Source organism: Sceloporus occidentalis, unplaced genomic scaffold, assembly GCF_023333645.1.
Source record: "Sceloporus occidentalis isolate IW3139 unplaced genomic scaffold, rSceOcc1.0.p SCAF_3, whole genome shotgun sequence".
NCBI lineage: Eukaryota > Metazoa > Chordata > Lepidosauria > Squamata > Phrynosomatidae > Sceloporus > Sceloporus occidentalis.
In genome coordinates, this window is record NW_028316983.1 from 21,547,447 (window position 1) to 21,691,625 (window position 144,179).

Genomic DNA, 144,179 nt, shown 5'->3' on the forward strand with positions numbered 1-144,179 from the left:
GGGCTTGCTCAGACTTTGCCCAAATTAATGAGAATGGGGCTTTGGCACCACTGGGAAAGAGAGACACATGTGCATGTGCGTGTGTGCGTGCATGTGTGTACAAGAGAGAGAAAGAAAAAAAAAAACACCATAATACCACTGCAGCAACAAGGCAACAGACTCTGTTGAGGGGCTGAATCTCCCCTGATCAGTACCATTTCCTCACCCAAAAGAACACTGACAAGTCAAACTCAGCAGAAAAGTGCTATTGAACTTTCACACTGGAAATCGTAGCAACAGGAGCATTTAAAGTCATTATCATATCATTTCTGTAAATAAAAAGAACCCCTTTAAAATGGGCTCTTATGCTATACTGATGGAACAGCACCAACGTCATGCAGTAGGGGTGAATTGAACATGCTAGTATCCTGTTATCATGTCACTTTACTGGTCTCATGTCATAAGGTCCTATGTATCTAGTTTGTGTCCATCCTGTATGATTCTATGGTTGTGTCTAGCCTTGGATCTTGTTTCCTCCTTTACTTTTAACTTGCAGTGATGCTGCAAACTATCCCCTTCCCCCCCCCCCCCGCCCTTTTCATCAACAGCCTCATCCATCATAGTTACACACACAACAGCCTGCATAACCTAGATTCAACAGATAGGAAAATGTATGCTCTCCAAATGTGACTGTTTTTCTGCTGTGAGTTAATCTATTATTTTCATTTAGCAAACACAGCTGAAGAAATAAAATAAAGGAAAGGAAAAGGGATCCCCAAACAAACAGAGATCTTAACAATGAATATGAAAATGAAACTAATTAAATGCACCATTCCCACTCAGAGGAGAGACGATGCACAGCATTTGAAGCTGTGTGTGTGTGTGCAAAGACTGTGCCATTACATGCTACAAAAGAAGAGACTCTGGATTGATTTGGTTTCATGCTGTAAACAAGTAAATTGACTAATCCATCAGCAGAGTAAATGTTATTAAAACACAAAGCTAGACCCCCTGAACAGACTTCACTGGGGTTTATTTTCTATATTGCTGCTCGAGGTAACCTCCTATTTCTATTGATCCTTATCATCTTTCTGCAAAAGGTCATCAAAGGTCCACCATAAGAGACTTTTCTCCCCTTCTTTTTCTTCCTATAAATATTTACTGCTTCTGTTATCTGGCATAGAGCTCTATGGCTGTACCAAGCAGTAGATGATTTCCTCCGCATACCCTTCCTTTGCATTCATTTTTTTTTTTCCTGAGATAAGATAAAAATCACTTCTAGTCAGATTAAACTTTCCATTTTCATGTGTAGATTTTTGAAAGCCCTTTTTGAGACTCAGGAATTAGCATACTGTAAAACAGGACTAGGGAGCATATAAAGCTTCAGATGTTTCTGTACCATTTCAAGTGATTGTGGGAATTGCTGATCAACAGTGCATCTACACTGCAGAAATAATGCAGTTTGACACAACTTAAAGAGCTGTAGCTCCATCCTATGAAGTGTCGTTCTACAAGATCTTTAACCTTTTCTGTTAAAGAGTGCTGCTGCCCCACAAAACTACAAATCCCAGGAATCTGTAGGATGGTGCCATAGCAATTAAAGTAGTGTCAGACTCTACAGTATAGATGCACCCCAAAAAGAACTTTTCCAAGCTCTATCTAATCACATGAGCAGGAATGGGTGGATAAGACTAACCCTAAGGATTTGAAATAGATACCAGTCAGACAGAAACACAGAATTGTTCTTTTTCTATGGGTTGTTATCTGAAGCCCATCTATATTATCTATTATTACCAGCTTTTAAAAAACCCTGAACCAACACTCCAAATCCAAAGCTTCTTTTCTCCTGTAATTTGGCCCAGGTAAGTCTCATTAGTATCTGCTGTTGTAAATCATTTTTCTCATTGCTGTTGTGTGAATTCAAGCTGCTTCCCACTTATGGCAACTGCAAGGCAATCCTATCATGGGGCTTTCTTGGCAAATTTCTTTAGAGGGGATTTGCCATTGCCATCCTCTAAGGCTGAGAGAGTGTGACTTGCCCAAGGACTCCCAGTGGGTTTCAGTGGCCAACTGGGGAATGGAACCCTGTTCTCCAGAGTCATGAGCCAATACTCGAATGATTACACCATGCTGGCTCTTACTTATTAAATCACTTAGCATCATTCTAATTATGTTCTTCCCTTTAACATTTGTGTCACCATCCTACTTAATGTGTATGCTAGTCTGCTAACATAGAAAGTAACAAGGAAAGAACATAATCACAATTCAGATATTGGGAATAGTTTTAATGATGGCATCAAATTACAGAAAAGAAGGATTATGATGTCATTTTGTATCTTTGAATTGAAATCTGCTGGCCTTTACTAAATACAGAATACTGGGACAGATGGATCCTGCTCAAATTCAGCAGGAGCAGAATTGCTAAACTAGCATTGGCTAAAAGAAAAGATAAGGTAAAGTCAATAGAGCCCTTGTTGGTTTACTTCCCCCTTTGAAATTGTGAAACATAACTTCTGCACTTCCTCCAGGTATTGAAAGTGCTAGTCCTAGAGGCAGTACTATAAGCTGAACCTTGTGGATGTTAAATGTAGGGTAAAATCAGACATTGAATGGAATTCCCTGAGATTAACATATGTTTCCTCAAAGATATGTACCTCAGCAGGGTTATAAATTAAGCCTGTGTTTCAGTGACCAAGCACAATGCAATGCATACTAAATGTAAGTGGAGAAAATCACATGCAATGAAAATCAGACACCTTCCACCACTTGAAGGAGCACATCTTCTAAATACTTTCTAAATAGACCCTCTATCACATGGAACTCCAGGGGTTCACTACAGGTACTGCAAGGTAAGTTAGCCTCTACATCAGAAGTGAGGACATTGTGGTACTCAGATCTTGCTAGACTATAACTTCCATGACTTCTCACTATTAGGAGTCTTGGCTAGGACTGATGGAGAATTGTAATTCAACAACAACAACAACAACAACAACAAACTCTGAGAGGCGGTAAATTGCCCACATCATACTGGGCAGAAGTGGGAATAACAGAATAGAAGCACAATTTCCTTGGTCCCTGATTACCTGCAGATGGGTGTATGTGAGGCTGCCATCTTCCTCTTGGTGGCTTGGTGCCTCCACTTTTGTGCAAGGCACCATATGATCTTACCAAGCCTAGAACTGGGAAATGGGACTAGACATCTAAAGGAACATAAAAAAGCATCCCCTCTCCCTTGAAGTTGCTACTCACACAGCTTTACCTTCCCAAGCCTCTCTCGCTTGCTTTACATCTAAGGTTTTTTGTTGTTATTCTTGTTTGTTTATTGTATATTCTGGCTGGTACTTGCTACATTCCATTTTCTATTTTATTCCTGAATTCTTTTGTTCAAAACTATGTGGAAGGCATTTGGGCTGGATATGTGGGAGAGCAAAAGTGGGGCATATGCACCTATCTCTATCACTTTGAGATCCCCTTAAGAGACCTTGGGGTGAGGGCTGTCATGGACATTGCCACTTCAGGGGCTGTTGACCCCTACTTTACTCCCAGGTGATAGGGGAATTACACAATAGCAATAGCAATCTAGCAAGTACATTTCTATACCGTTTATCAGTGCACTTAAGGACTCCCTAAGCAGTTTAGAACTGTAAGCTAATTGCCTCCAACAATCTGGGTACTCATTTTAGTGACCTCAGAAGGATGCAAGCCTGAGTTGAGCTTAAGCCTTTTTGCTGGTATTGAACTCGCAACCATATGGTTTGTGAGTGAGTGGCTGCAGTACAGGCATTTAACCACTGTAGTGTAATTACAAATACACCCATGTGAAATCCCATATCCTTCGTGTCCTTGGTTTTTCTTAACAGATGGGCTGCCAAGGGGCTTCAGAAGTGACCAGACAGGTTGTCCAGCATCTGGGTCAATGCTTTCTGCTGTGCTTAGGCTCTAACATCTGTTAGCAATAAATGTATGGCCATGTTTTATTCCAGTGATGTATTTGTGTGTGGTTTCTTTTTCCCTCTCCCTCCACTCCCCTGCTGACCACTGGATCAGCAAAGACTTTGTCTAAAAAAAACCTGCCTCTGCTCTGTTTGTCATCACAGCACATCTCTCCCGCACATACCCTCTTTCTTGCTTCTTTTGAAAGCCCAGACATCTTGCAGAATCAAGAGACAGAAAAAAGGAACTCAGCTGGAGGCCAGAGCTTTTTCTCTAGCTTGTGCTATTTTATATAAATACTTTCTACAAAATAGCATTCCTGGTCCTCAAAACAAGGGGAAACATTTGGAAGTATTTCTGATCTAAAAACAGCAACATAATGCCATAAATATAATATCTGCTTTTGGGGGCTTAAATTAAAGGACTGCAGGAAAGAGTGCATTTTGGTGTTGCTGATGATGTTTTAAAAATACTTGCTAAATGTAGGTGTCTTTCTTCCTTGACTAAATCATACTAAAAATAGAAAGCATCCATCGTTTAACACTGTGCAGGTTTCATCTGGGTTGTTAATGTGTTTGTTAAGAAAGGAGCGTTTATGCAAATATTACCTCTGGCTTCAGAGAATATATATTTAGCCAAGGATGTCTTGGCTTTATCACACACACAAAAGAAGTTGTGAATCCTCTCAAGTTTCAATCTTGTTATATAAAATGAAACCACAGCCCTGTGAAGATACGCAGTTTACATATGAAGGAGAGTAGATATTTTATTCAGGTATGATGTACATTTATAGCCTGCCTTTCCTCCAATGAGGGAAAGGTGAAGTACAGAACTTTTCTTCTTCACTTTATCCTCAGAGCTACAATCTTGAGAGGTAGAATAGTGTTAGAGAGACTGACTGGCCCAATGTCAAGCAGTGATTTTCATTGTTCGCTGAGGCTAGAATCTAGATCTTCCAAGTCCAACACACTACACAATAATACCACATTGGCTCACCACCATGGATTGGGATTTGTGCCTGATGAGCTTGCATAAAACCTGCAGAGATACAGTTGTGAAGGAGAATACATGGCTAAAACAACCCATGTTGGCTAGAGCAAAAAAAATGTAATTAATTTCTAAAAAGTAAAAAGGCTACAGATTCAGCAGTAGCAGGAAGAAGGCAGAGAAAGCTATATTTTCCCTCTCTAGAGGAAGCTGCTAAGTTCCAACAGCCTGTTTCTGAAATTTCTGGAAGGTAGGTCTTTGAAGATAAAGGTACTTTGGAAAGTCTATCCTAGAAAATTGTCTGGGTGGGACAGATCAAGATGAAAAGGAGAAAGTGGGAGCTTCACCAGAAGAACACTTGTGCTCCAGTTCTGGTAACAATTTTATGCCAGAATTTAGGAGAATGGAATACAAAGCAGTTGGGGAAGTGGGAGAATATTCAATAATATTAGTAAAAATGGTTTAAAATGTGTTTCTCAAGTGTTGGAAACTCCTGATGAGGAGAATCCTGGACAGATGAGAAATTTTGCAGCTCAGGAATTATTCTGCACAAAATTCACACATGGGGTGAGTATGCAGAAAATAGCATTTTTTTGTGCAGGAAACAGATGTTTCTTCAGGGAAACATTATTATTATTATTATTATTATTATTATTATTATTATTATTATTAACCTTTATTTATAAAGCGCTGTAAATTTACACAGCTCTGTACATACAATCTTTTTAATTGGACAGTTCCCTGCCCTCAGGCTTACAATCTAAAAAGAAACGACACAAAAGAGAATGGAGTGGTGGAGGGGAAGGGGCCTTTCTAGTAGGATAATACATATAAAATACATAGCAATACAGGAAATGATTCAATAAAACAGACAACAAAGAAACATCAAATAGCAAGTGACAGTTATGCAATGCCTGGGAACGCTTCTCTGAACAGGATGGTCTTCAACTCCTTTTTGAAGCTGGTTAAAGAAGTGATGGCTCTTGCTCGCGGGGGAAGAAGGTTCCAAGAGTGAGGGGCAGCGAGTGAGAAGGGGCGAATACTAGATGGGGCAGAGGAAATCCTGGGCTGGGACAGCAGACCCTGACTACCAGAACGGAGGGCCCTAGTGGGAAGGTGAGGAGAAATAAGGTCTGATAAGTAAGGAGGCACCAGCCCATGGAGGGCTTTAAACGTTGACAGCAGGAGCTTATGCTGAATGCAGAAAGGAAGGGGGAGCCAGTGAAGGGATGCCAACACAGGAGATATATGGACAGAGCGGTGGGCTGATGTGATAATGCGTGCAGCTGAATGCTGGACAGAAATTAGAAGACGGAGGTGAGAAAGAGGAAGCCCAGCCAGGAGGATGTTACAGTAATCAAGTCATGAGACCACTAGGGCATGGACCAGGATCTTGGCAGTAGAGGTGGAGAGATATGGTTGGATTTTGGCAATGTTGTACAAAAAGAATCTACAAGCCTTGGCTGTGGTCTGGATCTGAGGGATACACGACAGAGAAGAATCAAAGATGAAACCAAGACTGCGGGCTTGCTGGACTGGTTGAATAGAAATGTTGTCCACAGAGACAGAAAAGGAGTGTTGAAGGGTGGACTTAGGAGGAAAGACAAGAAGCTCCATCTTGGAAATGTTGAGCTTCAAACGCCGATGGCGCATCCACTGCGAGACAGCTGTGAGGCAAGACGAAACTTGCTGTTCAAGCCTTGGAGAAAGATCAGGGGTGGAAAGATACAACTGAGTGTCATCGGCATACAGATGGTAGGCAAAACCAAAAGAGCTAATGAGTTTTCCTAAGGAAAGTGTGTAGAGAGAAAACAGAAGGGGACCCAGAACAGAGCCCTGGGGAACTCCAACAGATAAGGGAACAGGAGATGAGGTCTGACCACCAGTGACCACTGCAAAAGATATGCCAGACAAATAAGATCTAAACCAGTCAAGAACAGAGTCTGAGAACCCAAGGTCAGAAAGTATGTCAACTAGGAGACAGTGATCAACGGTGTCAAAGGCTGCAGACAGATCAAGAAGGATGAGAACAGAGTAAAGGCCATTAGCCTTGGCCCGTAAAAGGTCATTCGAGATCTTAGTGAGAGCTGTCTCTGTAAAATGCCGTGGGTGGAAACCAGACTGAAAGGGATCGAGAATGGAGTTGGCTTCAAGAAACTCAAGTCAGCAAGAATAAACAACCCGTTCCAAGACCTTAGAAAGAAAGGGAAGAAGAGAAATCGGACGATAACTAGACAAAGAGGAGGGGTCAAGAAAAGGTTTTTTCAGAATTGGGGAAATGAGAGCATGTTTAAAGTTCGAAGGGAAGGAGCCTGTAGAGAGAGAGAGATTGAAGATATGGAGAAGTGAGGGCAGAAGAGAGGGAGCTATGGAGATTAGAAGACGAGTAGGAATTGGGTCAAGAGAACAAGTTGCAGGTTTGGAAGAGTTCAGAAGTGTAGAGAGTTCATCCAGAGAAGCAGGAGGAAACCCAGAAAATTTTTTAGGCGAGGGCGATAGAAGATTATGAGCAGAAGAAGAATCAGGAGGGACTATCTCAGAGTGAATAGTGGTAATCTTTGAGATGAAATAATTAGCAAAGTCATTAGGAGTGAATGATGAAGAGACAGGAGGAGAGGGAGGTTTAAGCAAAGAGTTGAAGGTGGAGAACAAACGCTGCGGGCGCCTCTCATTGGGGAGATCAATGATTTGTAATAATTTTGTTTTGCCATAGACAGGGCGCGTGAGAAGGAAGAAAGAACAAATTTGTAATGAATAAAGTCAGCCCACTGTTTGGACTTTCTCCAAAGACGTTCGGCTGCTCTAGAGCAGGACCGGAGAAACTTAATGATGGGGGTAAGCCAGGGCTGAGGCCTAGTCTTAGAGGAAGAAGTGCGTACAGAGACAGGGGCAAAATGGTCAAGAGTCGAGGAAAGATTGGAGTTAAATAGAGACATTGCTGAGTCAGCAGAATCCCCGAGATTTAGGGAAGAGAGAGATGAATCCAGGGTCAGACCAAGATGGTTAGAGTCAACAGATTGAAGATCACGAAAATGGCGTTGAATAGTATGGCGAGGAGGAGGAGTATAAGTGAGAGCAAAGGAGATTAAATGATGATCAGATAGTGGAAAGTCAAGTGCCAGGTAGTCAGAAATGGCGCAGTTTGCAGCAAGAACCAGGTCAAGACAGTGACCAAGAGAATGAGTTGAAGAGTTGGAATGTGGTTGGAGGCCAAAAGAAGCTAGGAGAGAGTTGAAGCGAGACGTTGTAGGGTTATTGGAATCATCAACGTGGATATTAAAGTCACCTAGGATCAAAGTGGGGACTGAATCTGAAAGAAAGAATGTCAGCCATGATTCGAAGTCAGATAGGAACTGGGTGGTAGAACCAGGAGGGTGATAGATGACTGCAACACGGAGCTGTAGAGGAGAAAAGAGTCTAATAGGATGAAACTCAAAGGAAGAGAAGTGATAGCTGGGGGGAAAAGATAGAACTTGGAACTGGCAGGAGTTCGATAGCAAGATACCAACCCCTCCTCCTTGACCCTCAGGGCAGCTTGTGTGCGTGAAGGAGAGACTGCTATGGTCACTTTAGTTGATGATCTCCGTCTGAGTATTGACAGGGGAAGTGTGACCCTGTTGGTACTCTTGGACCTCTCTGTGGCACTCGATACCATCGACCATGGTATCTTTCTGGAACACTTGAAAGAGTTGGGAATTGGGGGCACTGCATTGCAGTGGTTCTGATCCTATCTCTTGGGCAGATTCCAGATGGTGATGCTTGGAGACAGCTGCTCCTCCAAGAGGGAACTTAAATCAGGTGTCCCTCAGGGTGCTATTCTGTCTCCAGTGATATTTAATATTTACATGAAGCCACTGGGTGAGATCATCCAGAGACATGGGGCAAGATGTTATCCTTACGTTGATGACACCCAGATATATCTCTCCATATCCCGAACTGCTGCAGTAACTAATGATAGCATCTCTCCTTGGAATGAATGTCTTAAGGTGGTAATGGACTGGATGAAGGAAAACAGACTAAAACTGAATCCAGGTAAGACTGAGGTACCTGCTATAGGGATCCCAAATCTGGGTATGGAGATATGTCAACCAGTCCTGGATGGGGTCACACTTCCCCTAAAGAACTGTGTTCACAACTTGGGAGTACTCCTCGACTTGTCCCTCCAGTTTTCAGCTCAGATAGATGTGAGGACCAGGAGTGCTTGTTATCAGCTTTGACTGAGACACCAGCTGCAGCCCTTCCTGGAGCCGGGGGACCTAGAAATGGTGGTACACACACTGGTAACCTCATGACTAGGCTTCTGTAATGTGCTCTACATGGGGCTACCCTTGTGCCTAGTTCGGAAACTTCAGTTGGTTCAAAACATGGCAGCCAGATTGGTAACCGAAAAATCCAGAGGTGACCACATAACACCTGTTTTAAAATTGCTCCACTGGCTGCTTATTAGTTTCTGGACACAGTACAAGGTGTTGGTAATAACCTTTAAAGCCCTGCATGGCTTGGGTCCAGCTTACTTGAGGAAGTGCCTTCTTCCATACAATCTTCCCTGTACACTCAGATCCTCTGGGATGAATGTACTGCAGCCAAGAAAGACAAGGTTGGCTGCGGTCACCCAGAGGACCTTCTTGTCTGCCTCCCCTAGGCAAAGGAGATCTGTCATATTACCACTCTTGACACCTTTAAAAAGGCCATCAAGATGTATCTCTTCCGTCAGGCCTTCCCGGACTGACCCTCCCATTCACCCCAATTGTGTCTCCCCAATCTTGCCTATTTTAAATTTTGTCTATATTAAATAAATTTTAATTTGTAATTATAGTGTTGGTGTCTTAGTTATATGTGATTTTTAGTTGTGTATATGCCTGTATTTGTTTATATAATTTCTTGTAACCTGCTTTGATCCTTTTGGAAAGGCAGGATATAAAAAAAATCTACTATTATTATTATTATTATTATTATTATTATTATTATTAACAGTCTTCATAAACTGTGCAACTTTCAATACTTTACCATAGAGGAAAGAAAATTGCTTAAATTATTTGGTTCTTTTAATATTGAGATGAATGGAGAATTTGTTGTTTGTTGTTAACTGCCTTTGAGCCCGGGCAGCCATAGCAGCTCTTTAAACCGGTTAGAAAAGAAGAGTCCTCTGCTGTCATCCCAATTCACCTTTTTGGCAGCTTGTCACCCTTTTGCCTCCTGTGTGTGTGTGTGCATGTAATGTGTGCCTTCATAGAATCATAGAATCGTAGAATCATAGAGTTGGAAGAGACCACAAGGGCCATCCAGTCCAAACCCCTGCCATGCAGGAAATCACAATCAAAGCATCCCCAACAGATGGCCATCCAGCCTCCGTTTGAAGACCTCCAAGGAAGGAGACTCCACTACACTCCGAGGGAGTGTGTTCCACTGTCGAACAGCCTTTACTGTCAAGAAGTTCCTCCTAATGTTGAGCTGGAATCTCTTTTCCTGTAGCTTGCATCCATTGCTCTGGGTCCTAGTCTCTGGAGCAGCAGAAAACAAGTTTGCTCCCTCCTCAATATGACATCCCTTCAAATATTTAAACAGGGCTAGCATATCACCTCTTAATCTTCTCCTCTCCAGGCTAAACATCCCCAGCTCCCTAAGTCGTTCCTCGTAGGGCATGGTTTCCAGACCTTTCACCATTTTAGTCGCCCTCCTTTGGACACACTCCAGTTTCTCAGTGTCCTTTTTTGAATTGTGGTGCCCAGAACTGGACACAATATTCCAAGTGGGGCCTGTGAGCTTCCCTTCCTGCTTTAATTCTTGTCTGGCTCTTTGCTATGGAATTCTGGGAGTTGTTTGCTTGCTTTTGTGTGGTGCTCCAAACAGAGGAGCTTTTGTGGGTTCCTTCCTGGAGGGAAGGAGGAGAAGATCCTGGGCATCCCTGCCATCCCTGCCTCCTGCAGGCTGCCAGCACAGGAGCCCCGCTGGACATGACACCAGAGCGCCCCCCCCCCCCCCCGCAGAAGCAGCCAGACCCTCCCCCTCTTGCTCTCTGCCCTGGCCCCCTGTTTCCCTCTCTCTTTCTCTCTCTTTCGCTCCTTTCCTCTTCTCTCCCTTGTCCCAACTTTCCTCCCTTCCCTCCCTCCTTCTCTCCCCCCTCACACACACACACACACACACACCCCTTCCCTTACTGCTGTCGCTCGCCTGCCTGCCTCCCTGCCTGTCATTCTTTCAGCCAATCAGGAGACGGAGGAATGAGAGAACGGATTTGAGAATGGATAAGAATACCGCACAGACCTCTGTTGGAACGTTCTCATCATGTTACAGCTCGCTGGGAACACATTCAATCCGTACCCTCCTGGAACACATGTAGAACACATTTAGAACGTTCTGAGAACCCAATTGGAACACAGACGTGAGGTATTCTTAAATGTGTTCCGTTCTCATCACGTTCTGAGAACGTTCTCAGAACGCAGTGCGGTAATCTCCTATCTATCTGGTATGTCATTTACCTCTTTTTTCCCCATCCCCTACATTTTGAAAGCATTATTGTCTTTTCTAATGAATCATGCTTTTTCATGATGTGATATAATGAAGTATGCTCAATAAATAAGAATATTAGACTTTGATGCAGAAGACAGGAAAGCTATCTGTTGCCAAGGTCTACACAAATTGTTAAAAATTCCTAATGGACAGGCTAGGGCTGCCACAGCCTGGACACTTTGTCTATCTTGGGGAAAAACAAGACAAACTTCAAACTGCAGAATTCCCTCACACACACACACACACACACACACACACACACACACACACACCTTGCTGACAAGGGAATGGTTACATTGACTGAGAGGAATTAGTGCAGATTGGTGATGTATTGTGCTGCTTTCAGAGAGGCTGGCAAACATATATAGCTTTCAAAGAAAGTAAATATCTATACTTATTGGCTTTGTCCTGTGTATGCCCAACTCCATTGTCTTGGTCCTGCTCAGATCACTTTAGAGCCATTATCAGAACCTGAAGGGCAGGTTCACTTCTGCCTTTTTGCAAGGACATGTTGAGGTCATGTTTGCTCAACCCAGAAGCATTTCATTCATTCTTAGGCCATGGTCCCTCAAGTTAGGAAAACTTTTAAAATACAGACATACAGAGATAATCTCCCTCTTTGACCTGTCTCTCTTTTTGACCTGCTTTTTTCTGACCTCCTCCAGTCTCCACTCTTCACCATGTCAGAAAGTGAGAAAATCCATGTGTGTGTTTTACCTTGTGGTACCTTAAGCTTAGCTACACCCCTCTAGTCCCCCTTAGATTGATTAGGAAAAGCATCTCAGCTTGCTTACTGTTCCCCCACTTTTACTTTGAGAAACAGCTTGTATTGAGTATAGACTGTTCTGCTGATTTCTGATGCTATCTTTTTCTGTCTTTGTAATAAATAAATAATTGGTTTTGTTGCAAAATTAGCTTGCCCTTCTGCATCATTTTTACTTGGTGCCACTTTGGTTAATTGTCCATTTTTAGGTTTTCACCCTGTAAGATCAGGCAGAGAGCTCGTGCCTAAAAACTCCCCGACTCATGCAAACACACACACACACAACCAGTGCACTTCTATTAACAGTGGCCAAAGTATGACAGCCTCGATTTGGACTTCCTGGATTCTACAGTGAGCTCAGGCTTGATCTGTTCCAGTACCCATTTTATTGTCTTCCTGGCTATCCATGATATCCTTAGCACTCTTCTCCAGCACCACATCCCAAAAGAGTTGATTTTCTTTTTTTTCAGCTTTGTTCACTGTCCAGGGTGCACATCTGTACTATGTGGGAAATACAATGGTTTGGATGATCTTTCAGTGTTATATATTTGCTTTTTATAACCTTGCCCAGTCCTAGTCTTCTATTGATTTCCTGACTACAATCCCCATTCTAGTTGATAATTGATCCAAATGATGGGAAATCTTTGACTTATTTCAATGTCATTGTCATCTAGATTTAATTTATGTATGTTTTCTGGTGCCATTATTTTTGTTTTCTTGATTCCTAAAAGTAGGGTGAATCCATGGAACTAAAAAAATTAAATTAAATTAAAAACCTGCTCAGTTTTATGCATTTCTGCCTCTCTAGTCCTCTCTTTCATACAGGCTTGATATCTCCTCTTGAATAGCTAAAGCAGGGGTAGGCAACCTTTTTGAGCCGGGGGCCGGGTTGCTGTCCCTCAGATAACTGGGGGGCCGAACTCAAAATGGCGCCCGGAGCGGCACGGAAGCTGCAGTGGGGGCGGCAATCGGTGGCAGGACCGGGCTGGGGCCGGTCCCAAGGCCTTGCCGGTCCGGATCTGGCCCGCGGGCCGTAGGTTGCCGACCCCTGAGCTAAAGGGTTCATCAAGCAGCATTTTCAGATTTTATCATAGTCCCATAATATTCTCAACAGCTGAATAAGTGGCAGAAGCTCAGGAAACTAGTCTCTGTTTCAATCTATCCTCATCCCAGTTCCAGTCCGACTACAGCTCTGAGACACATACACCCAGCCATCATGACCACACATCATATCTCTTTCTTTCTCCTCTTACATTGTTATTGTTTCATCTATAGGGTTTACATCAACAAGAACCTATTTAGAATAACCAAGGTGTCTCAGACTGGTACTGGTGCTGGAGAGTCTGGCAGTTGTAGTGCAGTAAAGGAATTTTCCGTGCTCAGGCTAGAGCCTGATATATTTGCAAAGGAAACATTTACAGCTTTCTTCCCTTTCCATTTGCACTTTTATTGTTTTGTCTATAAGGTCTATAAGGGTTTCACCAGTGAGATTTCATTTAGAATAACCAAAGAGTCCCGCACTGGCGCTACTGTTGGATGAACAACAGGGGAGATAAAGAATGAAGGCTTGATATAGCAGAAAATGGGGCAGAGAAAGGTTCCATAAGTCAGATAAAAAGAAGGAAAAGTGGAAGATATTTTGACTTTATTAGCTATAAACCCCAGTTTAGCTAGGGATCAAAGCATAGAGCAGGCACTGATAAAGTAAATAAAGTTGCTGGCTTCCTCCTTTGCCTTTCCTCTGTGATGGAAAGAGAGAGACACCTAGAGGCTACAGGAAACAAAATAAAAAAGAATGTGTAAAAAGCTAAGATATAAGCCCTCTTCTTTTAAAAAAAAATTCCCATGTTTTCCCAATCCTTGTTCCGTTTAGAGTGGGCTTGCATTAATCAGTGCTCTAGGAAGGCATGCTTTTTGTCTTCAGTTGAATTCAGCATGCAACAAAGCCTATATGATGACATCACATTGTTCTCTTTGCTGCATTGTCTATTCCTAATTTGCCAATATGTTAAATCATACTAATTACATCATTGTATTTGCTATTTTTTCCCAAAAATAGGAAAAGAAAGGAAAGGAAAATGTAGCAGCTGGGAGGGACCCTTTGGCAAAATGCTACAGGGAAGCTGTTTAATGCTTGTATGCCTCCATAAGCTGCTATATGTTCAAGAAGAGGGACTGTTGTTGATACAGGCAGAAAAGAAAAGAAAACAATCACTCAAAACTGAGGCAGAAGGAAAAGAAAGAAAATTTGGTGGCTACAGTTATCTTTCACGGTAATCTCAGTCTTGTATTTTGTAGGTTCTTTTTGACATGTCATATTCTTTTAAAATAGATGTGTGTCCTTGCCAATATGTTTATTATTTCTGTGTTGATATTTATAATATTTTTTTAATTAATGCCTACGTAGTAAGGCAACATTTATAAAGTTCTATTGATTCAATAGGTCAACTCTAGTTGGAGCTAACAATAGGAATTAAGCTTGAATCTATTGCCTGGATCTGCCTCATTCAACCTAATGTAAGGATTGGCAGATCCTAATTAGTTTTCAACTCCCTGCTAGCTTAATAACAAATGCATATCTTAACACACCCATTGCCTAGTCCCTGTCTTGAAATTGCTCAAAAACACTTGATCTAAAGGGATTTTGGCTGCTTTTCTTTTAAGTCAATAACTCTTGGTATTAAAAAATGGAAAACAAAAACAGCTAGGTCATCTTTGCTAGGGATGCTTAGGGGCGGGAATGCACTAATAAAATAAGATGCCCTTGCATTCGAATCCAAAATTGAGCAATGCAAATATTATGAATTGTTCATTTGCTGGAACACTGGGACAGTTTGTATTCTAATGCAGGTAGTGGCTTACCTGGAAATTTTGGGGTAAGACATATACACACCCTGACAAACTATGAGTTTCTAGTCTCTGTACATTTCTTGAATAATGAGAGAAAATACAATAGCTGAGAACTTTAATCATATGATGTAGTTACAACAAGAGAGCTCCATCATCATAGCTACTACTGCTGATGCCACCCAACCCTAACCCCCAACCATTTAAGGCAGGCATTTCCCAACCAAAGGCTTTCCAGATGCTGCAGATCAAGACACTGGAAAATGATAACTTCAGATCTCTACCAGTCATAGGGTGGATTGAGATAGGCAGCTGGGGAAACTCTTAGGGTCCTGCTGCAGTTGCCTATCTCAACACAATCCATGAGTGTCCACCTCAACTCATGCTGACTGTGAATGAGATGTTTCTGTGCCCCTCTATCCTCTACTTATCTGCTCAGTCCCTTTAGGGTCAGGCCCGTGGTCTCCCTGACTGAGTCTATCCATCTGGCATACAGTTTTCCTCTCTTTCTAGAGGTTAAGAACAATAAAAAGGGCTTTTTTGGGTACGTCCGTAGCAAAACGAAGAAGGAAATGGTAGGGCCACTGCACAGAGAAAATGCAAAATGCTAACAGGGGACAAAGAAAAGGCAGAAGTACTGTATTCAACACCTTCTTTGCCTCAGTCTTCTCACACAAGGCAAAGGGTGCTCAACCTGAGGAAAATGGAGCAGGGGACAGAACGCGGGAAATTCAGTCAGCACAGAATAGATAAAGAGATAGTACAGGAATACCTGCTTAATTTAAATCAGTGGTCCCCAAACTGTGCTCTTTAAGAAGGGTTGGACTTCAGCTCCCAGAATCCCAGACTATTGGCCAACATGGCTGAATAGGAGCTGAAGTCCAAAATCTCTTAAAGGGCACAGGTTGGGGGCCACTGATCCAAATGAATATAAGTCTCCAGGACCAGGTGAAGTACATCCAAGGGTATTAAAAGAACTGCAAATGTAATCTCAGAGCCATTGGCAATAATCTTTGAGAATTCCTGGAGAACAGGAGAAGTCCCAGTAGACTGGAGGAGGGCAAATGCTGTCCCCATCTTCAAAAAGGGTGGGGAGGGAGAGGATCCCAACAATTATCATCTAGTTAGTCTGACATCAATGCCAGGAAAGATTCTAGAGCAGATCATTAAACAGAGATTTTGTGAACATTTAGAAGGCAACTTCTAATGTCTAATTAACAATTTGTAAGCTGCTCGGAAAGCCTTTTGGCTGAATAAAATAAAGAAATCTTGATAGATGAAGGGAATGCTGTAGATATAACATATCTTGATTTCAGTAAGGCCTTTGACAAGGTTCCTCATGCCCCACGACATTGCAAACAAGCTTGTAAAGTGTAGATTAGACAAGCCAATTGTTACATGGATTTGTAATTGGCTGACTGGATGAACCCAATGAGTGCTCCGAGATAGTTCCTCTTCATCTTGGAGAGAAGTGATTAGTGGGGTGTCACAGATGTGCTATTCAACATCTTTATCAATGACTTGGGTGAAAGAATAAGGGGCATGCTTATCCAATTTGCAGATGGCACCAAATTAGGAGGAGTAGCTAGTACCCTAGAGAACAGAATCAAAATTCAAAATAATAATAATAATAATAATAATAAATTTTTTTATACCGCTTTCCCAAAAGATCAAAGTGGTGTACATAAAATTTAAAACCAGTTACAAACACATCATAAAATAGATAAAACCAATAACACAATACAATATACAAATCTAAAACAATCATTCAAAAAGATGAGCCAGGAAGTTGATGGGATCAAAGTACACTAGTTCATTTTCCAGAGGGGAAGGCTTGACAGAAGAGGAAAGTTTTTAGCCTCTTTTTGAATGTTTCTAGAGGGGTGATCAGGCGGAGTTCCTCGGGAAGACTGTTCCAGATTTTTTGGGCTGCTACTGAGAAGGCCCTCTGGGATGTAGTAGTGTATTTAGATGATGGAATTTCTAGCAAGTTCTTCCCGGTTGTTCTGAGTGTGCGGGGCGGATTATATGGGGAGATGTGGTCCCTCAAGTAACTCGGGACCAAGCCATGTAGGGCTTTATAGATAATAACCAACACCTTGTATTGTGCTCGGAAGCAAATAGGCAGCCAGTGCAGATCTTTCAGAATAGGTGTTATGTGGTCAAACCTGGAAACACCAGTGACCAATCTGGCTGCCATGTTTTGTACTAGCTGAAGCTTCTGGGCTTGGTACAAGGGTTGCCCCATGTAGAGCGCATTACAGAAATCTAAGCGAGAGGTTACCAGAGCATGTACCACAGTTTCAAGGTCCCTTTGGCCCAAGTAGGGTCGCAGCTGGCGTATCAACCGAAATTGATAGCAAGCACCTCTGACCGTCGCATCTACTTGAGATGTCAACTGCAGAGACGAGTCCAGAAGTACTCCTAGACTGCGAACTTTGTCCTTCAGGGGAAGTGTGACCCCATTCAGGACAGGTGGGTAAACTTCCTTCCCCAGGCCTGGGGAACCTATCACCAGTACTTCCGTTTTCTCTGGATTCAAACTGAGTTTGTTTTCCCTCATCCAGTAGAGAGACTGTCAAAATGATCTCAATAGGTTAGAAAGGTGGCCTAAATCTAACAAAATGAATTTCAACAAGAAGAAATGTAAGGTATTGCACTTAGGGCAGAAAAATGAAATGCATAGATACGGGATGGGGGACACCTGGCTTAAGGAGACTATGGATCTAACCGCACAGGGCTCCAGGCACGGGACAAGAATGGTCCAAAAGGGGCCAGAATGGGTGGGGGACACATTTCACTGCACACAGGAAGTCCCTTACTCGTTCCTTTCCCTTCCCTTCCATTCCCAATCTGCCCCAGAGGAGGCGATTTTTGAGAACTGTTGAGAAACTGGACTGTGTCCAAAGGAGGGTGACTAAAATAGTGAAGGGTCTGAAAACCATGCCCTATGAGGAACATGCCTTCTCATGATGTGGCTCAAGTTGAAAGGACATTCAGCTGTGCTCAGTGGTGAAAGGAAAAGCTGAAGCTGAAGAACACATATTGTAGGAATGTGGAATGTGAGAAGCATGGATTAGGGTAAGCTAGACACTGTAAAACAAGAAATTGAATGTATAAACATTTCAGTACTTGGGGTGAGTGAGCTAAAGTGGACAGGAATTGAACATTTTCAGTCAGAAAACTAGTGTTTTAATCGGGAGATGAAAATGTAAGAAGAAATAGGGTTGCGACAGGTGCCCTGCTTGTGGTTGTCGCAGCTTCAGTTGTTGGCAGAAGGAAACATCTTCCTTGCACACCAGCAGAACATACATCCATCTCTCAGACCAGAATTTATCTGTTACAGTGGGCTGTGATTCTATGTGGCTATGTAGCATCAGAGAATACAGATTAGTTACAGTTCTGTAATTCTACTTTATTAACCCATAACTGCAGTACTGAATACTGGCCCTTCTCATTTATTTCACTCGATCTTTCCAGTTTATGCCTCTTACATTTGATTATTGTATTGTTTGGAAAATATTTTAGAACCTTCTTGGGTTCCAGTGGGTGAGGAGTTCTCTCACGTCAGTCCACATGATAGAGGTTCTCAAAATTCAGCTCCAGCCAACTTTTTGGAAACCTTTCACCCAAATCCAGGGTCTGTCTAGTATACCAATCTCTCTCATTCTATTTAATTAATGACCTCTCCAGTTAATTCATCTCACCACAGTAGAGAGACTGTCAAATGCGGTGTTCACAGGTATGCATTCATTAACAGGTTGTGACAACTCTTTGACATGAAATGTCTTGCATGATATTCAAGTCACACAAGGAATACGAAATATTTGAAGAGAACGCTGCTTCTCCAGACTTCATTCCACATTCCACAATGCCAGCGGAAGATAGCTAAATATCAGATGCAGTAGATTTAAGGAGCCATCAATTAAAGGGGAAGGTTATGGACTTTCCTGTTGTGTTTATAATTGGACTGTTCAACTGTAGATAAAGTCTTGCTGTATCAGTCAGTGAACACATAATGTCTGAACTAAGGCACTTGCTAACCTGCCATCTCCATGGCAAAACAGCAGATGCTATCAGTAGGCAGAGAGAATAGGCCAGTGAGATAAAGCATTTCCCCTAGTCCCAAAACTGCACCTTAAGCACTTGTTTATATGTAAAGTCCAGTTGGGAAATGAATGATTTTTTTAAAAAAGATCTTTATTTTATATAAGCTTATAGTGGAGCTGAGCAGGAAATCTTAAACAAAACTAGTGTATTAATTTCCCTTAGTAAGGAACGCAATGCTGTTTAAATTATGCTTATTTTGCATAGATCTTTTCACTGAAAACAAAATCAAATTGCACTTTCCAACTATTGATACTTTGTCTTAATAGTTACTGTAATGCCTTCCCTTTATATAGGCCATTCCATCTGGAGGGAGCCTCACGCTTTTTAAGACATTAGAGAGCCATCAAGATGGGGGAGTCAGTGTGGTGAAAATCCTTGACACCAGTTAAAAGGAAATCTAAGGGGTTATTGAGATGGTGAAAATAATCCAGGTAGAATCTAGGCTGAATACAGTATTTGTTGATCACATGTATTGCGAATGCACCTGGTTAAGTTTTTTTTTGGGGGGGGGGGGGGCTGGCAAAAAAAACCCCAACTACTTAACCTGGGACAATCGATGTTAGGGGTTTTTCCAAATATTTCTGAAAGAGTCACATTCTCAGCTGTGTGAATAATCAATGAGAATACACCTGGGATAAACTGGGATAAGTTCTGCATGCCTTGAATGTGTTTCAAATACATTCACATCATTGACTCCATCTTTATTTGAGTGCTGACATATGTGAGTAACCAAAATTATAGAGATGTGCATAGATGCAGTTCATAGTGTGAACAGCAAACTTGGAATGTGTGAGCGAGATTATTCACATAGTGGTGCTAAAAAAAGTGTGTGAATTACCCCTAGGTATGTGTAGTGTAATAATAATAATAATAATAATAATAATAATAATAATAATAATTTTTATTTCCCACCTCTCCCTGTGGATAGAGGCGGGATTATAACAATAAAAACAAAAGTTACAAAATTAAAACTACAATGTCATATAAAATACACTCAATAAAACAATATACAATTACCAATACAATGTATTGACTAAATCGTCATTTAAAATATATATCATTACAAATAAAGGTGGAGTATTTCTAACTCTCTTATAACAGATTGGGTGGATAGGCCTGCCTGCCTTCTTAAAGGCATCTAAGGTGGTAATAAGATGGATGTCCTCCAGCAAATCGTTCCACAGCTTGGGGGCTACGGCAATAAACACTCTATGGGGAGTGTAGACTGCACATTCGGCCTCTCCCTGTCTCCCTGCTTCCCTTCCTCTGTTCCCTCTGGAACTGTCGCTCTGCTGCCCCTAAAGCAGCAGCAATTCATGACCTTTTTCTCTCCAAAGCCTTAATCTCCTCGCTCTCACAGAAACCTGGCTCCCAGCCCATGATACTGCAACCTCCGCTGCCCTTTCTTTTGGCGGTCTCTCCTTCACGCACACAAGCCGTCCTGAGGGTCGAGGAGGAGGGGTTGGTATCTTGCTATCTAACTCCTGCCAGTTTCAAGTTCTATCTCCCCCCCCCCCCCCCAGCTATCATTTCTCTTCCTTTGAGTTTCATCCTATTAGACTCTTTTCTCCTCTACAGCTCCGGGTTGCAGTCATCTATTGCCCTCCTGGTTCTGCCACCCAGTTCCTATCTGACTTTGAATCATGGCTGACATTCTTTCTTTCAGACTCAGTCCCCACTTTGATCCTAGGTGACTTTAATATCCACGTTGACGATTCCAATAACCCTACAACATCGCGCTTTAACTCTCTGCTAGCTTCTTTTGGCCTCCAACCACACTCCAACTCTTCAACTCATTCTCTTGGTCACTGTCTTGACCTAGTTCTTGCTGCAAACTGTGCCATTTCTGACTACCTGGCACTTGACTTTCCACTATCTGATCATCATTTAATCTCCTTTGCTCTCACTTATACTCCTCCTCCTCGCCATACTATTCAACGCCATTTTCGTGATCTTCAATCTGTTGACTCTAACCATCTTGGTCTGACCCTGGATTCATCTCTCTCTTCCCTAAATCTCGGGGATTCTGCTGATTCAGCAATGTCTTTATTTAACTCCACTCTTTCCTCGACTCTTGACCATTTTGCCCCTGTCTCTGTACGCACTTCTTCCTCTAAGACTAGACCTCAGCCCTGGCTTACCCCCAACATTAAGTTTCTCATTTCCTGCTCTAGAGCGGCCAAAAGTCTTTGGAGAAAGTCCAAAGAGTGGGCTGATTTTATCCATTTCAAATTTGTTCTTTCGCGCCCTGACTATAGCAAAACAGAATTATTACAAATCATTGATCTCCGCCAATGAGAGGTGCCCGCAGCGTTTGTTCTCCATCTTCAACTCGTTGCTTAAACCCTCTCCTCCTGTCTCTTCATCATTCTCTCCTAATGACTTGCTCACTATTTCATCTCTAAGATTACCACTATTCGCTCTGAGATAGTCCCTCCTGATTCTTCTTCTGCTCATAATCTTCTATCGCCCTCGCCTAACAAATTTTCTGTCTTTCCTCCTGCCTCTTTGGATGAACTCTCTACACTTCTGAACTCTTCCAAACCTGCAACCTGTCCTCTTGATCCAATTCCTACTCCTCTTCTGATATCTATAGCTTCCTCCTTTCTCCCCTCGCTTCTCCATATCTTCAATCTCTCTCTCTCTACAGGCTCCTTCCCGTTGGACTTCAAACATGCTCTCATTTCCCCAATTCTGAAAAACCTTTTCTTGACCCTTCCTCTTTGTCTAGCTATCATCCGATTTCTCTTCTCCTCTTTCTTTCTAAGGTTTTGGAACGGGTTGTTTATTCGCGCTGTCTTAAGTTTCTTGAAACCAACTCCATCCTTGATCCCTTTCAGTCTGGTTTCCGCCCAAGGCATTCCACAGAGACAGCTCTCACTAAGATCTCGAATGACCTTTTACAGGCCAAGGCTAATAGCCTTTACTCTGTTCTCATTCTTCTCGATTTGTCTGCAGCCTTCGACACTGTTGATCACTGTCTCCTAATTGACATACTCTCTGACCTTGGGTTCTCAGACTCTGTTCTCGATTGGTTTTGATCTTACTTGTCTGGCAGATCTTTTGCAGTAGTTGCAGGGGGCCAGACTTCTTCTCCTGTTCCCTTATCTGTTGGAGTTCCCCAGGGCTCTGTTCTGGGTCCCCTTCTGTTTTCTCTCTACACACTGTCCTTAGGAAAACTCATTAGCTCTTTTGGCTTTTCCTACCATCTGTATGCCGATGACACCCAGCTGTATCTTTCTGCCCCTGACCTTTCTCCAAGGCTTGAACAGCAAGTCTCGTCTTGCCTTACAGCTGTCTTGCAGTGGATGCGCCATCGGCGTTTGAAGCTCAACATGTCCAAGACGGAGCTTCTTGTCTTTCCTCCTAAGCCCACCCTTCAACACTCCTTTTCTGTCTCTGTGGACAACATTTCTATTCAACCAGTCCAGCAAGCCCGCAGTCTTGGTTTTATCTTTGACTCTTCTCTGTCGTGTATCCCTCAGATCCAGACCACAGCCAAGGCTTGTAGATTCTTTTTGTACAGTATTGCCAAAATCTGACCATATCTTTCCACCTCTACTGCCAAGATCCCGGTCCATGCCCTAGTGATCTCACGACTGGATTACTGTAACGTCCTCCTGGCTGGGCTTCCTCTTTCTCACTTCCGTCCTTTAATCTCTGTCCAGCATTCAGCTGCACGCATTATCACTTCCACCCACCGCTCTGACCACATCTCTCCTGTGTTGGCATCCCTTCACTGGCTCCCTCTCCCTTTCCACATTCAGTATAAGCTCCTGCTGTTGACATTCAAAGCCCTCCATGGACTGGCCCCTCCTTACTTATCAGACCTTCTTTCTCCTCACCTTCCCACCAGGGCCCTCCGTTCTGGTAGTCAAGGGTTCCTGTCTCAGCCCAGGATTTCCTCTGCCCCATCCCGGATTCGCCCCTTTTCACTTGCTGCCCCTCACTCCTGGAACCTTCTTCCCCCACAAGCAAGAGCCATCACTTCTTTAACCAGCTTCAAAACGGAGTTGAAAACCATCCTGTTCAGAGAAGCCTTCCCAGGCATTGCATAATTGTCGCTTACTATCTGATGTTCTTTTGTTGCCTGTTTATCGATCCATTTCCTGTATTGCTATGTATTGTATATGTATTATCCTATCTGAGAGTATGTATTTTCCCTGGAAAATGATTAACCTTCCATTATGAAGCCAAGCCCTTCCTCCAGTCCATCTGCCTTGGTCCAGGCCTCGGAGGTAGAGAGGAACTGCTGGACCTCTTACCCTTTCCCGCCACCACTCCCTTCTCCTTCTGTGTCATGTCTTTTTAGATTGTAAGCCTGAGGGCAGGGAACCGTCTAACTAAAAAGATTGCATGTACAGCGCTGTGTAAATTTACATCGCTTCACAAATAAAGGTTAATAATAATAATAATAATAATAATAATAATAATAATAATACACTGCATTTCTCACAGTTTGGTATGCCACTGACATAAAAGGGATAAATTTATTAATATGGGAAGGTGTTGTTCAAGCTGTTTCTTTCTCTTTTTTTCAGGAAAAAAGCATGACCAGTTGCTGAAACATGGGCTAAGTGTGTACAACCATGCTTCAGAACCAAGATCAAATTCTGCATGGTTTTTTGCAGTAAACATGACTCTTTGTGAGTAAACTGTCCTAGCCTGTGCCTGAATGTTAAATATAAGAAAAGTCATTCATTGACATGGAAAACTTGATTAAACTCACCCTAGCACTTTAATCTTGTAAGGCTAGTGCATATAAATCAGGATGAGTCTCCATTTTGCTGGAGAGGCTGCAGCATTAAAGAGTCTAGCTTTCATCACTGGGAGATGTGCTCACTTTCCCATTTTTTCAAGGCTGAGATTCAAAATGAAATTAATAAAATTGCTAATAAGTCCATTGGGTTTAACATACCTTTCTCAATCTATATGATAAATTTTATATTAATTATATGCAAAAAATCCTTATTTCATTTTTTATTATTAGAAGTCAGACAGGGTTTTGCTGAAAGCAAGAAATATGATCTGCCTGTTAGCCTTAATGAATGGTATGAGAGAAAGTGAAATCAGGCATTATGAGAGAAATTATCTCATGAAAGTAGGCATTGAAAAGAACAATCAGACAACACATTTGCAAACACCTATTAATGACTAGATTAATGAAAAGAGCAGAAGCTCTCAGGTGTCTCTCCTGACTCATGTTTTTGTCTACTGAATTCAGCAGGATCTAGAATATACAATAAGTATACCTATAATTTTGTACTTGGACTAAGGCTATTGTCATACTGTAGAATTAAAGTAGTTTGATACCATTTTGCCTATCATGGCTCAATGATAATGCATTTCTAGCATTTGCAGTTTTGTAACATATTTAGGCTTCTATCAGAGAGAGCTCTGGTCCCATAGCAAACTAATAATCCCAGGATTCCACAAAAACGAGCCATGACAGTTAAAGGAGTGTCAAACTGCATTAATTCTACAGTGTGGCAGCAATCCAAGACTTTCCTTGAAACAGGACTTTACATGTCTCAGAATTTGTTGTAGAAATCACCATTGTTTCTGTATTGCATATTTTAAAGTTTTATTGTTTTTTGTTTTAAACTGGGATCTCGCTAGTGAATTATGGTGGCATAAGTCATGACAATTCACTTTTTGGGACATTCAGCAGGTCAGAAGCCTGACCTGAGCATAGAATAGAATCATAGAATCCTAGAGCTGGAAGAGACCACAAAGGCCATCCAGTCCAACCACGAACACAGCTAGCTATTTTCCTGTAGCTGGACATGCTGCAAGGATGTAATCTACAGGGACATTCCAAGGCCCCTCCAACTCCAAGCTCCACCTGGATGCCTATCACAATGTGTCCAGGTTCTGGAAAATATATGGACATGTCTCCGCTAATCCCCCCTCATACTTACACATATACTAACATTGAAATGGTTGTGTTGAAGGGGGACTATGATGTTTACAAGGTGGATTTGGGGGTAAACACCAGGAACCGTAGCTACAGAGATATAGCTACATAGTACACATATATCTTTAAATTCAGGACCTCGGCTTTAATATATGGGAGTGGAAGTGACTCCAAAACAACTCACTTTAGGCTGTGGCTCCACTCCTTCTCACCTCAATATAGAATTTTTTAAAAATAAACTAGTTAGCACATGCCTGCATGTTCAGGATACTTTACTCTGGACAGTGGATCCCTGGCATGCTAATGATGCATGCACAGGTTTAAACAAAGGCCAGAACCCTGTTTCTGCACTATGAAGAATTATGTGTAAATATGCTTTATCGGGGTTTCCCAAGCATTGGGAAATCTATTATTCTTCCAAGAAATGAACAGTGACAAATATTGTTTCCAATCTTCCTGGACACACCAATTTAAAAACACATTATGTCCAGAATCACATCCCTAAGGGAAACATACTGAATTCCTAATAGTTGTTAAGAGAGGGAGGTAGTGTGGGTTCCCTCACCTGCACCCTTTTCCCCTGACTTGTTTCAGCCCAAATATGATCCCAGGGATTATGAGGAAGGAATTGGAAAAACTGAACATCTACATCTACATCTTACCTGAGAAATAATTGTCATTTTTTTTCTGTCCCACCCGGGATGGTTTTATGAACCAGCTTCTGCTGGACTTCACAGTTGTCTGACATATATAGGTTGCCTGTTACATCCATATTCCCCTCTGATGTTGTTCTTCCTTAATATCTTTCCTTTTACTTTCATCACCTTCATATTAAATCTTGGGTATCTGTTTCACTGCACATTTTGATTTTTGCTTTATTGCTTAGCCGTATGTGTACAGCTACAGTTATACAAGTTCTGCTTTATTAAAAATATCTACAACAGACATGAAGCAATATTGCTTATTTAACTCAGCTTCAGAACATGAAGGTTTACAAGAAATGTCACCCTCAGGTTTGAGCTCAAACCACAAATGTGTGCACACACACTTCTCAGGAAGCCATTGGGTTGTCCTCTGTTGATTGTTCATTCTCCTTTCCCCGTTGTGAAATATGGTTTTCTCTAAGACTTTTCATAATACCATTAGAAGGAATATGTTTCTCACCCTTTTCTCACTGAAATTTTAAATACAGCGACTATCTGTTAAGATAGTTTTTTGTGGGTTTTTTGGGCTATGTGGCCATGTTCTAGCAGTTTATTCCTGATGTTTCACCAGCATCTGTGGCTGGCATCTTCAGAAAAGATCTGTTAAGATGTTGTCCAGTAACTGGAACATTTTGCTTATGTACCTGAATAAAATCAAGAAGGTTCAACTGGAAGACTGGTAACTTCTCTGGGAATATGTCCAAAAAGTAGCATTAAAATACCTATATTAAACAAGTGCAATAGTAAGTAGCTTGAAATATGGCATTTGCTATCAATTGCTTTAATGCAACAAGGGAGACCCGTGTCTAGGACAGGCTTCAGAATGGGCAGGAATCAATATATATCATACTGTGCATACTCATTTAATTCCCATTATGAAGTTGGAAGATGACACCAAGATCCCACTGTGGGAGAAAGGCAGGATATAAATCATGAAAATAAATAAATAAATAAATAAATAAATAAATAAATAAATAAATAAATCTAGTCCAACTGCAAAAGTAGTCTTGTCCAACTGCTAAAGCAATCTACTGCTAGAGCAGTCTAAGATGTGGCCATCTAGCCTCTGTTTAAAAAACAAATACATCAATGAAAGATATTCTACCTCCTTCCAAGGTAACCTATTTCACTATCAAACAGTTCTTACAATCAATAAGGTCTTCAATGTTTAGTTGGTATATCTTTTCTTATAATTTTAATTGATTGTTTCTAGGTCCTACTCTCTGGAATAGTAGAAAATATGATTTCCCTTCAGATATTTAAAGCAACTATTATATTACTCATTCACTTTTCTTGCCTCCAAGCTAAACATACCTAACTACTCTGACCAATCATCACAATACAAGTTGAGTCTTTCTTATCTGAATGCTTGGTGGTGCAGTGGTTAAATGCCAGTATTGCAGCCTTTCACAGCCACAAGATTGTGGGTTTGATGCTGCAGGGCTCCAAGGTCGACTCAGTATTGCATCCTTCCGTAGGTTGCTAAATGAGTACCAAGCTTGTTGGGCACAATTAGCTTACACATTATAAACCACTTAGGGGATGCTTAAGTGCACTGATAAGTGGTATAGATATGTACTTGCTATTGCTATTGCTATTAGGACCAGAAGTGTTTTGGATTTTGGAGTTGTTTTGAATTTTGGAATATTTGCATATATGTACTGAGTTATCTCTTAGATGGCACCCAATCTAAACGTGAAATCAATCTGTATTTTGTATATACCCTAAATACATAGCCTGAAAGTAATTTTATGCACAATATTTTAAATAATTCTGTGCATGAAACAAAGTTTGTGTACATTGAACCATCAGAAAAGTGTCAGTGTTTCAGCCACCCATGTGGGCAATTTTGGATTTTGGGGAAGGAGGACACAATGTGTACTTGTTGTACACACTTTTTGACACCTTAGGAGCTTATCGCACATACTTTTGCCCCTGATCTGGGCATGGGCAGCAGATGCACGTGGCTGAGTGAAAATGCATTTTATTGCATGCCATACTATCCTCAAGGCATCCCCATGCCATCACCTGGCTCTAAGCCATCCTCAATCAGGGCTCAGCCTTGTGATTTTGCTCAGCCAGAAAGCTTCCATCTTTCAAAATTCATGTGCCTGAGCTCTGATCAGGGACAGCTTGGCACCAGGCAATGGCATAGGAATGCCTTGGGTACAATATGTCATGCAATAAAATGTGTTTTCACTCCGCCATGTGCGTCCCCTGCCTGTGCCTAGATCGGGGGCAAAAGTGTGAGTAACACACTCTTTGGTTGGATTCCTCTGGTCATGTTTCAGCTTATCAACAACATTCCCATTGGAGCTCCAGGATTTAAGCAGCTTAACTGGATGCATGCCTGCAGCCATTATACTGTAATTTTTGTATGTTGGACTTGCATGCTTAGAATCTAAAGATCAGTGTACATAAGTAAGAAGTCTGGTTAGAGCCTGGGAAAGTGGATTTGGTCTTATTCAGAACTTGGAAAACCATTTCAAAAAAGTCTGGGTGTTATGAGAAATATTTTTTTAAAAATATGTTTTTCAAGGTCTGTTTTCTAAGCTCTATTAACTGATATTTGGCAACAACATTTGTAGCTCCTGATTTCCAGTATGCTTCTCCAATTCACAGTACACTTTTGTTTAGACTGGAAAATTGGGCATTTCTTACTTGTGTTGGTTTTGGTATTGTAAAAAGAAATGTGGGCTGTTTCATATTGTTTCAGCACATGCAGAAAAAGTAAACAGTGCTAGGGCAACACCTATTGGCAGAATGAAGCACTACAATTAAATCTATAAAGAAATAATGATGCATGGCAAAATCATTCTTCATGCAATCAATCATGGTTCATGATAGGATGGGAAAAGTCTCTGCAGTTCCATGTTCATACGTCATTTAATATACAAGCTGGAAGCCATCATGAAGAAATGCCAAGGCCAGGATGCACATATGAGGCCCTTTGTGGAAAAGAAGCCTAATGTAATCAGATGCATTCTGGTTGTTGTTTTGTTTTTAAGAATAAAATGAAAGAAGATAAAATGAACAATGCCACACATATCTTTGATTGCAAAAAAACAACAACAAAACACTCTTGTGCACAGCATGAAACCAAAAATAACTATAGCCCATTAGCCATACAGGTAATGTCTCACTGGGCACTTCATGAATTCCCTTTTTGCAGTCTTTCCCCCAAAAAACATGAAAATCTGAAATCACAGCTGGTCATGCATACCACAGGTCATGACTCTTCCTACATTTCCCCCCTGCAATATGGCATGTATTGTTTTGCTTTTTAGATGCCCTTCTATGGTTCATCTTATTTCTGCGATATAGAATTGGATATATCTCACAACATGAGCCAGCAAACATTTGGGAAATTTGGCCTGTGATCCTGGTATTGAACCATTCACGCAGTAGTTCAAGGCCACAACCCTTTGTTATGTTTGAAGAGGCTTCCGCAATGGCATAATAAAATGGCTGCAGGCAGCACACTAACAAGGAGACACATAAGTCATTTCTGCCAATAGAGAAGGGTTGCCCTGCCAGCTCCCAATCTTCTTCAGAGCTAGCAGAGCTAGCAGAGCAGCATTCTTGGGTCTTTTCTCTCCTCATCTCAGGAACTGCATCATGCCTGCCATGTTTGAAGTGTTAACCCAGAAGGAGATCTCTCCATTTTCTTGATGTGAAATTGTGTTAATGTGTTCTACAGTACAGTGGATGCTTGGTATCCACTGGGGTTTGGTTCGATCCCCACCCACCCCACCCCACCCCGGTGAATACCAAAATTTGTGTATGCTGAAGTCCCATTCTATGCAATGGTCTAGTAAAAGGGTGTCCATTATATCAAACAGAAAAATCAAGGTTTGCTTTTTGGAAAGGAGTTGGGTGGGGGGCAGAATTTGAATATTTTCAGGCTGTGGATGTTTGAGTCTGTGGATAAAGAATCCATGGATATGGAGAAATGACAGTACTGAAGTAAAAAGATGGGACATACAGTGTACTGTTTATTAATAGAGATTGTTAATAAAGGAGCCCTGGTGGTGCAGTGGTTAAATGCCTGTACTGCAGCCACTCACTCAAAACCATAAGGCTGCGAGTTCAATACCAGCAAAAGGGCTCAAGCTTGACTCAGGCTTGCATCCTTCCAAGATCACTAAAATGAGTACCCAGATTGTTGGGGGCAATTAGTTTACAGTTGTAAACCACTTAGACACTGTTAGTTCAGTATGAAGCGGTATATAAATGAAGCTGTTTGTTTGTTTATTGTTGAACACATTCCTTTCTGGTGGACAGGTAGAAGGAAGGGAGTTGAGTTTGGCTTGAGAATATCAAAGGTCACTTTCCTGGGGACACGGGCAGAAGATATAAAGGAGATGGGCTCCATAGCAACAGAAAAGGAAACAATTCTTTTGCTTTAGTAATGAATAAGAAGGTAGCCCACCAAAGATTTGGAATTGCGTGTGCTTTAATTATGCCTTGCTGATGCTTGCTGTTTAGTTCTGACCACAACCGTCTCTGCTGTACATCTCTAGTTGCTGAATAAAGGTTTTCTGAGTTTTACTACTGAAGCCTAGATTTCTGAACTAAGGAACTACCAGACTTGACACACTGCTGCATTACGGTGCTCTAAAATGCCTTGCAGGGGCACAACCAAGTGTCTTTAAGAGAAGTTTGGCCCAAATTACATCTTGTTAACATGTGAGTCAAGCACTATTGTTGTTTATGCCAGGTGGAATGCTAACAGAACCCTGAATGTGTCACTTCTGTTTATGTTCTCAAACTGTGCCTTTCAAAAAATGTGCATACAACATTTCCCAGGATGCAGGAAATAACTTTTAAAATTATTTTTAAATTTCTAAAAGACATATGTTCAATTCTATGAAATAAGTATAAACCAAAAGAAAAGATAACTGTATTTTTAATAACTTAGACGAGTCTTAACCAGACCTTTAATAGACAGGGCAACAGATTCCAGTTCCTAAAAACTGGTCACCATTCTGAAAAGTGCTATGCTCAGTGATGAGTCAGGACACTGAAGTGAAGGAAAAATATACAAAGACTGTAAACTACATTACCTAAAAGACCATTGAAATGAATCAAGGAAATCTTCAACAATTCATACCAGAGGACAAAGCATCAACCGATATCAGTTATATTCAAGGGGAGGGGGAGGATCACACTGCAGGAGAGCTCTGTATTTCTAGATGTATGTAACTATCAAATGTAGCAACATTCCAAAGTTATCTTCAGGTTGCATTTCATTCAATCAAATACTTTGTAAAAATCATATTGCGATTCTAATCCAGTCTTCCTCTTTTCTAACTGCTTCATTTTTGTTGTCCAGTGTCAACAAAAGCTTCTTCACAGTTAGTTCATTGCAACACAAGGGCACACACACATTTTGAAAGTCCTTGGCTCTCTTTTATCAATGTTCTGATCGGTAGGTAGGGAAAGTTTCTGTTCGATGGATCTTCAGTGGACTTTCTTCTCCAAACCAAGCCAAAAGGAGGAAGAAATGGCAACAGGTTAGTTAACTATTATTAATTTAATGCCCAATAAATGCTTAGCTCTGGCCATGTGCTTAGGAACTAAAGATGTAGTTACTGGGGAGGGGAGTGAGGACATTGTTGTTGTGTGTCTTAAATTTTTTTCAAATTCATACAATCCCAAGGCAAGCCTACCAAAGGTTTTCTTGGCAAGAGTTGGTCAGAGGGGGCTTACCATTACCTTCCTCTGAGGCTGAATGTGTGACTTGCCCAAGGTCACCCAGTAGGTTTTCATGCCCAAGTGGAGTTTGAACCCTGTCCAACATCTAAACAACTATAACATCCTGGTTTTTAATGAGGACATTATTCCCCTCCAATAATTCTGCTCCTCCATGTTCAGAATTGTGTTGTAATGCTAAAAGTACCCACCTTCTCATTCCCTGACAAATGAAAGGTTATACTGTATAGCACTGAACATACCAGTCCTGGCCACTAGATGTCCTTCAGAGATTGTAAAACAAGTCATTAACACTGCTGTGTGAGGAGAAACTGCATTAATATCTATAGTATTCCCACATTAGCAGAAATGACTAGGGCGGGGGAAGTTTGAATTTTACTGATTAACCTCAGCTAGAGTAAACACATGGAATCTATTGCTCATTGATGTCAAACAGATAGAGAATGATTTGGTGGGTCTACTCTAGTTGGTACTAACAATAGGATTAAGACCTAAATATTCCAAAATGTCCTATGCTCATGTGTGAGAAAATATAAGCTAATACACCTGCAATGTTTTTTCAAATGTTTAGGCTAAGTGCAGAAATGAAAGGAAGGAAGTGGCCCTTCATGTATAATGGATGTATGAGGATATTCATAACAAAGTTGCTGTATTCTCTGCTCATTAATAGAATAGATTGACTTTGAGTTGTAAACCTGCATAACTTCAAAGAACTAACAATAAGATTTAGGTCATTATTTTTTTCAGTTTTTAACAATCCTTGGAGAAACAAAGAATTAAATAAAAGGAGTATGGGCTTTGTTTCAGAGTTGGTGAGGTCTGAAAAGTTACGAGAGTGAGCAAAAAGCTTCACAGACTGAAAGCAACTTGAAGAATGGCTGGTTGTATAGAACATCATCAGCCAAGAAAATCTGCCAAACAGGCATTCTTTATGAGTACATTTTTTTAAAAAAAGGAAAACATAGGTGTGCATTCAGCTAGCCTAAAGAAGAAAAGCCCTCCCTGCAGTTTATCTGCCTTGGTCCAGGCCTCAGAGGGACAGAATAACCACTGGACCTCATCCCCTTCCCCACCACTTTCCCTTCTCCTTTTGTGTTGTGTGTTTTAGTTTGTAAGCCTGAGGGCAGGGAACCGTCTATTTAAAAATAATGAAATCTCTCTGATAGCCTTTAGGGCTGAAGGGTGGGGTATAAATATAATAAATAAATAAATAAATAAATAAATAAATAAATATTTTACTAGTAGCATGCAGTAAGATGTCTGCTAGGAGTAGACAGTATTCATATGAATTATCAGAGAAGAACTATCTTCCATTGAACTGATGGGGTAGTTCAAAAGTAAATTTAGCATTATATGAGTAAACTTGCAGGTCATTCCCACTTGCAATTTAAAGTGAGTCTGATTCGCCCTTGTTCCGCTTTTGAAATAGATTCCTAAAAGGTCTCTTGTTCCTACTATAAAGGGGATTTTTTCTTACCCCCATGTAATCAGTTTTTATTTGCCATGATTGTCATCCCCATTGGAAGCGCCCATCAATCATATGTGACGTCAGCTTGGAAATTTTGGGGGCTGAGAGAGTGTAGCCTAAGGCTGAGTGTGACGAGGAGGGACATAGCCAGGGAAAACAAAGGCAATGGAGGTGAGGCCGGGGAACAAGAGGCAGGCAAGGCCAGGGAATGAGAGGGAAACAAGGCTGGGTAACGAGAGGGAGGCGAGGCTGGGGAAGAGGATGCAGGGGAGAACAATGTTCTGAGCTCGACTCAGGCTTGCATCCTTCCGAGGTTGCTAAAATGAGTACCCAGACTGTTGGGGGCAAATTAGCTTACTTGCTAATTAGCTTACTTGCTGTTCACCGCTATGATCTTTGGAATAGCGGTATATAAATAAAAAAAACAAAAACAAAAAAGCAAAAACAATGTTGTTGTTTTTAAAAAAATAAAATTGATCGAATTTGCAATAGATTTATTTTGCAACCTTTCATGTAGTTTCAAAATCATTCTATCGAAAATTCAATCAATTTTAAAAAAAAAATACAAAAGGCAGCACGGGGGAAATGGTGGATCTGGCAGGGGTAAACACCCCTCTGCCATAGTCCCTCCCCTCAAGAATGAATCGATTCTGATCTGTCTTTCCCACGTAAGGAACTTGCTTGAGAATTGATTATTTTCAAAAGAACATCTTTCGAACTGCTCTCTCGAAAAACCGTTTCTTTTGCCTTTGCCTTGCTTCACTGCGATTGCAATCAATCACACCAGGAGCAGAACTATTTCAAATGGGAACAAGGTTCATATAATTTGATTGGCGATTCGTTGTTTTTTTTCATAGTGAGAATGACCCTATTGCATGCTTGCTCATCTCCTTTGTTCCTCCCTTTGAATTCTCCAGTTCTTTCCCTGACCTGCTTGTTTATAGTAAAATATCATTTGTCACTGCACCTAAATCAACAAATTGTTGCATGTGCTCATCCACCAAATCAAAATGGAAAGTCATGGTTTGAAGCTGGCTTCCAGTTCTACTTTTTAGAGTAAGGGCAAACAATGGTTTAGTGACTCAGCTGTAATGGCAAATCATAGTTTACCTGATTTATGGAGGAATCAGGCCATGTCAGTGGATGAGGTAATGAGAGAAAGGGGCATGCAAGTCTAAGGATCATTTACAAAATGTCAAACCATGATTTAGTAAAACATATGACTACACTGACATATTAATGATAGAAGGACTTGGAATATTTTTGCATTCTCTTTACCCCCTCTTTAGATTGATAGGGATTTCCTGCATGCAAACTCTCCTCTCTCTCTCTCTCTCCCATTAAAACTAACCATGTGACTTAGGTCACTCCCCCTTTGGGACTAACATTCTCTCAAATATTTCCAACTGAGCTGCTGTGTTTCTATCTTCCTGCTCTCTCAAATTTCTTTGGATAGATGGTGAGGTAAATATTTACCTGACCTATTCACTAGCTAGATTAGGATATAGCTTCTATGTAAATATAGATTAAAGCCATTAGTAAATTTTTGTTTTAAACTACAAACTTTGTAGTTTGTTTGTTGTTGTTGTTTTTAAGTCAGTCTCAGTTCCAAAAAAGAATAGTTGGACAAGAGCACATTTCTGCTACTTTGCTGTTTTTAAGCCAGATTCTAACAGGCTTGGCTTTGATATTTTGATATTTAAATTTTGTTTGTTTGTTTCCTTAGCAAAGGCTGAAGCCTTGGGAAATTACCCCACAGGACTCAGACAGTATTTAGGGCTATTTGTTTGAATTATTATATCAGATTCCTACCTTGTAAGCCAAAGAGCTGTCCAGTGCTGTGTTGGCGTGTGATGTGCTGCCAGTAGGCACTCCGTGGCAAAGGGACCATGGTGCCAAGAGATACAGCTCGTTCACTCATTTTCATCTGTAGCAGAAATCAAGTGAAAATAAACTGGGTGAACACACAGGAACTGCATTCAGTCTGCATTCAATCAACAATTCTGTGAATGCTGCATCTTAGACTTCCAAAATTTTTATTTCTGTAATGTATTAAAAGGAAGATAGAAAATACTCTTGAATATTGTGGTTTTGGCACCTACAGAATAAGGAATTTCTTGAAGTACAGTCAGCTCTCCATATCCATAGATTCTGCATCCACTGATTCAACCAACCATGGCTTGAAAATATTCACCCCCAAAATTATTTTTTAAAAAGCAAACCTTAATTTGGCTATTCTATCTGAGGGATGCCATTTTACTGCACCATTGTATATAATGGGACGGGCATCCATGGATTTTGATATCCACAGTGGGTCTTGGAACCAAACCCCAGCAGATATCAAGGGCCCATTGTACAGTCTTACAGTTTGGGATCTTATAGGTTGGTGGGGGGGGGGGGGACAACACCCAAAATAAAAACACTGGAGGCTTACTGAGTCACTTCATATGTGTTCTACCTGAAAACACCACATCAGAAAATTCAAGACGTCTCCAAGTCAGTGGAGTAGAAAATCTTTGTGTTGGGCTCATGTAAATTTTCAACCTCAATGTGAGAGCGAAGAAGGAATTTGACACCTAACAAAACACAGACACCCCACTCCCCAAGAATGAAAAGGGCATTACGTGCACTCAGAAGGTGCTCCTGGGAGTGAGGACAATTCTTGCTGCCCACATTTAACATTTCAAGATCTAATAGCCCTCCCTCCACGGCCAACTGTCATCATCCAGCCTGGGGGGAGTGAGGGGGCGGGTCCAACACCATCAGGACCGCCCTGAAGAGGCAGAGCCCTTCCTCCACGGCCAACTGTCATCATTCAGCCTGGAAGGAGTGAGGGGGTGGGTAGGGGCTAATTGTGTATTGCATTTTTTACTGTACACCGCTATGATCATTGCAGAATAGCGGTCTATAAATAAAATTTATTATTATTATTATTCCAATAAATGTATTAAATTTCATGTTCCTGCACAAGTTGATTTCCTAGAATTTTTACTTTTTCTCTGCATAATGGAGTTTAAGGCATAGCTATGTTTAATTTTTGAACAGTTTATGACTCTGACCCAGGATACAGTGGAACCATAATTTTACAAATCAAAATGCCTCTCTAACAAAGAAGATACAAAGCTAACATTCCTAGAGATTTGGAGTAGAATTCACGTAAAACAGGATATAAATATCTTGTCTCTGTTTAAGATGGCATAGGCGCGTTCCAGACACACAAAAAGTACGTACTAGGTACGTACTAGAGTTAGGAAAGGCAGCAGGTTAACAGAGGAGACCTGAGGAAAGCTGTGAGATACTCTGTCCTTCAACTATTCACCATCACATGTATCAGCATGTAAGGGATCTTGGCAACTAGCAGGGACATAGTCAGGATTTTGGGAAGGGGGGGTCCAGACTATGTGCCACCATTATAATGGGGCTTGGGTGTGGCGGCGCAGCGGCATGCATTATTTATTGTATCTAATGGAAAGGGGGTCCGGACCCCACGGACCCCCCTCCCCCGGCTACGTCCCTGCAACTAGCTGAGAAAAAGAAGTTTGTAACATAAGCTTTTGTAAACTGGGTCTAATTGTTCAAATTAGAATAGTTTTATTTAAGTAAATTCAATATGAAACTCAATGCATGTATACATTTTACCCATAAAAAATTGGGAAGAGGAGAAGGAGGTATTAGGGCCTCCAAGTCTTGCACATACCACCTGAGAAACTCTCATGCCCATCCCCTGGGGTCCATCCTTACCGTTTGAAAACCACTGGTTTAAATTCTACATTGCTCAGAGATCTTATGGTATAGGCTTGGATACAATAACAGCACTAGCACCAGCAGCAAACAAACCAGACAGCAAACCGCCCATTCAGCATCAGAACTGGGGTATGCCACAAATTTTAAAAAGACCCTAGTTGCTTCACATCTTCTCACCAGATTTGCCTCAGAAGTAATTCCTATTGATTCAATGGCTTTTCTCAAATCAGGACAAACAACAGGAGTTAGGCTAGGACTTCTCCTTTTACTCTACTTATATACTTTGATTAAATGTTTTCCTCCAACCAGCAAAACATCTTCTACTAGAAATTCCTAATCAATTCCTAACCTTATGTCATCTTCAAATTAAAAATATATTTTCAGCATCTCTTCTCACTAAATATGATGGGTACTGTTAAATTGAAAATATAAGGGGTGTTGAGTGGTATGCTCTGAGGGTTCCCCCACCTCTGGCATGTAATGTTTTCCAGAGAGCTACAGTTCCTAAAATAGATTCTTTCTTGTTTCCATAGCACTGGAATATAGGATAACATTGCAAGCTGTGTTAAAGCATGACTTGAGGAACCATATTTACTTAAGATAGTGTGGGTGGAAGCATCTATTGTGTGGAGTGATTCACTATTCGTAACAAAGATGTGGGTGTTTGAAGATAACTGGTTGATTTCAAGTTTTGGGTGATTTGCAGAAGATGTTTTGGATGGAACGGCTGAACTTTATAGAAACAGGACATTGAATATGTTGTAAATGAAAACCTCAAAATAAGGCCCTTGGACCAAGAAAGTTGTTGCCTGGACATGCCATCATGTTTCTTTCCTCTAATCAAGTTCCTAGTCAAAGGAGGTTTAGCAGGGGTTGTGGACTCTGCCTAACATAGAAACAGGGATTTTATAACCAAAGACAGAGAAGATACCATCCTTATACCATTCTTGGGGTGATATTTTAACTAGCATTTTAAGGTTTAATTTAAGAGCACAGAAGCAAAGTGATAACAATATACATAGAGTAAAAATTAATCTTCAATAGCCATTGGTTTCCTCCTCCCCCTCCCTGGCTACTTTCTATTGTTACCCTTTTTCATGCACCATATAATTCCATGTTTCTCTGAAAGAAAAGTATTCCATGGGATTCTTTTGGCACTTTAGTGCCAGTGAAGAGATATTAATAAATAATAATAAATAAATGTCTGCCCAAGACATTTTGCTACCTGAGGAGAACAAAATAGTAATCCCAATACCATTTTGCACACAGAAACCAATTGGACTGACAGATCAATTTTAATTCACATCACTGGCCACAGGCACCAGTGGCCAGTAGCTTTCATGGCAGTGGGTCATGATCTGCTCCAAAGTTTGGTCTACACTTCAGAATGCTATCCAAGGTACTGACCACTCCCCAAAATAGGTTCAACTCTCTGAATAGCTCTTTTAAAGTCCAAACTAAGCTCAAGAGTGGTATTCATCACTCCACTGACATGACAACCACCAGCCACCGTTGGTTACAGGATGTCTTCCACTGCATCTCAAGGCAGCAGGTTAACAGAGGAGACCTGAGGAAAGCTGTGAGATACTCTGTCCTTCAACTACTCACCATCACAAAGGAAACAGAGGCATAATTAGAGGAATGGACCTGATTGCCTACCCTCTTTTCCAAGAGTTAGATCTGTTGCAGCAAATTACTCATATTGTGTTGGATTTTTTTTTAAAAAAAACCCATAAATCAATCAGTAAATCTGGTGCAAGACATTTCTTAGCACACTTCCCCATTAATTAAAAAGCAACTGCTGTTCCAGGCACCTCCAATGACCTGTTTTGTTAAAAACAAAAATCTAGAATGAGTTAACAAGGACAAAGGGAAGAGAGCCACATGCTCAGAAGTGTCTGCAAAATCAAAATCTGAACTCATGCTTAGGAAGGTGGCCTATGGATTTGATGTCAGCAGTGCTGACTGCCAGAGGATGACAGACAGAACTAGCAAGCATACCATGGAGTTTTTCACACTCTGTAATAAGTGGTCATGTTGTTCTGCTATGGTCAAAGCCGCTGAATGAACCTTCTGATAGATTGCCTCCCCTTCTCTTGTCTGAAAGATGAATAGACCTTCCCCAGTATCACACATCCTGACAGAAAAAGAAAATAGAACAGAGTTCCATGTGATCAGATGGATTTGGAAGTACACACTTGTAACAATGTTTCAAGGGAAACAAAAATAAGAAAGAAAGAAAGAAAGAACAACAGCAGATTTACCTGGGGTAAATCAAAATAAATGCACCCTAAGTGATCATAAATGTTTTACAAGGAAGTATTCTAATCTAGAAGTTTGCATGCCTAGTAACTACTGTGCTTGGACAGTCTGCTCAAATCCTTTTAAAATACATCCAAGAAAAAGAATGGCACAAAGGGGGGTTCTTTTGTTATCTTAGTTTGGCAGATTATTTTCTGGCATTCTGGATTTTAAACTATGTTACCCCTTGGAACAAAACTTCTTAAATGCAGTTGTTTGAGATAGGGCCCAAATAGCAATCTTTTTGCTGGAGATAAGAGGAAAATAGCAGAAGATAGTTCCTCTTTCATTTTCCAGTTTTTGTCAAATCTTGCCTTCTCTTGCTAAATATTTCTACTTAGCTATTCATCAAGGTAAAGTGTTATACAACAGATTCAAGGCTAGGTGCATACAACCTAATGTTAAATGGAGGTTAGAGTGCTGGATTGGAACTAGGGAAATATGAATTCAAGCCCACCCATCCAAGCTGCTCACTGGACTATTTGCTATTCCTCAGCTTAACCTACCTCACAGGGTTGCTTTGAAGGTAAGAAGAGGAAGAAAGACCTTGCATACCATGTTGAAGGACAGGTGGAAATAAATAAATAAATAAATAGAATTAAAAGTATAATGATGCATTTGTTCCTTTTCCCTTCAAACAGGTCTCCATTATTGTCCTTATACTCAAATTAAAACTTCAGTAAAAACAGTCATGCAATGCAGCCCTGCTCAAAATCCTTGTTCTGTGTATGTGTGATATGTGTGTGAATAAGGAGTGAGGAAAGTGCATTCCACAAGCTGCATATGGTCCCCTAAGACCATTTTGAGGACCTCTGCCCCTCTAACATATCCCAATCCCCCCCCCTATTATTTTTACAATGAAGGATGAGCCCCCACATCCTCTAGATCTCAGAGACCATTTCACTATATTTTCTCTCCTCCACCATTTCTAATCAGGAAGTAAACAAAAACTTTGGATTGATTTCCTGTTTAGAAAAAGTCCTGTTTCTGAGCTTGTTTGTATACTAGTTTTAAATTTTACACACTGTTTGAATAGCAGCAGAATTTAATTTCTATACCACTTCATAGTGAACTCAGCACACTCTACCTTGTAGCTGTAGTACTGGCATTTAACCACTGCCCCACCAGGGCTCCTTGAATGTATTCCTTCATTATCTACATTATGATTAAACCATATTGCATCAGTTCTTGAAATGTGCACATCTCTCTATGTGAACTTTTCAAACCTGCATGCTCTTTTCAGACATGTCAAGGTGAGAACCCCAGAGCTCAAAGTGCATTCACCTCACAAACTGATCAATCAATTAGGGCTCCAAACTGAGACAATTTTCTGACCTCACAATCTAAAAAAGCCAGTAAAACATTCACTCACCTTCCAGCTTCAAATGTAAACCAAGTGGAGTCCCGTCCATATCGCCGTAGGGCACTTAAAGGCCAAGAGACGAGCTTAACTCTGGGATTCTGGATGTCCCAAAGACAGATGTTTTCAAATGTTATCTGCAAGGTACATTCCCCATGGACATCTAAATTAGGGGATGGCATCAAATACACATTGAATCTCTCTGGGAGGAAAACAAAAGATTTAGACAAAAATCTTTGCAGAATTAAAAGATTGCAGATAGTATACAGTCATAAGAAAATAGCCATACATTTCCAGTCACCAAAGTACTTAGCAATTCAGGAAAAGCAAATATATGAGGTAAAATTCTGAATTGTACCACTTGAATCTGCAGGGGAAGTTCATAATTTTTAATGTTTACTACATGAAAACAAAACAAAACACTGCATATAGAAAAGCTGGGGACATTTCTCTGTATCAGATGCTCATTTAAGTGATGCAGGAAGCTTTTTATGTGGGAACCCATTCTGTAAATTGAGAGTCCCAACAATGGTGATTAAAAGCTAGAAAGTTAACAGTCCAAACTACCACCATTTCATTTGATGTGATCTGTAGAACACATTTCACATTTCTGCCTCTGTAGGAAGAAGGGGAAACAGATTCAGTAACATTTATCAGGAACTCAGAAGGCTAGGCTTCGTTTTCTAATGCAAGAACTATGGGAAGGTGAATTTTCTTTGGGGCTCAAGGGTTTATATTGTATACATTAACAGAAAACTTGATTCTCCAAATGCTGGTCCTTATGTAGTCAAACATCACAATCCACTCACTAGAAAACCCAAGGATCTGTAGATGGTGTAGATTATGGGCTTTTTAGAAAACTTAACTGAGGTTGGGGTGACCAAGCAGCTCAGTTAGGACTGTGTTTGCTTCACGGGTACAACAAAATGTGAGAATGGGGTGTAAGATCCTGGTGAAAGGCACTGTGAAATTAAACCCTTACAAGAGCACACCACAATGAAAAAATTGTTCACTTCTCCTCCTTCCTTTGTTGGCCTTTGTTCTGACAATCTGACCATGCAGGTTTACTATTCCTGTAGAGCTGTCCTAAACATAGTGGGTTTATGTGATGTGATAGTTTGAGTATTGGATTAGGACTCTGAGAAACTAGGGTTTAAATCCCTACACAGGCATGGAAACGCTCTGGGTGATGTTGGAGATGTCACACTCTCTCTGTCTCAGAGGAAGACAATGGCAAACCCCCTCTGAACAATCCTGTCAAGAAAACCCATAATGCATTTGCCTTAGGGTCATCATAAGTCGGGAATAACTCAAGGCACACAGCAATATCCATATGTAAAAGGAGAGCCAGGTTTGAGTGTTGGGCTAGAACTCCAGGAGACCAGTGTTTGAGTCCCTGATTGCCCATGGAAAGGAAGCCCACTGGATGGCTTTTGACAAGTAACATTCTCTTAGCCTCAGAGGAAGGCAATGGCAAACACATTCTAAAAAAAATCCTGCTGAGAAAAACTTGTGATAGGTTTGCCTTAAGGTCACCATAGGTTTGGAAACAACTTGAAGGCACACAACAACAACATTGGTCTACAAATAATATAGACATTCTTAAATAAAGGAAATTATGTTATTTTTGTGTTATTCTATCTCTGTCTATGTCTGTTTAACTTGCTTGCTTGCCTGTATTTCTAATCATCCTTCTGTTGATAGGCTGATACAACTGACATGGGGGGGGGGACAGGTAGACGAGGCTGACAGGATAAACAGACACCCCCACTTGAAGGGGCAAGATGGAAGTAGATGCTCTATTCCTTTCAAGAGATTATGGATACAATGTCCATACAATTGAACATCCTGTTCCTATGAATCTATGTACAAACTGCAGGGCTGTGGTACAAAATGTACCCAAGTATTGAGGCCATACTTTCTATAGCTAAAGTAATTAAAACAGTGGCCAAAAGATATAAAGGAATCCTGTAGCATTATTGAGACAGAGAAAAAGAAAGCAGAGTTCTTGCCATGCAGAGCTTTCTATTAATGGTTAATGCATATTCATTGCAAACTGGCACAATTCCTATCCCCACTTTAACTCCTCCTAAATTCTTCTAGATGCTTGAACATAGCTTTTATCTGTCTATATAACTATCAGGATCCCTAGTTGCATGGAACATTATACTCAAATTCAACTAACTAAAGACCTCAATGCTTTGCATGGCAAAGAGAGGAAATGAAGAGGTGGCCTAGGCAAACACAAACACACTGCAGATGGGACCAATGTATGCAGTCCATGCCCTGTCTCTATTTTCAGTTTTCACATATTCTTACCAACACCTGAATGGGGCTAAATACACAGTGACACAGAGACATACATATTATTATTATTATTATTATTATTATTATTATTTATATAGCACTGTAGATTTGCACAGACACACAATTGTAGGCAGACCCTGTCAAATCCTAACATATGAAAATAAAGGGACAACTAAGCGGAGATACATTTAATACTATTTAGCTAAATGTTTCAGCTCCCACCTTCCAGATTAACATAGCTGGGATTTTATTTTAATTTGTTGCTACTTTCAAGTCACATCCAGTTTATGGCAACCCTAAGGTGAACTTATCATGGAGTTTTCTTGGGATACAGGTGACAGTACTAAACCTATCACTAGTATACAAAGACAGGAGAGAGAGAGAACAGAAATAACCATGGATCACAAATTGCATGGAGGAATTTAACCCTCTGCTGTGTAGGCCCACAGACCTTGGATATTTCTGGCTTTTATGAGCACATGTTAGAAGCACCCTGAACATTTCTATTTGTAGCTGTGTATAAAACTGTATTTACATACCACTTTGTTCCCTCTCTACACCGGAAGCCAGTAGGTCAGGTTCTCCAAGGCTAATGTCATTAATCTGAGTCCCCAGGCACTCTATCTGCAAGACTTTGCACCATTCATCTGCTTCAAGTTCTGCATATAAACGGCCAGAAATCTGCATGTTAGTGCTGTATGGGTGTGATATTTACAGCTACCTCAAATGATTAAAAAAAGGAGAAACAACAGTTTGTGCCATTACACCCACCTGATTCACATGCAAACGTCCTGGATGTGTCATCGTTAAAATATATCCCTACAGCATGCTTTCTGGTGCCTTTTGGCAATCGCAGTATATTCTTCACATGATTAAGTTCTGTAACCTGTAGTTTAATAAATAAATAAATAAATAAATAAATAAATAAAGCAGCAACCTGCTGTTCTCATTAAGTTCTTTGCAAGAAAAAGATTTTATAGAATGGGATTTCACAATTTATGACTCACTCAGCTAAACATAATCCACCAACTGTGTATAACAGCCCATAAGGGGACAATCAACTTTCCATTTTGGCTCCCAGTCTGGGACTGCATTCCCTCTTGATTTGGCTGTGATAGTCCCAACTAATCTCTCATCACATTTCTTCAGATACTTTTAAAATGTCTGGGTTTCTCTCTGCTCTTGCCACTTTCCCCCTTCATCCTGGCTTACTTCAGTTCTGCAAACTGAATTCACTCAACTTAGCCAGGTGAGAGGAGACAAAGGGGCAGAATTTTGCCCTTTCCAGTTGGCTCAGGCACATGTAAACTGCTGCCGCCTCTCCTAGATTGTGTGTTTTTCATTAATAACCTTTGCCATTTTAATGACAATCTGAAGTTGGTTGGGCACATTTGGCCTAGTTTTCACCTGTAAAATGTTGGCAGGTAGGGGACTGCAAAACAAGAGAGTGTTTAATGCAACCAAATGGGCATTATTCCTGGATGAATGGACTGTGTGTGGTTTTGTAGATCGGTTTTGCAGTTCCGCTACATAAAAAGAGAAATGGAAACATTTGTTCAATGTGGAAAACAGTATTCAGTTCAAGCTTGCAGAAATGGAATTATGCATGTGGTGGGTGCCACTGTACATGGTCACACATTTCACAGTGTGTATTTGGTTGCACAGTGTCACAATTCTCTAATGAGGTAGGGTTGTGCAACTGCTACATAACTCCATGAGGGTAAAATTAAAGTCCTTCTCATGAATTATGAATCTCAGCCTAATTTGTGTATGCAATCCATAAAAAGAGATGGTTCACACATGGGTTATAGACAAGCACAACAAACAATGAGATGCTTTATCAGTGCATTTGATTTGTAATGCTAAATTTTCCATTTAGCATTTTTATCAGAGTAAGTGTAAGTGCACATGAAAGAACATCACAGCTACTATGCCTTAATAATAATAATAATAATAATAATAATAATAATAATAATCATTATTTATATACCGCCCTGTGGCAAACCAATCTGGGCGGTTGACAACAGTAAAATATAAAATATAACAATTAAAAACACTTTATCCCTCCCCCCCTTAAGACAATATTAAACAGTATAACATATTAAAAATACAATATCAAGCATAAAAAGAGCAATTAAAACTAAAAAACCTGATATCCCTCTGTTGATCCTCGACCATCACTAAGATGGGGCCATGGGAGGAATGAAGGAATCAGGGAACCTGGGCCGGGATGGTTAGTCTGGAAAGGCCTGCCGGAAGAGATCCGTCTTGACCGCTTTTTTAAAGCTGTCTAATGATGTTATCTGACGGATCTCATTCGGCAGGTCGTTCCAGAGTCTGGGGGCGACAGCAGAGAACGCCCTCTGGGAAGTTGCTGCAAACCTAGATTTTAGAGGCTGCAGTAAGTTCTTCCCAGAGGACCGGAGAGCGCGGGGAGGATTGTACGGGAGGAGGCGGTCCCTGAGATAGCTTGGACCCAAGCCATTTAGGGCTTTAAAGGTGATAACCAACACCTTGTACTGGGCCCGGAAGCTGATATTTCACAGATGAAAATTGGGACATGTGTGGCCAAGAAACATCAGACTTTGGTCAAGACAGAAAAACATATTAATGAGGAGAAATACATAAGCTAGGAGAAGCTGCAGCAGCTTGAATTGTTTGACCCTACTGAGAAAGCACAGCTTTCCCACAGCTCAATTTGAATCAATTAAAGTAAGCTGAGGAGAAAAGGGGAGGGGGGGAGAAAATGGGACATTTTAAAATCAACTGAGGATTTATTAGGGCTATCCCTATCTATTTGGGACAGTTGAAAAGTATGCATCCACCAGGCAATTCCCAATTTTTCTCCAGTTGACAAGAGAACAGATGAAATAACTGGAGAGTTCCAGGTTTTCACAGTTCTCATTCTGACTTCACCAGTCTGACCAGACTGTCTGAGATTTACAATATTCCTAAAAATGAATCTTTCCATACTCTACCCCCAAAATGAGGAAATGCAATAGCAAAAGCAGCTACATTTTTATACTGCTTCATACTGAATTAAACAATCTTTAAGTGGTTTACAGGCCAGCGTGTAAGCTGATTGCCCCCAACAGCTGGGTACTCATTTTAGCAACCTCAAAAAGATGCCAGGCTGAATTGACCCTGGAGTCCCTGGCTGATATCAAACTCACAACTTTGTGACTGTGGCCGCAGTACCAGCATTTAAGCACTGTGCCACCAGGGCTCAAGATAATGTCAAGGCATGTTAGGGCTAGATTCAAAAAGCTGGTGGAGATGGAGAGAAAAGGCAGCAGGGTTTGTAAGATAGGCAGTGTCTCAAATGTGGCTAAAACATAGGCCAAATATAGGCCCCTCTGCTGAACTATTACTTTTGCTCTTTGGATTCAATTTGCAGTGACTGAAGTAAACTTGAAGACAAAGGGTGAAAGTGGGAGGAGGAGGAAGAAATTGGGAGCTTTTAAAATCAGCTGAAAAAGTGAAACAAGTGAAGATTAATTGGGACTGTCCCTGTCGAACAGAAACAGTTGGAGGGGATACAATAAAAGATGTAATTTGTCACCAGGACTAATTTGACTCATGATCGAGTCAAATTCACTTCATATATTGACCTTGTACATAAGGGAATGGGCAAATTCTAGGAGTCTAAACGACAATTTTTGCACCATGAGGAACTAGTCCCCCCAAAATGTCAAGCAAAGGGAAGTGGTCAGACATTTATGTCTGGTTTTGTAAAACCTCTTTCTTGAGGGGATGATCCGTGTAAACTGCAAGAAAGGCCTAGCTCACATCTCTTGGACAGGAAAACTGGCATTTTATAGCATATATATATCCACTTACCTACCCACCTACCTATCTACCTAAGCAAGGGAGGACAGGGATTGGGGACCATATGAGGCCCATTATCCCCCTAGCTACATATTGTTCTGCCCTTGACTGGACCATTTCTCCAACAGCTCAAGTGCTGGACATACCTGTGGTTTTCAGTTTCTAACTTACAGAATTTAAAGATGATTTAAAAGATTCTGCTTAAAACTTTCTGCCACACTTTTTTGTCTTGACTGAAGTGAAACATACTGCCTTTCCTGCCCTTTAGTAGCACTTAATATTCTCCAGACAGCTTAAATCTGAATTCTGTTTTAGAACACATTTCCAAGTGATTTTATAAAAAATGAAGGTAACTGTATATGAGGTATGGGCTATTTGCTGCCCATGATGGCTTTATGGTGTTTGGGACAGAATGAAGTAATAAAAGAGAGATGTTACTCAATTTATTCATGTTATCAATTCATTCTTAAAGGTCAGATGCTGAAAGAGCAACTGCTCAGTAGAAATCTGAAAGGCAGAGCAATATATTTCAACCTACATTTTGCAAGCCTCAGTTCACATCTAAAGCTTAAAAGTTCATTCACCTGAATAGTAAAATTTGTTTTCACTGGTGTACCTTTTCTTCCCATATTTTTGCTTCCATATGGCATCGGTTTATAAAACTGACAATGGAAATTGCTCATTTTTTCACGGTCATTATCTATATATTCTGATCTGATATTGTAAATATCAAGAAACATTAATCTGTATTAACACAATAAAATCCATTTCACCTCAGAAACAGTTTCAAGTTTTGTGGTGCATATAAAAGAGTGTGTACTTATGCTCTGCGAAGAAGAAGAAGAAGAAGAAGAAGAAGAAGAAGAAGAAGAAGAAGAAGAAGACACATTTGCACAAACAAAACTTATAAGTAAAAGTATAAATAATAGCTATAAGGGATACAATACATCTCAGAGTGGACTGTGGTCAAGGCCCTGTCTGCACAAAATCATAGAATCACAGAGATGGAAGAGACCGCTAGGGCCTTCAAGTCGAATCTCCTGCCATGCAGGAATACACAAGCAATGCACCACATAAAGATGTCCATCCAGCCTCTGTTTAAAAACCTCCAACATAGAGACTCCTCCACACTCCAAGGCAGCATGTTCCACTGGCAAACAGCTCTTACTGCATTTCATTTTTTCACCCTAAATGTAGTACCTTACATTTCTTCCCGTTGAAATTTATTTTGTTAGTTTTGGCCCACCTTTCTAATATACTATGATCATTTTGAATTTTGATCCTCCTCTGGAGTATTAGCTACTCTTCCTAATGTGGTGTCATCTGCAAATTTGATAAGCATGCCTTCTATGCCTTTATCTAAGCCATTGATAAAGATGCTGAACAGCACTGGGGCCAGGACAGATCCCTGTGATTCCCCACTGGTCACCTCTCTCCAAGATGAAGAGGAGCCATACCAGAATACTATGAAAGCAGCTCAGAGTATCCTGGTCCCAAAACTGGCCACACATCCCTCTGTTATCTGAGCACTCTGGGATGATGCCAGGCAGCTACTCACACATACATCCTGCTATGCCACCCACCATCAGCAATGGCTCGGATCACTCCCTCTGAGGCCAAAAACAAGATGCCCACCATTGGTTGCATGGACAGACATCTTGTTCTGAGCTCAGAAGGAAATACAGTGCACCCATGCCATACGCAGGTGCACTAAAAGTGGCTTTCTGCTTATGTGGAAGCCACACGACAATATAAACAATGGTGCACATGCCCCATTGCTTCCTTTGGGGTGCGACCAAACGTGGATTTTCCCTTATGTGAGGGGAGGGGTCCGGAACAGATCCTCCGCATAAGGGAAGGGCCCACTGTACTTGTGCCAGCAGTGGTGAGTGGCACAGAGGTATGTGTTCTCAACATCCACCTAGCATCTATCTCTCCAGATCTTCTGGGAAGAACCAGAGCAAAGATGACTTTTTAAATCCATGTTAAAGGTGCTAGATGACTGATTCGGTGCTGAACTAGCCATATGTTGCCCAGACAATTCACAGCAGACTGTGGATTGGGACCTGTGTTGTCCAGACTGAATGCCATGAGGACAGGGGGACGATGTGTTATTTGGCCCATGCCAACATGGCCTAATTGTATCTGCTCAGTTGGCAGTGGAGGTGGTAACTGCTGAAGAGGGATTTCAAGTCCCCTGCTTTCCCCTTCCATCATCCTCTATCTTTAATCTGGACCCAGGCAACCATTCAAATGAAGGATGCAAATAGACTTTTAACAGAATTTTGAACAGATAACAGTTCTCTTAGCATGCCTTGGCATGCATTGTGATAACACAGGACAAGAGGTACCCGATTATGTTGTGAAAGAATTTTACAGAATCGGTTCATTCTACACTAGCAAAATCCCTGAGCAGATTGGGATATCTGGAATGAATTTTACAACCCTCTCTGAACTTACCAGCAGTCCTGTAAGCTGTGCTAGGCCTCTTTCTATACTTCGTGAGGCTTCCAGGCCAATTGTGACCAGGGACCATAACCAAACTGTCAGGCTTCAACCTGTGGACACTGTGGTCTCTCAGCAGTCAGTTATGGGATCAATGGAATTATTAATATTACCCTATACCCAGGAGTGACAGGAGGACAGTACAAATTAATAGGTCCCGCTGATCTGGAGAGGGCTTGGCTCTGATTATGTTCCATATGGTTTTGTCTTGCTTAGTAATATTTGTTGACTGTTTAACATCCATCGTAAAACTGGGGGATTTTGGAAAAAAATAATAGCTTACAAAATACTGCCGAGACAGGATTGCCAGAATGAAAACTGGAGATTCCTCCTGTAGAAGAAGGAATTTTAGCAGGTGTTGCTTGTTAACAGTTTGTGTGACAAGCAACACTTGCTGAAATCTCCTCTCTTATACCTTTTCTTTGATTAGCTATATCTCTGTCTATACCTATATCTCCTCTTCTATCAAAGATACAGGAGCCCTTCCTGGTTTTAACTCTGGAATCTCCACATGCCAGTATAGACTCTAACCAATCAAAAAACTACTAATTACATATTAAGGCAAAATATAATTATAATTTTAAAACAGAACATAATTATATTTTAATGTAATTCTTGACTAAAACATATATTTCACATTCAATGCACAGACAATTCTGAATCATGGCTTGCAAAACTGTCCTATGAACCAAGCATTTCCAAGTAAGGATTTTTAGTTAGTCTGCCCTTGCTGGGAGTCCAAGTACTTTTTTTTCCTAGTGGGATCCAAACCAGCTCTCAATGGCTCTGCCTAATCCACAGGCTTGGAACATGCACTACGACTGCTAGTAACCCTTGGCAAGTTCCTTCTCCCATATGTCACTAATGAGCCAGCATGCCAGATGGAAGAGAGGGTTGGAAGCATTTATGCCCTCCATCCATTTGACTGGACCTTGTTGCCACTAGCAGGCCAAGGAACCCTTACAACGGGAGTGGGGAGGAGTGTTTTGGAGGAGGGATTGGTAAAAAAAAGTATTTTATTAAGCTCTTGTTATCCAGTTTCTACATGGTTTCTATTTTAACTTGTTTTAATGAGTTAGTTTAATATGTTTGGAAACCCACTGGCTGACCTTAAGCAAGTCCCACTCTTTCAGCCTCAGAGGAAAGCAAAGCAAAACCCCTCTGAACAAAGCTTGCCAAACAAACCCTGTGATATGTTTCTAGACATATCTTTCACACCCTCCAACATTTAACAGATCAAAACAGAGACATGTGCAGTAAAGCAACATCAGAGTCAAGATGGCAAAATTTCTGAATGAGGAGAAGCACACAAGCCAGAAGATGTTGCAGTGGTTTTCTTTTACATGAGTATACTGGGAAGGGCAAGTCTGCACACGGCAGGTTATCTCTCAGCATTTTAAACTGAATCACTAAATCATTGCCAAATCACTGGCTGCCATCAACCCAGGTCCCAGCCGCACTCCACCAGCAGTTTTTAGGAAAGCATGGAATAAGGGCAGGACAGAGGATTAATTGGGACTGTCCCTGCCAAACGGAGATGGTTGGAGAGTTTGCCATTTCACATTTTACATTGTTGTAAATTCATTAAATTGATTCTAGTGTATGATGCCCCAAGATCTTGAATATGTGGTGGGCTATTTAATAAAATAAATACTTTAATAAACAAATCATATTTTGTGGATCACAGGGGATGGAGGAAAGCTAGGATTTTAATCCAAGAAAAGAAGAAAAGAATTTGGGACTTTAAAAGATCACTGCTCTGTTTATTTTCAACCCTGCCTTGACAGAATATAATGTGAATGCCTACAGATTCAGAGGGAAACTGTGAAGGGGACACGCTCGCACAGGAAGTAACCATTCTTGCTATCAACCTGGAAGTGATGCCCCACCACTTCCTATTTCATTTTTTGGCAAACATCATTAAGTTTATGAGTTTGGGAGTAATTAAGGAGGTTGGTAGAAACTGCTTTGATATGTTAAGCTGTTTTACACTGTTTAGAGGGTGAACATCAACCAAGCATATCCTCCAGCATTTCACATATGAAAACGGTGACTTCTGTGGGTAAACAACATCAGTGTGGTTAAATGGATTTGCTCAGGTAATCAGAGGATATTAATGGAGAAGTACAGACAAAACTACCATTTTAAGTAGAGAAACATTGGAATTTATATACAAAGTTTAGGAAAGATGTGAACAAATTAAAAACCCAGGTAAAAACAATTCTCTCTATGTGTGTGGCTTTGCTCAGGTAATCAGTATGATTAACAGTAAATATATTTTTAATGTTTATGTATATTTACATTATGTTAATGTATATTTATAGCCCGAAAATATCTATAGCCCAAATATGTTAATGTATATTTATACTCCAAAAAAACCAGACAAATATACAGAAGTCAAAAGGAAGGAGAAGGAAACAACTGATAGTAAGCCTTTTAAAATATAGCAGTTCATTGGAGTGGTGTGCATTCAATTTTGGACACAGTCTATGTTGAGAGGTTGCAGTTTTGGAAACAGGCTTTGCTAGCACAAAGAAACTGTGTCTGCTCAGACTGCAACTGAGAGTTTAAGGACAATTAAAAGATTAAAAAGTCTTATGCATATACAGTTGTGGTTTGGACTCACCAGCTTCCCATCCCTCCAGAAAGATTTTTAGTCTTCTGGAGCAATTTTTGGGAAGCTCAAATGGAAAAAAGAAGAAGTAGTCAATCCTTTCAATAGCAGAAGCATGCCATGAGCAAAACTCTGTTTATAGTATAAACTCCCAATGGTAAAATGAACTCTGTATCCAAGATTTTGTATCCATGAAACCAATGCATTACACAGTAAAATGTGAGCATAATACATCACCAACACAAGTGAGCATAAGTCTGATGAATTAGTGCAATAAATCACTGAAGTAACAAGGGAAAAAGCTAGAGAATATCAGCTCAAGCCTCTGTTGAATTCAACTGATCCTAATGCTTATTAGGACACAGTATCAGTTTTAAAATGTCAATAATGGTTTGGTAAGCTTTTTAATTCTAGAATCTAGACATAAGAAAAATAATGCTGTTGTTCATCATGGTATTACCTATATTTGTAGAAATGAGCTTTATTCATAATAATGGTAGAATAATCAGCAGAACTGGGAGGGGAGTGATTTTTCTTTCCTCTCTGTGTGCTGCTCCAAGTGGCTGGAAAAATCTCTTGACCAGGTTTTCAGACAGCTTGGAAGGAAGCAGTGGGGGAAGAAATAGAGTCCCGTTGTGGTAAATGTTAGCTAATAAGATGTTGGATTTAGGCCAGTGATTGTAAATATGTAAAAATGTTGGAAAACCCATACCAACTGCCACTATGTGAGTTTTCACTGTTTCTGCTGCTGTCATGCTGTCAAGACAATGCTGATTTATAGCAACCCTATGCATGAAAGATCGCCAAGAGCCCATCAACTCTCCTGCTGTGGTCTTGAAAACTGAGGGGTATGAGTTCCATGATTGAACCAACCCACCTGTAGTGTCATCTCCCTTTTTTACTGCCTTCCACTTTATGAAGCATTATCATCTTTTCCAATGAGTCATGTATTCTGTTCAAAGTGTGATAACCTCATTTTAGTAACCTAGAATCATAGAATCATAGAGATTCTAGTGGGAGAGGCCACAAGAGCCACCCAGTCAAACTACCTGCTATGCAGGAATATACAATCAAAGTTCCCCCGACAGATGGCCATCCAGCCTCTGAGGTTATTGCATTAGTTATTAAATCAATTCACTTCTATCTGGTTTAAAGCTGAATTTGAGTGGCATCCTAATCTTATCAGACTTTTTTGCCACTGAATCTGCCGCCCGAATACAGCCCGGGTCCATTCCCACTTCCATCCCCACTCCTCCTGGCTCTTTTCAGATCTGGCTGTTTTCTGACTTAGGAAACTGGCTGATGGAGCAGCACTGCAAGTGGGGATGGACCTGGGCTGTATTCAGGAAGCAAACTCAGTGGGGGAAAAACATCTCATAAGATCAGGATGCCGCCCAAATTCAGCTTTAAACTGGATAGAGGTAAACTGATTTAATAATCAATGTGATAAGCCTCTCTGTTTAAAATCCTCCAAGAATGGAAACTCCACCACACTTTGAAGCAGTGTGTACCACTGTCAAACAGCTTTTACCATCAGGAGGTTTCTCCTAATGTTTAGGTGGAATTTCTTTTCCTGTTGCTTGAATCCACTGCTCCATGTCCTAGTCTCTGCAGCAGTGAGAGTTCAGGTCAGGTTGGCTCTAGCATCCATATGTTTGTGCATTTTCATTTGTGAATTTTATGAGTTTTATAAACCACCCCTCCCCCAAAAAAATGTCCAGAGACACTGGAAATATTTTTGGTGTCATGGGAGAGTCCAAGTGAACAACCAGATTTCCAGGACAGCTTTTCCGAGTATCCAGCAATAGAAGATGGCTGAGATTTCAAACATGGTGGGCATACCACAGAGACAAGAGGCATATACCACTCAATTTTCAGAAATTAGAAACCTGCCATTTTGGGTAAGTGGAAGGGCTCTCATGTCACTCTTCGCTACCTTTTGGTTTTTTTGAAAGGATTTCTTGCTGTTTCAGAATGAGAGACACCCTCCTCCTTAACCACATTTTGAAGTATCTTGAAGTTGTTTTCTGTGTTTTCTTTATCCAAAACAGAGACAGCTGAAGGCCCGGGAGATGTGGGGGCGAGGCAAATGAAGGCCCACCTGTTCGTCTTCTTCCCCCATTGCCCCCTTGCAGACCTTCAGCTGTCTCCGGAGAGGCAGCTGAAGGCCTGGAAGGCCAGGGGAAGGAGTCTCGCTCCAGAAGACCTGGCCCAGAGGGTGTCAGTCCCACCCCAGAAATCCTGTTTTCCCTTCCTCCCAGAAGTCCTACCTCCAGCACCATATAACACCCAGTGCTGGAAGGCTTTTTAGTTTGGGCACTTGGTCCCTAAAAGGTTCGCAATCACTGGTTTAGATTACTTAATTTATCTTTTAGTGGTTTTAAACCTGGGTTAAATTTAATTTTAATTTAAACAGTTTTGAACTGTTTAAATTGATTTTACAGTATTACCACCTGGAGTTCTTTCAAAACATGATGGGATGAAAGCATTTTATCTATTACCACCACCACCACCACCACCACCATCATCACACCATCATCATAATCTGCCACCGCCGCCTCCTCCTTATCCCCTCTAAAATTCCCTGTATAAGGCAGGTTGATGGCATGTGAAAAGCTCCATCTAAAAGTATCCTTGTAGATCTGGGAAGAACCTAAATTGCTTCTTTTCAAACAAAATTTATGCACACAAGATGATCACAGAAATGGGATTAATGGACAGCTACAGACCTAAAGTTCCAGATATTGCCTTTTTCTGAACATGGCAAAGTCAAGCCTCTGGATTATGCATGGGAGAAAAAATAGATCCCCTTTGAGTGAAGAGAATATTTAAGAGGCTCGGATCTTATATTTAGGCCCTAATTCCCACATCATTCAGAGAGAAATGGATGTAACATAGCTTTGCATGGCTATGAAGAGTACAAAAGTAAGAAAGAGACATAAGATTTGCATCAATAATTTCTCAGCTTGATATCATTACAGGTGACACACCTTCTGTGCTGAGCTGAAATTAACACTGCTCTAAATATACCTCCTGCACAATCCCTATAGGAGATCAAATGAGGAAGAGGATGGGACTTTTGAATATGGTCTCGTATAAATTTCCACAAACTTCTATTTCGAGATGTGACAAGTACGGCAAATAGTCCCTGGGGTTTTATGACCAATTCTGTATAAATTATGCATCAGAGAGGTATAGAAGGGAGCAAATAGACTAAGGAGACTCAAATTCAGGATTCCCATGAGATTTGTTTCTTAAACACCACTCAATCAAAATAAGAACAGATCAGCTACTGAAAGCTTATCTTTTTTTTCTCACAGGCTCTTAGACTATTTGCACAACTACATCCCAGTTTTTAAACATATTAAGCTGTTACAGTCAAAGATTAAGAATTAAAGAATCCATTACTGTTATCATGATGCCAGGGGGGAATTACACAGGTACCTTCTCAGACAGAGTGAAATCAAGATGGCATCCCCAGATGATGAGGAAAAAACAACAACATTTAAACAGTTTTCAGGCTCCAACCCTCACTAGCAATTATATTTATGTAAATATGAAACTTGGAGAGCAGGACACAAAAATCAAATGCTTGGGACCTCAACACCTCTCGCTATATATACCTGCCTGAGAACTGGGTACTGCCTGAAGGCTCCTCCTCAGTTTCCCACTAATGGGAGTGATCGCATACCCTCCAACACTGCACAGATGAAAACTGCAACTCATGTGGCCAAGTAAAATCAGACTGTAGTCAAGATGGAAAAACCATTTGTGGGGAGGAATATGCAAAGTAGAAGAGGCTGCATCAATTTGCTATTGCAGGAGTCTGCTCAGAGTCTGCCCCCTCCTTTCCTCTCCCCGCATTGAGTTAATTGGGTGCAAACAACTTTTGTCCTTTGAGATCCGTGTGCAGCAACTAAAGTCAGATGAGAGGCAGAAAGTGAGAGGAGCAGAGTAAAACTAAGATATTTTAAAAACAGTTTAAAAAGTGGGGCAATAGAAGATTAATTGGGATTGTTGAGGTGGTCTCCCAAATTCTGGGCCCCTTTCACACTGCACAATTAGTTTAAAGCACTTTAATAGCCACGGTTTCATCCTATGGACTCCTGGGATTTGTAATCTGGGTATTTAGTATTCTCTGCCAATAAACTTCAGTCCCTCATCAAATGACAAATCCCAGGATTCCATAGGATACATCCGCAGCAATTAAGGTGATATCAACATGCCACAGTTTTGCAGTATAAAGCCATCTTTAGGTAAATATCTGAATTCCAACACCATTCTGGCTCTTATCTCTTGTGTTGGAGCATCATGAATCTCATGCCTACTGTATATTCTTCAATACATGATCATTTGCTGCTCTTTTAAAGACTTCTATAAAACTGATTTCATTTCCTAGTTACATAGCTATGAGCTTCTTATTCATACAAGGGTCTTCTCCTTCTCCTTCTCCAGTAAGTCAGTCTACTGCAAAACTGTGGCACTTTGATATCACCCCAGTCTGGCAAGGGGATTTTCTTCAGAGAAACAGATGTCTCTGCTCTAATCCCACAAACTGGCATTCACCTGCATGTGTGACAAAATGTCATATGCATGAATTGTGTGCCCCATCTATCTCTTGGGTTTGGGTTACATGCATATTTCCAAAACACAGCATGTGAAACTACAATGTCCAGCACAGATTAAACATGTATGAATCTCTGCCATGTTGTTCCCATTAACATTTTAAGGATCACACTAGCCTAAAACCAGTTGTTAGTCCAAACCAGAGAAGACATGCTGAAGAAGCTAAAAATTGGTAAATCAACATGGTAAATTGATTCAAAGGTTCTCCATTTGGGACCAATCATTAGATGGAGATCACTGTCCCTTCTATTTTGTGATGACACTGGGATGCTGATCTCCACTCCTACCTGCATATAGACCCTATCCAAAGCTGGAGAGTAATGAGTTACAAATAAATAAATTGATTCGAATGACCTTTTGTAGTAATGACAATATAAATACATTACAATTATAACTTAATGAGATGACGTGGACAAGCTTCTTGGTTGTGTAAAGAAGACGACGTGTCCCCTAGACCCTTGCCCATCTTGGTTGACTGCCCAGGGAGGAGATGCAATAAAAACTTCACTACACCTTATAATTAATGCATCCCTTCAGAAGGGTATATTTCCATCTGCCTTAAAACAGGCAATAGTGAAACCACTCTTGAAGAAACCCTCCCTAGATCCCCTGCTGAGGAGTAACTATAGACCAGTCTCCTTACTACCATTCTTGGGCAAGGTGATCAAGAGGGCAGTCACCTTCCAACTCCAAGCTGTCTTGGATGAAACTGATTATCAAACTGGCTTCAGAGCGGGATACAGAGTCGAGACTGCCATGGTCGCCTTAGTCGATGATCTCTGTCTGGGCATCGACAGGGGAAGTGTGACCCTGTTGGTGCTCTTGGACATCTCAGCGGCCTTCAATACCATTGACCATGGTATCCTTCTGGAATGCCTGAAAGAGTTGGGTACTGGGGGCACTGCACTCCAGTGGCTCCGGTCCTACCTCTCGGGAAGGTTCCAGATGGTGAGGCTGGGGGACTATTGCTCTCGGAAAAGAGAGGTGACATCTGGCGTCCCCCAGGGCGCCATTCTGTCCCCCATGCTGTTTAACATTTACATGAAGCAGCTGGGAGAGATCATCTGGAAACATGGAGCACGGTGTTATCAGTACGCTGATGACACCCAGATCTATCTCTCCATGTCTCCGACTGACACAGTGACTAAGGAAGGCATCTCTCCTCTGGATGCCTGCCTGGGATCCGTAATGGGCTGGATGAGGGAAAACAAACTCAAGCTGAATCCAGAGAAAACAGAGGTACTTGTGATAGGCACCCCAAGCCCAGACAAGGAAATTTGCCATCCAGTCCTGGACGGGGTCACACTTCCCTTAAAGGACAAAGTTTGCAATTTGGGAGTACTCCTGGACTCATCTCTACAGTTATCATCTCAAGTGGATGCGATGGCCAGGAGTGCTTGGTACCAGCTTCGGCTGATACGCCAACTGCGTCCCTGCCTGGACCGAAAGGACCTTGAAACTGTAGTACATGCACTGGTAACCTCTCGCTTAGATTTCTGTAATGCACTCTACATGGGGCTACTTATGTACCAAGTTCGGAAGCTTCAGCTAGTCCAAAATGCTGCAGCCAGATTGGTAGCTGGAACCTCAAGGTCAGACCACATAACACCTGTATTAAAATATCTTCACTGGCTGCCAATTTGCTTCCGGGCCCAATACAAAGTGTTGGTTATTACCTTTAAAGCCCTACATGGCTTGGGCCCGAGTTACTTGAAGGAACGCCCCTCCCTACACAATCCGCCCTGCACTCTCAGAACAACTGGGAAGTATCTACTCGAGCATCCCAAGGTGAGACTAACAACTACTCACCAAAGAGCATTTATGGCCATGGTCCCTATGCACTGGAACAATCTTCTGGAAGAGATCCAACTTATATCTACCCTAGATGCCTTCAAGAAGGCACTGAAAACTCACCTCTTCCAATTAGCATACCCCCCTGACTCTCTATAATAGAATATCATTCCCAAACAGGACCTACCTCAAGATCCTAATTAGGATTGCATATTGCATGTTTTTAGACAGATGATTGTTTTTATACTTTGTTTTTAATAATCGTTACTGGAATTGTTTGTAATTGCATTTGTATCTGTATTGTTGTATTATATACCCTGATGTAATCCCACTTCGATCCATTGGGAGAAGCGGGAAAATACAAATAAAACGTATTATTATTATTATTATTATTATTATTATTATGTAACTTGGCTCCTTTTGTAGTCTAGCTGTAATATTTTCATTATGGGTGTATGGCCTCACTAAATATTATGTGGAATATCACATGGTTCAAGTGCTAGCATCTGTTGTTCCTTGTGCTTTGTTGTGGATGCTGAATTGTGTGTTTGTACCAGAAGTCAGTGGCTTATAGTATACTGATGCTTTAAAAATAAGTAAAAATAACTGTATTAATTACTTTAAAAAAAAACAAGAAAGAGGTTTTCTTACATTTAACTTACATAACTGTGACTAATTCAAAATAAAGTAATTTTCCAAGCTGTCATTGTTAGTGCTGTATTAGGAATTCTCCACAACACCTTGCACATATTTCTGGATTCCATTCTAGATTTGCATCCAAGCATTTTACTTTTGGATGGTATTTTTGTTTTGTTTTTTGTAAAACAGAACTGGAATTTAATGTCTTCAACTTAAATTTTATGGGATATTCTTGACCAATTTAATTTTACTGCTTATTTAATGGCTCTACTGATCACTGACAAGTTGCAATGAAAAGATGCAAATCCTGAACTGGTTTGCCCTTAAACATACACAAACACAAATTATATTCTCAGTGAGACAGGTAGATTTTTTTGTTAATGGCATCTGAGTGACTTTGCTCATTTTCAGGACTGAGGGTTTGGAGTTTTCCCCCAAATGCAAAAGTGAAAAAAATTGCTACCTTATTGCATGGACCAATAAAAGTAGTAGAACTGGGTTGTCTGTGTTCTTGTGATCAATCAGCCTTTGCTTTTGTGCTTGTTATCTGTGTGCTTCACTTCACATAGGGACAAGGTATTCATTTTGTGGGAGATATTTTGAGCAAAATGCAGAAAATATATTAAAAATCACAACAACACTTGATGTCTCAGCCTTATACTGGACGTGAGAGCTCTCCCAGGGAGTGCCAATTCCTCAACAGGCTGTCTTCCTGTGTCAAGACAGCCCATCCGATCAAAATCTCAGCAATGCTGAGGATTTTTCCCTCATATTCTGGCACCAGTGACTTTTAAGACAGATGGATGCTTGGTTGTATTTTTGTTGTTTAGAAGTCTTTAGATACGATATTTAACAAACTTCTTTAAATCTCAAAATATTACCTAAGATTTTTTTGTAACTAGCTCTCTCAAAAAGCTGTCTATGCTGTTTTATTAGAAAGGCTGCAAGTCTGTAGATGCTAATTAATTTGAAAGAGCTGGAGATAATGGATCCCAATATAGGTAACATTAGTGATGACAAAGTCTCATTGAAACCAGAGGAAAAAGGAAGCTCCCATTCCAGTGCTTTTTAATACCACTTATCAACAAATATCATTATCTGTATTGGCACCAAAATCTAGACTAGCTGGGGAAGGGTTTTTTTACAGACAATTACAATTTCACTCAGTAGCAACACTAGGGTTGCCATCACACAGTGCGGTAAATCATAGTGTCACCCCACATTGACGTTCTTCCATACCACACCATACAGAATCCCTAGTAATCTTTTTGTAATGTTAATCATAAATTGTGATTTCCATATATCACTGAATGCAATGGTAATAGTTGTGACATAAACAACTAGCAAAATTAAAGTTATACATTTAAATTACATTCTCATATACACAGCCTATATGTATTTACATGTACATAGCTTCGTGTGGTTAAAGTGAAAACTTGGTAAGATAGGATGCTTTTAAAGAAAAATTTTAAAATAATTTTTTTAAAAAATTAATAGTTGAATTTAAAATTTTAAAATTTTATTTTTTTAAATAAATGAGGACTTTCTCCTTCTGCTGAGCCTTGCCCCACTCACACCATCTCTTCCACTAAACTCCATCATTTTAAAGGGAGACAGGCAAACGCGACAACCTGTTTCTGCCAAAAGGCAGATGTTTAGGGAGCAGTGGTGTCACACACACCCCTTTAGGGTGTCACCTTGTGTGCCCCGCACCCTGCACCCACCCAATGATGCACCTGATTTCACTGAGAAAACGCAGGAGAAGCCTGCATATCATCAAGCTCTTTGTACCTTGTGATAGCATCGGAAGTAGGCAGCACGCTCATCTGAAAATTTTTCTATTCTTTTGGGCCCTTTGCTTGATGCTTTCTTGAAGACCAGCCAACATCTCTGATATATCTACAAAAAAATAATAATACTTGTTTTTGAAAAAGAAAAAGTTCTGTAATTCTTCTATCCACTGACATTTTATTTTAAAATACATATTTCAATATTCAGTGTGTTGGGTCCAGACTAGGGTCTGCCCCTCACTCCTGGAACCTTCTTCCCCCGCGAGCAAGAACCATCACTTCTTTAACCAGCTTCAAAACGGAGTTGAAGACCATCCTGTTCAGGGCAGCGTTCCCAGACATTGCATAATTGTCACTTGCTATTTGATGTTCTTCTGTTGCCTGTTTTATTTAATCATTTCCTGTATTGCTATGTATTTTATATATATTATCCTACTAGAGAGGCCCCTTCCCCACCACCACTCCCTTTGTGTCGTGTCTTTTTGGATTGTAAGCCTGAGGGCAGGGAACCGTCCAATTAAAAAGATTGTATGTACAGCGCTGTGTAAATTTACAGCGCTTTATAAATAAAGGTTAATAATAATAAATAATAATAACCCTCTAACATTTGAAAGGTGAAGATCAGGAGACATGTGGCCAAGCAACATTAAAGTGTGGTCAAAATGGCAAAAGCAATTGATGAGAAAAAACACACAAGCTAGGAAAGACCACAGCAGTTTCCTTTTGCCTGAGGCTATAGGAAAGGCAAAGATTCCAATGTGAAGTCGAAGGCTTTCATGGCTGGCATCCATAGTTTTTTTTTGCTCACACAGTATATATATACCCAACTTTTCCCAGGCAAGCATTCTCTGAAGATGCCAGCCACAGATGCTGGCGAAATGTCAGGAAGAAACTCTTCTAGAACACGGCCACATAGCCCGAAAAACCCACAAAAAAACTATAGCAAAGATTCCATCCTCTCCTCTACTTCCTCCTGAATTAATTAATTGCAAACTGTATTTGCACTTTGAACTGTTTGCACCAACTGAAGCAAGCTGAGGACAAGAGGGTGAAGCAGGAAGAGAGAAGCTGGGGCATTTTAAAAGCAGTTTAAAAAGTGGGATGACAGAAGAATAGTTGGACTCACCCTGACAAATCAGGATAACTGGTAGGTACATAGGATGCAGCTGGATTATTGCAGTGATGGAAAACACCCAAATTATGACATTCACTTTTTTCCCAACTACAATTTTTTCTATCCCATTTTGTCATCACTTCAGAATTTTTCTTTCAAATATTTGTATGCAATTTTTCTGCAAAAAAACCCACAATTTTCATAACAAAAAAATGTTTGAAAATATTTTCCTTTAATAAAATGCTACTTTTCCTAATTTCAATAATTTTATCTATAGCTTCCTGAACTTTTTCATACATGTTTTCATCAAATAAACACATTGGGAAATTTGGATAAATTGAGAAACTGAAGGATAAATGCATTCTGGTTGGCAAATTAGTTTTGGAAGTGCAAATTAGGTCAGTTTGCATTTAAATGCAAACTAAATAAATCCCCATACCTGGAGAGGAGACACAGAATTTTCTGTATTTTCCCAGGGGAGCAAAGATAGGTAAATAATATGACAGCATAAGATTAAAATGATTACAAAATTGCTATATGAGCATTAGCCTTTCTGGAGTCAATTGGGAAAATGCAAATGGTAAATATGCTAGTGTAAAGTAATGTTGAGTCCCAGGAGACCCATATTGCCTAAGGAGTTAGCTTTGTTGGGGGTTTTGCCATTCTGTACAAAACTAATGACTGTGTAATTAAAGCTGGCAATGCCTCTTTCTCTCTCATTATGTATCCTTGAGAAAGAGAACTGGAAGCTTTGTTTGATGGAAAGTTAATAGGATATTTAATACTTGGGAGAAGACTTGGGGGGAAATTAAGAGCCAAGTAAACTCACAATGGTTTTGTACTCCTGGAATTCAGGTTTTTGGCATCAGCTTCAGAGAGCTTTGTCTTGGTGGTATTTTTGCATTAGCTTCATCATTTTTAATCAAATATCATTTTTAGATATTTCTATTTTCACAGGACTAGACCCACAGCAAAACAACCACAGTGGAATGAAGTATGGTAAGAAGGCAGTAAAGCAGTACAGCAATGAGTAATTCCAGCCATTCTTCCACTGCAAGAAAGTCTGGAAAAACCATGCAGTTTTCAAAGCCAATTGGCAATTTGGGGCTAATTCTTCTGAAAATTCATATGTGGCCAATTTACACTGAAAACAGAATTTGCAGATAGGAAACAATATTTTCTGTGCAGAAGTTTCTTGTTTTCTGCATTAAAAAATCCATATGAACACAGAGTAATCCCCAATCACAGTATTCATCAATGCAGGAAACAGCTTTTTATTGACTGACTGATTGATTGGATTGATTGGATTCATATTCTGTTTTTCTCCTGAGGTGAGATCCACAGTCCAGTAGATCCTTCCAATCCACAAGGGTTAAATTTCATACACATGCACACCACAAATGGGGGAAAACACAGATAATTGCACCCAATATTATTCAGTGGGCAGTGACATGCATGCATCTATGTCAGAGCATCTAAATGCATGCACCACCATGAATAATATGGGTCATGGCAAGCATAGATGCTCCAGTCTGTAGATCACTAGACTGCTGATGCAGCAGGCCAACTGTATTTCTGTTCAGTAATATTATCTTCTGTACAGAAAATGCTGTTTCTGTGCAGAAAATGACAACATATGATTTTGCAGATTAGACCTCAAACTGCAAAAATAATCTAGATCAGTCTAGGATCCCACTTGTCAGGGTTTCCTGATGTCTGGAAAAAAAGCATATGCTTTTCCATCGTTTGTTTTTTTTAATATTTTCAAATATTCTTCCCACTTAAAAGTTATAGAATGGGCTCTTGGTATTCAATGGTGTTTGGTTCCAGGGATGCTCAAGTCCCATTATATACAATGGTGTAGTAAAAGGGTGTCCCTTTTTTAAAAATGGCAAAAAAAAATTAAAAAATGTATTTTGGAATTTATTTTTTGCAATATTTTCAAGCCATGGATGGTTGAATCTAGGGCAGTATAAGAGCCCTGGTGGTGCAGTGGTTACATGACTGTACTGCAGCCACTCACGCAAAACCATAAGGTTGCGAGTTCAATACCAGCGAATCGCCCGAGCTTGACTCAGGCTTGCATCCTTCTAAGGTCACTAAAATGAGTACCCAGATTGTTGGGAACAATTAACTTACAGTTATAAATTGCTTAGACACTGTTAGTTCAGTATGAAGCAGTATATAAATGAAGCTGTTTTGTTTGTTTGTTTGAATCTGTGGATGCAGAATCAGTGGATATGGAGGGCCAACTGTACCACTTTGATCCCACTTTAACTCTTATGGCTGCATTCTACTAGAATCCTGGTATTTGTACCTTTGTGAGGTACTAATAATTCTCTGTAGAGCAAAGAATTCTAATCAGCTTATCATATTACAACTCTATGGCTTATGTAGGATGTAAATGTGACAGTTACTGTAGAATCTGATAGAACATGACAATAAATGTTGTTGTTATTGTTGTTGTCATTGTTGTTGTTGTTGTTGTTGTTGTTGTTGTTGTTAACTTCCCTCAGGTCAACCTCAACTCATAGTGACCCTGCAGATGAGACACATCCAAGACCCCCTGTCCTCAACTGTTCTGCTCAGGACCTGCAGGCTCCAGCCTGTGATCTCTTTGACTAAGTCTATCCATCTGGCATGTTGTCTTCCTTTCTTTCTATTGTCTTCTACCTTCCCCAGCATTGTTGTCTTTTCTACTGATTGATGCCTTCTCATGATGTTGCTAAAGTATGACAGCCTCAATTTAATCATCCTGGCTTCCAGGAAGACTTCTGATTTGATCCGTTCTAGAAACCCCCCTCCTTTTTTGTGGTAATCTTGACCATCCATGGTATCCTCAGTACTCTTCTACAGCACCACATATCAAATGAGGTTTTTTCCCCCTGTTACCTTTCTCCACTGTTCAGCTCTCACATCCATATATGGTGATAGTGAATATGATGGCTTGGACAATCCTCACTTTAGTGTTCAGAGATATTTTTACACTTTATTTATTTATTCATTCGTTCGTTCATTCATTCATTACGGTAGAATCTTGTCCAGCCCTTTCCAAACCTAGCAATCTTCTAATTTCTTGGCTAAAGTCACCATTCCAGTCCACATTTGATCCAAGATATGGGGACTCAATGTTTCAGTTTTCTTGTTATCTAGCATGAATTTTGTAGATCTTCTCTGGTCATTAATAAATATAGATGATATGAACTAGATTCACAATTGATTTGTCTTGATCAATTGTCAATCTAGTTCATATCATCCAAATTTACTAGATTCACAATTGATCTGTCTTGATCAATTGTCAATCTAGTTCATATCATCCAAATTTATTAATGACCACATAGGATCTACAAAACTCATGCTAGATAACAAGAAAATTGAAATATTGTCTGTGTTCTGGTTGGTTGTCCCCAGAAATGCAATCAACAGGAGTCCATAACCCTGTCACTCAGGAAACAACTGATTGACATTCCCACCAACCCAGAGACACATGCACACAAGCAATCTCCAGTGCTAGGAGGAATTGCAACAGGGACCTCATTTCGACTTATCTCAGCAGAGCTCACTCATGGGAAGGGAGGGGAACATCATGAGGCTGCTTTCTAAAATACAGATAAACTGACCCCTGTTGTTAATAATATTCATTTATTCATTCATTCATTCATTCATATCCTGCTCTTCAGCCAAAAGGCTATCAGTGGCTGCTGCCCAATAAATGGGGATTGGGAAGGTTAGGTCAGGAGTCACTGCATAGCCCCATAGTTACCCATTCAAAACTCCCCAACAAGATTTCTAACATCAGTTATACCTATTGTGTGCAATGCCAGTGAATCTGCTGTTGTGGCACATCAAATTGGCTTCTTACATGTTTAAAATTACAAGCTGAGGTGCCAAAGATATATATCATCCCAAGAGAAGAATAGTGACGCTTGATTGCAAAATATTGCCATGGGATTAATAAACCTAATTCCATTTCCAGAACGTGCCATAGTGTGCCAAAAAAACTGCAGCAATCTCCAGGTGGTATTGTGTTCAGCAGCTAGGCAAATGAAAAGCACTGCAAAGGCTTAGGGAATGCAGCTGGTGTGTGAACAGTTTGTGTCTTATTAAAATAACTTTAGGATTATTTGTAAAGGTTAAGCATGATTGTTTCAATCTGTAATGCTAGCAGCCAGAATGCCTATTTGTCATGTGTAATAAGAGTACCGCTGTGAAAAAATTTGGCTTCTATCAAAGTGAAATTAATTTCCCCCCTTTGTGTAAATCTGCCAATCATAAGTCCAGAGGGTATGCTCTTCTCTGAAACCTTTGGTGATATGCTACTTTTTATACAGATAAGGATATTAATGCATGTTACATTCACTGAAAAATTTGAAGACCTGGCATATACTATTTTATAAGGTGTTTTTTAAAAAAGTTTCATTCCTCCATAAACCTCCTTCACACTACTCTCACCAAAATAAATGGGAGGTGATCAAGAGCAAAACAGGTGAATAGCTTTCATTCATTTCATTGGGTATGCCTAAAGAAGAGCTTGACATCTTCAGTTTTGGATTGCCATGTATGTTATGGTCCATTTTTCATTCCATATCTCAGCAGTTCAAAATAATGTCTTGAAATGACAGCAAAAGATATTGAACAATCAAGATCTTCCAGGTGAATCGGACTTTATCTTTCATAATTCCAGAATGTTGGCCAAGCTAGCTGGGGATTCTGGGAATTGAACTCCAAAAAACCCAAGGACCAAAGGCTGGGAGCCACTGAACTAGAGCAACCCCAACAGGTAGCTGTCCAGTCTATTTTTGAAGATGTCGAGAGAAAGAGATCCCACCACCTTTCTAGGTAATTGGTTCCATTGCCAAACCACTTTTACCGCTGAAAGGTTCGTTCCAGGGTTCAGCTGAAATGTAACTTCCTGTATCTTAAAACCATTAGACCTCATCCTGGATTATTGGACTTTTGATAATACTCTATTTTAACAGGTTAATTTTAATTGCATTCTGTTTAATTATTTTTAAGGGGGGATCAGATATTGCATTGTATACATATTATGTGCTGTATATTGCTGTTGTTTTAACATGTAAGCTATTTTGATTGCCCTGCAGCAGAAAAGCGGGATACAAATAAAAGTTTTATTCATTTATTTATCCTATCCTATCTTACCTTATCCTATCTTCTAGGGCAGCAGAGAGAAAAAAACAGCTTTTCTGTGGCAGCACTTTAGATATTTAAAGAATAAAATTATGTCACCTCTCATTCTTCTCTTCACCAAGCTGAACATGACCAGCTTCTTCAGCTTTTCCTCATATGCTTTCTTTTCCATACTTCTTATCATCCATATTGCCCTTCTCTGAACCCACCCCAAACTGCCTATGTCCTTAAAACTGAGGCCCACAAAACTGAACACAATATTCCAGGGGATGCCAGAATATATTACGGAATCATTATTTCCCTTGACTAGGAAACTATGGTTCAGTTAATGCAAGCTAAAATATTGGAGGTGGAAAGGGGCAGGTACTGAAGCCAAGATATAACTTTCTATATTACCTGGCATGCCCAACTAGACTGCTGCCCCCTTATGAAGTTGAGAAAACTGGCCAAGTACCAATGATAAGATCTTACCTTAGAAAACTTATCTTGAAATTATAACTCTCAGAATCCTCCAGCCAAAACTCCAAGTTTTGTTTCTCATTAGAATAATATCCATCATCCAAACTGGTCAGTTTTTGTACATGTAATGCAACAGGACACTTTCTTATTTTTTTGCCTCAGCTATCAAAAAATCTTGGGCCATCCATGGCAATAACGGTATTGCTGAATGGCCCAGCTTTGTTGCAGTGCTAAAACTCAGTTTAGTGGCACATGGGCAAGCTTATGTACATTCTGGACTTGTCTTCTCCACCAGGACAGCTCTACTTTCAGATTTAAACTAAATCTATATCAAACAAGCATAAACTGGTTTAAATTATGTTTATTGAAACAATGTGGAATCAACTTTCTGTTTCTGGCTTGTTTCAATAAATCATAGATTAAAATCTACTGTTGGGCAATATTTTTTAAGGAAAAAGTGTGCAGGCTTTTAAGTACTCCAGAACTCTTCACCAGTATAGGTGGCACAAAAACAGATGATATGGGGAGGGAAATGGCTACCCTGGTTTTTGTACCACCTTACCTACTGAGGACTCCTTAGGAACTTAAAAGCTTGCACAGTTCCATGGCATTTTGGTTTATCTGAATAAAGATATTGTCCATCTCAAGGCTTCTTTTTAATAATCATCATCATTATCATCATCATATGTATTTATATCCCACTTTTCCAAAAAAATTGGTACTCAAAGAAGCTCAAAGCATATATTTGTGGAGAAAGTGTTAAATATAGATACTAGATGCAGTTCTTAGTACAAATTGAAAAAACAAAGAAACATGAATTTCATTTAAACCACAATGGCCACAATTACAGATTGCAGAATGGGAAGAACCCAAAATTTTATAAGGTCATCCACATGGCATTAAACTGTGGTCTGGTTTACAACCAAACCAAGTCAACACATTTAACAAAACTGTGTCAATTTTTCATACACAAAAAGAAATGTTATGTTTTAAATGGTTGATTCTTGGTAAACAATTTTGTGATTTTTTTTCTCTTTCTTGTAACTAGGCTCTGTGATGCAGGAAATAACTCTGGCAGCCTCCTCTATCAAAAAACTCCAGTGGAAATGGCTACAGTAGAAGCTTTAGTGTTCATGGTAGGGCAAAGCCCTCAAGGGGTTGTAGGGCTTCCAAAGGAGCCCACAAGCTGAAGATGTTGCTAAGGCCTGCTTCATCTAATATCCTCATCACATTTTCAACACTCCAGACTTGAATAGAGGGGGGAAAGTGGGAGGCAGAGAGTGAAACTGGGACATCTTAAAAGTATCTGAAAAAGTGGGATGGCAGAGGATTAAATGGGATTGTCCCTGTCAAATTGGAACAGTTGGAGGGTATGGTTCTTCCTATCTACACAGGGCTGTGTAAACAGGATCAACATAGCATGGCTAGTGGACTACATTTGGATTGGAAATCTGGATGCAGTTGTTTTAAATTTATTTTTACTTTCAATTCCTCCTAACAAAATATCTCACTACTTTCCACTCACTTTACGATAAATCATACTCCAGGATTTGCCATCCCTCAAGAAAAATCTATAGCTCCTAGATTGGGTAAATAAAATGGGAATTTGGGTGTCTTAATCATCCTTACAGTGGTTCAGCATATGCTATGACATACCAAGCAACACAAGACTATGGCCATGCACTTTGACCCAACCATGAAGATCCCCATTTTTGCCATTGCTAGAAGACAGGGGACAGAATCCCTTTGTGCCTCATCATGCGTGGATGGCAGGGCCAGCCCTTTTATTAAACAGAGTGAAGAAAAAAACCCAGAACTGTTTGTTTGTTTTGCAGGGGGGATTAAACACTGGCAGGCAGGTCATATGAAGAATACCTTCAACTAAAGCAATTAAAAATGTAACTCCATGAAGACAACAACAAAAATTAAAAAATGGTATAAAATTGTTTGAAGCATACAGTTAATATAGCAAGGAAAGGGGAAAACTTATAAGAACCTATTAAGGCCATATCCGCATTGCAGAAATAACCCAGTTTGGTATTGCTTTAGCTGCCATGGCTCAATATTATGAAATTCTGGGAATTATAGTTTTGTTAGACATTTAGGCTTCTCTATCAGGGAGCTCTTGTGCCCCAACAAACTACAATTTCCAGAATTCCATAGCATTGAGCCATGGCAATTAAAGTGGTGTCAAGCTGGATTAGTGCGGATGCAGCCTAAGGAGATTATTGCATGCAAAAATAAAGTGACTTACCCTTGCCTGGATACAGCCACTTATGAGGTGCAATTGGGAATTGTCGCATGAAAAATGCCACTGATGCTACCTGGCAACTGCATCTTGGTTCCCAGCTGTGCTCAGCCGGCTGATTTGCAAACACGGGAGCTTCCCATGTTTGCAAATCGGCTGGCTAAGCATGGCTGGGAGCTGGGATGCAGCCCAGTGGCATCGGTGGCATTTTTCATGCAATAATTCCCACTTGCATCTCATAAGCGACTGTATCCGGGGTAAGTCACTTTATTTTTGCATGTGATAATCTTCCATGTGAATGCAAAATGGGACTAGGATACTTCTGATATCTCAAAGGGTTCAACAACACAGGAATTTTGGTAGTCCTGATCTTTGGTGCCTGATCCTATGGGGGGAATCAGCCTCTCTACCTATCTAGGATATCCTCACATTCACACATAGACACACACATACTGGGGTCAATAAAATAAATTCCTCAGGTGGCAAATACTGGGAGGCAGCAGGCAGCAGTGATAACTCCATACCATTCCTTGCTAATCCTTTGATCATTGTCAAGCTGTATATGTCACACAGCCTGTCCTTCCCTGTCATCAAATGTACTGCCTTTCTCATTGTCACTGTTGGAGTAAACTTCACCTGCCTGTCCAGTTTGATTCAGTTATGTGGAAAGTGAGTTGCCATGTTGTTCTTTTCCTCAGGGAACAAAATGTCTTGGACCAATCCTGACAGCGGGCAGAAGGATCAGAAGTAAGGCAGGCCTATTCTACTGGTATACATAGAAATATTTTTTCTGCAGTGCTTCTCTTTTGTTCAGCAGAGTAGTTGCATATATGATCTACATTCATTGCAATGCATCTTTCCCTACAAGCATTACCTAAGCTTTTACAAATTGGATTCCATTTTTAAAGTTTATGTCAATTCAAATTGTTGGCTATTCAACAAATCAGGGGGGCAGGGGGAATGCAATTCAATGTACTCAGCAAGTAAAATAGGTTTGCCAAAGTCCAAAGGCAACATGCTTCTGGAGCATTTAACTCTCAGAATAATAGGCCTGAATAACAAGTGTGCATTAATTCATTGTTTCCCTGACTGTTGTCATATCTGTTCACAGCAATTATTCAGATCAGCATCCAGTATATTAAACAGGCCTTGTTTGCATTTATGTTCAATGGAAAATGGGGAAATGAGGGAGTAGAAACTAGAAAACAGCTCCATCAGGCCTCTATTGCCTTAACAAAGAAAGAAGGAAAAGACAAGACAAGAAAGAGAAAGTAGAATTGTTTCTGGAGCAACATTGCTAGTTTGTCCGTTTGAAATTCTCATTCAAATACTTTACAATATTTGACTCCAAATTGGTATAATAATAATAATAATAATAATAATAATAATAAAGATTTATTTATAGCCCGCCAATCACGAAGAATCCGTGCGTGTTTCAACAATAAAATACATCAATTACAATACAGTTAAAAATCAAACCCTAGACCTACCACCCCCAATACCCAGTACTAAAACAGAATTAAACAATAATAGTATAAAAAACATTAAAAACATTAAAAGCATTTTTTAAAAAGGCAGAAACATAGGCAGGGAAGAATAGACAAATGAGGGGACAATACCTCTATATCTGGGGAGGGTAACTAAGTTGGAAAGGCCTGCCGGAAGAGATCCGTCTTGAGTGCTTTCTTAAAAGCTGTCAGAGTGGAAATGTGATGGATTTCCTCTGGCAGGTCGTTCCATAGTTTAGGAGCAGTAGTAGAGAAGGCCCTCTGGGAAACTGATGTTAACCTAGATTTTTTTGGCTCTAGTAATTTCTTCCAGAGGACTTTAGTGTGCGGGGCGGACAATAGGGAAGAAGGCATTCCCTCAAGTACTCTGGGCCCAAGCCATGTAGGGTATAAGACCGAAGAGCAAAATATCAAGCAAGACCTGCTCCTTCTGCCCCCTTATCCCATCCCTACAGATGTCCTGCTGAGCTCTTGTAGAGAAAGAAGAGGCAATAGAGATAAACCTTGTGGAGTTGTCTTTGTGCCTTTTGGATTTCCTCACAAAATGTCTCACTTCTGCAGGTTTATGTATGCCTTCTTCCAAGAACAACTACATGAAAAGAGATTCAGCCTAAACATTAGGGATATCTTCCTGACCATAAGAGCTGTTTGACAGTGGAAAATGCTCCCTTAGATGGTGATGGAGTCTCCATCTTTGAAGGTTTTTGATCAGTGGCTAGATGGTCACAAGTTCTTTGATTGTGTACTTCTATATGCTAGAGGGTTGGACTGCAGATTCCAGACTGATAGCCCTTGAAGTCTCTTCCAACTCTATGGCCTGTTACAGACAGCCAAAATAAAGCTGCTTCGAGTCACAGTGGAGGTATGGTGTTTCAATGATGCATGCATCCTAAGAGTCCAGAAGCCACACCAAAGCCACGTTCCAGTCCTTAGGGCTGGAGCGTGGTTTTGGTGCGACTTCTGGACTCTTAGGACGCATGCATCATTCAAATACCATACCTCCACTGTGACTCGAAGCAGCTTTATTTTGACTGTCTGTAACAGGCCTATGATTCTGTGATTCTAACCTGATGCCCTTCTGGTATCCATTCACTGAGCCCAAATACAGTGTTATGATTCCACTTTAACTGTCATGGTGCCATTCTTTGGAATCCTGGGATCTGTAGTTTAGGAAGGGGTATTGAGAATTCTCAGCCAGAGGGATCTAGTGCCTCACTGAACTACAAACCCTGGGATTCATAGGATGGATCCAAGGTAGTTAATGTGGAATAATAGCATTGTAATTCTGTAGTGTAAATGGGTTCCAGTTGTTTGGAACAGACCCACCTAGCACAGGCAATGCTCAGGGGTTATGGACATTGTAATTCAAAACCTGTAGAGGGATTATTACTAGGGAACAAGTCCCATTGGAATGACTGCAATTTCCAAGTGCAATTTGTTGCACATCATAGCTTTATCTTGACAGGGCCATATAGTTTTTCCAGATCAAATAAGAGGCAGGCCAAGTGTACCTGTTTTAGGACAGAGGATTTCAGCAAGCAAACTTGCTGGAATTCACTAAAGGTACAGGGGCCCTGCCAACCTGATGGTTATGGTTAGTGTCTCACAGAGCTCAGATATGACCTTTTTGGATTATAATTCTCAGACCTGCCAGCCACCAGTGGTCATGCTGTCTAGGAGATTCTGGGAGCTGTAGTCAAACACAGGCATTTTCCTAAACTCTGGTTCAGTACAAACCAATAGAAACCAACAATTAATTAGGGGGAAAACATTTGGAGCCAAATCAATAGCTCCCAAGATCAATAAAATGCCTGTCAGAATTCCATTTTCATTTGCAGAGGAAAATAACACTGGCAAAGACTTTGGTCCTCTCTGCACTGCCAGGATACTCTAGGGACAGCCTGAAGTATATTGGCCCCAGAGCTGCTCTGACCTCCCCTTATTACTCTGGCCCTTGTTCTAATGCCAGGGGATGTCCGCATGCAGGTCCCACTCTGCTGCCTGGCACAGCTGCTGCAGGGACAACACATAATTAGTTCTGAGATCAGAACCAGCCAGCGAACTTTGGACACATGGCTAGGTACCTCGTTCTGACCTCAGAGCAAGGGATGTGCTACCACCATGGTTGTGCCAGGAGACACAGCAGGATGCATTTTAAAAAGCTGCCCCAAGTCAGAATGGAGGGCCCTGGATCTTCCTTAAATAACAGAGTTATTTAAATTCATTTTAACAGAGGTATACCTCATGTTTGGTGCTGAATCGCCCAGATCGGACTGTTTGCACGAAAGTCAGGGATTAGGCCATGCATGATCTGGACTCCACTCCAAGAGTCTGGGGAGAGACCAGTTTATTTGGGCCATGCAGACAGGGCCAAAGAGGTTTATTGTATCTCTAATTCATGTGCCTGCCACAATTCAATGGGTAACCTGAAGGCACACATACACACACATGTGCAAGTGCTGATGCTTCAGAATGATTATTTTGCTGTTTTCATTAAAGGAAAGCAAAGGCAACTGCTTCACACTTTTGTACTGATCCCGACACATGGCAGCTATTATGACAGGATGCTTTTTGGAGCCAAGCAGTCAAACAGTAGCAGTTTGTTCTAAATGAGGAAGATCAAATATCTTGAAGTTACACTCATAGATGGGGTTGAGTTGCTTCCACTATCATCATTCCCATTCAGGCATTTAGAATTGCCTGGGAGGCCGGTGCAAAAAACCACATGAAACCAAATTGGATGAAAATCCACAACTTTATTAGCAACAGCAAACCAGAACAGAAGGGTTGGCACAATGCATAAGGTCAGGATCTGAAGCATCGAACCTCATGTGACCGCCAGGCGTTGGGATGACTTAGTGGCTAAGGAACGCCAACTAGCCGCCATCACACCAGGCACTCTCTTGTTATCAAAGCCCCTAGTCACTGGGTGGCTTAACCATGTTGTGGCCCCCGCAATGGCCACAACGCATGCCCAGCTCAACCCCAGGTCCCTATTGACTCCCAAACCAGTGCTCCAGCCCTGGTAACCAAACCAACCAGATCCTGGCCTATGCTGCGGCCCCAAGTTGTGACAGAAAACCCCAAGCACCCAAGCGGAGGGTGGGTGGGAGAGCCAAGCTGAAAATGGCTGCGGGGCCTGGCCGCATGGCCTTTATATAGGCCAAGGCCCTACCTCCTCACCCCATGGTGAGGCTCCTCCTCCAGGGCAGCCCAACCAATGAGCTGGCCTGGAGGACTGAAGCCTCACCATAGAGGCTTCCTCCGCCCCTACAGAGCAGCGCGGGTGGAAGGTGCGGGCCCTTCTGCCCAGCCCACCAATCAGGGTGGAGGATGGCCCCAACCAGGAAGTTGGGGCTAGGGAGCCGCGCTGGCTCCCGGCGGCAAAGCAGCCGGCCCATGCAGTCGGGCAGCCACGTTTTTCTATAACTCAACATCTGGTGAAGAGAACCAGCTAATAATCAGGAAAGCAAGCGCAATGAGAGAAGCCAGTATTTTCAAGCATGGCTGCCACCACCACCATCAACATTCTGTACCATCAGGGTTGCAAAGCATACATGTCCACATGTGAAATTATGCATTGATTGAGCTATACAACCTGTGTATGCTAATGGATACTGGAGTATAGCTACAGCAAGTGTGACTGAGGTCATTGTCACCCAAATAAGAATTTTCCATGCAGTTTCCCCCCAGCCCTCAAATTTGTAGCATTGCAGTAACTCAAAACTTCAATTGAACATTTAGAAATATAATTTAGACATTCAAAGGAAAGGGGCGGGGGGGGGGGGTAAAGTTACCAAGACAATGTGAACACTGCAGATATAAGGATGCTATGTGTGATTGATTTTCATTGCCTCACTCTCTGCAATGGTATAAATTTGGAAACTGAAGGAAAACTGGATGGGGAAAATTCTTATTCCGGGTCAATGCCTTCATTCTCTGCCCCCCCCCCCCCAGCTACTTTCCTGATGCATACACAACTGAATATACACTCACATGTGGATGCATCTGCTTTCATGACATTAAACTGAAAAGCCAATACAGTACTTTCTACAATACAAAAGTTATTCTTCATGATGTTGCAGTCAAAATGTAACTCAACTGCAGTATATCTTTGTTAGTGTAAAAATGAATTAATTCTAAGTATCTAGGGTTTTTTGGAACTTTGTGTTTGGACTTCTAGGAAGCCTTGTAGTATAAACTGACTACAAATCTCTTTTGACCATCATCTGTAAAACAGATGCACATTTGACAGTTGTTGAAATTATATTTGAGAATTGGAGTAAACACTATTTCCATATTATGTTTTGATATACAGAGCACTTTACCTCTCATAACTCATTTTGCCTCAAAATGACAGCTCGGCTGAGAGATTGTGGCATATCCAAGTTCACCTATCAGGCTTCAAGGGCAAAGAAGATTCTCCCACGCTGCATTGCCTGATCTTAATAAGCTGACTTTTACCACATTGGCTCCAGTCATATAAAGGAAAAATCTAGGCAGACTCTGCTCCTTCCAGGTGCAGAGATGACCTTCTAGAAAACATGCCTTTCAATTTATTGATTCTGCTGCTTCCAACTAAAAAGAAAACACAATGCTCCTGGGTCATAGAAACTGGAGGAGGAGAACATTTGACAGGTAAGGCATTCTGGAGGGCCGTGAGCCTTTCTTTTCTTTACTTATTTTAAAGTATAACTCAAGATCATATTATACAGTCTGGCTCAGTGCCAGAAACTTGACTTTTATATACTTAAGATAAACCTGTAAAAATAGACGACCTAGAGATAGGGCAGCAGCTCATTAATAGGAGACGTTTCTCACCATGTGTTCTGCTTCACTAAGGTTGTTCTCTCTCCATAAAAGACGAAAGAGGAAAAAAACAAGACAAAAAATTGTCCGCATCAGCAAATTTAATTGTCCAAGTTCTGCAACACAGTTAGAAACCAGCTCTTTCCAATGGGATATTTTTTTTCTGCAGAGCTAGACCAGTACATCTGAAAAGCTTGCAAGTCAGTATCAGGTTCCTGAGGAAATACACAAGAGCCTGTGGAAAAAACAGGGAGAGCTTTGAGACCCAGGAATTACTACCAGAGGCTGCATCTGCACTGCAGAATTAATGCAGTTTGACACCACTTTAATTGAGGGTGACAAATACTATAAAAATGTGGGGAGCCAATATTGCCTACCCCTAGATTACAATGAATAATTTCCTGCACTTCTTTTCCTCCCAGGAATGCTTCCATTCTAACAGCCAAAGTTTCAGCCAATATGCCAAGAGAGTTGGGAACTGGCAGTATTTCATATAGTCTCTGAGTCTCTAATTGCCATGGGTCATCTCCAGGCAGGAGTTGAGGGTTCAAATTTAGCTAGAAGATCAGCAGCTTGCTAGCACAAACTGAGAAGACTCTCCAACAGTTCTATGGAGATTATCGGACACAGGAGGAAAGTGAATTGCTATCCAGTCCTTATCCCTTCCATGACCACAATCACACAAAAGACATTCCTACATGTCACGCTGATCCTGTCATTATCCTGTCAGCGTACTGGAATTGTATTGATGGGTTCTTCCATTATTACAAAATGAAGGGCAATGACGGGACAATTCCATCTCACTGATGGGACAATGACAGGATCAGCACAACATTGTATAAAAGTCTTTCGCATCATCATGGTCACTAACGCTTCACAGACAGGAAAATGTCCAGATCAGTACAACATCATGTGAAAGACAAGGATGGGCCAAGGACATCCTTTCCCCCATCTGATAATCTTCTACATGTTTACTTAGTTTCATCCTTCCCTCCAAGTTGTTGGGCAACAGGGCTCACCTTCCACTCTGCTCTGCATCCACCTTCTGGCCAGAAGCAAGTGGCCTAATTTAAATATTAATTATCCCTATGTTTGTAAAAAGTAATAATTCCCCCGTTTCACTTTGATCTGGAACAGCTCCTTGGATGAAGGCTTCTGTCTTAGTTTCCAAAGGAAAAATATTCTTGTGCTTTGTGTGTGTGTGCACAGGTGCACACACACATGCATTTCAATAATACACTTTAATTAACTGTGGTTGATACTTAATGCATAACATTTAATGACATCACAAGGTACCATCCCTAGGCCTTGAGCTTTGGCCCAGAAACATCAGGCCCTGGGACAATGTTGAACTGGCAGTCCTAATCCTGAATTTTTAGCAAAATATCCTTGAACTCTATTTACTATTCTGGAGCCTGAAGTGTTTATTTGGCTCTGGGTCACTGTATTTTCTTTTGTATTAACTTTGACAATTTCTGTTTCCAACTACTGAATCAACTCGGCTTCTGTTTTGTTTGCATTTCCTTCCAACGTTTCAAGAGTTTTCTTCAAACAATTCAGTAGTTCTCCTCCACAACCTCAGCCAGTTCTCACTGCCAGCGGATGCAAACTATCTTCATAATTAGGATTACAGTTAAACCAATAAGTAGTAGAAACTTGTGCTGCTACATTAGTGTCATAAAATATGCCTGAAATTTATTAAGCATGACACTGTCATCTCCCTCCTGCTGCTTTAACTGTACCCGTTATTCTTATTAAACAAGGAATAATCAGCGGCTGCAGATACACTTCTTCTTCTTCTTCTTCTTCTTCTTCTTCTTCTTCTTCTTCTTCATACAATTATTTTTGCTATGGGGTGATAACGTAAGTGTACAAAAGCACATGCCTGTGTTATAACCTCTGAGGTGCAGAATGGGGGTTCTCTTCTTGTCCCTCTCTTGAAAGTGCACAGAAAAAGGAGAGGAATAATAATAATAATGCTGTTTCCAGCTTCTTCTGTCTGTCTACATATCCTGTTCTAGTCTTCCTAAACTAGCCTACTTCTGGAATAGTGGAAGATACTGGCTGCTGTCACACTACAGAATTAATGCAGTTTTAACTGCTTTAACTATAATGGCTCCTATGGAATCTTGAGATCTGTAGTTTGTTGTAGCACCAGAGCTCTCTAACTGAGAAGGCTAAATATCACAGAATTCCATAGTTGTTAAAGATGTGTCTATCTGCATAAATTCCACAGTGTACATGCACTAGATCTCTTGAATGTTAATAATGAATGTTGAATGCTAATATTGAAAGAAGATTTAGTTTTCAGTCCAGATGACTTACATATATGGAATAGGGATGAACTATCCCCTTCGCTATCACTTCAAGCCAGATATTAGGAAGGTCACTAACCATTCGTCTGCGAGATTCTAAGAGCTGTACCCCAAAAATGCAGGTCCTGTTTCAAACATGTAAATATCTCAGGTGGGCTCTGATAGTTTTATATGTTATGTGTGGGTTATATTAATATATATGTCCTCCATTATGGGTTATATGGATATATATGTCCCCAAAAATATTTTTCAGCAAGGAGAATTGTACTTCCACAATGTCTATTACATTTTCAGTTTTGATCTATTTGTCTGATACTCATCCTTACCTCCAAATCTAAATTTGAGTGCACGCACTCAACATGAACTGATTCCAGACATAAATTGTATGGCTAATGTTCACATCACTGTACAAGGACTAGGTCCCTAATGACAAAGGTACAGAAATATTATTGATTCAACATGATCCTTTGCTACCTGACTGGAGCTTCCACCAACGCAGGTCAGGCATTTCCTTCTTTTAAAAATGAATCAGTTCATTAATAGTATGGGCTGCCTGCCAGCACAATATTTTCAATGACTACCTTTTGACTAGACAGATTGTGCAGCTTGGGAATGAATGGGCATTCCAGTTATGAAGGCCACAATATTCTATAGCATTCTGTCTTCTATTGGTTTTAATTAGGGAGAAGCAGAGAAAGAAAGAGGTGTCTCCTGCTACTAATAATAAAGCTTGTATAGTGAGCTGATTAATACATTGCTTCCCCCAGATTTCAATATGATTCAGTCTAGTCCTTCCTTATGAATAACATGAGCAATGAAAGAAATAACAGAACAGCTTGAAAATGTCTTCTGCTTAATGCCACAAAATGGTATCTTCACATTACCTTTTCCTTTGGGCAAGGGTGGGTAACTTGAATGCAGACCCCAGGCCATTTTTGTTCCCTTCCTCACTGCCTCCCATTTTAACGTAGCTGCCCACAGATGACACTATCAAAACTCAGTGGCATTGCCACTGCAGGGGGAAAAATATTTTCTTTTCTGAAATGAAGAAAAAGAGGCACTCTGTTCTACACACTAGCAAGGCTGTATGGTGTGTTGTGTATTGTTTGCCTTCAAGTTGTTTCCAACTTATGACAATCCAAAGGTAAACCTATCCACACCACACAGCCTTGCTAGTGTGCAGAACAGTGTGTCTCCTTTCCTTCCTTCTAGAAGAGTAGGGCCAACATTGTGTAGTGGTTTGACCATTGGATATGACTCTAAAGAGCAGGATTTAAATCTCCACTCGGCCAAGAAAACCCATCTTGAGCAAGTCACAGGCTCTGAACCTCAGAGAATGGCAATGGAAAATGCCCTCTGTAAAAAACTTGCTGAGAAAATCCCTTATACATATGACAGTGGGCGGAGACTCTGGCAACATTTCTCTTTTTAAAAAAAATATAATCATCTTTGAAATGTTGGAAAGTATGGAAATATGTCAATTTCTTCTTTATGGAAATAGTTCCCCATTCAGTCATATGCAATGTGTTGGCTTAAAGGCCTGTGTGGCACACAGGCTCATCTATGTGCCTTCAACTTGGAATTAATAATAAATAAATAAATAAATAAATAAATAAATAAATAAATTTTATTTATATTTCCTGTCTCTCCCTGTAGTTCGAGGTGGGATTACAGCAAAAAATTCAACAATACAAAATGCAAATACAGTGTTATCTAAAAATACAAACAATAAAACAGTCAGCAATACTGCTACCAGTCATTAAAATATCCAAATCATTGTCTGTTCCCATGCTCTTAAATCTGAAGTGGGGATGTTCTTTAGTATCAGTCACAGCAGATCAGATGGATAGGCCCTCCGGAAGAGATCTGCCTTAAGTGCCTTCTTAAAGGCTTCCAGTGTAGTAATAAGGCGGATCTCTTCCGGGAAGTTGTTCTATAGTTCAGGGGCTGTGGCTGTGAAAGCTTTATGGGAAGTTGTAACTAGTCCGGTTTTTGTGTATTCCAATAGTTTCTTCCCTGATATTCTAAGAGTGTGGGGTGGGTTGTGTAGGAAGAGGCATTCTCTTAAGTAACGTGGACACAAGCCACTAGACAATCTACTGGAATGGCCCAGGATGGCCACTGGAATATAATCATTTCATGAGTATACCAATGCACTGGTGTTGAACAGGATACTGACCACTGCAGAATGCTTTTCAGGCTTATTTTGTACATGCGATCCACTTGATAATAGTTCAAACCTATGCCATGCCATTTAGTTGTAATGACATGTGAACTTTCAAAACACACTACAGAAATAATCCATTTTGAGACTGCTTTAACTATCCTGGCTCACTGCCAGGGAATCCTGGGAATTGTAGTTTATTGTGGCACCAGAGCTCTTTGATAGAGGAGGCTATATGTCTCATAAAACTACAGTTCCCAGAATTCCCTAGCATTGAGCCAGGGCAGTTAAAGTGGTCTCAGACTGGATTATTTCTGAAGTGTGTTTTGGACCTTGGAAGCAATAACTGATTAAATTAGACAGTATAGGGAGAACAACAAATAGACTCAAGTGCTGTTTAACAATTCTGTCTATGTGGCCCTCAGAGAGCCTTAAGAGCAGAAAATTGTCCTAACCAAATGTGCTTTCACTATTCAGCAACCTTTTCTAGGGAAAAGAAAGACAGCAAGAATGGGAAGAAGAAAAGAGCTAGGAGGGGAAGGGGGCATAGATAGATGGATGGATGGATGGATGGATAGATAGATAGATAGATAGATAGATAGATAGATAGATAGATAGATAGATCCATAAATATATACTTAAGGAACCTGAGTATGGATCCATTGAAATCTACTGCTATATATACTGTAAACAAAATCAGTGAGTTCACTGGAACTAATATTCCCTTCAGTAAGGAGATAGACTTCAAACTATGAAAGAACATGTCCAGTTATTCAATCCTCTGTGGTTGAAACACCAAGGGGAAAAGGCTATAAATATTCTAATTGATCAATATTTTCACTGAATACCTGACATTAATTGCCTGAAAGAAGGGTGTAGCCCTTGAGGTTTCCAATCAAATTTGAAACAAAACAGTAATTGGGAAATAAATTCCATTGACTTTGAAGATAAATCCAGTCCACAGTCATGTAACAAGTTTCTACTTAGTCTGCAGATACAAGAAGGGACACCATACACTATGGTTCAAAGATGGATGCCAATGTTCAATATCATTCATGCTAAAAAATTTGTCCAACTGGGATGTAGATAGAGAGGGACCCAAATTAGTGTATGATATGCTTCAGTTTCACCAGTCTAGGATGAGATTTGGAGCATTGTTTTACAATGGATCCCTTCCTTCTTGGAAAAGTGAAGGGATGTTGAAAAATGTTGGTGCTAGGGGAACTCCTTTTCAACTCCATGGCGATTGACCTGTAGGGTCCCTCAGGGTTCTGCTTTGTTCCACTTGCTATTTACCATATATAGGAAACTGCTGGGAGAGGTTGTCTGGAATTTTGGAGTCCGGTGTCATCAGTGTATGGATGATACAGAGCTCTACTACTCCTTTCCATCTCGATCCAAGGAAGCTGTCTTGGCTCTAAACCAGTGCCTACCATCAGAAGTAAACCAGATGAGGGTAAACAAATTGAAACTTAATCCAGAAAGGTCAGATGTGCTCCTCCTAGTCAGTCAAACAGCAGATCAGGAAACAGGGATTTAGCTTGGGCTGAATGGGATTACATTATCTACAAAAATAAAAATTAAAAAAAAAATACACCTTTGAAGCATGGGTGTACTCCTGCACTCAACTCTGTATCAGAAAACACAGTTTTGGGTAGTTGGAAGGAGTTCAATTGCACAGTTAAGACTTGTGTGCCAGCTGCAGCCATTCCTAGAGTTGTTGAATCTGGCCATAGTGACACATCACAAAAAGGACATTGAGAAACTGGAGCGTGTCCAGGGGAGGGCTACTAAAATGGTGAAGGGTCTGGAAACCATGTCCTATGAGGAACGACTTAGGGAGCTGGGGATGTTTAGCCTGGAGAAAAGAAGGTTAAGAGGAGATATGATAGCCCTGTTTAAATATTTGAAGGGATGTCATATTGAGGAGGGAGCAAGCTTGTTTTCTACTGCTCCAGAAAACAGGACCCAGAGCAATGGATGCAAGCTGCAGGAGGGGAGATTCCACCTCAACATTAGGAGGAACTTCCTGACAGTAAGGACTGTCCGATAGTGGAACACACTCCCTCGGAGAGTGGTGGAGTCTCCTTCCTTGGAGATCTTTAAGCAGAGGCTGCATGGCCATCTGTCCAGGATACTTTGATTGAGATTTCCTGCATGGCAGGGGGTTGGACTGGATGGCCCTTGTGGTCTCTTCCAACTCTACGATTCTGTGATTCCTCAGCTATATCCATTGTGGATAACCATAATGCACTCTGTGTGGGGCTGCCTTTGAAGAGTGTTTAGAAATTCAGCTAGTTCAAGGAGCTACAGCCAGATAGTTAACCAGGCCTGGCTAAAGGAAACACAACTCCCTTATTGCAACAGCCCCACAGATAGTCTTTTTCTGGGAGCAATTCACAGTGCTGGTAGTTATGACCAATAAAAATATAGATGATGATGATGATGATGATGATGATGATAGCAGCTCCCCTAATAAGGATTTTCCCTGACGACAACGACACCATCATGAAAATTCCCTTCATATATCTAGCACTGCTGTAATTTAACACTTCAACTGAGCATTCAGAAATATAGTTCAGGCATCCAAAGAAAAGAGGCTGGTAAAGTTACCTAGAGAAAACAGCAAATGTAAGAGTTCTAGATGTGAATGTTTTTCAGCGTCTTACTGTCTGCAGTGCTAGAAATCTAAGGATTGAAGGAAAATTTTATAGAAGAGAATATTTTTTATTTGGGGGCACTGAGAGCCAGCATGGCATAGTGGTTGAAGTGTTGGACTATGACTCTTATTATATATTTTAGCATAGTCTGTTCCCTAGGAAGTACTGGTTGAAATTAAGCCCTTGATATCTGATCTGGAACTGTGTCCTAAGGTATTATACTGAGCACTGGAAGGATTCCCCATGACAGATGAGTGCTCAGTCTTTTCTTGAAAAGGAAATTCCTCTAAGTTATTGGTTCCGGTGATGAGCTCAACTTAAATTGCATTTCAATAGCATAGATTCTGCTGCTTCTGTTCTCAGGGGATAAAGTGAACAATTGCTTTCTTTTAGGACAATCAGCAATAATCTAAATATTATAGGCATTTTATAGTCTAATCCTAACCAGCATGCAGACTTGCAATTCAACTTCCAGCCCTGGAAATGACATATTAAATCCAAACATTGTTTTTGTTTTTTAACATATGTAATTTGCCTTTCTGAGCCTTTCTCTAAAATTTCTCCAGTTTGTTGACAGCCAAGATGTTATTGTGCAGAAGAATCTATATAACTTGATTCCTTGCAGTATGTTTCTCTGCTCATCTAAATCAGTTTGACTCCATTTAATTAAACTCTACCAATAAGGAATATGAAAGAAAGAGTCAAGAGCAAGCATTACCTTAATCAACATGACTTAATTATTACTAATACTAAGCAAAATGTTTTGCATTTAATTTCATACTATTTTAAATGCTTCTGTGGCCAATGAGAAGCAATAATATTAAAAACAGCTGCCAGTTTACTGACCAGATCTCAGCATTTCAATTTTAGTATCTCGTCTCACCTGAGGGACAGAGTAGGCTGGCCCAGTACCATCAGAGGCTAGCCTGAAGAAAGAGGCTCCTCCCTCCCTAACTGTCATCCTTCAGCCCCTGAGGGAGAGAGTAGGCTGGACCAGTACCATCAGGTTAGCCTGAAGAAGAAGAGCCCTCCCTCCGGTCCATCTGCCTTGGTCCAGGCCTCAGAGGGAGAGAAGAATGCTGGACCTGATTCCCTTCCCCCCTCACCATTCCCTTCTCCTTTTGTGTCGTGTCTTTTTGATTGTAAGCCTGAGGGCAGGGAACTGTCTGATTAAAAATAATAATTGTAAGCCGCCTTGAGAGCCATTAGGGCTGAAGGGCGGGATATAAATACCTAAATAAATAAAAAATAAATAAAAATCTTGTTAAGGAAAATGCAACATGGGACATACAGTAATAGAAATAAAATATGTATGTGAAAGTCACAATGACTAAGCAAGAGCAATTAAGAAGCTACACAGGTGAAAAAGCTAATGTAATTTAGAAGTCTTGAAAGTCAAGGACAGAATTATAGAATGTACAATTGGAAACACCTGAGATTCATTAAGTGTACAAGGTAAAATGATGAAATACTTGGGTTGGTCTTAAGTGTGGGTTGAACTATGTGAACCAATCAAAATGAATGTACACACCCACTGGGTGGAAACTGACTAGTGGGTGGTGATTAACAATGGCTATAATAATTGCAATGTTTGCCAATGTTTTTTTGTTGGGTTATTGGAGTAGTTTGGAGATATTGTGGAGTATTGGAGATTGTGATTTTGTAGGGCATATAGTATTTGTATATAGTAGAATAAAGTAGATCTTTTATATAAGACTACTGAGTTGTCTGGTGTCTTGAGTGAAGATACAAGAGCCAGCAGAATCCTGGAGAAGTTTGGAGACATCTGAGGAAGAAGAGTGAGAAGGCTTGGAGAGTTTGTCAGGGTCTTCAGCCTATTCTCTGAAACTCTGCTGCTTTGAAGAAAAGCATTAACCACTGACCAAAGCGGGTCAGCTCTGCTGCATAACAAGGTGGTGAGTTAGAGCCAGAGGTGAAGAGCTACAACTCCCATCATCCCTGACAAATCTATCATTTGGAAAATTTACTCTTTTTGAATTTCCACTCCTAGAATCATCCAGTGGCCACAAGGTGGGATATTCTGGGAGTTATATTCTAAAATGATAAGGGGCAAAAACATCTATTACAGTCTATGTTACACAACTATGCATATACACATTGAGACTCCCTTATCTGAAATGCTTGGGACCAGAGATGTTTTGGATTTGGGGGGATTTAGGAATAGCTGTGTTTGCATGTGCGTGTGTGTAAAAACACACACACAGAGAGAGAGAGAGAGAGAGAGAGAGAGAGAGAGAAATATCTTGGAGATGGGATCCAAGTCTAAACACAACATTTGGGCCCAGACAGACAGGCCAAAATAAAGCTGCTTCGGGTCACTTTGGAGGTATGCTGTTTAAATGACACACACATCTTAAGAGACCAGAAGCTGCGCCAAAGCTACGCTCCAGTCCTTAGGACTGGAGCATGGCTTTGGTGCGGCTTCTGGCCTCTTAGGACACATGCATCATTTAAACAGCATATCTCCAAAGTGACCCGAAGCAGCTTTATTTTGGCCTGTCTGTACGGCTCATTTATTAATGTTTTATATACACCTTATACACATAGCCTGAAGGTAAATTTTGTGTACACTGAACCATCAGAAAGCCACCCATGGACAAGTTTTAGTTTTTGGAATATTTTGGATTTCAGAATTCTGGCAAACAGGAGACTCACCCTATATTTCACTACATAGAAAAGCCACAAAGAAACTTTGCTGGTGAATTGGAAAGATGCATAGCAGGAAACCAGAAATAGTGTTTCGATGCAAATCCGTAGTCCTTAGTCAGTGTCATAATGCACAACAGGACCAATACATATTGATTCTGTTGTGCATTGGTCCCATTGTGCATCTATCCCAATCCACACTGGTCACTTAGTAACATAATAGCAGCCATTTACTGGATACAGATGTTATCAAACTGTGCAATTGTAATTCCCGTAGATATGAGTCCACTTACAAAGTCCTAAGTCTCCAAGAGAATTCTGGCCAAATGTTCCACTTGATGGAAATAAAAATGATGTCCCACACTGTCCATTCAATTTATAAGATAGCAACATGGGTCGCTGGGTTGTTGGAATTGTTTTGTTGTTGTTGTTGTTTTGTTTGTTTTTTAATAGTAAATCAAAGCAGAAAAAGGTCCCACAACCCAAATGTCATTAACTGTCTGTAAAATGTTGCTGCCTCTGAGTTATGTAAAGTAGGTATCAGAACTCTAGATAAATTTGAAAGCAACTAATGATCTCAAACCAGAACTGTCACCCACTTCGTTGTAAATCTACTTCAGTGGGTCTGCTATTTAATGAAATCCAAAATGAAATATAAAGGTATGCAGATATTAAAAAATGGATCTGGTTTCATGTTTTTCAGCTGTAAGGGAAATTGGGCTAAACAACTCAAATGACAAATAGGCATGCCTGTTTCTGTGACTAACTGTACCCTCCAAATGTCTCCATTTGGCTGGGACAATCTCCAATAATCTTTTGCTGCCCCCACTTTTTCAGCTGCTTTTAAAATGTCCCAGTTTCTTTCTCCTCCTTCAACCTTCCCCCTTTTTGCTCAAAATTGAATTCAAAGTGAAATAATAGTTTGCACTCAATTCAGCAGGGAGGAAAGTAGAGGAGACAGCATAATCCTGTCCTTCCCAGTAGATTCAGGCAAAAACAAATTGCTGCAGACTCTCTGGAGTTTTTCCACATTAATAACTTTCTTTCATAATTACGCTGATGTTGCTTGGCCACACCTGTCCCAGTTTTCATCTGTGAAATGTTAGAAAGTTTGGACTGACCATTCTCCTCCTGCATAAAACACTGCTCTAGGAAACTAATCCAAAAATTTCTTGGACTTTTAAATGTAGAGTATGGACTTGGGAGATGTCTAGTCCATCTTTGACTTAAATAATAAAAAATAATAAAACTTTTATTTATATCCCGCTTTTCTGTGACAGGACAATCAAAGCAGCTTACAACACGTTAAAATCCACATTTACAAATTTATATCCCAAATTCCCCCCCTTAAAACAGGATTAAACAAGTTACAATTAAAACATCTGTTAAAAACACAATAGAAAGTACAGCAAGGACAGAGCGGTGGGCTTATACATGATGTGGGGGGCAGTCATTCTGTGACCGGGCACTTTTATTCAGGAAAGGCCTGCCGGAAGAGATCCGTCTTGACAGCTTTTTTAAAGCTGTCTAAGCTGGCAATTTGACGGATCTCGTCCGGCAGACCGTTCCATAATTTGAGAGCAATTGCAGAGAAGGCCCTCTGGGAGGTAGCAGTTAGTCTGGTTTTTAAAGGCTGCAATAGATTCCTCCAAGAGGACCTGAGGGTGTGGGGCAGGTTATATGGAAGCAGGCGATCCCTCAAATAGGTTGGACCCAAGCCATGTAGGGCTTTAAAGGTTATAACCAACACCTTGTACTGTGCCTGGAAACTAATAGGCAGCCAGTGAAGAGATTTTAAGATGGCTGTTATTCGGTCACTCCTAGTTTTTCCGGAGACCAGCCTGGCTGCCATATTTTGCACTAGTTGAAGTTTCTGGACTAGGCACAAGGGTAGCCCCATGTAGAGCGCATTACAGAAATCAAGTCGTGAAGTTACCAGTCAATGTACAACAGTTTCTAGGTCCTTTACTTCCAGGAAAGGGCGCAGCTGGCGTATCAGCCGGAGCTAATAACAGGCGCTCCTGATCGTCACATTCACCTGATTTCTCATGTGAAATCTGACCCCATGCCATTAGCAGAATACATGCCTTCAACTATTGTCCTTTTATTATACCTTTTTTTTAATGAGCTCAAGACACATAAATAGCTCTTCCCCTCTCTTCTTTTTATATTTATAATAATCTTGTGAAAAAACAGGTTGGGAAGGAATAACAGTACCAAATTCACCAAATCAGTTTTATTGATTGTTGGGACTCGAACCTGGATTTCTAAGTCACAGTACAACCCTCTAAGAATTGCCTCATACAGGCTGTCATTGTGTTGTACCATGAATGATGTGATACCTGCATGGAGCAGACCGTAGCCTTACAGGTGGATGTGGAGCGGCTAAGAATTAAATTTAAGAATATCTGTTGGTGATACTACCCAGTATCAACTCAAAGTTATGAGATGCTTTGTTTATTGTTATTATTTATTATTAGTTAAAGTGAGTTGTGTTGCAGCAAGGAAAGATTTCACTAGAAAGGTCCAAGATACTACATTAACAGTTGCAACACTCTGCAACAAAACAACAAGCTGAAACTAAACTAGTCATGGTGATTTGCAAAATGTTGACTTGCAAAAAGGTATGTCCTGAAAACACATCTTACCAAGAAATAAACAAAAAGGTGTTTGCATTTCCCACCCTCGAAGGGAATATGTTTACATTTATGTTTACATTTCCCTCCCTTTAATGGAATAATAAAGACAAGCATCTCTAATGATCTGGCCCTACCATTTCTGTTTTGTGCCTTCAAGACATTTCTGACTTATGGCAACACTAAGGTGAATCTATTACAGAGTCTTTTTGGCAAAATTTGTTCAGAGGGGGGTTAGTCTTGCCTTCCTCTGAGATTGAGAGAGAGGGTGACTTGCCAAAGCTCACTCAATGTATTTCCATGGCTGAGCAAGGATTTGGATTCTAGTCTGTCCATGTCCTAGCCCAACACTCAACCACTACACTATACTGGCTTTCAGCCCTACCATTAAGTCGAGTGAAGTGACTGCCACAAGTTAACAAGTGTTGGGGAGGGGTAGAAGACCTTTCCATTCCATCTGTTGGAGGACAGAGTATTGTATACTTCACAGTCTGCCTGGGCACAACTCAGTGTGTTCCCACCTCATACACAGTGGAGGGCATTGTTCCATCAACAGTGTTGAAGCAAGATTCAAATGGCACTCCAATCACTTTATGTACATGAACTGGTCCAGGACAACCATTTTGTCCTTCACCTTCTTTAGTCAGCCTCAGAACAGATCATGGTAATATTGACAAAGGAAAGTCATTCAATAGAATGGCAAGAATGACCAAAGCCTTTCTAACAAACAATAATTTGGATGCTGTCAGATGAATCTTATTATCTCTGTTCTACATTCCCAAGATAGACTTTGGCAGTCATGGTCAATTTTAGTAATAATTTTAATAAGCTTTAACCACTTTCAAGAGGAAATTTTATCACCAATCTAGCTCGTTTAACATATTAGCTGTCCCAACCAACACACGAAAGCATTTTCCAGCATTTTTTTAGATGTTGCTCTAAGATTAACATTTTATTTATTTATTTATTTATTTATTTATTTATTTATTTATTTATTTAAAAAATTTAAATCTTTGGTGACAACCAGCAGTTTGTCTTGGCAATTTTTCCTTTATGGAAAAGGTTGATCCTTAAATCCATAGAATCTGGGAGAATTGGGGCCCAAAATTACAAATTACATATCACCCCACTAAGAGCCAGTGTGAGTTAGGCCATGTAACAAAGCATCCAACAAAAGTGTAAAGAATATAAATATCACAGCTATGAGCTAATGTTCTCTCTTGGTTTTCCTTTGATCTCCTAATAATTTTTTTAAAAACAGACAAATCAAACAAATTGCCTGTCAAGAATTTTGGCAACAGAAGAAAGTCCTCATTTACATTCAAAAGACAGTAAAACTTGAAATACCAAGAAATAACTAAAATCCTGTACATTTGGGGATTTTAAGCCAGAGCAAGCCTGAACAACAAGTGACCTCCACAAAGCAAACACAGCCTGCTGGCCTTATATTAAAGGCTCCAGGGATTTAACAATCGCCTCCTCCTGCTGCCTTTTTTTACAGACTCTAGTAGATGGCAAAAAATAAGTCATTTATTGAGATTGGATTGGTTGATGGAATGAAGGATAGTGGATTTACCAGCTGCCTGGTAAACAAGGTTATTGAAGTTAAAATTGTGGAGGGTTCCTGCACTTTCAATGGCTGTGTAGAGGGAGTTTTAGCAAGTGTTGTTTGTTATTTGATGCTCTGACAAGCAATGTTTGCTTTAATTTTCTCTTTTAGACAACCAAAAGGGGTATAGACCTCCTCTCCTATTTCCATTCTGATCAGCCCAATAGAATTTCATCCAGTATCTGTTTCCACAGAAGCTTTGCATCTGGATCATGTTCTATGGATGGAACAGGGTCTTGAAAAACCAGTTCTGATGGTTGGAAAATTGGAAGGCTGGCAGTTTGAGGCCCAAGTGCTGCACAATGGGGTGAGCTCCTATCACTAGTCCCAGCTTCTGCCAACCTAGCAGTTTGAAAGCATGCAAATGCCAACAGATAGATAGATACCACTTATCAATGGGAAGATAACAGCGTTCGGTGCATTCCTGTTGGCCACATGACCACTAGAGCCACCTCGGACAATGCTGGCTTTTCGGCTTAGAAACAGAGATGAGCACCACCCCCTACAGTCAGTTTTGACTGGACATTCCTGTCAAGGGACTACCTTTACCTTTTTACTTGAGAGACTGTATGCTCCCTAGCTATGGACACATTGGATTTATGGGCTATATAAACTCCATACCATATATGAACTATACATTTACTACCTCTTCCCCCCCCACCCCCTGCTGCTCCAGAGACTAGAATACAAACCAAGAGAGCCATAGTGGGCTATGACTCTGAAGACCACGGTTCGGTTCCTGCTCAGCCATGAAACACACTGGGTGACCTGGGGTAAGTCACATGGTCTCAGCTTTGGGTGAAGGTAATGACAAACCTCATCTGAAGAAAATTTGCCAAGAAAATCCCATGATAGGATCACCTTACAGTCTCCATAAATCAGAAACAACTTGAAGGTACACAGCACACATGCAGATCCAAAATACAAGGAAGGAGATTCAGCCTAAACATTAGGAAGAATGTCTTGGCTGTAAGAGCTGGGCTCTTCTTCTTTGGAATTCTTTAAACAAATGTTGGATAGAATTTTTTTAGGAGCGCTTTAGTTGTGTATTCGTTCATGCTAAGGGGGTTGGCACAAGATAGACTTGTGATGCATTCTAACATTAAGATTCTATTATTCCAGTGTAAGTTGAAAAGAAGTTATCTTACAAAGAGCTAGTGGGTGTTCTTATGCTTCCTGTCCTATGACTTTAGGAAGGTTACAGGGTTATCTTGTTCTGTCCTCTTATATCTGTCTGGGGTTACTAAATTCCATTTTTTAAGCAGCAGTAGGCTACAGACATGGCCAAACACAAGGACCTTTGAACCTTGACCTGTGCAAAAGATTTTTATTATACATGTGAGGGAGGAAAAGATAACATGTAAAGAAAAAGCATCAAGTTCAAAATGTTTGAAAAATACTTGACTATGGGCCTTTACAGACTGGCCTGAAAGGCTGGCCTGGGGGCAGAGTCGGGGAGCAGTGCCCTGACGATGCATGCCCAACTCTGCCTCCCATGGCACCCTGATGCCATGCGATGTCATAGCACACCTCTGCTGCTGCGTCCAGATGATGCAGTGACAAACAGGCACCATATAGCTGCGCCACCACAGCTATGGCACTCTTTTGAGGGTGCAAAAAGGAGCTGATTTTTGCAGCTCCTTTTTGCATCCTTGAAAGACCAGGTCAGGACCACAGCATGAGTTTGCCATGGCCCCAATCTGGTGCAAAAAGGGGCAGCCTGCAGCCACCCCTTCGGGGCAGTCTGTAAAGCCCCTATACCAACAACTTCGGATAGCCTGATTTAAAAAATAGAAAATAGAATAAATAACATTGAGAGTAAAATAAATGATGTGATTCTTGTTAACTGCCATCAAGTGGGCTTTGACTTATGGTGACCCTGATTGGGTTTTTTTTTAAAAAAAAAATATTCTAATCATGGCCTAGAATCAAAATGAGCATAGGCTAAGCAAATGCATATGGTTTCAAAATTGGAGGAGGGAGGACTAGACAAGAAAAGGTTCAAGAACAGCCCCAGGGAAAACAATGTAGTCTTGCAGGAAATGCCCAAAGGGCCAAAAGACAAATTACTGTTCTAACAGGGGGGAAATTTTTTATTAGTGAGAAAAGAAAAACCCTGCGTCTGTTTTTCAGTTTAAACTAGATAGTGGGCATGTAAATGTCTGATGAAATAATAATAATAATAATAATAATAATAATAATAATAATAATATATAAAAATTGAATAAAATTTATTATTATTTTTTAAAAAGATGCATTATAATAGAGGATTTTGGTTTTGTTTTGGGTTTTTCAGTTTTTGCTTCTTTTTTTAAACACCTTTTCCATTAAACATTCTGAGAAGCTGAGAATCCTATATGGGTTAAAATTGTAAAATTGTACCATCCCCCCCCCCCAAACCAGAATTGGAGAATTGTAGAAATCCTTTTTCTTGTGGTTAATTTTTATCAAGTCAGCTTTGACCTATGGGTCATGCATGGATCACCGTAAATCAAAATTGACTTGATGACAATTTACGACAACATAAAGGATTCCTTCTATCCCCAGTAAATTAATAAATTCTTAATAATTACCCCCGTCCCACTCATGACACTTTCATGTAAGGAGAGGTTAGCCTAGGAGTGGTCAGTTGTGGCAAGTTTGGGAGCCAGGAGAGCCAGTGTGGTTTGACCATTGGACTATGAATCTGGAGAACAGGGTTTGAAATCATGCTTGAGAAAAAAAAAATGAGCCACTCCCCGGTTTTCTTGAATCAGGAGTAACCTCAACTGTCCATATGGCCAGCTCTCAAGTTGGGCCAAACACCCACAGATAGTCCATACCACACGATGTCAAGTTGTGTTGCTCCATTTGGCTTTTTTGCACCAACCACCTGTGACTGCCAATTATCTACCTCATTCCACCCAGCTGCCATCCCATTGGATGCCTTGCGTAACCAGCTGTATGACCAGCCATACAGTCGCACAAGCAATACACTGCCTGTACAGAGCATTGGTGCACCCAGTGACACATTGGCAAAGGACAATCATGGAGGTTCCCCATACATTCCCCCTTCATCCCCTTCAGCCCGTGTCCTCCTATTGGACTGTGTAGTTTGTTTATGTTTTATTACATCATTTGCATTATTGCCATATTTTTCATAATCTTGCTTCATGGGGCATGTAATGGGTTGATGATGCAATGGATCATTGGTACATTTGGCCATTCATTCACCTGTATGCTCAACAAACGAAAAGAACCATATAGTGAGCAATGGCGCCAGTGGATGCATCTCACTGGGTCCAGGGCGCATGTTCCAGACTGCTTCCATAAGTTGCCTGAGTCTTCCCATTCCTTCACTCACATTGTCCTATTTATATGCCAGTGTGATAAAGCAAATGGGCATTAGTTTGATCTAATTTTTGCCCCAGAGCACAGCTTCATCCTGGGCTCCTCCTTTTTCAACCTTGTGCATTGTATAAATGGTTAGTGTTCAAGTTGGGTTCAAGCCACTTCTTTTTGTCAGTGTGGACAACGCTTGGGTGACCTTGGGCAAATCACATTCTCTTCATCTCAGAGACAGGCAAGGTCAAACTCACTTTGAACAAATCTTGCCAAAAACATAATGTGATAGGTTTACCTTAGGGTCATCATAAATCAGAAATGACTTGAAGGCACACAAAAATGACAATGCATGAGAGACCTTCAAGGCCGCAACAGTGCAGCTCAGGAGATAGGCAACTGTGTTTTGTTCTGACTCTGACTGATTGCACCAGAACCTCAGCCTCAAGTCTCACAAGAAGAGGGTTTCTCACAAGAGTTCTAGGCTTCTTTCTGCCTCGCATGTGCTGGTCAGTCTTGAGCCAACTGTTCAATATTGGTACATGAAGGACTGTTGAATATTAGGAAATTTGGCAACCCAAAAAGCCCAGGCCCCCGCTTCCCTGGAAGCCAAGAATTTAGAAATAAGCAGCTCAGAGCTGGCAAGTGTCTCTTTCCATGGGTCACTGCAATTGCTTCTGCCTTCCCTCATAGAGAATTTATGATTAAGAGGGAACTGCAAACACAAACATAACAAGCACCCAAAGAATTCTTGCCTAGAAGGTTAAATATAGCTCCCTACACATGGCGCTTGACTCTATATTCCTGATGTTTAATACAGAGTGTGACTTAGGGTTTGAGCAGATGAGTAGGAAAAAGTGGCTTCATCCTACATTATCTGAAACCCTGCTGTCTGCACCATTTGCATCAAAGGCAACCCGAACACCCACGGGTTGTCTGCACAGCACAATGTCAAGCCTAAGAGTGTCAAGCCGTGCCATGCGATTATTATTTTTTTGCCACCTGCCCACCATGCATGCACAACATCACACAAACACACCACCAGCAACCTCCAATTACTTCCCTTTTCCCGACCAGATGCCATTCCATTAGAACCTGCCCATATGATTGTATCACATATGGTGGTCGTGTTCTAAAACAAAACAATTTTGGCATACAATACACAGAATATTGCAAGAAATATTCAAAATAAAATTTCCAGTGGTACCAGAGTTATATTTACTAAACATGACCTCCTTTTTAGGATTAGAAACAGAAAAGAAATATTGGAGAGTGACCTTATACTCTATAACAGCAGCCAGATTATTGTTAGCTAAAAATTGGAAAATAGAAGATATACCTAATACAGATGATTGGCTACAAAAAATCTGGGAATTAAGAGAAATGGAGAAGTTGACAACATTAATACATAACAAAAAGAAAGGAAGGAAGGGAATAGGAGCCTTTAGAGGAATATGTGAGTAAGAAATGTAATATTAACATATGTGATACTAGTATACTGTATAACAAAATATCATAATATATAAAGGATAAGTGACAGGATAAGATAAATGATTAAGAAAGTTTAAGGAAATAAAACAGTAAAATAAATACATAGTCGGAAAATATATAAATATGCAAAGAATAATCATTACTAGAAAAAAATACACACACACACACACACACACATACAGTATGTTGGAACAAATGATTATTGAAAATGACAAAAGTGATTGCAAGGGAATTAAAATAGATATGTATCTTATTTTCTGCTCTTTATATCTTGACGGGAAATCAAACTAGTAGATGTAAAACAGAGTAAAAGTAATAACACAAAAAGCATGGATGCTTGTACAATTGTCAAGTTAATTTATTTTAATATCAATAAAGATATTTTTTAAAAAAATATAAAAGAACCTGCCCATATGATTGGCCACACTGTTGCACATGCAATGCAATGCCTATACAGTAAGTACATCAGTGTGCCCAGTGACAAGGACAATCATGGAGAGCCTCCTTCTTCCCATGTCCCCCTGTTGCTCTGGTTGTGTGCATTATACAGTCAGACATTCACATTCACAGGGATAAAAGTGAAAAAACCAGAAATATGTTAGCCTTCCCTAAACATGAATGATAAAGAGTCTTCTCCCACCAAAAGCACCACCCATAACTCTCTTTGCAACATTGAAACATATGCATAGCCTTGCCCACATTTCCAAAGTGCTTCCACTTTCACTCTAATGTTAGCCACCAAGGCTGCAAAGAATCATAGAATCATAGAGTTGGAAGAGACCGCAAGGGCCATCCAGTCCAACCCCCTGCCATGCAGGAAATCCAAATCAAAGCATCCCTGACAGATGGCCATCCAGCCTCCGTTTGAAGACCTCCAAGGAGGGAGACTCCACTACACTCCGAGGGAGTGTGTTCCACTGTCAAACAGCCCTTACTGTCAGGAAGTTCCTCCTAATGTTGAGGTGGAATCTCTTTTCCTGCAGCTTGCATCCATTGCTCCGGGTCCTAGTCTCTGGAGCAGCAGAAAACAAGCTTGCTCCCTCCTAAATATGAAAGGATCCACCTTCTCTCCTCCTCCTCCCCCTTCCTCCCAGCCAGACAAAAGTAACACCTTATCTTCCCCACTTTGACAAACTTTACATTTTCCTCATTTCAAAAGTCTTTCCATTCTAAGTCTGATGTTTGCAGCCATCACCACAAAAGGAAGGTACAGTGTTGATTTTGTCTGGCCGGGGAAGAAGCTGGATCCACCTGGGGAGGATTGCAAACATGGAATTCAAAGGGAATGTCTTTGGGAATGAGGAGAATGCAGTGTTGGCTGGGAGGAAGGGTGAGGAGGAGTGGGTGAAGAGCTTGACCTTGGCCCAAAACACACCACAGAAATAATCCAGTTTAAGACTGTTTTAACTGCCCTGGCTCAATGCTAAGGAATTCTCAGAACTGTAATTCTGTGAGACATTTAGCCTTCTCTGTCAGAGAGCTCTGGTGCCACAATGAACTACAATTCCCAGGATTCCCTACCACTGAGCCAGGGCAGTTAAAACGGTCTCAAACTGGATTATTTCTGTATTGCATTTCGGACCCTTGTTAAGGAGCAGCTACAAAGTCATGAATAGTCAAAAACACAAACGTTAAACCTGTGAATGTGGAGAGCCAACTGTTACATCTATTGCATTATTGGCAATCACCTTTTTGCTTTCTTGCATTGCTGGTGCTGCCAATGGAGCTTATCACACGATGGTTTTTGCATTTCCAATCCGAAGCTATTCAGGGCCCAACCATGTGAATTCACATTTTAACGTGATAGATTATCACACGTGGTTGCTTTCTATGAGGAGTCATTCCAAGCTAGATCCAAAGTCAATCCAAAGTGACTCCTGATGTAGGTGAATTCAGTGAATTAGCAAATTCACAAATTTTATCCGAGGTCAATTCAAATCCAGTTCAAATTGGTCTTGGTGTGGAATGCAACTTTGCTTCAGTCCTGGTACACACACCCCTCAACCTCCAAAGTGCCACATTTCCCATGATGCAGTGCTGCGATTTTGCTCCATTTGCTTCCGGTACTCCTTAAAGAATGGAGGCTGCATTCGGATGTGGCCAGGAGGGATGGCAAGAATGGAGGCTGCATTTGAATGTGGCTGGGAGGAATAACAGGAATGATTCATGTGAGACTAGAGGCAGGGTACCCAAAGGAGAACAAGGCACTGCAAAATAATAATAATAATATTTTGCAGTGCCTTGTTCTCCTTTGGGTACCCTGCCTCAAGCCTCTGAGGAGAGGCAGGAAATAAATTTATTATTATTATTATTATTATTATTAAGTATGGGAAGAACGGAGGCTTCATTCGGATGTGGCTGGGAGGGATGACACTAACGATTCACGTGAGGCTAGCATTCATGCGAAACAGGAAACAAGAAGTGCCCCCCTTCTTCACCCCAGAAGCGTAAAAGTTCTCGATGTATTCAGAGCCCCACTGAGCATGGGCAAGGGTACCAATTCGAATTGGTGAATCCGCATGGTGTGATAATTTATTTTGCACTCGCTCCGTTTTGCGTCAGAAATGACCACATTTTCATTCTTCACATTTGATAATCACATGAATTGCCTTGGATTCAAATTGATTCTGTTTCCCCTTCCCTTTGGAATGGCTTTGGACTGGAATTCCAATTTCACATGTGATAAGGGCCAATGCGCAATTTGTGCCTTGAGTCTGAGTATCCCAGCTTTTTTTTGCTCCATTTTTAACCCCAGAGTGTGGCTTCCTTTCAGTTCTCAACTGCTTTTGCATCATAAACCCCTAAACCCTAAACCCCCCTTCAAAGCAGCTAGAAGCCAGTTTAGAGAATGATAGTATTTGAGTTCACTGTATAAATGTCTGGATTTTCAAGCTCAAAACCCATTTTCTCTTCCAGCTTTCAAACTTCTGTATAATGTTTTGAAATATGTAGTTGTGGAAGTAAGCATTATATTCTGAGAAAAGCAGACCCTGGAGTTTTCTTTCCTCATTAAAATATATGTATGTATTATATTTCCCCCGTATTAAACAAAATATTAATTTCCCTTCTCACCATTTGGGCATTCCCTGCAAGATTACATTCATGGTGTTATTATGGACATAATTTGTAATGACGTTAACTAGCAAATATTCATGACTGAGGGACTGCATTGATCTTAGTCTGAATTCAGAGGCTGAACAGACAGACGTTTAATGCCAGCCTTGGGGAAGACTGGGGTGTGGCAGCCACACTATGCATGCCCTGACTCCATTCCCAAGCTACTGTCCCACCGCCCGATTGACCACACAGTAGGAAGTGTTACAGCACTCCTTTGGTGTGGCATTCAGATGACACACACGAAAAGAAGTGTTAGAAAGTGCCGCAAAGCCATCCTTTTTCCAGCTCCAAAAGAATCAGCATTTTGTTGTTCTTTTTAGGGCCAAAAAAACACAGGATCAGGGCCGCGGCATGTAGTAGCTGTGGCCCTGATCCAGTGAGGAAAGGGGTGGCAGAACACCACTCCAAAGGGGTGGTATGTTTAGCCCCTTATTTTATTTATTCATTTTATATTCCACCCTTCTCACAATATAGTATTTAAGGCAGCTGACAAGGCAGATTTTAAAAAATACAGCTTCAACCAACCATCATATTAAAAATAAAAACAATTCAGCTATTATGTTAAAATGCAGCTGCTCTAGGCATCAGTTGTATCTGATGATCACAGTAGTGTTATTTCCAGTTGGATATTCAGTACCCCCTGAACTGGTACTGCCACTGTCCATGATTGGCTAAAACATCAGGAAGCATCAAGGAAATAGGTCTGCAGGGACATACAGGATCCTCAGCAAGAAACAGCAGTGAATGACTTGAAACCACTTAATGTTTCATCTCCAAGATCAGGTACTAGCCTGTTCCAAAGCTTATCCTCAAATTGCCTCTTTAAATAGGATATTGAGGATGCAGGAAGGAAGTCACTATGGAATGTCCAAGTCTAAGCTGCTCACAGTCTATATATAAATAAGATCTCCTCTCCCTGGGATTTTTCTTCATGTTACAATCAATGGCAAAAGGTAGTGTTATTTCTGAATGCAAGAACATATGTAGTAAATGAATATGGTGTCTTATGTACAAAATCCTCAGGAGATCTGAAGGTCTAGTAAGAAAAGTGCATAAGAAGAACCAAAAGGATCTTCCTATGTTTAGACTCAAACACTGGAAGGTGAGTTAAGGATGTTTATTTTACAAATAGTAAAATTCCAAGTGCACAGGTCAGAAGTATGCAATCACACGGGTGAGACAAAACAACAATAAATAGTACAGAAATTCATCTGACACATTGATAACAAGAAGCAATGAGCTTGATCTTCCACATTCAAAGTCTAAGTACATAGAGGATAATCTGTCATTTATATTATACCATTTCCTGATGTGACTAAATTTCCTCCAAGTTCACCATGCAATAAGGATATGTAGCAAGAGCACTGTCTAAACTATTTGGGAGCAAAGCTACAATGTGAATTTTATGCAAAGCTACTTGAGATATGGAAGATCTTCTGACAGGGTTTTCTTTTTCAACTTGAAAGTAGCAGCACAACACCTGAATTGGAATGATATGTTGATACCCTTCCTCCCATGTCATTCACAACTGAAATCCCTCAGAGCCCAAATAACTAAACTGATAGGTCATCCTTTAGACATTTCATGAGAGGAAATGATTGCCTGAAAAAGACTTAGTGAAGTGGAAGGCAGTAGGAAAATAGGGAGACTGCAATGCAGATGGATTGATCCAAAGAAGTCACAAAATGTAATCTGCAACATATGAGTACAGCAGGTGATGTCCAAGTTTCTTGGATACTGTCACAATTTGGCAGGGACAATCTTGACTAATTTGCTATTGATCCACTTTTTCAGCTGATGTTAAAGAAAAAAACACTCATGTTTCTCTCTCCTCTTCCCACTTTCCCTTTTTCCTTGGCTTACTTCACCTGTTGCAAACTGAGTGCAAAGTGCAAAATGTATTTTGTATTCATTTAACTCAGCATGAATGAATTGACAGAAGGGGGTGGAATCTTGCCATATATGTCCAGATTTTTAGCCATGAAATGTTGGAGGTTATGTCATAAATCAAAGTTGATAAACAGTGAGTGGGGTGAATGATTCAATAACATTAAACACAGCCCTGAGCTTTACAAGACTTGAGCAGGGCTATTGACAACTGGGGCTTCACGGAGGTCTCTCATCCATAGAGTTGGCCTAAGTCAAAGCTGACTTTATGGCAAATAACAATAAATGTACTTCAGTTTGTTTCAAACACAGCTAATAATAGCTGTAGGAGAGTTTCAGTTGGGGACACAATGAAAGAAGAAAGAGTCAATCACCCTCTTCTCCCAGAGCTGATCTGCCAATAGAATTTTTCCTATTACAACATAATTGCTATTAAGCCTTTAAAACATTTATTTATATTTTATTGATTTTTTTTCTTTGTTAAACAATGGGAAGTGGAGAAAACAAGAGACAAAAGAGAGGATGGCAAGGATTCCTGAGTTAACACTAATAGAAAACAAGTGAATGTTTGTTTGTATTAATCACCTATTACAAAATACAGTAAACACAATAAATTAAGCATACAACTCTGTGTGTACAATCTAAACCTGCATAGATAACTGGGAGCTTTTCTGTGTAATATGATGCTTATATATATGTAGAGAAGCTAGCAAGATCATCAGACCATCTCAGGATCCACCAATTGAACCCAACCCATGGTCAAGATGCACTGCAAAGGCCAGCCAAATATTATTAATATTATTATTGTTTATTTATATATTATTGTTTATTTATATAATGCCATCCATGTACATGGCATTTTACAAACATGGAGAATAAAACATTTATAACTATTCCAATAATAACAAATACAATACTAAATGCAAAACTAAACACACAGAGACACACAAAATTCAGAATAAAACAAAGTACAGATAATCAAACAGCCCCAAAAAGGCAGCCTCCAGCCACCCCTTCTTTAGCCGGATTGGGGCCATGGCAACTGCATGCCACGGCTTCGATCCGGCCTTTCGAAGGTGAGAGAAGGAGCCACAAAAAGTGGCCCTCTTCAGACTGGCCATTAAAGCTGGCCTGGGGGCAGAGTTGGGATGTCACGTCCAGATGACGCATGCTCTGACTCTACTGCCAGGGTGTCATGGCACTCCTCCGGCACTGCATCCCTATGACGCAGCACTGAAGGAGCACTGCTAAGCTGCAGCATCGTGGTTATGGTGCCCTGGAAAGGCCGGATTGGGACTGCAGCATGCGATTGTCATGGCCCAGATCCAGCTAGGAAAGGGGCAGCATCACGCCGCCCCTTCAGGGTGGTCTGTCAAGCCCTAAACGGATCCTTTTTTGCATCCTGGAAAGGGTATGATCGATGCAGCACAGCAGCTATATGGCACTCCTTCAGCACTGCTTCGTATGGACACAGCACAGGAGCGCTGTGATGCCGTGCACCGTGTGGAGCAGTGTGCAGTGTCATGGCGCCCTGGAGTGGAGCCAAGGTGTGCGTCATGGAGACACTATGTCCCAACTCTGTTACCCAACCAGCTCAAAGTGCCAATCTGTACAGGGCCTCCAGTCATAGAACAAAAGAAAAAAAAGCATCCTAAACTAGTGGTGGAAATTGAGATGTTCTTGATCCTTTAGATGATGTTGTTGGCGGGGCCACCAAGATTGAGCTCAGGCACTGGTGATTTTTTGAGGGGTGGGCAGTCCAGCTGTGTACCAGCAGCAGATCTGTGCAACGGGGCTGGGATGGTGGTTTTGGGCCAAGTACAAAAAAGGCTTCTGACTATGCATTTCCATCCCTGGGAGATGGAAAGGGATACCAGAGACTTGCTGCCCTCTTCGGGTCTATTTATACTGCAAAAATAAGCAGTTTCCAGTGGGCATATCCATCTGACCTGCTTTAGCTGAAGAATCCCACCCGGTCTGATAATATGGAAAAACAGATTAATCAGATGCGTTGTTTCCCTTATTTCAACACCTTGGCTGACTAGTATTGTTTGTACTGTATTTTGTTGCTATATAATGTTGCTTTTAATTTGTTGTTTTTAACCTGTTGTGTATTTTGTAAACTGTACTGATGATATTGATGTGATCCCGCCTCGATCCGCAGGGAGAGGCGGGAAATAGAAAAATAAAATTATTATTATTATTTGTACCACATTAATTGCTATGACTCAGTGCTACGGGTTTCTGGGATTTGTAGTTTTGACAGCTTCCCTGTCAGAAAGGTCTGGTGCCCCACCAAATTACAAATAGAGTTCCATAGCATTGGGCCATGGCAGTTAAACTGGTGCCAAACTGCTTTATGTCTACTGTTTAGCATCAATCTTACTGGTCCTGCCTGAAGCAGTCCTTGGAGGCAAGGAAGGGAGCAGTAAGACAGGGGACAAGCAAGGCAGATGTTTGGTTTAACAGCCATGGGGAAAAGAGGGTAAGATCACAAGCACGTGGAACAATCTGCTTTGTTGGCTTGTTCAGGCCACTTCACTTGGGCACTGTGGAAGCAAATCCCAAGGAGTCAATCTTCCTTTTTCTGATTCTCCCAGCAGTCATTTTAAGCCCCTGGCAGACTGGCTAATTTCATATTGTTCTTATTTTCTTCAGAATTCACTGATTTTACAGGGAATGTCAAAAGCAATTGACAATCGTACTAATGAAATAGACAAACACATATGCAAAGTAGCTGGGGCCCCACGTCTGCTTCTGGTCTACTCAGCCCCAGTAATTTGTACTGGCTTCCTCTTATCAGCCCCTGAATAACCAACAGTTTGTTATCCTATCATATCTTCCAAAATCAAAAGCTCAGGAAGCTTCTTCCTTCTGCCTAACAGAAGCAAGCCCTTGTCCACTATGCAATTGATAGGGAAAACTTATCTTTCCTGTAGGGACAAATCAAGTCTTTTATCAACCTAAGTTACTAATCCATAATTCATTTTCATTGCCATTTCCTCAGCTCTCAAAGAATATTTAATTATTTAAAGAATTTGTTTTGTTTTGTTTTTAAGAAAAAGTGCTTTGGCTGTTACATTACATGCCAAGACAACATAAATAATACTAACAATATTAGTAGTGATTTTGTTTTTGTTGAGTGCCTTCAAGTTGTTTCCAACTAATGGCGATCCTAAGGCAAACTTATCATGGAGGTTTCTGGGGCTGAGAGGGTGTGACTCATCCAAGGTCACACAGCAGATATTCATGGTTGAGTGGGGAATCAAACTTCATTCTTCAGAGTCCTACTTCTATACCCAAACCACTATGCCATGCTGGCTCTCAATAGCTGTAATAAACTATGTTAATATTAAAATGCCTATATAATAAATAAATAACAACAACTGATAAATATAAGCATTTATTATTGAAATAACAGTAAATAATATCAAATCTTGTCCTGTGAAACCTAAGATGGATTTTTTTTAAAAAAAATAGAATGTGGTGGTTTAGCATTGTGACACAATATTTTTACTCCAAACATGTCTTCTCTGAAAGGAGGAGGGTGAGATAGTAATGCTGCTATGACAACAATTATTTTTTATTCAATAAATACAGTTGTCACTTATAAAAAGCATACTAAACTGCAATTTTGCTAAGAGTAAATAACCCAAATCAGATTTTCAAATTAACCCTCATCTGTCAAGGGAATACTTTAATTCTGTTTCCTCTCTTTGGAGTGAAGACTTGCATATATATTTTTTCTTCAGCTACTTCAGATGTTTAGCACTATTCATGAAGTATATCTGATGTCATGTTCTGTCTTGCCTTGAAACATGCAGCCAGGTCCATTTCATTATGCTGGCAGGCTACTAAGTGTGAAAGCCTAGGTTATAATTCCATCCAAGTATAATGTGGCATTCTATTTAGGTTGCCTTAAGTGGTTCTTAACCTTTTCTTTACCAAGGACCTCCTTTAAATTTTTATTGTTGCTGTAGACCCCCAAGTCTTAACTCATCATCATCATCATCATCATCATCATCATCATCATCATCATCATCTAATACCAGAACACTGAATCATTAACAATTATACCATCCATTAAACCTTCCCTCAAAAGCACTGGAGGTGGAGGAAAGACTTTTCTTTTGCTTCTTCTTCCCATTTTGCAGCTAGAGTGGATTGAACTGCAATACATAGGCCCAACCATGTCCTCAGAAGACCAACTGTGAAGACATTGCAGCCCTTGCGGGTCCATGGACCATGGGGTAAAAACCACTATCTTAAGTTGTTCCAGCTTACCTTTATGTAAACGGATAGACAGGGAGGACTAACCAAGTAAGGCTGAATACATGACTGACAGGTCAAAAGCATACATAAATTTGTAAATGTGGATTTTAACATGTAGCCGCTTTGATTGTCTTGTCACAGAAAAGCGGGATATAAATAAAAGTTTTATTATTATTATTTATACAATCACATACATGAAATGAAATTCAGCAATTATAGTGCCATTGGTCACACCAATATGAATGTCTCACAATGACATACATGCATTGGGAAAGAGACATGACAATGTGTGGGCAATAAAGTACATAACCAGAAGGTATTTCTCAGCTCCCACAGTGAGGCATAATGCTTCAAGAAGACCTGGTGTGCTTCCAGGCAGGAAGCTCATACTGCACATAACCAAAAGGTATTGTGCTGCTTTTCCATCTTTCCCCCTTAATAAGTTTTCTCTCATATTTTTTTTAAAGAAAGAAAAGAAAAGGAGAAACAATAGTAAAACAGAGGTGGACCATAGCTGAAGACAATAACATCTGGAACTCCCGCAAGCATCTATGAATGAGGTATTGCGTTTGCAGTGGATCTGTGTGAAATCATTTGGCCTATTAGGATTTACTGTTCAGTCCAACCAGGGAGACTTCTCTAGCTCATGTAGATTCAGTTTTCATCCTGACCAAATTGTCCCTTTTTAAAAATTTTCTCCATCTCTTTCCTTCAAACAAATAAAATAAAAATTGAAAGTCAGGGTTTTAAGGTCCATCATGCCCTTCATGATGCTGCTCCCACTGAAATACTTTTGCTGAAATCATGTTGCCACAGAACATGGTCAGAGAATTCCTACCCCCATTTCCTAATAAGAAATCTCATTAAACTTCAGTGAGTTCACTCACAATTATAGATGACCTGTTTTGGATGGTATGTCACTCCCCTTGCAGGGCAGATGTGTAGTGTGGAAGTTCTCCTTGCTTCACAGCTATCACTGGAGGGCTGAGTGGCCTCATACGTGAAGAGTAGTTATTGCTACCAAAGATTGTTCTACCAATTAAACCATTCTGGTCCAGAAATGGTTGTATTCCACTAATCCATGCTCTTACAACTTGCCAATTTGACTACTGCAATGCATCCTACATGATGCTTTCCTTGAAGATGTTCCAGAGGCTTCAGCTCATGCAGAAGGTCATTGCCTGGGTGTTCCCAAAGTCAATGACAAAAGAAGATTTGATACTTGCTTTCAAATCTCTATTTGGTTGCAAATGCACCACCAGGCCTGATTGAACAGTATTGGTGTACCATATCCTCCAACTGTAGCAATTTGGCAGGTGTAATTTGGCAAGGAGCACTTTCTCAGTTACTTCTAAAATATCCCAGTTTTTCTCTCCTACTCCCATACTCCCCTTTTCTCCTCAGTTTACGTCAATTGCTGAAAACTGAGTTCTAGATTCCAAAAGTACTTTGCAGTGGGGAGAACAGTGCAATGCGGCAGCTAACAAGGCCAATGCGATTTTAGGCTGCATCAATAGAAGTATAGTGTCTAGATCAAGGAAAGTCATAGTGCCACTATATTCTGCTTTGGTCAGGCCCCACTTGGAATATTGTGTCCAGTTCTGGGCACCACAATTCAAAAAGGACATTGAGAAACTGGAGCGTGTCCAAAGGAGGGCGACTAAAATGGTGAAGGGTCTGGAAACCATGTCCTATGAGGAACAACTTAGGGAGCTGAGGATGTTTAGCCTGGAGAAAAGAAGGTTAAGAGGTGATACAATAGCCCTGTTTAAATATTTGAAGGGATGTCATATTGAGGAGGGAGCAAGCTTGTTTTCTGCTGCTCCAGAGACTAGGACCCGGAGCAATGGATGCAACCTGCAGGAAAAGAGATTCCACCTCAGCATTAGGAGGAACTTCCTGACAGTAAGGGCTGTTCGACAGTGGAACAAACTCCCTCGGAGTGTAGTGGAGTCTCCTTCCTTGGAGGTCTTCAAGCAGAGGCTGGATGGCCATCTGTCGGGGATGCTTTGATTGTGATTTCCTGCATGGCAGGGGGTTGGACTGGATGGCCCCTGTGGTCTCTTCCAACTCTATGATTCCATGATTCTATGAGAGGTGGAATCTTGTAATTCCTAGTAGGGTCTGGGAAAAGTAAACTGCCACATACTCTTCTAGCCAGTGCCTTCTTCCGCATTCATAACTGTTACCAGTTGGCCACGTGTCTGGGTTTTCATCTGTGAAATGTTGGAGAGTATGGTGTTTATTGTTTTTATGTGTCTTCAAGAGGTTTCTGACCTATGGCAACCCTAAGGCAAACCTATCACAGGGTTCACTGGAAGTGAGAGTGTGTAACTTGCTAAGGTGTAAAAAGTCCTAAATTGTTTATGCCCAACTTCTTAAATGACGTCCTCCACTAGTAACAGCTCACCCAGGTTAAGCTTCAATCAAGGAAGCTCTACTTATGTAGCAGGGTTTTCTCAATAGAACTCCCTTCCTCCCAAGATCTGGTTGTTCCACTTTTTGTGGCTCCTTTTCATGCCCTGGACAGGCCAGATCAGGGCTGTGGCCTCGGTTGCTGTGGCCCCAATCTGGCGTGAAAAGGGGCAGCTGCAGGCTGCTCCTTTGGAGCAGTCTGTTGAGCCCCATTGTCAATAAAGTAATTGTTCCTGAATCTGTTTTGGAATGGGGTTCTGATGTCCTTTTCTAAGACTAGCAAGATAACGTCAAGCTTTCCTTGCTATCCCTATACCTTATAAGGTAGTTCCTAAGGCAGTTATAACTATAGGGTAAGTGTACAAAATAAGAAAATAATGTGCAGAGCTGCATACCTTTGTAAAGACTGGCAGGAAATCTGTTAGTCACCCACACAGTAGGTTATTCTGCTCTCACCATGGTTAGTGTGGCGTTATCAGAGTCACTGTGAACCAAGAAAGTGTGCTGCAGCTACGTGGGGAGTAGCAGGTTTCCTACCTGTGTAGACAAGTCCTTATACAAGTTATAGGCTTCACATTTCTTGGTACAGAACTGTAATTTAGCATGCAGCACTCTGTCTTTTAGCACATATATCATGCTATATTCAACTTTACCTTTTTAAAAAGAAAAACAAACAATTGTCTTGAGTCTCAGCGTGTCATAGTGGCTTGAGTGTTGGACTACAATTCTTGAGACCAGAGAGCCCTGGTGGTGCAATGGTTAAATACCTGTACTTAGCCACTCACTCACAAACCACAAGATTGTTAGTTCAATATCAGCCAGGGACTCAGGGACGATTCACCCTGGCATCCTTCTGAGGTCACTAAAATGAGAATCCAGCTTGTTGGGGGCAATTAGCCTACACATTGTAAACAGTTTAGAGAATTCTCTGAAGATGCCAGCCACAGATGCTGGCGAAACGTCAGGAAGAAAATCTTCTAGAACATGGCCACATAGCCCGAAAAACCCACAAAAAACTATGGATGCCGGCCATGAAAGCCTTCGACTTCAGTTACCTACATGTCTATCCCAGCCAATTCAGTGGAATTTTATTTCTGAGTACAACATACCCACTATGATTTCACAGAGGAAAATCAGGACACATGCGGCTGAGCAACACCAGAGTGTGGTCAAGATAGCAAAAGTTACTAATAATGAAGAACATACAAACTAGGAGAGGTTGCAGCAATTTGCTTTTGCCTGAGCCTCCAGTGAAGAGCAAGATTCCAACACCACCCCTCCTTTCCTATCCCTCCTCCTGAGATAACGTAAGTACAAATTACTTTTGCACTTTGAATTACTTTTCACTGTTTGCAAATGTACAAATTATTTTGCAAGCAGTAGCATCATCTACTCACCAAATTGTGGATTCTGGGCTTTTAATTGTGCACATTTTGAAAAACCAACAAACCAAACAAAAGCACATAGTAGGAGAAAAAAAGAAAAAGCTGTTTCATGGCTCCCTAGCACACTCAGTCAACACAAGAACCACTCAGGTTTCACTGGCAGATGGGAATAGAGCTGGGCATGTTGCTTCATCTGGTCAGGACTCATTTTAAAAAGCATGGGGAGGGGGAGAATTAGGAAGGGAGTCCTGAAGACATACCTTCCAATATTTCACAGATGAAAATGGGGACATCTGTGGCCAAGCAACATAAGAGTGGTCAAGATGACAAATATTATTAATGAGAAAGTGCATATAAACTAGGAGAGGCTGCAGCAGTATGCTTTTGCCTGAAGCTACTGGGAAAGATAAGAATCTACCCACTGTTTTCTTCTCCCCTCTGCTGAGTGGAGTGCAAACTATTTTTGTATGTGTAATCTGCAGACAAAGGGGGAAAGTTGGAGGAGGAACAGAGGATTAACCAGGACTGGTTAGTATAGGTCAAACATCGAGGCATTCCTTCTGTTTTAGTGCTGTTAAACCATCTACTCCTTTCAACATACATGATGTTCCATGCCAAGTAACATCACATGAGCCTTCTAATCATAAAGGTTCTTCACTTTCACTGGGAAACAACATTTATGGACACACAGTGAAATGAAGATGTAATTCCCTTTCAGATCCTGCATTGTGTTTATATGTAATCTGTCCATGATGTTTTATTTATTAACAACTAATTGCTCTACAAGTTAATGAAAAACATATTATCACTTGCCTCCAGAGAAAGATAGCTATAAAACCATTACACACAGTGTCAAAATCTGTAATATCCAGAAGGGTAGTCATGTTAGCCTGTTGTGGGAAAATGAACAAAGCAGTTGTGGTGGCACTTTCAAAACTAACACACTGAATGTGGCATACAGTTTTGTCAGCCAGTCACTTTGTGAAACAGTATTTCTGTAAGTTTTTTTATACAAACCCTCCTGTTTCTTAACCTGTCACTTTTATTGCATTTGTATATCAACTATAAGCTGTACTTCCTATAAGCTGATTTTCAAAGAGTTTTGATTTGTGTGATCCCGTTTCCCAAAGCACACATATGCTTTCCATCTTTACTGCTGATTTCATGTTAAATCTATTCAAGTTTTAGTATGAATTTAAACACAAGGGTAAAACCTTCATTGTACTAGTTTAGTTGAAGCATGCTTAGTAATTCCACTTCCGAAAGGGTACCCCCTTCCTTGACAATAATGCCGAGTAGCTTTCAGAGATTCTAACAAACTAAGTATCACACTTATAGTTTAACAGATACTCGAAATATTCCTGAATCTGTCATTTTTTCTCTTGTCTGTGCATCAATATTTCCATAAACATATGGATGTACTAATTAAAGCTTCATTAATAAATGAAAAAACATGTTTCCTGGGGTAAAGGTCATGTTCTAGGTATGTCTGATAAGCAGATTCGCATTCTCAAAATATCAATATGTTTTTATATGAACAGAAAGCTTCAAAAGAATATCTATATGTTTTTATATGAACAGAAAGAATAGCTAAATTGCTCTGTACAGCAAAATTGCTTCAGTTCCTCTAAAGGTTTTCTAACAACCCATGAGGACCTCTATCTAACTCCATAAACTTTGAATTCTTGTTTAAAGCTGGCACGTTTCCCCTTAGATCTTGTGCAACATGTACTAAAATAATAATAATAATAATAATAATAATAATAATAATTTGTTTTATTTATATACCGCTATTCCAAATATCATAGCGGTGAACAGCAAGTAAGCTAATTAGCAAGTAAGCTAAATTGTGAGATCATTGCATCCTTGTAATGCCCATTTCATTATCTTGTTTCAAACACCTTAGATCTCATGCAGCATGTCCTTAAATAATGTAATCCTTGGAACATCCATCTCACTAGCTCACCTTAAACTCCTTAGAGCTTGAGCAACATGACCTTAAATAGTGAAATAATAACACTCTTGGAACACCCATCTCACTATCTTGTTTCAAATACCTTTCTCTGACATGACAGTACTGACCTGAACCATGACCCCAACAAAAGGAAACAGATCTACGCTGGAAGTTATGATAATTTAATATGAATACTTTTTAGTATTTTTAATTATAATCACAATGTATAGAGACTTTTAATCAGCAAAATAATGTTAACAACCTTTATTCCTTACATTTTCACAAAATTTCATCTTCCCAACTTCTACAGTACAGTTGGGAGCAGTGTATCTATGCATCTCAATTCTCACCCCATCTTTCAGATCACCTCTACAAGTCTGGCATCCTATAATGTAACTATGTATTGCATGAAGCACGATGTTACTTAGGAACTAATTCTAAGATAAGTCACTATATGAATATTCAAGAAGAGAGAGTAGTGATCCCATTCTACAGATGGAAAAATGAAGGCAGAGATACACTGAGTTGCCAGAATCTATCGAGTAAGTAAACTCATCAACAAAGTGAAGATTGAAGTCAGAACTCCCAGGACTCAGTTCAAGAGTATGTGTATGCACAGACAGACAGACAGACAGACAGACAGACAACAATGTACCATATAAACCACCACGGACCTAGAATAAAAATGTAGTGGCTCTGTAAATAAATAAAATAAATGCTGGAACATATAATGATAAGCAAAACAAGGTCAGTTGCATCTTACTGAATCCATGAAAGCTTATGCTAGAAATGCCCTGTCCCCAGTTAGTCTTGAAGATGCTACTGTATTCCTTTGTGTATGTATGATTCTTTTATTCCTTTTAAAAGGTGAATTAAGGCATCAGTATATATGGAAACAAGGGGTCAGTGAAACACCCAAATAAACATGTTCTAGGCACACATCTACCATATTATGAAAACTTCGCGAATACGTAACAGCTCACTCTTCTTTATAAGGGAAGTTCCATTGGGCTCATAACTGATTTTTACTCCAGTGCCCAAACTATTAAGAGTATGGTAGATCCGCAGGTTCAATTAGCACATCAAAACCCATGGTTTTTAAAAAGTATAGCAACACATGCATGATTGAGTCATTTTGGTATTGTGCCCACAAAAGTTGAGTCTACAAATGCTTTTAGATAATGTGGGCATCTCTCTATGTATGCTGCAAGAAAAGACATGTGCATGTGTGTGCACGCTCGTGTGTGCGCCTGTATCTATAATGGGTGATAACTTTTTAAAAAATAACTACCATGTAAAGATAATCATTCTCCCATAAACTGGTTGGTACCTTAATATTAAAATTGTCCAGAATTGTCATTCTGGTTACACAAATGGGCTGTAAGAAAAATTGGATGTACACTGCAACCAATATTTATTTCACATTCTTATTGCAAAATGATTTCTGCCAATGCTAATTAAGGCTGCAATCCTGTATCTTCTTAACTGGAATTAAAATCCATTCAATGCCATTGGATTTGCTTTTGTATGCCCCTATAATCTTGCACACACTCATCTGAGAGTAAGTCCCACTGAAGTCAACTAAGTTTATTTTGAGTCCACATGGGTAGGATTTGCACAATTAGCCTCTCTCATGGGAATACCACTATGACAGCACAGCCATATGAGTTAACCTACTGTCTCTGCCTGAAGGCTTATGCATATTGTTTATATAGTATTTTTTTTTTTAATTTGAAATATGAAATACTGTGTCTTTATCATTTGAGAGCATATATACAGAGGGACCTACTACCCTAAAGGCACCAGATCCTGTCTGATCTTGGAAGATATGCAGGGTGCAAACTTGATGGTGCAAACACATAAAAACGGGGGTAAAAATAACTGAAATGAGGGTAGGTAGGTTTGTCTTCATTTCTGAATGAATGTCCTAAGGATCCATCTACACATTTTGAAGGTGCCACAATACTTTTTATACCCATCCTGCCTAGATGTTATCTTGTATGGAACTGACTAAAGTGAAAAAGAGCTGCACAGGAGTGCAGAACTGAAACTTGAAGTCTACTTTGCAGTCAGACGCAAACTCCCTGACTTCACTTCTGAAATCATTGGAAAGTTTGTGGGCATCCAATCTGCTTGGAAAATGCTTGAAACAATCCTGTTCCTAGAATAGATTCCTCTCCTGACCTCACTCCCGCCTCACTGCAGCCACCACCAGACACCAAGGTCTATTTAGCAAAGAGCTCTTTGGTATTGAGAAGCTTGCTAGTTAAGACCTAGTTCCAGTCCCTGAAAAGTTATCATTGGTCCAAAACACACTGCAGAAATTATCCAGTTTGAGACTGCTGTAACTGCCCTGGATCACTGCTAGGGAATCCTGGGAATTGTAGTTTATTGTGGCACCAGAGCTCTCTAACAGAGAAGGCTAAATATCTTACAAAACCACAGTTCCCAGAATTCCCTAGCACTGAGCCAAGGCAGTTAAAGCACTCTCAAACTGGATTATTTCTGCAGTGTGTTTTGGACCCTTAAAGTCAGGGTGTTTTGTAAGGAGTTTAAAAATACTTAGAGAAAAGAAAGACTTGTTTTCTCAATAACATAAAGTTAATGTAAAGAAAGGAGAGAACTAATGAAACTGAATGATTAAGAAATGTACATATGTAGGAGAATGATATAAGTATTTGTGGAAGATCAAAACATTAACTTACCTGCTTCATATTTTGATGGAAGGAATATGGTTTGGAATAAGGCATAAATGATAGAAATGGCTTAAACCAATATGTGAAATCATAATGGTTTGAACCACGGAGGTGCTATAGTTAATTGGAATGCATATGACAAAGTTTTGTTTTAAGGCAATTTTATATATATATATATATATATATATATATTACCTTAAAACAAGATTTTGTTTTATATTATTGTTGTTACATTATTTTATATAGATTTTTATATATAGATCTACTTGATTTACATTTGTCTTCTACATTATCAATTCCATCTTTATCATTTATCTTCTATGTGTAACATCCATTACTTAGTGTCTCAACTAATTATTTTTATTATTTCATTCAAATATCCTTTTTAATAATAATTATTATTATTATAATTATAAATTAAAACCAGGGCGTTGGAGTATTGGACTACAACTCAGGAGACCAGGGTTCTGATGATCCATGCAACCTATTGGGTGACCTTGGGCAAGTCACACTCTCTCAGCCTCAGAGGATGGCAAGGGCAACACCCCCCCCCCCCCAGAAGAAACTTGCAAAGATGGATAAGTTTGCCTTAAGATCTCCATAAGTTGGAATGGACTTGAAGGCACACAACAACAACAGCAACGGCAAGGATCAACTTGTCACCCACCTCCTTCCTCAAAATGAATGAGGAAGGTTCTTCCCACTGCACAGTAAAGCTGTTTCTGTCTCTCCAACCCACATGGCATGGCAGTGGAGAGAAGATCTCCTTTTATTTTTTTGCAAAACAAATAAACCATCCTGGGGAGCAGAGGCTGTGAAGGGTCCCCCCAACAAGAGACAACAAAAGGAGGGGAGAGGGGAAATAAAATCATCACAATACTTACCCCTAAACGCCTGCTCCGGATCTTGACATAGCCTTGCTTCACGATGTCATTGAAATTGGAAGCCATTCCCCAGATGGGAAGGAAGAACAAGAGTTTCAGCCCAAGTTGAAGGCAGGCAATCCAGGAGGCTGCCTTGGACAGCTCCAAGGGCAATTCTGTTGGGCTGGGCTTTCAGATCATCGTTCAGATCATCCTTTCCACAACACACACACACACACACCCAGCAAATGTGCGACCACCACAACCCTCCCGATCGCCTGCAAGAAGAGTTGCTTCTTTGCAGGGGAGGAGAAAGGAAGAGACACGGTGCCCTGTTGGATCTAGAGGCTTGTGATGTTGTTCACAGCCACTCTCTGAAAGGGAAGTGACAGGCAAGGATCAGCTGACGGAAAAAGGAGGGAGGGAGGAACAAAGGCAGCTCGCAGCTGACTGGTTTCTGGCACCGGATCAGCCCCGAGTCTTCCCCACTATTTCCCTGCAGCCTGGATTTTTGCATTGCTTGCCTTCTATAGGGAATCAGAGGAGAGGTCAGGGGTCTGCCTTCCCTGGCAGGAAAGGAGGAGGGGAAGGGATGCACTTGTTTTGTTATGTGTGTGTGTCTTCAAGTAGTGGTAGTAATATTTATAAGTCCTTCCTGACTTAGGGCAACCTTATGGCAAACCTGTCCAGGCTGACCAGAGGTCCTCCTTTGCCCCAGGACATGTTCTCCATTTCAAACTTCTGTCCAGGTTCAGGAGGAAGCCCCCATGCCCTCCATGGCTAATAATAATAATAATAATAATAATAATAATAATTTTTATTGATATCCCACCTCTCCCTACAGGTAGAGGCGGGTTACAATAACACAAAAGTAACTGGAAAATGCACAATGCGTACAAAACACAATTCTACACAATCCCCTACCCCCAACCCCCCACCCTACCTTAAAAATAAGATAGACATAAAAATGACAGCAATATAAAATGCTAATTAAAATTAGTTGAGATAGACATCTTTGAGGTGAGACATCTTTTGGGGCAGACAAGAAGCAGGCGTTGATATCTATCTGAGTGTTTTTAGCTTTGGTTTGGTAAGGTTCCACATTTTTCTGGAATGTCCTATGTTTTGCCTTGCCTTGTCCTCCTTTCTGGTTAGGCTATCTGGTCGCCCTGTGTGTTTGCTTGTGTTTGTGTTTGTTTGATTGATTTTATCACGGACTTCCTTTGAAGCTGAGAGAGTGTGGCTTGCCCAAGGTTACCCAGTGGGTTTCCATGGCCCAGCAAGGATTCGAACCTGGGACTCCAGATTTGTAGTCCCATGATCAAACCACTGCACCATGCTGGCAGCTTCACATAATACTGGATAATCATTGAGTGACATCTGGGATTGTCACCCTTTGCACAGCAGAAGGAAACATTTTACAGCACAATAAAAAGGAAAGAAAGGGACAATCTGCCAGAAGATGTTGCGTTTGGAGTGACTCTGGAGACCAAGGTTCGATTTCCAGCTTAGCCATGAAACCCACTGGGTGACCTTCACCATGTCACATGCTCTCAGTCTCAGGAGAAGGCAAGAGAAAACCTCCTCTGAACAAATCTTGCCAAGAAAACCCCATTATAGGTGTGCTTTAGGGTCATCATGTCCCTGTTAGTGCTCTTGGACATCTCTGCGGCCTTCGATACCATCGACCATGGTATTCTTCTGGATCGCCTGGGGGAGATGGGAATCGGGGGCACTGTTCTACAGTGGTTCCGTTCCTACCTCTCGAGTAGATTCCAGATGGTGGAGCTGGGGGACTGCCGCTCCGAAAAGAGGGCCCTTACATCTGGGATCCCTCAGGGAGCGATTTTGTCCCCTATGCTATTCAACATTTACATGAAGCCGCTGGGAGAGATCATCCGGAGGCACGGGGTGCGGTGTTATCAGTACGCTGATGACACCCAAATAGTCTTCTCTGTGTCCCCGACTGATGCAGTGACTAGGGATGGCATCTCTCCGCTCAATGCCTGTCTGGAGTCGGTAATGGGATGGATGAGGGAAAACAGACTCAGCCTGAATCCAGAGAAAACGGAAGTACTTGTGATAGGCTCCCCTGGTCCTGGGAAGGAAATTTGTCCACCTGTCCTGAACGGGGTCACGCTCCCCGTGAAGGACACAGTACGCAGTCTGGGGGTGCTTCTGGACTCGTCGCTTCACTTGACTTCTCAGGTGGATGCGACAGTCAGAGGTGCCTGTTATCAGCTTCGGCTGATATGCCAGCTGCGACCCTACCTTGACCGGGGGGACCTTGAAACAGTGGTACACACTCTGGTAACCTCTCGTTTGGATTTCTGTAATGCTCTCTACATGGGGCAACCCTTGTACCAAACCCGGAAGCTACAGTTAGTTCAGAATATGGCAGCAAGGCTGGTCACTGGCAGCTCCAGGGCCAGTCATATAACACCTATTTTGAAATATCTACATTGGCTGCCTATTCGCTTCCGAGTGCAATACAAGGTGTTGGTCACTACCTATAAAGCCCTAAATGGCTTGGACCCAGAGTACTTGGAGGACCACCTCTCCCCATATAATCCGCCCCGCACTCTCAGATCGGGTGGGAAAACACTCTTGAGAGTTCCTAAGGTGAGATACGCTGTGACTGCGCAGATGGCTTTCTCTGCTGTTGCCCCGCAGTCCTGGAACTCTCTCCCTGATGAGCTCCGCTCAGCCCCCTCCCTTGAGTCTTTTAAGAAAAACCTGAAGACTCACCTATTTTGCCAAGCCTTCCCCCACATGTCCTGATTGTCATTCTCTCCGGTATATTGTGTATGGACTGTGTTGTTGTATTGGATTGTTATTGTTTTTAATTGGTTTTAATGGTTAGGAATGAATGATGGATTTTTTATCTATGTTTTGTACTGTTTTAAAATGGGAGTTTTGTTGAGATGTATTTGTATTTTATTAGATGTTGTAAACCACCGTGATCTCAGGAACGGCGGTATATAAGTAAAGTTTCATTCATTCATTCATTCATCATAAGACAGAAATGACTTGAAGGCACACAACAACAGCTAGAAGGACCCATTCTCACCCATCACAATGATAGCACCATGGGTACATCTACATTGTAGGTTTAATGTGGTCTGACAATCACATTTAACCTCCATGGCTCCATCCTACGTAATCATAGGAGTTGTTGTTTTGTGAGGCTCCAGCACTTATTGGCAAAGAAGGCTAAAGAATTTGTAAAACTACAAATCCCAGGATTCCTTAGGATGGGCCTTCTGTGCTTAAAGGTATGTCAAGCTGCATTATTTCTACAGTGTAGATTCTCCCTTCAATGCCACTTTAACCATCATGGCAACAACCTATGATATCCTGTAACTTACTGCTCAGGGAAGGGCCTTTAGAATTCTCTGCCAGGAAGCTCTAAGTGTTTCTCCAAACAACAAAGCCCAGGATTTTATAGAATGCAGCCATGACAGTTAAAGTGGAATCATAGCTCTATAACTGTTTAGTGTAAATGGGCCCCAAGGCTCCATCTGCTCCCAACCTATTTTCAGTAGAGACATGAGCCCCTGATCATATGTATTTATTTTCTGAATATAATCATGGGCAAAGATATAAAATTGAATACCAAAGTTAGGATCACCCAAGCTATCGTATTTCTCATCACTATGTATGGATGTGAGAGCTAGACAGTGAAGAAGGCTGACAGAAGGACAACTGACTCATTTAAGACAGCCAAGAAGACAAATAAATGGGTCCTTGAACAGATCAAGCCTCAACTCTCCCTGGAAGCCAAGATGACTAAACTGAGGCTGTCACGAGAAGCCATGACTCACTAGAAAAGACAATAATGCTAGGAAGGGTGGGAAGAAAGAGAGGAAGACTGCATACTAGATGGATAGACTTAGGCCCATTACAAACGGGTGTAAAGTACATCCTCAGGACGTACTAGGGTTAGGAAAGGGCGTGCTTTACGCACTCCCCTAACCCTAGTACGTCCTGAGGATGTACAAAATGGCGGCACCCGTTCTACACGGGTGTCACCATCTTGATGTCGCGGATGCTTAGCGTCCGCACGTCATGCGGCGGAAGTGATGCCGCGAGTGTGTGACTAGCGAATCACGGCGCCAGGGAGCCTCGTGGTTTGGCTGCTGGGGCTCCTCGGCGCTGCTAATGGCAGTGGCAGCAGACCACCGCTTTCAGGTGGTCTGTAACGTGCCTAAGTCAAGGAAACCACAACTCTGAGCCTTCAGGAGCTGAGCTGAGCAGTTGAGGATAGAAAGCCTTGGAGATGTCTTAGGTCCAAAACACACTGCAGAAATAATCCAGTTTGAGACCACTTTAACTGCCCTGGCTCAGTGCTAGGGATGCCTGGGAACTGTAGTTTTGTGAGACATTTAGCCTTCTCTGTCAGAGAACTCCAATTCCCATGATGCCCTAGCACTGAGACAGGGCAGTTATACTGGTCTCAAACTGGATTATTTCTGCAGTGTGTTTTGGACCTCAATCATAGGGTCACCATGAGTCAAAGTTGACTCAAAGGCAGCTGACAAAACAATATTGTTGGAGCTCAGGATGCCATGCTCCTGAAAGCAACTGAAGCAATTTAGTACTATCACAGTGGCCCCTTGGAATTTGTTAGGGTTTGGTTCCAGAACCACCGGTGGATACTAAAATCCATGGATGTTCACATCCTGTTAAATACAATATATAGTAAAACTGAGCCAGAGTGGTACAGTGGTTTGAACTAGGACATTGGAGACTAGGGCTCGAATTCCAGCTGAGCCATAAAAAACCAACTGGGTCAGCTTGGGCAAGTCAAACTCTCTCAGCACAGAGGAGAACAATGGCAGACACTCCCTGAAGAAACTAACCAAGAAAACCCCATGATAGGTCCACCTTAGAGTCACCATAAATCAGAAATGACCTGAAGGCACACAACAATAATAAGCAGTAAAAATGTGTTCCTTATATACATTGGTAAAATCAAAACCTGCTTTTTGGAATTCACACACACACACACAAATATATATATTGAATATTTTCAATGCCTTAATCTGTGGATACAGAGGGCTAACTGTACTATTGCTATAATTATTACCATCCTCAACAACATTATCATGATCTTTATTTAGACTCTTCCTTTTTCTTGCAACTGAGACTCAAGGTGGCTTACAAACAGAAATATAATAAAGTTTTTAAATGTTTGTTATTTGTCATCATGTCACCTTCAATTTATAGAACCCTATGAATGAGAGACCACCGTCATCAGCTGTGCAGCTCAAGTCTTGCAAACTCAGGACCATGGCTTCTTTGGTTGAATTAATCCATTTGTACTATGGTCCCTCCACTTTACCAAGCATGATAATCTTTTCCAATGAGTCATGTCATCTCACAATACGTTCAAATTTGTTGTTGCTGTGTGTCTTCAAATTGTCTCCAATTTGTGATGACTCTAAAGTAATCCTATCGTGTGAGGTTTCTTTGCTGAGAACATGTGATACAGTATGCCTAAGGTAAACTGGTGGGTTTCCATGGCCAAGTGGGGATTCAATCCAGAGTGATACTGCAGAGCTCAAACCACTACACCATACTGGCTCTCATGTCCAAAGTATAACAAAGTTCAACAGATTTACCCTTGGGAGCTGTAAAAGATGGCCTTTAGGGACTCCAACCAACCTGCATGTCATACTTTCCTCATTTCTTTTCTCCATGGAGATGACAAGAAGTATTTAAATTGGAGGACTTTCTGGCTACAGTTTTCTCTACCACAGAGCTATGTTGTCCCTTTCCTAGAAGAGAAGGATCTTTTGCCAGCAAAGGATACTAATCTAGTACCCTATTATATTTATCCTGCATGGTACAAATTTTAATGAGAAAAAACATGTTGATAAGCATTTTCCACAATACCTTTAGTGGGGCTATCACATCATTATGTTAGCACTTCTAATTGTGAGAAAACAAAGGATTACTTGCAAATATTGGTAGCTGTTACTAATATTTTTAAATGGATAACCATGGTATAATCATAGGCCCATAGGGGAAAAAAAACCTTTCAGTTTGCAGCCTATCTTTTTGTGGTGAAATTTATTTTTCCAAGAGGTTGCAAGAAAAAACATTACATATTTAGCCTAAAATGATTCATTTTTTTCCTAAAAGGAATGTCAGTCTGTGACTACCAGCTTCCTCCTCAATGTGAATTGTAAGCAAATATAAATAAATGTCTTTTCTTGGTATTCTAGGAACAAAAGTTAGTCATTGTCCCCCCAATAAGAATTCTGCTCATTTTCTTCATTACTGTATTTCTAGCATTGCAGTAATTTAAAATTTCAGTTCAGCATTTAGAAATACAGTGGCCTTTCCAGACATTATCAACTGGTTGTTTTCTTTCATTTGAAAAACTGATACTGAGTTTGAAAAAAAATTAATGAATAAAACCTCTTTATTTATTTTTTTTAAAGAAAGAAATACAGTTTTGGCATCCAGAGTAAAAGAGCAAGCAGTTACCAAGGGACTCATATAACAGCAAATATATGCATTCTATGTGTGAATGATTTTTCAGAGCCTCAGAGAATGGAGGAAAATTTTATAGTGGGGGGAGGGTCACAATTCTTATTTGGGTGAAATTCCCTTGTTTTCCTCCCCACCCCATGGGTGTGGCACCGATGATGATAACTTTTTTGCCTTGGAATACTTGAAAACAAGTACTTGAAATAGTCACACTAATTGTCTTTTGTGAGCATAGGAAAGCAACAGTTGAATAGTACTCCTACACACTCACATGAACTTTTCTGCTTGTTTGGAAGGATGGGAAACTTTGGCCTGGGTCCAATTGACATTCCTAATTAGAGCAGATTGATTGAATCAATAGGATCTATATAAGTGGTGACTGACCATTCACCAGTTGATTCAATGGGTCTACTCTAGTTAGGACCAATCAGGTATACGTATTTGTATAAGGAATTCCCCAGTCCTTAGAAAGGAATTGCTGGATCTAGAAGGTGATGGGATGACATTTGGATGGCATGCGTACTTAGCCTATGAAAAGGATAAACAAAATAAATCTTTCAAAAACCATTGTGTAAGAAAATCATTAATTAGAATTTGGAACAAATATAAAAAAAGAGAATTATCAAAATTAAAGGGTTGGATCTCCCCACAAGAAGCCTTTTTCTAGGAAGGACATGACGAGAGATAAGAATTGGTATAGATACAGAGATATATTCAAAAAAGGAAGAATTGGAGTAGAAATAAAATCAAGGATAGAACTGATGGAGGAGGGATGGAACATCACTTGGTTTGCCTATAAGCAATTAATTATTGGAAAGATATCGGGAGGATGCCAAAACTTATGGATTTGAGGTAAATCAAGAGAAGTCTAAGAGAAAATTTTATTGGAAGAAAAAGATAAATTGATTGGGAAAATTTACAAATTGTTGTTGAAGTATGAGATGGAGGAAGAAATAGTGAAAGAACAGATGATAAAATGGGCAAAAAATTTTGGACATACTATCAGTATGACTCAATGGGAAAAGGTGTGGAACAATAATTATAAACTCACGGGTGCATTACAGAGCGCCCAAGAAGGGTGCTCTGCCGCTGCCTCCATTTCTGCCACCAGGAAGCCTCAGCCTCCAAAGGGGGAGGCTTCCTGGCAGTGGAAAAAGAAGCTGCAAAAAGTGGCTTCTTTTCACACCGCGCTTGCGATGCACTAGTGCGCAAATGGTGTACTCGTGACGTCGCAAGGCAAGGGCGACGTGCGGATGCTAAGCGTCCAGCACGTAAAAATGGCGGCACCCATGTGTATAGGGCGCCGCCATTTTTACACCCTCGTCACATGCTAGGGGTGAGGCCGGTATGGACGCTAGGTCCTCGGCCAACCCCTAGCACATGCCGAGGGCAGCGCAAAGGCCCGTCTAGAACGGGCCACAGTCTCTCAAAATTTAAGGGAAATTTTTTACAAAATGTTCTTTTTTTGGTATCTTACCCCGGTGAAAACTGCAAAAATATATAAGACAAAACATAATATTTGTTGGAAATGTAAAAAGGAGGTGGGGACTTTTTATCACTGCTGGTGGACGTGTAAGTGGGCAAAAAATATTGGAAAGCTATAAATCTGCAGATTAATTTAATTATGAAAAAGAAAATAAGATTAATGCCGGAAAGTTGCTTGTTAGGCATTTTTGAGGAAGATATAAAAGGAAAGGATGAAAAAATTATGTATTACATGGTTACACTAGCGAGAATCTGTTTTGCGCAAAAATGTAAAAAGTGAAACCTGCCCCACAATTGAGGACTGGATGTTGAAAATGTATGAAGGAATAGAAATGGATAGATTAACACAAGCTCAAACAAAAAAAGAATGGACAGAGGTTATCAAGTTCTTAGAACAAAAATGGGGGAAAGTAGCAGTAATGAACCTGTAAGAAGAGTATTGGAATTAGTAAGAAAATCTGTAAGAAAAGAAATTAGTCAAACTAATTAAAGATTGATAAATAAATTTACATTTTAAGGAAGATGGATCTATGATTAAAGAAGCAAATGTAACAAAGACAAGATTAACAAAAATAGGGCATAAGTTGGTAGAAGGAAGTCAGTAAGAATGTTATATGTTGATATGTATGTGATTAAGAAGATAGAAGTAAGTTGAAAGAAGAGGAAGATGGGAAGATAAATTTATAAAGGGAAATGTAGGTAGGTAGGAAATTAACATAGTAAGGAGTTAGTAGACGGTTAATAAGAGTAGGAGGAAGAAGAGAAGTGAAGAGAAAAGGATAACTCTGGAAAGGTTTAAAGTAGAGAGATAAAGGTTAGAGTAGGGGAAGAGAAAAGAGAAGGGTGATTCCTCTTTGGAATATATTAACAAGATGTTAAAAAGATGGGTGTGCGAAATAGTAATGTTTTAGGTATGTTTTAGGTATATATGTATATGTTTGTATATGAATGTAGGTATATGTTTGTTTGTATAAGACTATAAATGTTTTAATAATAAAATTTAATTTAAAAAAAAAAGAAAGGAAGGAATGAGGAAGTCTACATGCTAGGGCCGCCTCTACCATGAGGTGGGATGAGATAATTATGTTAAGCAGAAAATTTTGCTTGTTATGAAAGGGCATCAGATTGTTGGCCATTTCATTTCTTATTACTGTGTTTTTCTGAGAGGGTTACAAAAAGGTGCTTGCTGGGTTCTCTGTCTCCTTAGCAAAATAATTGGGCTGATTCAGGCACTGTGTCCCATGACATGGGCATTTACGTTGGATATTAGTTGCAGAAGAACAGAGGCCAAACCAGTGGCAGGGCCAGGATACTCTGACTGCCTCCAGAGTCTCCTGGCCAGTGCAGACAAGATTATTATTATTATTAATTATTATTAAAGTTTATTTCTAGAGCACTGTAATTATACACAAGACCAAAGTCTTCAGCAAAATCTGCTGAATGCACAGCAGTTCAACTTCTGCAAACATAAAGTCTCTAGATTGGAGCGAACCAATTTCTTCCTGGGTATCTTTGGCCCGGTACACATGGGTAGGAAGCAGTGTGGAGGTGCTGATTCCAGGGTTCTGGAGCACACAGCAACTACACGCTCTGGAACCCTAGAACGTGCCACTGCCGCCATCATGACGGCCTCCCGTCTTCATGGGGGCCACCATGATGACGTTTGGGACTCATAGCGTCTGCACATCATGCACAGGAATTGTCAGAGGGCTACATTGCAGCCCTTATGATGCTGCAAGGAAGAAGCTGCTCTAGGCAGCTTCTTCCTGGCTACGTATCGTTCCTGCGCGGCTATGTATTGTTCCTGCGCGGTTTGGATGCTCTGGGAATGATACGCAGCAAAGAGGGGTGGTGTTTCGCCACCCGTATGTACAGCCCCTTTGTTTCCAGGGGTGGCTGGTGGCTTTCATGTCAGTCAAATGTGCATTCACTCTGAGTTTTAGTTTGGATTTTAAGGGGAAGTATTGCTTTCTTTCCCAAAAGTGAGTTCAGCAACTTGGCTCATTCCTTTAAAGCTGTCTAATTCCTTGGATAATCCCCTTAAAGCTCATCTCAGCCTCTGAAAGATGTTGGGTAGAATAGAGGGCATGGGAATCATTGTTGTTCACAGTGGCATGACTGGGGTTGGTGTCACCCGATGCAGTAACTCATGGTGTCATTCCTCCCACATTGATCTCGTCCAATACCACACCATATAGAATTCTTAGTAATGATTTTTGTATTAACATCAATCATAATTACCATATAGCACTGAATGTAATGGCAATCATTGTGTTAAACTACTAGCAAAATTAAAATGGTACCTTTAAAATACAATATCATACACAGCATCTGAATGTATTTACATGTGCATATTTTAAAATGGTTAAAGTGAAAATTTGGTATTGTGTGGGGTTTTTGAAGAAAATTTTAAAATAATACTTTTTAAAAAATTAAATTTTAATTTTAAATTAAAAAAATTAAACCTGGGGCCTCTCATTTCTTCTCCAGTTGAGCCTTGCCCCACTCACACCATCTCTTCCACTGAAGTTCAGAATTTTCAAAGGACACATGCAAATACCACAGCCCATTTCTGGCAAAAGTCAAATGTTTGGAGAGCAGTAGTGTCACCCCCATTTAGGTGGTGAAGTCTGAACTCCCCACATCCTCCTAGTTGGTTGTTCAGCTTCTGCCTTACTAACTGATCACTGTGCTTGGGAGATCCTCTGACTCTTACCTCCCAACACTTTCAGTATACAAAAGAAATCTTAACAGTTTCTACAAGCTTCTCTGAGCAGCTATTGACACAGAACCATATATATATATATATATATATATATATATATATATATGCTCCTTCTTTGCAGTTCCCCCATTCTGCATTACTTGCAAACTGATTCTTTCCATCTGCACAGAACCAAAGCATGCTGCAAGGACTTCTTTCAGTATTTAATGACCACCTAATTAATTTGAACAGCCTCATCCTCCTCACTAGTTGGAGAAGCAGGGGAAGAAAAGGGATACCCCAAGGATATTTCACCCAAGCAGGTTTGACATTTCATTCTTTATTGTCTTGATCAGATAGTTAGTTTTATCTGAATTCACAGAAAAATGCAAACCTCTCTCACTCCATAATAAGATTTTTAAAAAGTATTTCCTAGTTTGTTGAATGAATACTAACATTCATTGGTGCTTTCTGAAGCTTAGCCTAACAAAGCAATCATGGCAAAATCTTAATGAACCAGTTCACTAATGAGCGTGCCAGGCTTTGGCAACAGAAAACAAACAATGTTAGAATGGAGTGGAGTCCAAGCAAAAAAAGGAAATTATTGATGGTCAATATATTTTGTGAACAGCAGGTGATGAAAGAAGTGCAGGTTCATATATCACTGTTTAGGCCACATTGTTAGCAGGTATAAAAATTTGGCATAAAAAGTTCCACACTCAGATGTGTACATCCCCAAGACTGGACTTACGCCCCTGTTCTCATGTTTGAAGATTTGTTTTTTGGTCATGTCCAAGTGGTTTATGACTCACTCACTCACTCACTCAAAGAGAATAATACTTCAATTAAAGTAAAGGAACACACTTCATAAGAATGGCACTGATTATAAATTAGTAAAGCAATAATCAGAGTGTTGCTTTTTGTAGGGATTTGTTTAACACTTACATTTTAGGGGGAGAGCCATCATGGTTGTTTGACTGTTAGACTGCAACTCTGGAGACCAGGGTTTGATTCCAAGCTTGACCATGAAACCCACTGGGTGACCTTGGGCAAGTCACATGCTCTCAGCCTTAGGGGAAAACAATGACAAATCTCCTCTGAACAAATTTTGCCAGGAAAACTCCACAATAGGGTCATCTTAAGGTCACCATAAGTCAGAAATGACTTGAAGGCACATGATAAAAACAACAGGAAGGAAAAGAAGTTGCATGGAGATTTAGGAAGGCAGAAATGCTACATCAGGTGGTTTGCAAGAGAAAGGTAAGATAAGAGGAGAAAGATTCAGGGGAGAGGTGGAGTATGGGTTGAGGAAGGGAACAAAGTTGCTGGGGGGGAAATGAAGTCTATCATAAGCAGAAAGGGAGTATGAGAAACTATGGCCGGGTCCAGATAGGCGTGATAGTACGTCCTCGTCACATGCGAAGGAGGCACTTCTAGACGCCCCTCGCCCCTCGCATGTGATGAGGGCGTTAAAATGGCGGCGCTCTGTACAGATGGGCGCCACCGTCATTACATGTCGGACGCCTAGCATCAGCATGTCGGGTGCCATTATGACATCGTGAGTGCGCGATTGGCACACTGTGGCATCATAATTACACTGCAAGAACCCGCTTTTTGCTGGTTCTTTTTGGTCTGCGGGGAAGTCCCACGGTCTGGAGGCTGCAGCTTCCCCACGGACCAAAGCTAGGCACCAGGAGACTGTCCTTTTTGGACGGTCTGTCCTGCGCCTGAGATATTGAAGTTTGGCTCAAGGTAGCAAGTAACATAGAAAGATGCCTCATGAACCACACATACATACATACACAAAAACACACCTCACTCAAGCCTGAAGGTCAACCCGTATGCATTTATGGGGAAAGAATATCAGTGCACTGTACCTTAACTTGGTTCTGGTGGGGTGCTCTTCTTCATCTAAGGAACCTCTTTTATTATGCTCCTCATTCATTAGTTTTAGCCACGTAGTTCTGGATTTGTTGATCATGGTTTCCAGATGCTTATGTCAGTCCAATGTTGCTTGTTCCAAATGTCCTCTTTCAGCATGTTTGAGACAGCTCTTTAAGAACTGGGACAGAATTTGCATCAAGGGCTTCTCTGTTCATCTCTGTCTTTTGAAATGTTCACCTTTCTTCTCCTTCTGGTGAGATTGTTTTCTCTCTCCCTCCCTCTCTCTTGATCTTTGGCCAGGCCTCCTGGATATGCACTCATTCTTTGTCACATACACACATGTATATAAGCACATATTTTCACAGACCCAAATTAGAATTGCAAATGTGACATTGACCTGGTGTGACAATAATCTGTCTTGGCTGCTTTGTTTTCGAGTTAACCTCTGTTTTTAAAAATGCATAGAATGTTGCTTCCTATGCTAGTTAACTTGGTGTAAGCACCAAAGTTGCACATTATAAATTACAAAGCATATATTCCAGAAAGTTACACCTGTCACACAAATATTATTGTTATGCATCTAATGAAAGTAATACAACCAAAAAGCAGGAATAAGGAAATGTAGTATTTGTATCTTTGAGTAATAATATAGCTTTGCAATTGTGGCATTTGGATATTCATCACCAGCGTTTTGTAACACAGCAATTTTTTTTAACTTTCACTGATATTATGGATATGCTGCTTAGATATGTATATGTAACTGAGTAACATCTCCTGGCTCTACCCTCTAATCCACTTTAGCAGCATTCAGTAAAGGAGGACTGTTCAGTTGCAAACTGAGATACATGAAAGTTCATAACTTGGAACTGCAATTGGAATCCCTCTTCTGATTATCTCAACCTCACCCTCTGACAGGAGGAGGCTGGAAACATCATCATCCTTGCACCCCAGTTGGCAGCTGAACACACTTCCTTCACATGATTCAGCTGCTGGCTCTTAAGGCAGGCTAGAGGCCATTTATGTAGTCTTGCAGTAAGACTGCATAATCTAACTGAATACAAAGCACTTACAAATCTGTTACTCTAGGTTACAAATCTGTAACTGCAGAACAGAAAGAACTTTTCTTTTTTTCTACAACTTGTTTTTTTTTAATAGCAATGTGTTAAATTCCCAAACCAACATGCAAGCTGACTTGTTTTGTTAGGTTGCATGCCAGTAAACACCAGGGCAATATTTACATTTAAGATCAAAGATAATAGGAAATGGTTTAATATACTGTAAATCCTTGTTGCCAGTATGAAGCAGGAACATATGCAATCACAATTCATTTGAAAAGACATAAAGGAAAAAATATGTTTTGTTTTGTGTTGTTTTTTGCCTTTCAGACTGAGTGTGTGTATCCATTACCTGTTTGCCCCGTCTATCATTTGATATGAAGAGAGTCATGGACTGCCAAATAAACAACCAATCAATCTACTAAGTAACAAAGCTATGGTCTCCCCTGAGTCCTGTCAGCATAGAGTACCGCATAAGGTACAAGCCAACTGCTTCTCCATGGTCTGAATGATCTCTCCTGTCTTTCCTTCTCCACTGGAAAAGTGATAGCAAGAGGAGGGCGTCCTAGGTATTGACAGTTTCCAATTTCTGAATGGTGGGAGGGTGCAGAGTTCTGTGTGTGGAGCTGGAATTCTGTTAGGATCCCAGTCACAGTGCACTACAGACCTCTCTGTCTGTTTACTTCCTACCTTTTCTCTTTTTGCCTATCGTGATATATCTTAAGTTTCTGTTCAGATTGGTCTCTTATACAGGTTTGTCTCAGTGGGCTCTGTCATCCTGGAAACAGGAGCAGATATTTGCATGTCATCCATAGCTGAACTCAAGCCATCTATGTGTGATTGAAGATGCAGCGACTCACACAACCTCCCTCTCTCATTTTCTTCCTTGCCATTTTTATTCAACATTTTTCAGCACTGGAAATATGGAATGACATTGTGAGGATGGATGATGTGCACTGGGAGATTTAACACTGAAAGCTAAATTTACCATAGAGGTATAAAAATGGTGCTATTAGGAAGGACTGTCATGAAATGATTAATACAAGAAGGTTACAATCATTCCTTTTAGCCTTCAAACGAGTAAAGCACATTAATCTGAAATCTGTAGTCACACCAAATGTCACTTGTTCCTATGTTTATCCAGTGAAGCTAAGATATCTTCTTCATAAGGAAATCAATATTGAATGGAATCAGGGTTTTGTTATATACTCATACAAAAATATATGTCTGCAAATATATTTCCATCTGTTTTTACGTATAAGAAATAATTGATGTCAATTTACTGGCATCATTCAACCAATGCTGAAATCCTCCAAGAGCTTGTAAAATCTTTTCATATAAAGAGGTCTCTTATACTTGGTTTCAAGATCAATCCATTTAGTAGATAGTACTGATGACTGTTAGTCTTCAAGATCCAGGTGTGCAGGGTTCAACCTAGAAAATTAGATGTGTGTTTTTTATTATTGGGCAGCAGATCTTGGAAACATTACATTTTCAGGTTAATAACTTCCACAGTTCTACAGCTACTACCTTACATATGTTCTTCTGATATATTGGTATATGTATATGTGCACTTTTCATAGATGATTCATTTGTTACATGCATTATTGGGGCAGCAGAGTTTGAAAAACAGTCTTTTGGACTACAATTCCCAGAATCCCTCTACATGTTTCCCTTTAATATATGGTTGCCTTGGTACATACTTTCCTAGAGCAGAAGAGCTTGGGAAAGTTCCTTTTTGAAATACAAAAGGAAATCCAAGCACCATAATATCTATCTCTCCTTCCATCCACTCTCCTAGCCAAAGAGGCCTGTGGGTCAGTCCAGCTGTACCACAAACCCTGTCTCTGCTCCTGTGCAACGCCAGGTTGGTAAGAAGTAAGACCCACATCATTGCTGACCTGATAGAGGATAGCAATTGTGACCTGGCTTGCATCACTGAGACCTGGCTTGGGCCTGAGAGCAAAGCGGTGTGGGCACAGGCCCTCCCAGCTGGGTACTCAGTCAAGGACCAGTGCAGGCTAAGTGGGCGGGGGGGGGGGGGGTTGCCTTGATCCATAAGAACACCCTTGCCTTGACCAGGAACCATCTCCGTCAGACTGTGTACATCGAGTGTATTTACCTGACCCTGAAGGCTAGGGACAGTTTAGGGATTCTGTTGGTCTACAGGCCACCCCGTGCGCTAACAGATTCCCTGACCGAGCTGACACAGCTGGTCTCGGAGCTGATGTTGGAGTTGTTAAGGAAAAAGCAACATGGGATATACAGTGATTGAAATAAAACTTGTATGTGAGAGTCAGGGTGACTCAGCAGAAGCAATTAGAAGCCACATAGGTGTAAAAGGTAATGTAATTAACAAGTCCTAAATGCCAAGGACAGAAATGCAAAGTGGATAATTGAACACACCTGAGAATTGTTAAGTGGTCAAGGCTGAGATGATGAAATCATTAATTGTGGGTTGAACCAAGAGAGCCAATGATAGTGGATGTACACGCCCACTGGGTGGAAACAGACAACAGTGGGTGGTATTTTGCAATGACTATAATAATGGCTATGAATCCCAATGTATTTTGTGGGTAGTAGTAGTAGGTAGTAGTGGATAGTAGTGAGGAGTTGTATTGGAGTTGTGTTGGATAGTTTTGGAGCTGTATATAGTAGAATAAAGTAGATCTTTTATATAAGACTACTGAGTTGTCTGGTGTCTTGAGTGAAGATACAAGAGCCAGCTGGATCCTGAAGAAGTGGGAAGACTTCTGTGGAAGCAAGAGTGAGAAGGCTTGGAGAGTTTGTCAGGGTCTTCAGCCTATTCTCTGTAATTCTGCTGCTTTAGAGCAAAGCTTTAACCACTGGCCAAAACTGGTCAGCACCGGTGCGTAACAAGGTGGTGAGTTCGAGCCTGAGGTGAAGAGCTACAACTCCCATCATCCCTGACAAGGGTTATGGGCCCAGTTACTGCAGCACCCAGCATCCACAGAAGCTGAAAGTTCCAGAGAGTGGAAGACAGTTTTGTGGAAGACAGATCAGAGCAAGCTGTTTGCGCTGCACTGATAAGCTCCGTGAGTAACTCCTCCTGTGTTTTGATTAAGCCCAAAAGGGGTCAGCTGTGCATACTCAGAAGGACTGTGTCAATTGAGTCACTGCACAAATTAAGATGGAGATTTTGAAGTTTAGTAAATTGAATAGAAGCAACTACTCCACCTGGAAGATTTATGTCCAGTCCCTACTAGTAAAACAAAGTTTGTGGGCCACAGTTGAAGCCGGGCTGCCAGCTGATGCAAATGCAGCCACGAAAGAGAAAGATAATAAAGCCAAAGCTTGTCTTTTTCTAATGCTGGAAGAAGACTTGATTAATGACGTAAGGGATAAACAGACCGCGAAAGATGTGTGGGAAACACTTCAAAGACTGCACACTCCTTCAACTGCCTTTGCAAAAATGCTATGGTCTAAGAGAATTTATAGGCAGAAGATGGCAAAAGGGCAGTGTGTGATAGAACATTTGAAAACTATGCAAAACTTGTTTGTGCAGGCTGATCTAAGAGGAGTAGAAATAAGTAGAGAACAGCAGTGTTATATTTTGATTGAATCATTAGACCCTACTTGGAGCAACATTACCAATGCTTTGCAAAACTTACCGACAGAAGAACTGACGAGAGACTTAATTGTGGCCAGGATTCTGGAAGAGAACCAGAGGAGGTTGTCTGAGAGAAATGACGCAGCAACTTCTAAGAGCGTGCCAAGTGAGCAAGCCAAGCCTGATGTGCGTGGGTTGGACCAGGCAGCTTCTTCGAGGGAGCAAAGAAAATGTTTCTACTGCAAGAAGATAGGACATCTGCAGAGGCACTGCAAGCACTTGGCTGCTGACAGAAGCAAGCAAGAGAGCAGATGGCAACCACGGCACGACCAGAGGCAGAAGCAGTCCAAGACGCCATTTTTGAAGGACAATAGAAATAATAATAAGGTGTTTGCAACCATGATTAAAGAAAAACAAAATGCAAACTCCAAATGGCTTGTAGATTCAGGAGCCTCGACCTCCATGTGTAATAACATTAATTTAATTAGTGATAAGAAGCCAGCAAATGTAAATTCGGTAGTTTTGGCTGATGGGAATGAGCTTAGTACTGTAAATCAAATGGGAACAGTTTACATTCCAGGGCTAAAAGAAAACTTTAATGATGTTTTGCATGTAAAGGAATTGGAAAACAATTTGTTATCAGTGAGCAGATTAACAGACAGAGACTACATAGTCACATTTGAAAAGAATCTGAGTAAAATAACCTCGAATGGGGAACTGCGTGACATAGGTTTGAAAAAGGATAAGCTTTATTTCCTGGAGGAAAATGTTGATAATTACAAAGTTGAGAATGCTAACAATATTGACAATGTTCCAATGCACAAAGACTGCATACATGAGCTCCATAGAAAATTTGGCCATGCTAGTTTTAAGTGTTTAAAGAATTTAATAAGCATGTGTCCAGATCTAAAAGTAGCAGAATGCAAAAATCACTTAGACTGTACTGTTTGTAATCAAGTGAAGGTCAGAGCTTTTCCAGTAGCTAAGAAATCCAGAAGAATGGCTCAAAGACCATTTCAATTTGTACATGCTGATGTAGCCCAAGCAAATTGTTTGTCATTAGGAGGAAGCAAATATTTCCTAGTAATTGTGGATAGATATTCAAGATATGCTTTTGTAAGAATATTGAAAAATAAGTCTGATGCTGGGCAAAGTTTGAAAGCATGGGTAAGAATGGTAGAAAGACAATTTGATAGCAGAGTTGGAACTATTGTTACAGATAGAGGTGGCGAATTTTTAAATAACCAGCTGTATAATTGGTTTCAAAAGGTGGGGATAAGACATGAAACCACTAACCCTGCTTGTCCAAGTGAGGATGGTTTAGCTGAAAGAAAAATCCAGGACATTAAGAGGATATCTGCTTGCTTGATGGCAGATGCCGAAGTAAAAGACAGCTTCTGGGGTGAAGCAACTCTGACTGCCATACACATAAGCAACAGGTTGTATCATTCTGAGATTGAAGACATTCCCTACAGGGTCTTGTATGGGAGAGTGCCAAATTTTAAATATTTAAGAGTCTTTGGACAATATGCACATGTATACATACCTGCTTGTTTTAGGAGAAAAGGAGAACCCAAGAGTAAAAGGCTTATGTTCTTAGGATACTCAGGGAACAGCTACAAATTTCATTTGGGAGGAAGAGAAGTACAGTACTCCAGGTCTGCAAATTTTGAAAGACATGCTGGCTGGGACAAGCTGCATGCCAACAAGGAAGTGTTCTTGAGGTTAGGTAGCTCAAGTGAGCAGGAAGCCCAGACTGAACCAACTTCAGGAAACGGAGGGGTTTCAGTCAAGCCAGAAGCCTCTACTAGCAGTAGTGGTAGTACCTCTGATGGGGAGACACAATCAAGACCAGTAACCACTAGAATGACAGAAGACAAAAGGTTTAGCCGAAAGACAACAACTTCTAGTGCAGACAGTGATGAAGAGAGAGGCAGAATGACAGAATTCATACCCAGGCGTAGTCACAGAGTTAGAAAGTCACCAGATAGGTTTGTTGTGACACAGGCAAGAGCTTGTACAGTTGTAGAAGAGCCTGAGAGTTTTGAAGAGTTAGAAACCTTTTCTAGGGAAGAACAAGAAAGATGGTGTGATGCAATGGATAGTGAATTTAGTTGCTTGGTGAACAAAAATGTGTTTGAAGTTGTGGATAGACCCATAGATAAGAAAGTGATTGGTTGTAAATGGGTGTATAAGAGAAAGGAAATGCCTGATGGAAGCATTAAGTACAAAGCTAGGTTAGTAGCTAAGGGTTTTGCACAGCAGCAGTATGAGAATTTTGACAAGACTTATTCTCCAACAGCAAAGCCAGAAAGTTTGAGAATGGTGTTAGCTGTAGCAGCAAGAAAGAATCTAGTTGTTGAACATTTTGATTTTGAAACAGCTTATTTAAATGCAAATTTGGATGAAGAAATTTTTATGGAACAGCCACAAGGTTTTGAGGAGAATGGAAGTCAGAAAGTTTATAGATTAAAGAAGGCATTATATGGTTTAAAACAGAGTGCCAGAGCATGGAATTTGTGCATTAATGACGAGTTAGTTAAGCTAGGATACAAGAGAAGCGTAGCAGATGCTTGTGTTTATACAAAAGGAGACATAGTGCTGGTGATTTATGTGGATGACTTGTGTGTAGCAGCAAAGTCAAAACAGGAAATTGAAACAGTTAAGAGAGAATTGTCAGAAAAATTTGTTTTAAAAGATTTAGGTTTGTTGAAGTCTTATTTAGGCATTAATGTTGAATGGACACAAGAAGGTCATTGTTTACTAAGTCAGAGAAAGAAGATTGAAAATTTGATTGAAAAGTGTGGATTACAGAATGCTAAGGTAGTTAAAGCTCCAATGACAACTGGTTTTGTATCTGAACCAACAACCAGAGATTTTGAGGACAAGACTTTTTTCAGGAGCATAATAGGATCTCTACAGTTCATTTCTTGCCACACTAGACCAGACATTTCGTATGCTGTGAACGTTTTATCTAGAAGACTTTGTGATCCTAAGGTTGAGGATTGGACAGCTGTGAAACACTTGTTAAGATATTTGAAAGGGACTATAGACAAAAAGTTAATTATCAGAAGCAGTAATGCAGATTTAGATTGCTATGTAGACAGTTCATTTGCATCAGAATTAGGAGACAGCAGAGCTGTTCAGGGTTGTGAGGGAGCTCACTCAACTCCCTCCCGCCCTGAACCCTATTTTGGAACCATCCAAGGCCTGCTGTGACGAGTTTAACAACTTCTTCACGGATAAAATCTCTCAGATAAGAGCTGATCTCGCCGCCAGTGTTAGTTCAGATCCTAGAGTAGAGGCATCCAGAGCTTCCGTGGACTTGGTTATACTGGATCAATTTGAGTCTGTTAGTACTGAGGATGTGGACAAGATCCTTCGGAGTGTTAGGAAGACGACTTGTTCTCTTGATCCCTGCCCTTCATGGTTAACAGCTCAAGGGGGAGCGGTTGTTACAGAGATGTTACACTGCATTATTAATTCATCTCTTAGGGAAGGGCAGTTTCCATCTACTCTGAAGACGACCATAGTAAAACCTTTGTTGAAAAAGCCCTCCCTAGACCCCCTAATTCGGAACAATTATCGGCCTGTCTCGTTGTTACCATTTCTGGGGAAGGTGATCGAAAGGGCAGTTGCCATCCAGCTCCAGGGGATGATGAGGCTGATTTTCTGGACCCATTTCAAACTGGCTTCCGGGCAGGCTATGGAGTTGAGACTGCCATGGTCACCTTAGTCGATGACCTCCGTCTGGGCATGGACAGGGGTAGCGTGTCCCTGTTAGTGCTCTTAGACATCTCAGCGGCCTTTGATACCATCGACCATGGTATCCTTTTGGAGCGCCTGAGGGAGTTGGGAATTGGGGGCACTGCTTTGCAGTGGTTCTGTTCCTACCTCTCGGGTAGATTCCAGATGGTGGAGCTGGGGGACTGCCGCTCCGATAGGAGGGCCCTTACATCTGGGGTCCCTCAAGGAGCAATTTTGTCCCCCATGCTATTTAACATTTACATAAAGCCGCTGGGAGAGATCATCCGGAGGCATGGGGCACGGTGTTATCAGTACGCCGATGACACCCAAATAGTTTTCTCTGTGTCTCCGACTGATGCAGTGACTAAGGATGGCATCTCTCCTCTAAATGCCTGCTTGGAGTCAGTAATGGGCTGGATGAGGGAAAACAGACTCAGTTTGAATCCGGAGAAAACAGAATTACTGGTGATAGGTTATCCTGGTCCGGGGAAGGAAATTGTTCCACCTGTCCTGAATGGGGTCACACTCCCTGTGAAGGACACAGTTCACAGTCTGGGGTTGCTTCTGGACTCGTCGCTCCAACTTACATCCCAGGTGGACACGACGGTCAGGAGCTCCTGTTATCAGCTTTGGCTGATACGCCAGCTGCGTCCCTACCTGGGCCTGGCTGACCTTGAAACCGTGGCACATGCTCTGGTAACCTCTCGTTTGGATTTCTGTAATGCGCTCTACATGGGCCAACCCTTGTACCAAACTCGGAAGCTACAATTGGTGCGGAATATGGCTGCTAGACTGGTCACTGGATGCCCCAGGGCCAGTCATATAGCACCTGTGTTGAAAGACCTCCATTGGCTGCCCATTCGCTACCGAGCGCAATACAAGGTGTTGGTTATTACATATAAAGCCCTAAATGGCTTGGGCCCAGGGTACTTGGAGGACCGCCTCTCCCCGTATAATCCGCCCCGCACTCTCAGGTCGGGCAGGAAACATCTTCTGTCTATTCCGAGTGCACATTATAGTGCAACACAGAGGGCATTTTCTACCTCAGCCCCTAGACTATGGAATACCCTGCCCATCCAGCTCTGCACCGTCACCTCCCTTGAGGGATTTAAGAGGATGCTAAAAACTTTCCTCTTCCGCCAAGCTTTCCCCCAATGAGCTTGAGTTGTATTATTCTGTTGTTTTATTGATTTGGTATTTTGCGGGAATTGATGTTTTTATATGGTCTTAGATGTTGATATTGTTGTTTTTATCGTTATTCTTCTTGTTTTAATGTTGTTTTTAACTGTACACCGCTATGATCTTGCATAAGGAATAGCGGTATATAAGAATAAACTATTATTATTATTATTATTATTATTATTATTATTATTATTATTATCCCCAGCCAAAAGGGTTACCCTTAGAAACCAGAGCTCCTAGAATCCCTGCGTGCTCCTACTAGCTGATGGGTTGTGGGAGTTGTAATCCAAAATGTCATCCCTCTCCCCCAGCTCCGAGATAAGGATATACAACAAAAAAATTTTTTTGCAGCTGGTGAGATTTTGAGCAAGACAAGTAGCCTCAGTGCCTCAAAATCAAGACTGGTCATACTGTGCATTTTGCATGTGCTAGCATTTCCCCCCTTTGTATTGCTAAGTATACACACAGAGTGAGGGAGGGAAGTGAAAACAAAGAGAAAAAGATAGGCTGGTTAATTAAAAAGATGCCAACAACTCATCCAGTGCTGTTACTTGTTCAGTAGCAGCAACACAAAACAACATTTATTGCAACTTTAATTTCCATGCTGTACACAATCTCCAAAAATCAGTCTTGCAGATGTGTAAAAACTCTAAGACTATAAAAAAAAAACCCCTTCCTGTCTCTTACAGGGAGCTTTTTCTTCTTCTTCATTTTCTCATTTGCCACACAAGAACAAGCTAAGTCAGGATTTATATCCCCATTCCTATTCTGAGCTTGAGAATTAGCTATGTCAAAGCATCAGCTATACTACAAATTTAAACTAAGAACTCTCTACCATCCTTTAAATCCTTCTTCAAAACCTGCCTTTTCAATGTGATCTTTGTTTTATCCTTTTCATTCAGATGTGCTGGATAGACTGACTGTGAGATATGTAAGTATAAATCAGTGAGTGAACCAAGTCAAATGATATTTTTAATAAAATAAAATATGGCTAATGTGCTATGAGCACAGAGAAGAGACACCCAGTGTTTGATACTTAAAATTAATGTCAGACACAGGAAGCATGATCTCAAGTGTCTTTGATATCTGAAGCAAACATTAAACTGAAGATATGATGAGGAAAAGCAAACCTTAGAAACTCCCAGTCTGAAGTATGAACACATAGTGCAGAAGCTTTATTGAAGTCGTAAAGCAGCACTTGGTCTCATCTAGTATTCCCAGATATCAGAATCTGGCCCTAAATCTCCAGGACTGGCCCCTCCTCTCCTGTCCTCAGCATGAGATTATATAATCTCATGGTGAGAGCATTGCTTTGAAATTTTGTATATATTTGTTGATGATGTGTGCCTTCAAGCCCTTTCAAATTTATGGCAACCCTAATTCCCTTATGGCAAATTCCCTAGCTTTGAGCCATGGCAGCTAAAACAGTGTCCCTACCACTGGTTATTGTAGCTAGTGTGGATGGAATTGCAATCCAAGAATATCTGTCAGGCCACACAATTCCTCTCTTGTACTAGAAGCAAAAACAGAATGCCCCACACCCCCTTCTCTTCAGACTTATTGCACTGAAAAAAAGAAATATTTTCAGAGGATGTCAGAGTCTCAGCATTGATATTATCATTTCACCTCTGGCTATGGGGAAATGCTTCTGTGATCCTGCCCAATCTCCACTAGGGTTCCGAAACGGAAAACTGGAGAGAGGTACCTGTATCATTAATGATTGTGTAGAAGAGGGAATTTCAACAGTGTTGCTTGTCATGCAACCAGACAACAAAGGAAGACTCACAATTTCCATCTTTTATGCAACCATTAAAGGTACAGAAGCCATCCCCAATTTTCATTCAAGAAACCATGCAGTGGACTTCCGGGCTGCTTAGTAAGACAATAGGGAGAGCATTGGGTACTGCAGAGGTAGGAAGGGAATATCAATCCCTGCAGCACCCAAAAAAAGGGCATGCACATGTGTAAAGGAAAGGTATGTACATGTATGTCCCTAACAGGACAGCAGCCAGAGATTACCCCAAAGACATTTCCACATAGATGCATGGTTCAGAAATCAGATTTGTAAATTAAGACTTTAAAAAAACCTGTTAGAAAATAATGCACAAAATGACAGTCCTCAGCGTATCAGAATAATACCCTTCCAAAGGAATCATGCTTTTCTGCCTTCTGCAGTATATACCCAACATATTGGCTGTATAACTGCAATTATATACATTATATATTGGAAAAGTTACTTTTTTGGCCCACAACGTCCTGAATTCTCCAGGAGAATCTGGGAAATACAGTCCAAAAAGTAACTTTTACAGTCTCTGATAATATCAAACAGAAGTATTCTCCAAGTCTTTTCAGCAATCAGGAATGTCTTAGGGGCTATACAGACCGCCCCAAAGGGGTGGCCTGCAGCTACCCTTTTCCTGGCCAGATTGGGATCAGAGCAACCTCATGCTGCAGCCCTGATCTGGCCTCTGGGGGGCGCAAAAATGAGCCATAAAAAGTGGCTTCTTTTTGCACCCCCCAAAGGGCGCCATAGTCACGGCGGCATGGATGTATGGTGCCCCTTCAGCGCAGCAGTGCTGGAGGTGTGTCATGATGGTGCACACTGTCTGGAGCAGCATGCACCATCATGGCACCCCGGGGACGGAGTTAGCACTTGCATCATCAGGACACTGCACTTTGACTCTGCCCACAGGCCTGCCTTTCAGACTGGCCTGGATAGCCCCTTAGAGAATTTCAAGATGATTTAAATCTTAGGAGCTTATTGCACAGGCCCCTGGGATGTTATCGGAATGGAACAGAAGGGGTGATAGCCCCCATTTTGTTCCCATCCTGCCCCCTTCTGTTCCTCCCCGATCCTGCCCAAGGGTCCTGTGTGATAAGCTCCTTAGTTGAGACTCTAGCTTAGCTCTGGGCTAATACAGATCATATTTTTGCATCATAGTGAGAGCAATTCTCATTTGTCCTCATGGGGAAGGGGAGTTGAGCAATGGCTTTGCCATATCTAATTTTGTACACAATTTTGCACTTGGTATTTAATTATCTGCCACTGTTATTTAGGGAGTTTACACAACAGCATATATTTTATGATATATTACCACCACCCACTGCTGTATGCTCAGATTCCTTAACATAGGCTTGAAACTCAACCATGAACTGGGCATTGCCATAATGCTTTGACAAAATTCTTCAACAATACACAGTTTAAGTAGTTGCAGGGAACTGGTGGTCCTCACGGTGTTCTTGAGCTACAGTTCCTATGTCTCACTATTGGCCAGGATGGTTGGGGGTAATGACTACTGAATCTAACAATATCTGGAGGGTGAACTTCACTCCACCATTGAATTTGTGGAAATCACTGCCATAGAATGTGGTAATGATCTCTTGCTTTGATAACTTAAAAAGGAACTAGAGAAATCTGTGCAAGGCAGATCAATCAGTTGCTACTAGCCATGTTTTGGCTCCATTTTTTGAGACAGTATCAGAGCTTGAAACGTTACCTTTGGGGACTATAGTTCTCAGTGGCCATGCTGGCTGGTAGATGCTACCAGTTAAAGTCCAGAAAAGTAATTTTGTTCCAAGCAATAGGTAGTTTGCTCCTGATGCTCCTACTGCACCAGCTGCCTTAATTTCCTCTGTGTGTGTATCCCCTGGGCTGAGGTTGCTGAATTTCAGCAGCAGGAACTTTGCAACCCAGAGCAAGCACCCCCTTAAATGTTTTAAAAGGAGACTACCTCCCAACATTTTGGAGACGAAGAAAGCAAGATGTCACAACCAGAATGTTGAGAAAGATTTTCAGATCTTGGGGCCTGAACCCTCTTCTCCAGGTCTCCGAGTGAGAGGGAGGAATCTCAGAGATATTGTGCTCCCTTGAAGAGTGTGTCTGTGTATTTATGTTCATCAGGCAGACCCAGCAACATCAGGGACTGCCTGAAGGAAGAGGCCCCTCCCTCCTCAACTGTCATCTTGGCCTCAGAGGGAGCGATCAGGCAGACCCAGCAACATCAGGGACTGCCTGAAGGAAGAGGCCCCTCCCTCCTAAACTGACATCTTGGCCTCAGAGGGACCGATCAGGCAGACCCAGCAACATCAGGGACTGCCTGAAGGACGAGACTTCTCCCTCCTTTGTCACCTTGTATTTTGTATTGCATTATGATTTTTACTGTACACCGCTATGATCATTGCGGAATAGCGGTCTATAAATAAAACATATTATTATTATTATTATTATTATTATTATTATTATTATCATTTGTTAGACTTCTTTTTTGCTTGAATAGCATACTCTGTGTAATTGTGATTGATGATGCTTAATGATAGCACCAGGGTTCATCCCTATGACATCACAAGGCCTCAAGTTTTGGTGTTGAAATCTCAGGGCCTGGGACAATCCTGACCTGGCATACCAGGTATTGGAACAGGGCAGAACAGTACAGTACAGTGTTGTGCAAGGAACAAAATGAGATTCTACTGGTGAAGCACCTAGGGTTGTATGAGAGACAATGGTACCAGGGAGAGGGGGATCAGAATGTATTTTCTTCACAGCCCACTCCAACTGGCCAACAATGCTGTAAATAAGAATAATGGATGTTCCTTAATGGATTTTTAAAAAATCTCTCTCTCTCTTTTTTTTTTTTTTTTTTTTTTTTTTTTTTTTTTTGTCTTTGAGGCTCTGCAGATGCAGTGGGGAGGACTCTTAAAGGCCCAGCTTTTGTTCCCTTATTTTGGAGATGGATGAAACATTTACTTCATCCTGTGGTTTTTCCTGGAAATTCCTAGCATTATCAAACACTTTCATTCCAACATCCCAGGTCAGCTGAATTTATCCCAGTATTTCTTGAAAGGAAATGTCATTCTACAGTTGACCCTCCATGTCCATGGATTCTTGATTTTGCCACTTTATATAAGGGATGTAATTTTGCTAAGCCATTGTATTTCAATAGGATTTGGGCATCCCCAAATTTTGGTATCCACAAGGGGTCCTGGAACCAAACCTCAGCAGATACCAAGTGTCCACTGTACTTGACAGTGTGTTTGCATTATTCCAGAACTAGCTAAGACAGTCACCACCATAATAATACAGTTATTGTTTTCAGGATACAGTTTCAAATAGATGATACAAGGGAAAGGGAAATGTCTGCACTAAAACAAAATGACTATAAAGCTCAATTGGTTTAATATTGCTAAAACATTTTGACACTTTGATAACTCCTGAATAATAAAGAATCTCAGTGGAAATTGCTGAAAATCAATTTCTGAAATGTTGCATGAGTCTAGACATGACACATGGGCAGTGAAAGGAAGAATAGGGAAATGCAGGCCATTTCAAGAAGCATTTAGATGCATTTAGATGCAAACTTGGGGATATGCAGGAAAAAATTAAAAAATTAAAAACTGGAAAGTCTCAATACTTTCGGATACTTTTTTCCTTTCTTGTGGAGCCCTTTAACAAGCAACACCTTCCAGGAAGAGACCAAGAAACAGTTTGCAGCAAATTTAAATTTGTGCAGACAAAAAGAGAAAAGAAAGAAAGCAAAAATAAACCTGTCCTTAAAAAGAAAACTAACTTATAGGAAACTGAAGAATAACAAACAACAGATAAAGCTTATAAGTAAAATACAACTCAATTTCCAGAGATGATAAGGATGTTTTCCAGTGCAACGCCTGTATAATTTCTTCATCAGAATTATTTATATTTAAAAATCTACAGGCTCTAAAAACATTTTTTGTGTAAAAAAACAAAACAAACTACTAGCAAAGCTTTCGGCTGGCTGATGTAATTTTATTCTGCATTTTATGCTCATGAATAATTTACAGACTAATGTAAATTAGATGAATTGGCTCATGTGAAATTATTACTCTTAAATAAAGTTGTCCTCTTGGGAAAAAACACACCTCATATCCAGTTTTGATTGTTAGAAATATATAATACGGGGTTTGGTTACAATTGGTTTTTTGGTTGTTGTTGTTGTTGTTTTTAAATCAGCATACATTCCTTAACCATTCTTCACTAAATCATCATGAACAGTTCAGTCTTAGGATCTTTAGTACAAAGGGGAAAGTAGACACTGTCTGAGGGCATAACTGCAAGCTTGTACTCATGTGGCTTGTTCACACATGCATGTTGATCACTTTGGTCACTTTGATAACTATCACTTGAACACTAGTGATGAAATGCCTGTGTGAATATTGTTGTTCACCACCATCAAGTCAATTTCAATTTATGTCAACCCTATAAATGAGAGACCTCCAAGCCACCCTACTGTAAACAATTTTGTTCAGGTCCTGCAGACTCAGGGTTGTGACTGCTGGTTCTATACATCTGCAACGTTGTCTTCCTCTTTTCTTGCTGCCTCCTACCCTCCCAAGCATTGTTGTCTTTATGATGCATTATTGAAGAGGTCATATTTTAGGGCTTCTCTTTCTTTTTGGCTCCAGATAGTAGGGTTTTTTGGTATTCTTCCCTGACCATGTCCCTGGCTTCAGTCCAGAGTTCTTCTGGCTCCCAGTCAGTTAGGCTTAATAGTGCAAATCTATTTTTTGTTATTTTTAAATTCTATGGGGGTGTTCTTAATTTTGCCATGATGACTGGTTTAGTGTTCTTCTTTCAGTTTACTCTAGTGTGTGTGTGTGTGTGTGTATTAGCAGTTCATGTTCTCTGCCACAATCTATTCCTGGTTTTGCTTTTTGCAGAAAGAACTGAGCTTCTCCATCTTCTGCCTCCAGTTACATAGTTTATTTGATTTCTATATTGTCCAACAGGTGATGTCCATGTATACAGTAACTTCTTTGGTGGCTTGCAGAAAATATTCGTAATGAAGAATAGGAGTTCATTGTCTCCTATAACCTCAAGGGATTTAAAGGTCTACATCCATTTCCCAGGTTGTATACAAGAGAATTCTGTTCAGAATATTATTTGTTTTCTCCCTGCCTACTTTAATAAGCTGAACTCTTGGCATGACAGATGACAATCTTAGCTGGAAGAGAATCATATAGAAAGAATGGGTAAGAACTATCGTTTCTGCTTTTCTTCCCCTTTGCCAATGATTTGAAAGATGAAACAACAACAATAACAAAATCTGAATTTCAGCCTGTTGGTTGTTACCATGTATTTTTAATCACCCTTTCTGCCATAATTATAGATATGTACACAACTGACACATTCTTCTTTTTAGGATCTTGAATCTTGAGTCATGATGCACCATGGGGACCTTGTGCTAGACCAAGGCTTAAACTTAAGAATATTGTATATGCCTTGTTACAAGATATAGAGAAACCGATTAATATGCAACTTGGTAACAAAGAATAGAAGCGTTTCTTAGATTGGCATCACATCTCAGTTTATTTAGTTTATTCAGACAGCACTATAGAAGCAGGAAGAAAGGAGCAAGGCCACATGATGTGAAAGAGCATACAATGCATCAGATCAGAGCATGGGCAGGAGTTATAGCAGCTGAACAACATTCAGGATGTCTGTCCATAACAAGGCAATTAGAGAACGTTTGGAGCAGCCTATACAGAGAAGACTCCTGGTTCCATATTAAAGAGGAGGAGGAAGAGGAGAAAAGACAAAACTTCTGGAGACTCTTTCAGTGTGTCTTTTGGTTAAACATATTCAGGTGGAGTACACTGGACAAGTGGAAAACTGACATCGTGCAGTTAGAAAAATCATAGAATTATAGAAACTTAGACTTGGAAGGGACCACAGGTGTCATCTTGTTCAATCTTCTGCCCTGCAGGAACACACAACTAAAGCACTCCTGAAAGATGCCCAGTTTTTTTGTTGGGGGGGATAGTCACATGGCATGCACTAGAGAGCAAATGCAGATTATAAATTTATAACTGTATGAAACATGAAGTATTATTATGAATCTTTCAAAATCCCAAGGTGTAAAAAGAAACAGTTTCATGACCACAAGTTGGATGAGGCAGGATGGATAGATAGATAGATAGATAGATAGATAGATAGATAGATAGATAACACAAAATCATAAGTGAATTGTTGGTGTATAACATTTGTGTCTGATGGAGTTGTGGAGTTGGTAAATTTGCTTTTTAAAATCCCTTCCAAAATCCTCACACTGCTATGCATCTCTGGTATCTCTGCCTCCTATTGATTAATTAGTTGAGCTAAGGATCTGCAAGTATTTACTGCATCATTTTCATCCTAGCTGATCCCAGTACTAACTGCATCTTTCTTATCCTAGCCTTTGCTTAGCTTTCTTGGATAAAATGGAGAAGATAAAAAAAGAGGTGGGGGCGATACTGAAAAAGACAGTGAATCTGAGCTTGGTGACAGACTGAATTGCAGAAATGAAGGAAGGAAATTAAAGATCTGAACTTATCATTATCCTGAGGAAGGATACAATATTCATTATAAATCTAAACCTAGCACGTCACTATACCTTGAAATTAAGAACAACTTTTGTTCATCAGAGATACTTACTATCATTGCCAGATAGTACAAAACCTTTTGTGAAAAAACAATTGCAGCACACATTCATAAATCTCCCAGCAACTAAGGTAGCAGGAAGATTTTGCTAGGGTGGCATATGGATTGAAGTTATTTTGAGAGGCTAGGATTTTTTTTCCTCCCCACTGGAGAACCTGCTTCTCAACAAATGTACTTTTAAAAATCCAATTTCTTTCTAGCTGCTAGAGGAAATTCACATTAAGCATTGTTTGTGTGGATGGCAGAAGCCCAAACATGGGGAAGATCCATATGTCAGTTTGATATCTTGTCTCATGTTACCAAACTCTGTAATGGGTAATATTTAAACTTTAAGAAGGAAGACAGAATTTGCTTCTCCCTCCCTCTTCCATCTCTCTTTCTCCTTGCTCATTCCCCTTCCTCCCTCCCTCTTTCTTCCCCCCCTCCCT

General features: G+C 40.7%; 1 protein-coding gene across 3 annotated transcripts; it reads right to left on the reverse strand.

Moving 5' to 3' along the window:
- Window positions 1-29,884: 29,884 nt before the first annotated feature.
- On the reverse strand, window positions 29,885-113,516 carry DOK5 (docking protein 5). 3 transcript variants are annotated; one of them, XM_089518497.1, is made up of 8 exons: window positions 113,198-113,516; window positions 60,440-60,547; window positions 43,417-43,531; window positions 43,185-43,304; window positions 40,351-40,501; window positions 38,679-38,814; window positions 34,746-34,860; window positions 29,885-31,225 (listed from the first exon to the last, which is right to left on the reverse strand). In XM_089518497.1, exons 1-8 carry the CDS (start codon window positions 113,261-113,263, stop codon window positions 31,167-31,169), a joined length of 870 nt encoding a protein of 289 aa, XP_089374623.1. In that variant the 5' UTR covers window positions 113,264-113,516; the 3' UTR covers window positions 29,885-31,166. The 3 variants fall into 3 exon arrangements, with proteins under 3 accessions (XP_089374623.1, XP_089374622.1, XP_089374624.1); XM_089518496.1 differs by having other exon boundaries at window positions 40,351-40,540; XM_089518498.1 differs by lacking the exon at window positions 60,440-60,547 and having other exon boundaries at window positions 40,351-40,540.
- Between the last annotated feature and the right edge of the window lie 30,663 nt (window positions 113,517-144,179).

Excerpts from the sequence above, each read along its gene's own strand:
- DOK5 (XM_089518496.1), bottom strand. The coding sequence starts at position 113,263 with ATGGCTTCCAATTTCAATGACATCGTGAAGCAAGGCTATGTCAAGATC. Across the intron at positions 60,548-113,197 it reads TCCGGAGCAGGCGTTTAGGG|ATATATCAGAGATGTTGGCT; the intron begins GTAAGTATTGTG and ends ATTTTTTTGTAG. Across the intron at positions 43,305-43,416 it reads GACGTTTGCATGTGAATCAG|AACTTGAAGCAGATGAATGG; the intron begins GTGGGTGTAATG and ends GTTTATATGCAG.